This window comes from Rattus norvegicus, chromosome 10, assembly GCF_036323735.1.
Source record: "Rattus norvegicus strain BN/NHsdMcwi chromosome 10, GRCr8, whole genome shotgun sequence".
Lineage (NCBI taxonomy): Eukaryota > Metazoa > Chordata > Mammalia > Rodentia > Muridae > Rattus > Rattus norvegicus.
The window spans coordinates 75,528,710-75,672,888 of NC_086028.1; the positions used below are offsets into that span (position 1 = coordinate 75,528,710).

Consider the following 144,179-nt stretch of genomic DNA (forward strand, 5'->3'; position numbering starts at 1 on the left):
AAAGAAGAAGTCAAAATATCACTATTTGCAGATGATATGACAGTATATTTAAGTGATCCCAAAAGTTCCACCAGAGAACTACTAAACCTGATAAACACCTTCAGCAAAGTGGCTGAGTATAAAATTAACTCAAATAAATCAATAGCCTTCCTCTACACAAAAGGAAAACAAGCCAAGAAAGAAATTAGGGAAACGACACCCTTCATAATAGTCCCAAATAATATAAAATACCATGGGGGACTTTTTAACATCAAACCACAGTAGAGAAGGAAGAAGTGTTATGTCTGCAATTGCTTTTATTCATCCTTCCACAAAGAGATTCTCTGTTCATGGCTTCATTCATCCCAAAAACCTGACTGGGTGACCTGACCATCCTCTCAGCAGCCCTTGAAGCTCTCCACACACTGGCCTTGCCTTCTTATTGCGTTCCTTAACCCAACAGCTCCATTCCAACTACTTAACCCCAAAATTTGCCTGCCACTTGTATTTTCTCCTTTAATTTCCCTTCTCTTTTAATAGGATGAGGTCTCGTGTGACTTGGTATCTTTCAGACCAGCCTGTAGCTCAGGGTGACCTTGACTTTGAACAGCAGATCCTCTAACCTCCATACTCTGTGTGCTGGATCAAGGCATGGGCCACATCCAGGTTATGTAGTGCTGGGTATCAAATTCAGAACTCCTGCTTGCCAGGTAAGCTTCAGGAATGGAGCCCCATCCTCAGCCTTCCTTGCTTGTTTCCATGCCTCTGCCTGAAGCCTTTTCTCATTAGAGTTCAGTCTTTGCCTAATACAGGTGAAAGGAGCCCCTCCAGACCCACTGGAGCTAAACAGCTTACCCAGACACTGATTTTATCATGACAAGCTGAGGTGTTTGCCCAGTAGCAATTCCTGTGCTCAGCTTCTCGATCAGTGGTTCTCAACCTTCCTAAAGCTGCAATCCTTTAATACAGTTCCTCATGTTGTGGTGACCTCCAACCATAAAATTATTATTTTTGCTAGTGTAATTTTGATACCACTATGAATCTTAATGTAAGGATTTTGGGAGATACTGGTTTGACAAAGTGATCACAACCCACAGGTTGAAAAATGCTGCCCTAGACAATTCTCAGGTACAGTTCTAAGAACCCAAATTTATTTGGTCAGTGACCAGTGCAGGGCTCCCCTCTATACCATCCCCAAGACATGGACATCAGCCACTTGAATACTCACTATGGTATGAATATCACTACCTGGTTGGAGGCTTGAGTTCCATTTTCAAACAATGCAAATTATCAAAAAAAAATCTGTCATATACTGAAGCTATTTTATCTCATTCTTTGAAAATCTCTTTTTGGCTGAACTTGTCCTTTGAATCTAATTATGATAATTCTAGTAATTCTTCCCAATAACATTTGTTCAGCTACTTAAAGATAGATATCACCTCCCACTCGCACCAACTCCAGATCCTAAGTCTTCTTCCTTTTTACGTAGCCTAGGATCCTAGCCCATGAGATGGTGTTATATTCAGGGTGAGTCTTACCTCAGTTACAGCTCTCTGGAAATCTCTACACAGACACATCCTGGAGTGTCCTTCCTAGGTGATTCCAAATTAATACAGCTGAAAATAAATGATGGCCACACTGTGAAACGCCCAGAGTGGACTTAGAGCTACCACTGTGTTCCTTGTCCTGTGCCTTTTAGAACTGAGTTGAGAACTTGATTTGCACTTAAATATACAACATGCACTTACCTGCTAATTACACCTAAGCTTCTTACTTAGCTTTGATGTTGCTTAGTTTCATTTTGTTTTGTTTTCTTGTTTTGTTTTTATTTATGGTTTTGAGACAGAGCCTTACTAGGTAGCCCAGGCTAGCCTAGGACTCACAATCTCCATCCTACTTCAGATTCCCAAACACTGGAGTTAGAGGTGTATACCATCAGGCCCGCTTTTGTGTCATGTTTTAACGTAATTATGACATATATAAAATTAAAATGTCTTCTAGGTAAACATCAATGAGCAGGAATTGATCCTGGGTGAAAGAAATGTTCAAGTCCATCTATAGGTCCATCTATATCTGACTCGTTGATTAATTTTTCAGCACACAACAAAGGCCTTGACATGAAGTAAATATGATGCTAAATCTCGCATAGACCAATTGATGAATGGCATTTCCATTTTCAAAATGTACAATGTTCTAGATGGCTGGTCCTGAAAGGTCCTTTAACACAGGCTGGTGAGATGGTTCTGTGGGTAAAAGCATTTGCAACGCAAACCAGATGACCTGAGCTGACCCTCAGAGCTGATTCCTGAAAGTTATTCTGTAACTTCTACATGTATGTTGTGGCATGTAGATGTACACACACCACCACCACCACCAGTACCACCACCACCACCACCACCATCAAGTTCTTAACTCAAATTTTTTTCATATAATCAAAAAATTAAAAACCAAAGAAGAGCAACTTTTTATCTTAAGTCACCTATTCAGAAAAATAAAACAATAAACAAGACAGATCAATAATGCAGAATTCAGTTTTCCAACACAAAGCACTAGAAATCATACCAAGCCATGGACATAGTAATGGTTCCTTGTTATTTTTATTCATCTCCATAACTGAGGTACTGCTACTCAGCTTGGGGAATCTTGTAAAAGATCCAATTAAAATAGAAGAATTAACTTTCCTTCTGAGTCAGGATCCAAATGTTCTTGGATGAATAGTGACATCCCCAGCTTCTTGGAAACCAAATTAATCATAGTAAGAGAAAGACATTTCCAACAAAGGAGATCCTCAGGTCTGGGGTCTTAGTAGAGAAAAGCCTTCCAGCATTCTCCAGACAAAGCCAATGGAACTTCAAGAGGAGCTCTCCAGGGTGCTAGACCGCATCTGACCTGAGAGACTGAAACACTGTGTCCCGCACTGTCGTTGTAGCTGATTCATTATAAATCTGCAGTGCAACCCATGCTTGATACCAAAATTAAGGATGCCTTTCCATGCGGAGGGTGGAGTGGTGGCTCAGTGGTTGAGAAAATGGGCTCAATTCCCAGCACCTCCATGGCAACTCACAACCTTCTGTAACTCCAGTTCCAGGACATCCAACACCTTCTTCTGGCCTCCACAGATACTACATGGATAGAGTGTACAGCTATCAATGCAGGCAAAACACCCTCACACAATAAGATAACAATGCTGTCAAGTCTTCACTATAACACTGCATGCCAGCTTTTATGTGCCCCCCCTCCAGGTGAGAGAATGGCGATCCAGAGGGAGAGGCTCTTCAATTCGATTCATCTACATCCAAGATGTAAGCCAACATCTTACACTCTCTACATTAGGCCAGTTGCCCTAAAAGCCATCCCAAATTATTTCGACCTTGATCTCAACATTCTCCCAAACAAGGTACCTAGAAAATAACTGAACTTGGCTATGATCCATAGCAACAAACTTTCCCATCTGCTTCTCCAGACAAGCCCAGCTCAATGGATTTCTAATGTTAACCTACATTGCAGATTTCTTCCACAAGAATGCTCTGCCCTAAATTGCTCTGCTTACTAATCACATTACAAAGTCAAAAGCAATATTACTTGGGAAGAGTATGTAATTCATTCAGCACCAAATGGAAGTGGCTTGCGATTCTTCCTTCTTTCCTCCTGTTTTTATTATTTTTCATTTAAAAAATTGCTGTCATAAAAACAAACAAACTGTGTTTTTCTGGGTCATTGCAGGAGGGTGTTTTCTGTTTTAAAGTACATAGCAATTTTTCCATGATGACGGATGCTTCCTTTCCCTATTAAGGTATTATACACATAAAGTAGATACATTGTTTTCAGATATGCAACTCTACATATTGTAATGATATGGTTGTTATGGTCTAAATTGTATGGGCTCCAAATTGCCATGTGGAAGATGTCAATCCCAATGACTGTACAGCAGCCCTGTAATCCCTCACAGCACTGATATGTCCTGAATGATACTTCATCAGAGACTCTTGTCGGTGTGTGGACACTATAACCTATTTTTATGAACTGAGTTGCCATGGTGAGACTAGGTGACATCATTTTATGGGACCACCCTAAATATGTTTTCTACACCACCATTATGTAGTACACGACTGTATTTAGAGATAGGACCTTACAGGAGGTAATTAAGTTTAACAGAGTCATAAAGGAAGGAGTCCTGACCCAGTACTATGATGACTTCAAAGACAGTGTATAGGTGTCCCTGCAAGCACTAAGGTTGACAGTGAAATAATCCATGGAGAGACCAAAAAGAAACACAGATCCTCTGGTTTCTCTACTGCCATGTATAAGCATGTGGACCTCGTGCCCTCTACAAAAGAGGAAAAGATACCAATGGTGGTGTGCACAGAACGAAGGCTACACACAGACACAGTGAGAACACAGCCCTCCACAAGAAAGAAAGAGAGGTCTTAGAGTACCCACAGCACCTGAGGTTTCAACCTCCACAATAGCCAAGTAGTGAATTTTTGTTGATTAAGCTTCAGTCTGGAAGCCCCAGACAAGTGACACAGCTGTGCGAGCACCACCATAATTGAGAGTGCCTCCTTTGTTGCAAACATTTATCACTAGTACTTCTTCCCCAGCACCAGTGCTTGGCCTCCATGACCTGATGTCTGTGGCTGTGAGTCGACCTTCTCTAGAACAAGGCAAACAACAACAAACACTGTATGGTCTATATGACTTCATGTGGGTAATTATGTATTCTAGATGAAGATGTTTTTAGAGTGAGTGAGAAAGAGTATGAGAAGAAGAAAGGGGGAAGAATAATGGAGGGCAGAGGGGAGAAAGAAAGGGAGAGAGAGGAGAAGAAACAGAAGGAGGAGAAAAGAGAAGGGGGAGAGGGTGGAGGGAGGGGAGAGACGGAGGGAGTAGAAAATGAACATCTTGTTCTTGGCACAGTTGAGTTAGCATGGACATACCCTTTTGGTCACAAAATTAACCTGCTTCTCACTAAAAGGAAAGCTAGAAACAGATTAAGTGTCCTTGGAAACGTGATCCCTAGTGAAAGGTTTGCAAATATAAAATTTCACAGAAATGATCCAAATGAGAATTTCCATCAGGAGGTACCAACCTTGACCTGAAACTAAGGTTAGGTTCTCTGAGGCAGAGACACTTAATTAAGGCAAGCCACTGTCCCTTAAATCCAGGTTCACGGCAGGTCAATTTAAGCCACGAGTGTCAGGCCTATCCCAAATGAGGTTACTTCTTCGTTTTTTCAGCAGAAGAAATTGGAGCCAAGTAAGTCCAAAACTGTCCTTCATGAAATTAGACCCAGTGACTGCTCCAGAGAGATGATTCAAACCTGAGTGAGCCCGAGATGGCTGAGAGCTACAGAGACCACTTAAATCTGATCGTTGATAGCTTGAGTCAGCTCCTTACTCCGCACAAGTGGAAGCCATCCAACATTACAGCAGCGTTACCAGAACCAACAACAACAAAATTATGAATTATGTTCTCCTCGCTGAGTATTACGGCTGTGAGCCTGTCTATTTGCTCATGTGGAGGAGACATTAGAGACATTAAGGCGTATAATGTCAGGCAAAAGGATTCAGTCAGCTTCCTTAGGTTTACTACCAAATTGCTTCATATATTGGCCTTAAAGGAGAATAATTCAGATGCAGATACAGCGTCAGAGTCTTCACAGTAAGTGCCATGTGCTGCATTAATTTCCCTTCGATATGAAGTAGCAGATACAGGGGAGAAAATGAAAAATCCCCAGTCAGGGAGCACCGGGTGGATGGTCCTGTGCCCATGTACAAGGGGCAGTACTAATTAGATTTAGTGGATGGAGGAGGAGGAAAAGGAGGAGGAGGAGGAGGTGGAGGAGGAGGTGGAGGAGGAGGAGGAGGAGGAGGAGGAGGAGGAGGAGGAGGAGGAGGAGGAGGAAAATGTAAAGAAGTTGGGAGACATATGGGGGAATTGGAGGGGGTGGACATGACTGTATTGTATTAAATGTGCTTATCAAACTATTGACGAATAAAAATAAATTAAAAATAGACACGTGCGCCAATGCACATACTAGAGAACCTATGAATAAATTCAATTAGAAAAAATAAATAGCAAATAAAAGCAAAGAGTGCATATGTGCATGTGGTTGTTTAAATTGAAGGCAAATCCTAGCTCTTGCTTCCAATAGTCTCCAAAAAGCAGCATCATCCTGAGGGGTGATGACAGGTACAAATCCTTTCCCCTTCAGGAAAACTGCCATATATAAATGCTAAGAGCTGGCAATTTTATTGAGAGTTGAAATGTTTTAAATAGAAACATCTGTAAAACCTGCTCTCCGCCATTTAGAAACGATGTATGTGTTCTCTAACAATGCAGTCTTATTTGAAAATGGCCCAGTTTATCCTCACCAAATGTGCTCCTCTGCCAGGAATTAGTATCTTAAACATCCGTGTCCTTGTTTTGAGAAATGACAGGCATATCACGACCGCTCAACCATGTGCAGAAGAAATCTCAAATCACAAGCTTCTAGGGCAGATTCAGCAAGAAGCACCTAATGTTTAATGGTCCTTAAAGGACTAAAGGCCGGGGTCTGCTTCCAGGATAGCTTTGAAAGCCTTTCAATCATCTTTCCAAGTGTTACTATGAATAGAGACTTAATAGCGGAGGCAGCTAGAGGGTATGGTCAACTATTCTGAAGTTCCAGAGTAAACCTGCAGAACCTGTTGCTAATCTCTTCACCTCCTGGTTGAACACAATTTACCATAGATAGATAGATAGATAGATAGATAGATAGATAGATAGATAGATAGACAGACAGATAGATGATAGATATTAGATAGATTGATTGATTAATAGATGATGGATAGATGATAGGGATTAGATAGATGATAGATAGTAGATAGTAGATAGATAGATAGATGAATAGACTGATAGATGATAGATATTAGATAGATTGATTAATAGATGATGGATAGATGATAGGGATTAGATAGATGATAGATAGATAGTAGATAGATAGATAGATATTAGATTGATTGATTGATTGATTAATAGATGATGGATAGATGATAGGGATTAGATAGATGATAGATAGATAGATAGATAGATAGATACATAGATGTAGATAGATACATAGATAGATAGATAGATAGATACATAGATAGATATAGATAGATAGATAGATAGATAGATAGATAGATAGATAGATAGATAGATAGATAGATAAACAGACAGACATAGATGACAGATACATAGATTAGAGATAGATTGATTGATAGATGATAGAGATTAGATTGACAGACAGACAGTCAGAGATAGTGATAGATATATGGGCCCTCCTATCTACAACCAATGCTTGAACAACTAAATTTTTAAACTTAAGTTTCCAACATAAATCATTAACCACATCGTTATTAGATATCTATATCTCTAAGTCCACCTTTGGGGAGGTATAGGGCCAAAAGACTTTATCAGATTCTCGAATATAACTGTGACCCTAGGAGATTCAAAGATTGTGGTTGTGGTGGTAGAGTGACCCATATACAAAGCCTCACTGTGCTGTTAAAGACGAAGTGGTGCTTAAATCTCATTGGTTCTCAGTCAGCCTTCCTCAGTGAGAAAGCCAAGACATGGTGAAGAAGAATGACTGGCTCCATATGTAGGACGAAATAAAACAGGCACCGCAGCCTTCACTCTGGGGCCAAGTATGGATGTGACAGGGAATAGAGTAAGACAGTGCCGACGGAGGAATTACATGAGAGGAGAGGAAGCCTCCATTCAGTTGCTGTCATAAAGACTTGGTGAGGGATCCCACATTCGAAAAGTAGCAGATGACAGGTGTCAAGTTGTCCCAGGGAAGGCTGAGGGTGAACTGACGTGGCTGTAAGTGGTATAATGTACAATCCATTGGTGATTGTCACAGGCAGTTTTGAGCTCACTGGGAAGCCAGCTCTGGAAATGGGATTGTCCCCTCCCCCTACTTCAAGCCGGGATATGTTTATGCCAAGTGTTCTACAAAACCCCTTGACCTAGATCAACCCCCAACTCTGTAACAGGGAGAAAGGAAAGAAAATAAAACAATCCTAGAGTAGTAATACCATCGTGCCCTTGAGAACAGCTAGAAGGGCAACCACCGTTTTCAACAAGCTTTGCAATTGTTTATCCCACGATAGAACTCTTGTCTATGAGAGAGTGGCCTGGAGCTGATCTAGGAGGGGAATGACTCTGCTCTGCCTGAGGCACTCCAGCTGGAACCCCCCACTGTGACTTTTTTCATCCCATCTTCCCCAGTCGCCATGATTGTAAGCACCCAGTTTGATGATGGTGTCCGTGCGCTGGGATTCATTCTTCCCTAGGAAGCCTCCCCCACCAGAGCACTCTGCTCCACCCCAGGCCTTCTCCACTAGGAACCCCAGGTGGTTGCATCAATGGGGGCTCCCCAGTCCTTCCTGATGGCATTTGTGAAGTCCTGAGTCTAAAAAGTGTTACCTTTTCTTTGCTCTCTCAATGCGGCTACTCCGGTTGTCTCTACTGCATGTCTGCAGGGCCTGATTTGGTGACATTTTGATATCCACCCACTGCCACTTGCCACTTGCTCTTTTAATTTTGTTCTCTGTATACTAAGTGAGCTCACTCATTCCAGACTGCGACTACAACTACCACACTGTTGGAAAACAGTTGTGCAAAAGGAAGATGAAACTAGGAATTACTGAATTCAATGGGGACAACTGCATGTGTAAAGCCTTAAGGACACACCATGACACTGTTGAAAAAAAAAGAATGAAAAACCATCTCACAATATAGGGACCTAAACCACATATAACATAGCATAAATCCCCTGAAAGTCTTATTTCAATGTCCCTACTACATGGTTTTGGCAGTCATCATAACAGCCACAGGTGTATCTATACTGTCTTTCCAAAGAATGATTTGGAACTCAGTATCAAAGTGCTTTCCAAAAGTCACAGCTTTTGACTGACCGTGTCTTCACCTAGCAACTTATTCCAAAGAATGTTCACGGAGATTTCTCTCTAAGCAACCTATTGCAGGCTTTGTTCCAGTAACAAATGACTAGAAATCACCTTATATTTACACACATAGACAGATTCAATGAATTGCGTTACCTTTTCATGGTAGAAAGACAGCAGTTGGTAAGTATCTAGTATGGAAGCATAGTTATCGCAAAGTAGATTGTGGAAACTTTTAGATTCAACTGTTAGTCAGTTTTCCATCACTGTAGCAAGATTTGAGAAAAGTCAAGTTTGAAAAGATGAGACATTTCTTTGACTCAGTTTCAGAGACTGAAAAGTGTGTGTGTGTGTGTGTGTGTGTGTGTGTGTGTGTGTGTGTGTGTGTGAAGTTTCTATGTGAGGGTCCAGTTCACACATACGAGGGCGTCAGATTTCCTGGATCTGCAGTCACAGGTTTCTGTTAGCCACATGAGTGGCTAAGTGCTAAGAACCAAAGTTGGATCCTCTGAAAGAGCAATATAAGCTCTCAATGTCTAAGCTGTCTCCCTAATCCCTAAACCAGTGGCTCCCAACCTTCTGAATGCTACAACCCTTTAACACAGTTCCTTATGTTGGGTAATGCCCCTCTAACCATAAAATTATACCCATAACTGCAATTTTGCTACTGCAATGAATTGAACTGCAAATGTTTACATTTTATGATGGCCTTAGGTGATCCCTCTTCAAGGGTCATCCAATCCCCAAAGGGGTTGTGACCCACAGGTTAAGAACCTCTGCAAAACCATCTTATTGAATAGGACTGTTACAAAGATTCTCGCCAAATGCTCAATGTCAGATCCCTTAAAAAGTAACTTCTGCATCTGGCAACAGCTGCAGGGATGAACCCTTCTGCCAGAAAAAAAGAGGAAGGCGTCGGGCTCTAACTTGACGTAGCTGACCATTCCGACATCTGTGCAGATGGAGCTGATGGAGTGACCTTCTCTCTGAAGGCTCTTATCTCTTCCCAGTTCTGAGAGCTTTAGGAGTGTCTCATCTTGGGGCCACCTCAGTTTACTTGTAACCTCTCTGAGCATACTTCTCCCATCCCGTTCTCTCCTAAGCCTCTCCTGCCTTTCTGCTATGACCCTTGGGATTGCATCAGAGTCCCTCTGGACCATCTATGATCAGTTCCCATCATCGATGCTTCTCTGACTCACTTCATTTGTTATTGGAAGCATCATGTTCCTCAATCTGCCACTACACAGAGTAACACTGACGTTTTCTGGGCACTGGAATACAGATGTATGTCTCTTAAGTGACAGAGACCACATGTACCGGTTACAGTCTTACCCTAAGTAACCCCTCACGACGACGCTATTTTCAGTCTTCTTTCTTCTTCTCTCCTGGGTCCCCAGTCGGTTTGATTTTGTTCCCTTCTCTTTTCCTTGGCGGTACCCAGTTTAGAACCTTGTAATGAGTGGGGCTCCCAATGGAAACTTCTGGAAATCCTTTTAATAAGGGTGTGTCAGTTATCTTCCTTACAATTCAATTTGGAAAGTCACCCGGACACCAGCTGACTTAAAAAGCAACAAAAGGCTCCCAGCTAGAGGTAAAGTATTCAGTTCCTACTTTACACTAACCTCGTTTTTTTAAGACCCTGGCTAGGCAGTAATCCTCCAGCTGACTCTGCATTCTCTTCCCAAAGGGAAGCGCTCAGAAGATGTTTCTAGAAGCCCTGTGCTGCTTAGCTTCCACAGGAAGAGCTAAAGATTAAATAGATTCTTTGTCCTCAAGAGCCTTTGAGATACTGCTTTTAAGTTGTAGGGGGAAAAAATACAGCTTTTTGCCCTGCCCTTCTGAATTTGGAAGGAAGGCAGGATCTTCTGCCCTGGAAAGAAGAAAGGGATTGAAAAGAGACACGAATCTTCATTTTCCAGTTCCACTGGCCCAGATCTGAACACTCGAGGCTTTTGCAACGAGGAGAATCAAGTTTCAAAGATCTTTATCTTCGCTCTAAGCTCTATCGCTGTTTTGGAAAAAGTAGATCTTTCGGCTAACAAAGAGTCTTTGACCCAGCAACATATGGAAACTGGATATCTGTTTCTATCTTCTACTCGGATCCCCAAACTCTCCTATTGATCTACAGAAAAATTTCCCTTCACGCATCATTGTCGGGGCTATGGTGTGCATTGTGGAGAGCCTAACAAAGAAATCAAAAGAAACAGGGAAAAGGAAAAGAATTATCTCGCCTTCGTAATCACATTCCCTTCCTTAAGCCTTCAAAGCAGTATTTGCACTTTGACAGTTGAGCACTTCGTATGCTTTCTGTAATTACTGCATCCTCATAACTCTGAAATAATTATTATAATCCCCCTTAAAGTTATGCAGGCAGAAGATGGCTCTCTGTAGTTAGTAAAGGAACTGCGCCCATCGTGAAAACTACCAAGTGTTCATGCACGTTCTAGTAAAAGAATCGGCTGAAGTTCAAAGGCAGTCCCAGTGTCCCAGCAGATATCTACCGAGGGCTCTCTTGCCTCCATACCTATAAAGGGGAATTATAATGTCTAGCTCACAGACTTATGAGGCTAAAGTACTTACAGAAAGGCTGAATATATACAAGGTACTCAACTATCAAAGTTCAAATCTTGCTTAGACACTAAAGAATAGGAGGGCTTGCAGCTAACTGTACATGGGTTAACCAAGCTAAACTGGAGAGGAGATAACCAAGAGAAGAGGAGGGACCGTGTAACTTTAATTTTTTTTAATCCGATTTTTAATGATGGTTCTTAAACATTTTAAGCTCGCTGCCAGCCCATCACCCACCAGAGGTAGTGAAAAAGAGAAGATATGGGGGAAGTGGACCTGTTTAAAAATGGTTCTTTGGAGCAACTCTCCTCTGTGTTGTCAGGAAATCAGCAGTGTGGTCCACAGGTCAGCAGCAGCAGCTCAGTGCACTCGCAAACACTTAATGGATACACCAGCAGTCCAGTTCGGTAGAGTCTGGATAGCAAACATGAGTCAGCAATGGTGGCACTACCTAGTGGAGACAGCCAGGCCTCGGCCTAGCTCTATCAGCAAACCAGGCTTGCCTCCTTCATGTCCTGTCAAGTCCTATATATATACTCCCTCCAAACATGTCTTCCATGGGTCTTGTCTCAGCTGACATCACTCCGTCAATCAGCCCGAGTCCGAGGAAGCTGCAAGAAAGCCATAACATTTATTTTTGGTATATTTTTTTCTATAGAGTCCCAACAAATGGAGCTCAACTATGCAATGTAAGGCAAACCAATACATGGATGTTGTTAGCGAAGAATCCTTCATCACGGGTCCTTTCATGTGCTTGCTCTAGCAGAACATCCTTTCACCTGTGTCTGCTTCAGAGAAACTTTTCTTCGTGAGTCTGTCTTAGCCTTTCACCTGTGTCTGCTTCAGTGCAACGTTTCTTCATGAGCCGGTCCCAGCAAAGCACCATCTAACACTACTGACTTCCCACTTCAGGACAGAGCTTTGGGCCTGTAATAGCAGGTTTTCTGGTCTCCCAACGCCTTGGAGGAACTTGTAAGCATAAGGTATCATTCTGTCTGTCTGTCTATCTATCCATCCATCCATCTATTATCTATCTACTACCTAAGACAAAGAGCTAAGTCTGATATAACCCAGAAAGCTGTCTTGGCGTCAGAGACAGTTAACCTCTTGCCCTGCTAAAGTAACAAGCTGATCATGTAAACGTGACAATGAGGAGAGTGTAGGATAATTAACAGCACTTGAGACCCCTGTAAGGTCAGAGGGTAGTGATACTGGCTGAGGGACTAAGAGTCAGCACACAGTCAAGGTCAAAGCTGGGATCAGAGGTGACCAGCAAGAGGCTTCACCTCTCTAACTGAAGGGGCAGCTCATGTGTTGGGATAGAGGGACACACATAGACTATGTGGGGCCTCCCATGGCTCAACCCAAGATAGCCCAGAGAACTGGTCAATCATAATACAGATTACCCCCAGGCTTTATAAAACCTCCAGACTAAGGAAACACAATGCCTTTTTCCCCTCCTTGAAACCGCTCCCAACTCTCGTTTCTCAATTTTACTTCATTTCTCGCATCTCCTCAACTTCTCCCTTTTCAGTAATAATTCTTTTTCAAATCTTTCATTAAGAGTATGTGGCGTGTGTGTGTGTGTGTGTGTGTGTGTGTGAGAGAGAGAGAGAGAGAGAGAGAGAGAGAGAGAAAGAGAGAGAGAGAGAGATGGAGAGAGAGAGAGAGAGAGAGAGAGAGAGAGAGTATGTGTTTATGTGTTTGTACACACATAGAGGTCAGAGGACAACTTGTTGGAATTGATTGTTTCCTTTCCACCATGTAGGTCAGGGAAGCCAAACCCAGGCAGTACCCTTGGGAATAACCTCTAAGCTGCTAAGACATCACCCTGGACTGATTTGCTATAATAATTTTTTAACAAAATATGCTTCAATATTGCTTATTCCAACAAGAAGCTACATCTTTAATTTTTATGGTGAGACAACAAACTTAGAACCACTGCCCCAAGGGTTGGGGATTTAGCTCAGTGGTAGAGCGCTTGCCTAGCAAGCGCAAGGCCCTGGGTTCGGTCCCCAGCTCCGGGGGAAAAAAAAAGGTCATACTTGGATGATCACAAATGTCTGGCATCTAAGATCCTTGGGCTAGGAAAGGTCCCCTCACTCTTAAATCCTGTGCAGCTAAGAGGTGGAAGCAATTGAAATATCCATTGTCAGATGATTGTATAAAGAAAATATGGTGTGTACATACACAGATAACACTTAACAGGAAAAAACTAATAAAATCATGCCCCAGGCCACATGCCACATGCCACATGCCACATGCCACAATGCTGACGACTCTACTGACATTAGAGTCAGGGAAGGAAACCAGACACTAAGCACAGGTACCAGGCAGCCATGTTTATATGACTTTTCCAGAAGAGAAATCAACACGGACAGGGAGCAGCTATAGTTGAGAGACAGGGAAATGGGAGTACCCATGACATGGGTAGAGTATCCCTCAGGATTATGAACTAGCTCTGAAAATTGACAGTAGTCATAGGTGTACGGCATTGCCCACATTTGAAAACGGCTAAACTTGGAGGTTTGTCGTTGCATGTATTAATCAAATGAATGGGTCTGGGAACTGTGGTATTTACCTGGTGGAGCATGTAACCATTAGGAGAAGGAGACTGGGTTTGAACCTAACCCTTGTTATGGGGGAGATAAGGTGACAGTTTTACTTCTGCTGTAAAACATTGGCTACAAAACCATGAGAAGCTAAGTTCGATCCACAGCACCAATGTTAAAAAAAAAAAAAAAAAGACGCCATGCACAGAAGCATGCACCTGGAATACTGGGAAGGCAGAGGGAGAAGGGCCCTGGGTTCAACTGGGCACCTAGCTTAGAGGAACTGGGGGGCTCCAGGCTCAATAAGACTGAGCCTGGAGAGAAGAGAGCAGTTGAGGTAGACGAACAATGCTCACGTGCATGCACTCACACAAGCATACGTCAATTAAATAAATAGTTGATGATATTAGGGAGTCTCGTCATCAATAATAACATCCTGTGCACCGGGCAACGACAGTGACTCAAAGTGAGCCAATTTCCTGACCCAGGGTTGTTTTTCAGAGGGAGGACAGCTAACCTGTGACTCACTGAGCATCGTCTGACCACATCCTCAGGACTCCCTTCTGCCGGTGGCCTCGTCAGCTGCTCTGTCCCCTGGCTCCCCCTCTGACCTTGAAAAACAATTAAGAACCAAATGAAAACCGAACAGGGCTCCTAATGCCTGCAAAAGCAGCGTTAGTGGATGCTAAGTGCAGTGGTTCTTTGAAGCCAAGACCTTAGAACTTTCCATGTCAGTAAGCTATAGCATTCTGTTGTCACGTGAGCTTTTGAAAAAGTTTGTGGTAGGCAGGTGGAAGGGCCGGGATAATACCTCTGGCCTCCCCTTTCCCTGGCTGGGCTGGGTGTGTGCTGGAGCGGTGGAAGAGGAAGAGAAGCCTGGCGGTTTGTGCTCCATGAAGAGAGGCAGAACTGGAGGCAGAAAGGCAGTTGCTGTTCTCGCTCTTTGGGAAATGCTGGATTACACTCTCCATCAAGAGAGCCATGAACACACTCAAGCGCCAGTGGGCCTATTCCTTCTTCCTTTGAGCAAACTGGCCACCGTGGGTGTGGCCGTGACTCCCACAGCTGCATCCTTGTGGTCCTGTATTTCACTTCCCTAATGGGGTGTGGGATCAAAGTGAGACATGGCTCGGGGAGGTGAAACACAGGGGCACTACTAGGCTGCATTCCTTTCTCGCCGCTAGGGTGCAGTTTTTAGGACACTGCCATGCCACTCAGGAGAGACTAAATGCAGCCTAAAATAGGGACCCCAGGCCATGTTTCTCGTTGGGAGACACAGTGGTGGCTAGTAAACTCCTGGGCACCCAAACGTTGCTGGGAACTGAGAACAGTTGAGACTGGGGCCTGCCAGTCTGAGCCCACAGCAGGGGACTCTGGCTTAGCTCAGGGTGAGAGCTGGGAGTATGGAGGGGCTTCTGATTGAGACTTAGACATGTCTCTGTACAATGAAGGCCTTCCCCCAGTGGAAGTCCTTGATGAGAGAGACAGGCTTTGCTTGTTGAAACTGCTTTATTTATGGCAGAAGAGATCCATGTGACTTAGGGTGAACCAGAGCTTAGATAACTTTTGCAGGAAGGGATGCCCAGGAAGGGAAGCTCATTGGCTAGACACTCTGGGCCTCTCTAGATACCTCATTAGTATGGAGAACTCTGGGTTTCTCTGCTATGTGACCAGTTGTCAAGGTCCTCGTAGTGAGGTATCATGGTCACGTGCTCCAAGACAGGAGTCTGGTCGGGACTAGATTTAAACACCTAGCATTCTGTTGTGAGAATTGCTGGGATTCCTTAATGTGCTTGACCTTATCAGTTTTTCTGTCTGATGACACAATCCACTGCCGCACACATCCTAGCCCATGAAGAAGAACAGGACCTGCAGAGTGGACCCACAACTGACTGACGTCCCGCTCCGTTTGCTTCTCATCATTGACCTATCTGCTGCTCTCTCTGGTTGGTCAATGTGGTGGTTCAATCCTGAGACTAAACGCCTCTGTGTTGAATTAGAGTTATTCTGTGTTGTCTTTAACTTTGGCCAGAGATTTACTTCTTTTGGAATCTTTGGATTCCACAAACATTTAACCACCCTACCTTTCAAAAGGAGATGTCATTGTAGATGCACATGTGGACCCCACTGAAGAGAAAGTACGTGGAGAGACAGGAGAGAAGGAAGCAGAATGGTTTGCACACTGTACAGAAAGGTGGAACTGGTAGTGAGGAGCAGCCCGATGTGAGTAGCCTGTGCTACACCCTGAGGCCAAAGGCTGCTCTGGAAAGGCTGAGGGCCATGTCTGGGTCGATGACCCTACCGCTGTAGGGATCTGTGTCAATGCCCGTGGACTACATTACCACCAAAAGCCATGTAGCGGACCCTGGCCTGGGATGCCACCTGGGGCCATCGCAGGGCTAAGCAGAGATGGCCCCGCCCCTGCTGTCGGCAGCACTCAGGAGAGTGATCTGCCCCTGCCTGGCATCATTATAGAGTTGTCCCAGATGGCATGGATTTGGGTGAGCTTTGATGAGCTGGTTCCCCCTCTTCCTGGGCAGAGTGGGAGAACTGGCCTCAGGGTGTGAGAGTCGAGTCGAGGATACTCTACCCTTAGCAGGCTGCAGAACTCTGGAAGAGCAGGCTCACACCTCACCTGGACAGCACAATAGAGCTGACCCTGCTGAAGGGGGTGTAGATGAGCCTCCCCCAAGGGTATTAGGGTGGGAGAGCTAGCCTTGATGACATGGATGTAATAGAATTGGCATGCCGGCCAATTTGGCTACCACCCAGGCCCAGCTCCAGAGCTCTGAGTTGGCCCACCCCAACATCTACACCACGTATGAACTGCGGCGCAGGTAAAGGGACCCAGGTGCAGAATCTTCATGACTCAGGGCAACACGAAGATAGCTGAGAGGAGTCCCATTGATGGTGTAGTGGAGGCCTTGAAACAGACCAATGACTTATCGCACTAAACATTCACAAGTAAAGCTGATGGGGCCAAGGGGTATACTGTGGGACACAGCACAGCTTCCATGGTGAAATTTCTGTTTTCCTTAGGCAGGGACGTTACAAGGGTGGAGGGCAGATATGGAGGGACAGGGAGGTGATAGGGGTTAGGATGCCTGATGTGAAATTCACAAAGAATGAAAAGAAAAATTTTAAAGAAGTTTGTATTAGCATATATTAAGTATACATAATAATGAGTTCCATTTATATACATGTATCATATTTTACATGTTTACAAGTGTGTATATTGTATATTTTGATCACATACACCCCCTATTACACTCTTTTCCTCCTCTCAGTCCTCCCTATCCTCATCACTAACTGTCTTAGGGTTTTACTGCTGTGAACAGACACCATGACCAAGGCAATTGCTATAAGAACAATATTTTATTGGGGCTGGCTTCTAGGTCCAGGGATTCAGTCCATTTTACTTGGGGTCTCTCCTCAACAGCTATCGCCATCATGTACAAAGATATTGGTACCATTTTTGGATACTTAAGAAATATTAAACGCTGGGTCTTTCTCTGGTACTAATGATGGTAATGTATAAGGAAGCCATGGGATTACCCTAGGCAATGGTCTAACTCTGTATGAGCAGTTCATTTAATGTCCGTCGCACTTTCTTGATGAGGAAGCTATGAAGCTTGCCCTTGGTCACACAGTGGTTCGAGCATTCATTCCTGGCTGTTTTGGATTGCCATTCAAAATATTCAGTCAGTCATTCACATTTCCCGGTGAGAAAACGTGAGGTGATTTCAAAGCTAGCATTTGTCGGGCCTGGGACAGAAAACTTCATTCACACAGAATATTAAAACTCTGGCATGCAGTGCAAGGATCAAATGAGAAATCCCACCTGAATTCTTGGTTTGTGAGTGCAGTGTGCTCCTAGCCCATAGGATGGGAGCTTTCTCCGTTCCAGCTCACAACCATGGCCACGACAATTGCTAACACTCCACATCGCAGAAAGTTCTGTCACAAAATGACCTCAATCCTGCCAGAATATTGTTAAGTTCTAATTTAGGGGACGAGTCGCTCTGTCTTGACACTAGGATAAGGAAGCTGTCATGCAATTTTAGCCTGATGTTTGTTCCACTGTTGCTGTGAATCACTCCAAGACAAAGACGCCTGTGTTTACTTCTCTTCTGAGACTCTCTCTCCCTACCCCTACCCTCTCTTTCCTCAATCTGTGTGTGTGTGTGTGTGTGTGTGTGTGTGTGCATGTGCATGTATAGGTTCTTGTGTGTGAATTCTCACATACGTAAGGCAGATTACAACTTCAAGCGTCCATCCTAAGGCACCATCCAATCATCCACATTTTGGGGTTTTTTTTGAGACTGAGTCTCTCAGGTGAATCTGGTGGACCAGAGAAGCTAGACTCTTGGTCCTTCTCCTGCGAAATGAAGAGGCCACACAAATGAAAGGGATCTTTCTAACTTATAGACTTACCTGCACATCAGTTTCAGGACCAACTTTGTTTAATTATGAAAAGTTTTAAAGAAGATTTCTTAGCAGTAGCTTAATCATCTCCCCCATATGGTAGTGTGGTTCTTATTGATCCGTGGTCTGCTTTGAGCCTGGGGCTCTTGGGACTCTGTTTACCTAAGATCCAAGTGCCCAGGCGCAAAGATTCTCCTGTGACCTCAAGCAGGAGATTGGAGATTCAAACAGTATGTGTGGATTCTCACATGTGTAAGGCAGATGACAACTGTGAGGGGCAGGGGCAGGAGCTAGTCCACTCCTTGGACTAGAAATGATCAATAGGCATGGCATGGCCAGCTCTCTTTCTTTACCTCCTGAGAGTCCTATTGCTCTAGGCTTACAAAATTCATCACATACCTTAAAGTACCCACAGTCTAGCAAGGTTGGTAAGGGTGGCACAAGCATCCGGCTAAAGTCTGTTTTGTCTCCAAAACTGGACTGAGCAGCAAGTTTTCCCCTTGAAGGCAACATGAGTCATCATGGCCTATGACTGGAATGTTGAGAATTAGCACAGATTCTAGTTCTCTGACTAAATCATGGAAAGCAAACTGCTAAGTTGAGGTCCGAAAATCCCTTGTTGGTTTAGGATTATGTATTTCAGGTGGAGGTTTGCCCTAAGACAGACTGCTCTCTGTGTAAGACCTCCCTGAGCTGAGGAATGATGGCTGCAAACCAGTGACTGAACTCTCATCTGCTTGGCTGCCTTTGCCTGTGTTTGGCAAAAGCTTCTTGGCATGCTCTCACAAAGGAAACATGTCTTCTTGCTTTCTTGCTTGCTCACTTACTTGCTTGAGCAACTTTGCATTTTTGTCCTGTTGTTCAGTTTCACATTTATTTTAGAGAGAAAACTAAATTACTAAATATATTTTTCTAGGACTGGGGAGATGGCTCAGTAAGTAAAGAGCACAAAGACCAGAGCTCAGACCCCCAGCTAGATACACTACTAGGTGTCAGAAATCCCAGCACTTCTATGGCAAGATGAGGAGAGACAGAAACATGAGACTTCGCAAATAACAGCAGCCTGCCACGTGTAGTGGAAGACAGGAGACCCTGTCTCAAACAAGGGACAACAAGAGAACCGACAGCTGAGGATTTGCTCTGACTTCCATGCTGGCAACCGCGCGTGCGCACACGCACACCCACCCCCACCTCCCCACACCCACCCTCCCCACACCCACCCCCCACACCCACACACCCACACACCCACCCCCCCACACACACACACCAGACTGCCAGTGTTAAAATAATGGAACAGGAAAAACAGTGTCCTTAAAAGTAAACACTATTTCTCAGTCTCTGGTAAGTTGAACTCAGGAACCCGGGTGTTGGCATCTCTGTGTCTTTGTCTCATGTACAAATGAGACAAGTGAATGAGTTTCCTCAAGGATGAAGGGCAAGTTGAAGGAGTTTTTGTTATAGAGAAAGAGATTGATGGAGAAATATTTAAAGTTCTCTTACAAAAGGCAGAGCTCCAGAAAGCAATCGGGGCTCTGAAGAAGACAGAAGGGAGGGTCCCAGGAAAGGGTGGAGTCACTCCCACATAGACGTGGGTAGGGGAAGCGCTCGGGGGTGGGGGAGAACCCATGGAACTATGTTGTCCTGGCTTTTTCTAAGACTTAAGGCAGCAAATGGGCAAAGACTGCGGTAACATCTATTGAGATGGGTGAGCACAGGGCAATCCCAAGACAATTAGGGTGCGCATGCTTTTTGCACCGAGTTCTTCCAGACCAATACCAACCAGGAAGATAATCACCTGCTATTCAGGAGATACCCAATTAGGGCCTTGAAGTTTCCCTCTTTCCTCCCCCATCTTGACCTTGGCTCATCTGCGGTGCTCAACCTTAGCTCTGACTGGCTTTGTTCTTGGCTGACCTTGTGAATGTTGCTGTTCTCTGACCTTGGGCTTTAGGGCTCTCTTTCGTGTGGCCAGCTTGTAGTTTTGACCACGGTCCTTTTCCGCTTACCGTTTATGGGGAGTCAATTCTCCCTGCAGCTATCTGGTTCTAGCTGTAGTTTTGCTCAACCACCTCATGTTTACCTCCTGGTCTCTGGGGCAGACTGGGTAAGGGAAGGCATTGCAGAGACTCACAATTGAGCCTGCTACAGTCTGCTGCTTTGGAAGTGAGAATATGTAGAAGGGCAACAATCTTGCCTATGTTCATAAGGGTAGAGGGGATTCATGGCAGCCAGCCAAACCCCATGGACACTGGCTTTTTCCCAAAGCCCATACTTCCTGTCAGCAGATGACTTAGTTGTTACCCAGCTACAGACAACCTTAGTCCTCTCCCTCAGGATCCCACACTTTGCCATCTTGACCTGAACGTTCTTTTCAACACTAACCTCTTCTCTTCCTTTTAACTGACATTAGTATTGTTACTTTTGAGGATATATGACACATGGAAATGCCAGTACATAGTTCTACACCCAAGCTCTCCAGGATTGTGTGTGTTGGCCAGGGTGGGGGTGTGGATGAGGGGTGCTGAGTCCTCATCACCAGAGACAGCAGCTCTGAGACACTGGGACCCACCCCCTGGCCAACTTGAATGGAGATGTGGAAGACAGTCCTTTCCCTGGCTGAACAGTGGCCAAGCTTTGCTCTGAGGCAGACCACACCCCCATCTTCCTTCAGGACATCCTGCCCCGGGATTTCTAAACCAGGACCAAAGGCAACAGAGTGTAAGCTGTACATTCCATTCTTTGTGTAAGAAAGCCCTGTGAAAATCCCCCACTTGGCGAAAAGGAGCTGGTGACAGCTGCTTCTGCGCCCCAGAGTTTAAGCGAAAATTCCCCCATCTTCCTCTGGAAAGATTTCCAAAGGGGACAGGTTAGGAGTTGGGAGATTTTTTTTAAGGCTTATTTGATTATTTATTTTTGTATGTATTAGTGCTTTTTCTGCATATAAGTCTACGCACTGTGTACATGCACTGCCTGTGGAGACCAGAAAAAAAAGCATTGGATGTCCTGGTACTGAAGTTACAGATGATTTTGAGCCGCCATGTTGGAAGCTGGGAGTCAAGCCAAAGCTCTTACTAACTGAGCCATTTACACACACACACACACACACACACACACACACCAGATTGGGGTTTATATCATGACCTAGACTTTCATGTGCTACTTCAAAACTATTCATTTTTATAAATGTATGTGTATGGATATTTTGCCTGCATGTATATCAGCATCACTTGCATGCCAGGTACCTATGGAGACCAGAAGAGGACAAGATCCCCCGGAACTGGAGTTACAGATGGTTGTGAGCCACCACATAGGTGCTGGGAATTGAGCTCAGGTCCTCTGGAAGAGCAGTCAGTGCCTTAAGCACTAACAATTCCATTTTGAAATGGGGTCGGGGCCACCCATTCCCTCCCCTCTTGCAAAGTCTCCCTGTGGCTTTAGTGTGCTAAAGCACAGAGGAAGTCAGCCAAAGGAATCCTGCTCATGTTTACAGAAAGATTTCTGAAAACTCACTAGACTGCACAAGATTTTTCTCCCCTTCTCTTACGTAACACAATCAACATCTGTTCTGAGGAATGTTGGGAAATACTGACACAATGGAAAATGGTGACTTTTGGAGTCATCAAACCCTCACCGAACTCTCCACCTGATCTCTGGCTTACTAAACCTCCCACTCTGCCTGGCCGTCTTCAAAGGCTGAGCTCAGAGTTCTGATTTCGTGAGAGTATCGCAAGGGTGAAATAAGAAAACAGATTGCCTGGTGCTAGATGCAGAGTCCAGGAAGGGGAAATGGTTGTGAACAAAACTGGCATCCTATGCAGTGGCATCTGGAAGGTGCTCCTAGATCCCACTTCTGGGATGAAGAGGACTTGGTTCCTTGTCTGCTGGGAATGCTGCCAGAAGAAACCATTTCATTCCGTCCACCCCTCCTGAGGGCAAGCCCTATCCTTAGAGCAGCTGTGGGGATAGTGGGGAGCAAGAATTGTTACAGCCTGGCCCCTTCACCCTGTCTGCAGAAGTCACAACGGATGTTTTTAGCTTCTGAGGTTTCCATAGAACACTAGAGGGTCCCCTGAGACAACCTCTCCTCTCCTCTCCTCTCCTCTCCTCTCCTCTCCTCTCCTCTCCTCTCCTCTCCTCTCCTCTTCTCCCCTCTCCTCTCCTCTCCTCTCCTCTCCTCTCCTCTCCTCTCCTCTCCTCTCCTCTCCTCTCCTCTCCTCTCCTCTCCCTCCTCTCCTCTCCTCTCCTCTCCTCTCCTCTCCTCTCCTCTCCTCTCTTCTCCTCTCCCTCCTCTCCTCTCCTCTCTTCTCTTCTCTTCATTTTCTTTCCTCTTTCCTATCCTTACTCCTTCCTTTCCATGGCCACCAGTTTGAGAGCATTTCCTATGAAGTCCTCTGCAAACACATTCTCCAAGGTTCATCTGATACCAACTTATCCTGATTTTGAACAGCAGGGAAGGCAGGTATGAGGGACTCAGGGCGCTTTCAGGAGACTCAGGCTTTGGCCTAGATATGTGAATGATCTCTTTAAAAAGATACATGCATGACAGACACATGCTCTTCCCACGAATGCCTCATTACTTCAGCAGTACACAATGTGGCTTTTTTCATCGCTATATGGTGGCTCCGCGTCATCCAAGTGTGGACTTTCCCGGCCCTACCTACAAGCACATCTCGGGGGGACACTGGGAATGAGCATTTCTAACTAAATCTTCCTGAGATGCTAGTGTAGGCTGACTGGACTACTCTTGAAAAAACATTGAGAGCTTTTTCTGTAATGAGGCAAACAGGAAAGAATTTAAGACCAGCAGGCCACATAGTCTGTGTCTTAATCCTACAATTTTGCAGATGTAGCAAGAGAGCAGCCACAGACAATGCATTAGGTGAGTGAATGCTCCGTCTTCCAATCAGACTCAAGCTACAGAGAAGACAGGGACTGCACTAGGCCATCAGCCTCACGTAGCCAACTCCTATTCTTGACCACTATTTTAATGGCTTGGTTCCACAGATCATCTGTATCGTTGAACTGTGCTACAGAGGCCAAATCTCAGACCCTAGGCGCAAAACACACAATCAGATTCTGCAACTTAACAATGCTCTCTAGTAACTTCTAGTGCCTATGAGTTTGAGGAGCAATACTGTATAGGTCTCACGTCAAGATCAACAATAGCTGGTGGGCATTTTTGTTCTGTGGCAACAGAGGGAAGCCAGCATAGGGCTCTGCAGGCTGTCTTGCAAAGATGTGCTGCATAGGCCAACCAGATCCATTCTCTCCTTCTTAGGTCAAACTGATAGGAAGCCAGTGGTTCATTAATATAAGGATATACAGTCTTTAAAAGATGCAGTCATGCTGACTTAGAGGGTATAGAGAGGGTAGAAGAAAGCAAACTTTCTTATCTTGGAGGGGATAACCAGAGGAAGTCTTGGTTGCTAGGCACTGGATCTCATCTTCTTGATTTATGTCATCCTGTTTTTCCAGTAAAGACTCCACAATATTGCATTAGTCAAAGAATTCTGCAACATCATTTGAACGACATAAGGCATCTGCTTGTGTCTGAACATGACTCAAAGGGCAGACTTGTGCCAACCCATCTGTTCCTCTGAGAATATACCCAGAATTAATTGTGTTAGAAACTTAAAAACAACAGGCTCACTTTGACAGATGACCCTGGTGGGTGGATACAAGGAGATTATGTGGCAAAAGACACAGTTCGTATTCCCCCTCCTTTTTCCTAAGGAAAATCCAGAGATGCTTTCTTGGCTGGGTATCACCACTCAAAAGAAAAAAATGCCCAAATCTGCAAACTTAATTAAGCTATGTGAGTAGATAAAGCATAAGATGAGATGTATTTTACGAGGTTGGGGATTTAGCTCAGTGGTAGAGCGCTTGCCTAGCAAGCACAAGGCCCTGAGTTCGGTCCCCAGCTCTGAAAAAAAAAAAGAAAAAAAAAGATGTATTTTACAAGGTATCTTCATACAGAATTCTCTGGCAAGACTCCCTCTAAAGACCTTTCCTTCAGTCTGAGATGCTAGTCTACAGGATTTCCCATCTACATTCGCATCGACTTGTTTCTCTTTGGCTAATGCTCTCTGGAAACATCTTCACAAGTATGCCCAGGGAGTGTGTCTTCCAGGTGATTCCAAAGTCAGTCAAGTTTCCTGCACTGCATATAACCTTTCTCTTGGACCAGCTCAACTCTGGCTTTCTTGAGTGAACATCCCACAGTCCTGGCATCTCCAACTCCTGATGTCTCCCTTGCCACTTGGGCTGCACCTTTACAGCTTCATGCAATGAATGGTTCTTAGGACTTCCTTGTTGGAAATTCAGCCCTTTCCCACATCACGTGGCTTGGAAGGCTTTCTGGAACATTGCTGCAAGCCTCTCTGACCCTCTTCAGCAGTACATGGGGGATGGTACCAATTCCGTTACTATCTCTAGGTCTAACCACCCCTACCACTACATCTATAGCAGATCCAGTGGCCCATGAAGGGTGTGGTCTTGCCTTTAGAGCACTAGCCAACTCCCCCCCCATAATGATCCACTAAGTTATGTTGATGGCATTCTAATATTTATCTAACCCACGGATCAAACTCTTCCCCCATTCCTCCTATAAACCAGCCCCAAAGACTTGCAAGCCATCGGATCCAGAAATTACCTCACTCCTGGCACTAATTATCTCTCTTCGTTCCTTTTCACACTTCTGTGACTAAACACCCAACAAAAAGCAACTTAAGCGATCTTAAGTTGTGAACTTCATATGTTTGAAGGCCCCTTGTTCTGGAGGAGGCAATGAGAGCAGGGGTGTCAGGCGGCTGAGCACATTGCATCCCGAGACAAAGCTGAGAGAGGTGAATGAACGTTCAAATGGATTTCCCTTCTCCTCTACAGACACTTGGAGATACCAGTCTGTATCATCGCTCCACGTTCAAGGTGGGTCTTCCTCAATTAAACATCTCTGGGGCGGGGGAACCTCACAGAAATGACTGAAGATATACCCTGGAGATTATGTCAAATCTTATCAAGTTGACAAAAAAGATTAACAGTTATAAATGCAATCTAGAATTAGGGGAATCCATACCAACTCTTTCATGTGAAAGATTTGCCAGCCAGAAAATCTTCTCAGCAAGGGAGGGGTCGGTGGCTAAACATGGCTCCCAAAATTAAAGTGAAAGACATCAAGGGAGTTGCAACGTTTAAAAGCAGTTCTATGAATACCAGGGGAAGACACAGAGAGGGGCACAAACGCGCTTCCCAGGGCCGTGGAGGGCCAGCTGCAGTCAGAGACATTTTTAACTGAATAAAAAGAGGAATTTGCTGACAGTGAGAACTGCACACTGCCCTGGGCTGACATTAGCTACAGGGAATTACCAGTGTGGAGAATCTCTATCATGGGGGAAGTCAGCACTTTGCATTAAAAAATTCCACATGCATCAAGAACAGCCAGAGTATTATTAGTGATTTGGGGTAATAATAATCAAAGGGCCAACCTTTGCCAGTACATGATTGCAAAAATATACTTAACATAAATAAAGGTTGTTTACATAACAGCTGTCCTTCTTTCTACTACTTTATCTTTATTATGGTCCCTTTAATAAATTTTTATTTAAAATGTTTTCATATATTTTAAACATATTCTTTCCCTCCTCCCAACTCCTCTCATAGTCTCCCCTTCAAACGTACTATTCCCCCATCCTCTCTCTTTCCCCTCTCTCCCCCTCTCTGAAACAACTAAAAAAAAAATAACGAAAAGAAAAATCAAAACAAACAAATAAAAAATACCCAAACGAAACAAACAAAACCTCTTCCATACATGCAGACGACAAACAAATATGGAGTTTGTTTTGTGTTGATCCTGTACACAGGTGGGACTTTCTTTGGAGTGTGGTCAATACACCCTGAGGCCCAGTGTAGAAAGCTGATTTTCTCTTTACCGGGCGTATCGATTACAGCTTCTTGGTTAGGGCTGGGCCTTTGTCTCCACTTGCCCTTCTCAGAGCTTCTCCTTCTGTTTGAACTTGTGACGGTCATGTGTGTATGTGTGGCTGTCACTCTGGAAGGAAAAGGAGGGGTGATAGAGAAAGGTACCATGACCTGCACACAACCTGCAAACTCTCATCTTGTCCATTGAAGAATCTGCCACTGTCACCTGTGCATGTCACATGCTGCCATCATCTGAGCTCTACTCTGCTCGGCTCTGGCTTCCCTGCCACAAAGGAGTGAAAAATCTTTAAAAGCCTGAGTCTTTTAAGCAGGAATCTCTCTCCCTTTATGTTGTTTCTGGCAAGCATTGTGGCCACCATAACACAAACGTAGAATGTGGAGCAGTCATGCTGTAGTGGGCAACAGTCTAAGGTTTTCCAATCCTAAGACGTTAGGATTCTAAGAACACATCTGAGCTTTCGTTTGAAAGTAAAAAGCCTCTTATAAGAAGGGAATGAATCACTGTATAAATTATTCAGGGCTTCAAGTCCTGCAGGGAATTGCTCCCTGAAATTTGATTGGAGTACATATCACCCATCTCTCTAGATAAGGGATGATTTTTTTTTGATCTCCCACATCCAGAGACAGACCATGAGTCAGTAAGATATAAGAACTAGGTGTCCCCTCGACCCGTGTCATTGTGATTGTCAAAAACACCATCTCCTGCAAAACTTACAGTGAACCATATTCCTGAAGCCCAGGATCGCTATGAGACAAATTGCTATGTAGTGGTGTGGCAAAGACATCTTATTACCGTATAGTGACACAGCGTTGGGCTTAGCCATTATTAGTTTGACTGCATTGCAAGTAGTGACCTTAGATAGGTGACTTAGGCAAAGTGCCAGCCTTGGGAAAACAAGAACAATTGTGCCCCCAAGGGCTACTAAGGGAACATGAGACACGTAATGTATTTAGACTAGTAGGAAGCAGGAAACGAGCGGTTTCAGCCGTGTTTACTGAACATAACTTCCTAGTGTCCAGGAGCTGGGAGAAAGGCGCACTTGCATGGACACTGTCTTACAACACAGTGGCCAACACAACAGGGACATAAGGTGAAGCCCAGATGAGCACATTCTATTGCCTCTTAAAAATAGACTGCTTTTGTGAAGTCTGTCACCAGCTTATCACTTGGCTATCAAAGTCCTTCGTGAGTAGCTAGAGAGGTCACCCCCTGTGGTAACACTTGCCTAGCATGTGCAAGACTTAAGTTTGAATTGTTAGGAGAAAAAATACATATGTACTTATATGTAGTAGTTTATTCATATATGTATCTAATATGTTATATGTGTTTATACACACACGTATGTTCTCTATTATGTATGTATATATTATATATACATATGTTCCTCTCTATTGAGAGAATAGCATGTACTTGCACCAAAGAAGGTTACTTGCCATAGCCCTACTAGACTCCATTCTTTCAAAACTCTGAACACTTTATGGCATTTACTCACTATAGATGTAAAAAAGTTTTACTCGTCTTTGATGGTCAATGTCTTTCCAAACCTTCACTATCCAGGCCAAATGACCTTTTCATAAAGACTTTCTTCCAACAACACTTGACAGAAACCACCTCCCTTGTTTCTGGCCCCTTACCGCCCTAAGCCTATGTTACTTCACTTTTTTTTTTTTTTCGGAGCTGGGGACCGAACCCAGGGCCTTGCGCTTGCTAGGCAAGTGCTCTACCACTGAGCTAATCCCCAACCCCATTACTTCACTTTTTATACACCCCTCTTGTTTACAGTTATTTTGGGATCTCCACCCCTAGATCTGAAGTGCCTTGAAAGATAAAAGTTGCTCCTTATTTATCCTTATATCTCCTCTTCGGGCTGAATTCCCTTCATCCCTCCTTCCCAATATCCGCAGTTATGTGACAGTACCTCACATGCTATGCGAAGTTGATAACCCTGGGTTGGCATGGGAACCTTGAGGGTACAGGGAAGTACATAATCGGTATAGAGATTTGGAAATGGTCTATCCAGCCTGAATGTGGCAAGCAAATGACTGCTTCCTAGATACTGTGAGTACTTATTAAACGAGATGATTAACCTGTGAGAATAAATTCTAATATACACTTAGTATTAATCAATTTTCAGTTACTTGCCATTCACTGTTCCCTTCTAGAACAAGTCCCCTCTCAGCCTCCCATGATAAAGATGGTGGGTGATGTTTATTCCAACACATCTCCGGCTTAACCTAAATGGTATCAGGACAGCCCATTTACGGGAAGCCAGTTACTGCTGGCCTAGCAAGACAAGAGGAGCTCTGCCAACAGAACCCTCCCACCCCAAACTTCCAACAGAGACCTGGGAATCCTCAGCCAGGAGCCACAAACCCCAGAGTTGCTCTAACAAGAGCAACACTGAGAGCAGCAGTGTCTGTTGAGCACACACTACGGCCAGCCACTGTACTGAATATTTCAAGGCATTATCTTCATTTCTCGAATTTTCCTGGGAGGTTGAAGCTACTAAAAGGCCAGAAAACAAGAACACAAACTATGAGAAAACACCATCGGCCTGTTGAGTATTTTAATGAATTTCAAGATTTGACTGCCCCTCTCTAGCACACCCTGTCTCTCACCCTTTTCAGCCCCTGAGGCTCAAGAGGGAGGCTTTGTTTAAATTCTCTCTGTTTGCCTAGAGGCAGATTCTCCAGAAGGTAAGTGGCTGAAAGGAAGAGACTTGGGTTGATGTCATTTCAGAGCCCCGATGACCTGGATCTCAGACTTATTTTCTATTCTTCACACCCATCCATCTCCCTAAAACTGATTTCTTTCCCCCTCCAAATTGCCTTTATCTCCCCCCACCTCTCCCATTCTCCATATTCCCTGATGAGGGTATAAATGCTTCTAAGACTCACTGGGTTGCTGGGTCTTCACCCTCCAGGGATATCATTGTACACATAATTTGCACACATTTTCTGATGCCTATCTATGTACCGCTAGTTCAGTCTAACTAACTCAATTATCAAATCCACAGTGGCAAGAGGGAAAGTTCTTGTTGGTCCTATGAAGCTATAGGTGAGCCCATTTCACAGATGAGGAACCTGGAACATAGAGAAATTGCTCAGCCAGGCGTCACACTCAGTCCTTGTCATTACTATATCTTTTCTGAATTTGATAGTATGTCTACTTCCAAATGGGAATCTCTAGGAAGAACAGGGAAGAAGAAATGTCCTACAGATTCTAATCAGGGCACTCTGTTAAGGGTTGCAGACATGTCAGCCTGGTGAGAAAACATCAGAAATACCAGGGAGAACAATAAATGAAGTACCAAGTAGCAGAGGAAAACAACCCAGAGCCCTTAAGTCTCATCAGCTGGGGAATCCCCAGGTTTGGCAATACTGTTTCCTGTCTTAGAATTTGTAGACCCCGGTTGACCTTTATGTCATGTACGTGGTGGGGCTTCCGTGGACTCAGAAATCATCCACATCTCATGGTCTATGTGCTCTTTAGTCCCTCGTCAACTTGACACACGCTAGGGTGGTATGAGGAGTGGAAAAAGGCCTTCATCAAATAACCTATAGGCAAGTCTCTGGGGGGATTTTCCTGCTTCATGATTGATGTTCGAGCGGCTCAATTCACTGGGGGCCATGCCACTCTGGCCTGATGGTTCTAGGGTTGTGTTTTGTTTTGTTTTGTTTTGTTTTGTTTTGTTTAACAGCTAGTTGAGCTAGCCAGTAAACAACAAGTGTTCCTCTGTGGACTCTGGTTCAGTTCCCACCCACAAGTTCCTGCCTGCTTCAGTCCCTGCCTTAACTTCCCTTGATCGTAGATTGTGATCTAAATGACTAAGCCAAATAACCTTTTCCCTCCCAAGAGCTTTGGCCACTGCTTTAGCACAGCAACAAAAAGCACATGCACACTACCCAGTCCACTCCTCAGGCCAGACTGCAAACTGTCACACACTGGGAAGATCCCTTATTTAGATTAAGCTTTATGGACGTTCTACCGGGTTCACGGGATTGTCTGTTCCTTAATGTGTTGGGACCTTCCACAGGTTCACTTACAAAATGACTGAGGCAGGGAGAGAACGGCTACTAAGGTTCAAGGCATCTACAGCAAAGAGTTGAGGCTGCAGCTAAGATAAGATACCAAATGTGCACCCTCCCTTCTTTCTGTCTGTCTGTCTGTCTTTCTTTCTTGCTTTCTTTCTTTCTTTCTTTCTTTCTTTCTTTCTTTCTTCCTTTCTTTCCCTTGTTTCTGTTTTGTTTCTGTTTTTTTTTGTTTTTCAGGCTCTTTTCTGTTGTCATTCGTTTTTTGTTTTGTTTTTTGTTTTTTGGTATAGCATTACTTAGGATTTGTGTGGTAGAGACTGTGTTACCGACTGGGCTGAGCTGTTCAGAAAAGAAGGTAATTTTACCTCTCTGGGTTTCACTTCACTCTTGTGGCTCTGTTTCCAAAGTCACTGATATTGCCAGAAAATACCTGCATCCCTTTGTTCTCACTGTCAGCTCTGCGGGCACCCGGCTCTTTATCAGTGAGAGCAGCCTATTTTTCCACAGCCCTGCTTCCTTAGTATCGACAGCATTCTTCCTAGGTTGGTTGTTTACTGTACTGGTTCTTATTCTTGCTGGGCTTTGATTTGGCCAAATTTTACTTCCCTCCCTTCTGTATGCCACCCCCACATGCTCAACATTTAACAGGTAGGTGGTTGGAAGAGAAATTGGGTTGGCTGCAGGGCAGTGGGACAGATAGCTATCAGTGTAAGGGTTCAGCCAACTTTATAATTTGCTCATATGTAGTTAAGAATACAGACACGAAGGGGTCACATTTAATTGAGTTTTGTGGAGGATATATTTGAGAATGAACCATGCCTGTCTTATAAATATTACCTGGGGTTGTTTTTTACTTTGAAATTGTTACAGGCCGTGACAAAATTGCAAAACTCACTGATCCCAATCTCCCTCTCACAAGCACATGACTAGAACCTCACACAAACAAGTTGAGAGATAGCTAAGTGCAAAGGAACCTGGGAAAGGGTTGCCCTGAGGTGGAATTGAAATACCAAGTGCAGATGCTGGGTAAAAGTATTATTTAGAGAACTAATTAATTGACAAGTAATATTGCACAAGGTGATGGGGGCAGACTTTTATACTAAACAAAAATAATGGTAACTGAAATTCAAATTTCCTGGGGTATCCTGTATTTTTATTTGAATATGGCAACTTTATTAAGGGGTCGAGTTATAATTCTTGTAGCAGGTAGCATTTAGATTCTCCAGCCCTCAGATTCCTCAGGGCTGAACAAACCCAAGGGTGTTTTACAACTCAGTCGCTTTGCAATTCAGTGACTCAAATACTAATGAACTGAGACAGTACTGCTAGGTAAGGTATTTAATCTCCTGGTGGATCAATTTCTTCATCTTCAAAGTAAGAATTATGCAGCTAGTGGATGACCTGGCCCAGGCCTCCATCACAGATAACTAAAGCTGGATATCACTTATAAAGGAGAAGGGACTTTCGTTGGTAGCTGCTGAGGACAAGGGAAAGGCCAGCGTTCTGATTTCAGGGACTGTTGTTTTAAAAGGAAGAGGAGACAGGCACAGGAACACACTGAGTTCCAGCAGAGCCATGGAAGTGAAAAGTCACAGAGGGCTGACCCATGCAAATGTGCTTAGGTCAGTTCTCTCTGCAAACTGTGGGAAGTCACTATGCTACCTTCCCCAGAGTCCCTGGCCACATCCTTCCTTCCTTGTGATGACTTTGCCATAGAAGGTTTTCAGACACTTGAGAAAGATGTCCCTGAGTTATGGGAGGTCCTATAAATCTCAAAGGACTCCCCACTTCGAGCCCCTTTTATACTGCTCCAAGTCAGGAAAGTCAGAGACTTACATGGTCAGCTCTTGGCTACAACAGTCAACTTTTCTGATAGCTTTCAACTCAAAAGGGGGCTGAATTGATCTGGGAATGCCACCTTAGACTGCTGAAATTTATCTTCGGTTTGGTCCAATCTTAGTCCAAGGTTTAGGTTTAGATAAGTCTTTGCAAAATACTTCTCTTTTAAAGTTAATTTTGTTTCTTGACAATTTCGTAATGTATGTGCATGTGTTGATCGCTCTCCCCTTCACCTGGGCACTTCATAGCTTTGGTTGTATTTGTGATCTATTCGCTTTAACCAGGGCCATCCCTGTGACTATTGGATTGAGTCTAACCACTGGGATCTGGTGGGGTCAGTAGTGAGAAAACGACTAGCGACTAGCGACAATAGTTCCCCCTCTCTCTGAATCTATCAGTAGCAAACAGATGAGCAATGAGTGTGTGTGTGTGTGTGTGTGTGTGTGTGTGTGTGTGTGTGTACATGTAGTCCTCCCAATCTTTTCTCCACTTGTTCCTGGCAATTAGTGAGCCTACTCTTATCATAGACCTAGTGTAGAAATCCACAGACGCTGAGAGTTTGTGATCACAATGGTGGATCCATCCAGAAGATGGTATTTTGTAGTCGTCCTCCCTTTCTTCTGGCTTGTACATTAGAGAACATAGTATAGATATATGAATGAGACCTGAGACCTCATCTGTCATGCGCTCTGAACACCGTGTACAACTATGATCTTGCTTACTGTTAGCTGGGGAGAAAGATTTCTCTGATTAAGGCTGAGCATTGTCCGTGAAGATAGGCACAGATACTTAGAAGATAACTTGATATTATGTCAGCTTAGCTAACCGGTATTATCCAGCTCCCTACTAGGGCCCTTGACCTCCTTCATCATGACTTTTTGACCAAGTTTATAGCATCAGGCATGGATTCTCTTCCATAAAGAATCAAATCTAATTAGAAATAGATTAGTTACTCCCATAACAGTAGTACCATTATTTCATGAGTTTTGTTTGTTTACTGTTTGTTTTTCTTGTTGTATTTTTGAGGTGAAGTCTTATCTCTCCCAGTTGACCTCAAAGGCATCATGCAGCCAAGATTGGCTTAAATTCGTGATCCTCTTGTTTCTACTTCCAAACTTCTGGGATCACAGGCGTGCGTCACTACACCAAGCTCTAGACAGGTTCTTAGGTGCAGCTCTGACCTCAGCAGTTCTTGTCATGTCCACTTGCATCATTCATGCTTAAGAGCCGCATACCTGTAGTTGTGGCTACTTGGGAGGCTAAAGCTGGAAGATCTCCTGAGCCCAGAAATTTGAGACAATTCTGAGCAACACAGGGAGAAGACTCTATCTTCAAAAAAGAAAAGTCAGTTATTTAGTTACTCAAAGTACTGCAAGGTCTCACATAGTCAAATATATCTAGCGAAAACAATTGTACGTGTGTGTGTGTGTGTGTGTGTGTGTGTGTGTGTGTGTGTGTGTGTGTACTACAAATGTGGGACCCAGAGGGTGATACTGGCTATGCTTAAACTAATACTATCTGGGGTTGTTTGTTTGTTTGTTTTTGAGTTTCTCACAAAGATAACTAGCCTTACTGACCAGGCAGGGTGCCCAGAGACCCACCCATGTCCACACTCCTAATGCCCACTAGATGTTCACTCCTTGCCTGGCTTTCACATGGGTGCTGAGGCTCTGAACTCAGGTCCTCATACCTGTGTAGCAAGCACTTTACTGGGCCATATCACCAGCCCCTCTATTGAAACATTTTTATGACTAAGTTCAGAACAATCAAGGAGCTTTTTATGAACACACATGCACACACAAACACACACACACTGACACATACACACATGCCAACCCATGTACTGATGCCACCCATATGCATACACACCCATATACACACATCAACACACCCATACATACACAAACATACACACACATACATATGCACACACATAAACACACATAGAGGTACACACACATACATGTACATGCACATGTACTGTGCCTTGCCTGGACTGTTGTAATCGGTTTGTCAATTTCTTATACAGCATTTGCTGGGATAGTGTAAATGTAGGAGAAACTCCAGATAAAAGCAACGTGAGCGAGATGGAAATTTAATTAACCTTATGAACTCATACTGCAGCTCTGCTCACATAATCGAACTCAGGCTTATCATCTTGCTGTTCTGTCACGCCAGAGTCACCCTGTCCATCTACCGTGTCCATGTCCCAACCTATGGAGGGGGCTGAGCAAGCAGAGGCCTTAACTTTAAAGGTATGACCCGGAAATTACACTGTAGCTCCCATGGAACTGTCTAGAACTCAGCCATATGACCACGGTAGCTGCCAAATAAGCTGGAAAACACAGTCTTTATTCTGGGCAGTCATGTGTTCTTCTTAGATTGCTAAAAACTGGAGTTTCTATTCATACAATGAAAATAGCCCTGTGTTCACTGTGCAATGTGGAAGCCATGTATAGCTATTTAAATTAAATGTATTAAGTTAAAATTCAGTAACAGCAAACATCACACTCCTCAGAGCACCTCTAAGGTTCTCAATAGGCAAGGGTGACAGCATAGATTTAGGTCATTCCAATCCTCACTCGACATTCTACTGGCTAGAGTTACTGTCAATCACCAAGACTCTCAACTGTGCCCCTCCCAGATGTTTTCCATACATCTTTCTTTTTTTTTTTTTTTAAAGGTTTATTTTATGTAAGTGAGTACACTGTAGCTGTATACACCAGAAGAGGGCATCAGATCCCATTACAGATGTTTGTGAGCCACCATGTGGTTGCTGGGAATTGAACTCAGGTCCTCTGGAAGAGCAGCCAGTGCTCTTAACCGCTGAGCCATCTCTCCAGCTCCATACATCTTTCTATATGATCACTTCACCTGGGTGTTACAGTTTTGCAATATGAACCCCAAACTTTATTTAATACCTCCATCCTTCTTTACTATGAAGCCTGCATACTCACCATCTCTATGATCCTGGATCCTTCTCTACAAAGGGTTCTAGCCTACATCACGCAGAATTATTTCAAATATATCAGGCCATTGTGCATTCCTTAGTCTTCCCTTGGAGCTTGACTTGCTCGCCTTCCTCTCTTGACTAATTTGCTAAATCTTTCACCCGCTGTTCAAAGTTACCCCACTCTGTCCCATTGGCTTTAGAACATCCCAAGCAATGTCCCACTAGAGCATCACGCACCGAGGTGTTATTTAATGTCAGAGGTTTATCTCCTCCATGAATTATCTTACCAAATTTTCCACCTAGCACCTAGCAGTGTACTTCTTAGATTGCTTGCAGAAAGTGCTCATGGAAAACTTGTATGACAGAAGAAATATTTCCCTTTTTGTGTTCATAAAAACTGGTAACAATTAGTACCACTAACTATAATTTTAAATTATCATTTAATTTTATGTTTCTTCTTAATATTCATGGGATTTGGTCCCAGGACCCACAAAGATACCAAATATACATATACACATACATACATACATACATACATACATACATACATACATACATACACAGGAAACTCTATAATTCTATATTTAGCTAAGAGGCAAACTTGGGATAGGGGTTCAAGTCTTGGTGTGTGCATGAAAAACATGTGAAATGAAACCAGTAATGTTTAATATTTATGCAACAGAATTCTATGGTTAGTTCACAAGGAGAATGACATTTCTAGCTCCTAGGAATAAGTCCTAACCATTAGGAAAGGGTTTAACAGTCTCTTCCTCCAATATTGTGGTACATGATAGGTGCACACATACATACATTCATACATACACACTTACATACATGCAGTTCGCACATAATCGGGTACATCCTTTTGTGTACTTTGTCATCTCTAACCTACATCTAAATCCCAATGCAATGCCCAAAGGCCACATCACTCACAAGGATTCAGTGTAGTTCTTGCTGCATAAGAAATGCAAAGTTTTACTCTCTGGAATTCTCTGAAATTGTTCCACTCTACAGTTGGTTGTGTGTACAGATGCCCAGCCAATGGACACAGAACATCAAGTGCAGAGAAGTGTGTCAGGAAGCCTCTGTGGGTTGTTCAAGAAGGTCCTGCTGGACAGGAAGTACAAATGGTGATGGGAGTAGTGTCTGAATCTTCTCAGGAGGTTAGGGTCTCAGAGCGGCTCCTGTGATGTGTGGACGTGGAGAAATACTCTTGAACAACTCCACCAACAATCTAGATTATTCTCTCTTCAAGAGAAGTTAGGTTTTGTCTTTGCCGGAAGCAGCAGGACTACCCAAGACACATGAAGTTATGAAGTTTCTCTCAAGCCCATTTCTCTGTGGTTGACTTTGGCCCTGCCGACATCCTAATCCCCCTATCTACAAAAGCAAGAGGTGTTGAGTTAAACAGCTATATCATCCAAATCCAAGGACATCCAGATTTTTAAAAACTTTATTTTTATTCAAAAAATTATTTTTTGTTCTGTCAGCTAGGCTTAAAAAAAAAAAAAAAGCACAGACAATGGTTTTATACAAACCAGTGTGAAAGTCCTTGGTATCCTCTTGTGGCTTCAGAACCACATGGTGACAGACATTGTCGCTAACTTCTGCTTTGTTTGCTCTCTTTGCTAACCAAACTCTGCACCTACCAAGCATTCCTCTAAAGGGGAGCCGAAGCTATCCCAAACCTTCCATGTTCAGCAAGAACGTCATGAGACTATCAGAGTAAGCCTACAGGAATCTGGTGCAGTTGGATTGGGGAAGACAAACACTGCAGACAGTACAAGGTCATATGTTGGCTTTCTGTTGAGAGTGGAATAATGTTTGATGCAGGGAAGAATAACACATACACGTGATGAAGTTTAGAGGGCCAGACCACGGGCTTGGGGCAAGAAAGACTGTACTCTTAACTTTCCCCTGACATTTACACATCTGACCAACTCGCAAAGTCCCCCTGGTGCTTTCACTTCTTCATTTATAAAATAGACACGAAATTTTCTTGCCGGATCACGATTATTTTGTGAGGTTGAGGTCTTACTCTGCTGCCTAGGTTGATGTCCAACTTCTTGGCTTAAACACAACGATCCTCCTGCGTCATCTGAGTAACTGACAGTACAGACTCACAAGCTCCTGAAACTTTGCCTGGCTTTGGCAGGATGGTTTTAAGGGGGAAAAAAAAAAGAATGAAAGAAACAATGCATGCAAATGTAGTTGTTAAAAAAGTTAACCTGGGTAGCCACTTAACCAAATTGTTCCATGTGATCCGTCTCTAAGAGGGACATTTTCTAAACCCAATACTAACAAACAGATAAATGATAATAATTTTTAAATGGGTCTCTAAATTTTATTTGTTGGGAAATATGCTAAGGAAAACTTTTCATAATCTTTTTTTTTTCTACTTTAGCTGCTCTTCTCCCTTGTTATGTGTCTACAAACCTTTGTATTTGCTGAATCCCCCCACCCCCAACTCTTGAAACATCTTAAGCACCAGCCTCTGGATTATGGACTGTTTTATTTTTTTCTCTTTACTCATCCTCACTAGAAAGATCGGCATAGACTACATACCTGTATTAGTTACCGTTTTTTTTTTATTGCTGCAAGGAAATAACTAAGAGGCTATGGGAGGAAGGTTTTCTTTAGCTCATGGTTTGAAAGATACAGTCCATCATGACGAGGAGTGAATGACCGCAGGACTGAAAGGTGGCTGTCACGCCATCAACCAACCTGAGCAGAGAAATAAACGTTGGTGCTCAACTTTCTTTCTCATTCCCAACTTCTTACTCAACCTGGCATCCTGCACACGGGATGATTCCTGGTTAAACCTTCCCAGAAGTTCCACCAAAGACACAAGAGAGAGGTGCCTGCTCGGAGATTATGAATCCAGTCAAGTTGACAATAGCAGTTAGTATTTGAGTCTCTCCCATTTGCCCAGATCATAATTCTTTTATTTCCCATTGTTTTCTCCGGCTGCTTACATCAGGAGAGCCTGTGGACTGAGCATCTGGAGACAAAGCGTCTTCCCAGAACAGAAAAAGGCAGCATCCCTCCTCTGAAGAAAGGAGGGAAGCTGGGAGGCTTTAGTTACAGTAGTCACCTTACTCTGTCATTTGTAGAGATACGCACCAAAACCCAGTAGCAGATCTGAATGAAAAGTTCATTTAATCCTCCCAGGGCAACTCAAGTCAAAGTGTGAGTGAGTCTATTCTGTTCTGACTGGTCCATCACTGTCAGGGAGGCAGGGCCCAGGTGCACTCTGGTCTCATCAGCATCCCGTCTGGGGAGCCCATGTACCTCTGTCAGCAGAGCAGGTGTTCCCCCAAAAGCTGCTTCAGCATCTGGTGTCTGTGCAATGACAAATCCCTTCCCGTAAGGAACAGGTTGGTTTTTTTGTAAATATGTCTGCAGTTTTATAGCAAGATCCATATCCCCAAACCTAATAAGAACATTATGTTCTGTTAATGCAGAACAAACAAAAGAAAACATACGATCAATAACCAAAAATAAACAACACAAAACAAAAACTTCCCGTTCTCATCTGCTCCCACCATTGCAATCTCCGCTTCTAAATTGAAGCCAGGACTTCCTTTCTGCAAATATGTTTTGGATTTCTCCTCATAGACGGATGTGGAAGGACACCTTATTTCCCATGTATATGTTGCATGTACATGACTGTGTGGGTATGTGTGCAAGTAGGTGCATTTGTTCACATGCACACATCTGTATGAAGGCCAGAGGTGAACGTCAGGTGTTTCCCTTTTCCACCTTACCTTTTGAAACAGGGTCTCCCCCTGAACTTAGGCGGGCCGGCTCTACAGCTGTACAATATGTGACCCTTTCTTTGTAATTGGTTTCTTTCATTTCACATATGGTTCTCAAAGTCCGTTCATGCCGAACTATACATAAGTATTTATTTCTTTCTCAAAAAAAAAAAAAGAAAGCAAATCATTTTAACAATTTGAGGTTCAGAGCAAGACTGAAAAGAAAGTACAGACTTCTTCTCCTGACCTCTCACATAATAGCGTCCCCTGAGTTCCCCAAGGAAGTGGTACATTTGTCGTGATTACCATTCTTTCTTCCTATCCCTTAGGTCATCATTTCACATGACTAATTTTCAATTATCTTTTCTAGTTACTCCCTCTGTTGCCACCCCTGAACCACTGATCCTTTAAAAGGGGAATGTCGTAGGTCAATTGGTAGATTTTCAAGCCATGCTAATGGTCAGGCTTTACTGTGAGCACAAAAGGAGTCACGTGCATGTTTTAGGAACTACACCCTTTTCGTACTTAGGCAGAGGCAGTTGGCATATGGAAGGGTGTCTGTGGCTTCGTGTTAGAGGAAGCTACATAGGGATCTGTTTTGCATCAAACAAGTTTCCTTTTCACTCAGCACGTGCTTGTTGTACACAACAATAGGTTTCGCTGTGACGTTTCTACATATGACATGATAGCTGGCCTTTTCAACTCCACATAGCCTAGATTCATCTGGGAAGAGATTCTCAATTGGCCTGTGGAGGATTGTCTTAATGAAATTAATTGACATGGGAAGACCCAGTCCACTTCGGGCAGCACCATTCCCTAGGCAAGGGGTCCTGGAGTGTATTAGAAGAGAACCTGAGCCCAGCAAAAGCAAACAATTAGGGGAACATGCATGCATTCATGTTTTGCCCTCCTCTTGACTGTGGATGTGATGTGAATAGCTGTTTGAAATTCTTGTCTGGACTCCTGCCTACTACTGCCTACAACTTGGAACTGCAAGCCAAATAAATTCCTTTCTCTTCCCATAGTTGCTTTTTTTTTTTTTTCCTCCTTTTTTTTTTCGGAACTGGGGACTGAACCCAGGGCCTTGTGCTTGCTAGGCAAGCGCTCTACCACTGAGCTAAATCCCCAACCCCGCTTTTTTTTTTTTAAGGATATGTTAGCACAGCGACAAATATGAAAATAGAACAGGTGCCTATTGTGTACTTTGAGCAGATTCATCCTCTCTTTAAATCCCCCCATCCCCTTTTACATTGATGACTTTTTTTTCCTTTCTCTACATTTAACCTATAAGAGAAAACATTTAATATTTGTATTTCTGAGTCTGGTTTATTTATTTCACTTCATATGATGATATCTAGTTCCATCCATTTGCTGCTGAGGACATGATATTATTCTCCCTGAGAGCCTGTTTGGAAGTCCTTTCCCAGAAATGTGGTCATTAGTATCCTTGATTGAAGAATGATGTTCTATTGGAGACGATTGTCCTTTTAAACCAAGTGTGCAGCTTTGGAGCGGAAAGATCACTCCCACATCTTCAGTCTTTCCTTATGGCTGACTAATTTTCCATGCTGTCTCTATACGTACACACACCACACATTCTTCCTACGTCCTTTGGTAGGCACCTAGGCTAACACATTATCTTGGCTGTTGTAAATAATGTCACCTTTCAAAGCTTTGGCCTCCATACCTGTGAAATGAGTAACAAGCTTTTGATCCTAAGGATTCCTGCCAAGATCAAAGCAATTGTTGTGGAAAGTACCCCTGGGCACTTAAAGAGAAGTACAGTAGAATTGTGGATGAATCCATTTATTCCCCAGCTTCCAGACACGTTTCATTCATTTCAAGTAGAGTAAATGCTCCTATGAAGCTGGCCCTAAGTCCCTCAAGAAGGTGTAGTTTGAGGAGTGGGGGATGGGTGTGGGCAGACTTCCTGGAGGGGAACACACCTGGATTTCAGAGCTGTCCTGACAGGCTCGGCAAATGTCAATGACTTTCTTCTCAGTATTCCTGAGTGTGTTCACTGCCTCTTACCTCTTCTCTCCCTATGATCTGCTCTGCTGGCAAGTCCTTTTAGCTTCACAGAGGTTTAGCAAAAGGGGCCGATTCAAGTCTACTCTTTCCTTGGAAATTTCTTGGGTTAAAAAAATAGAAAATAAAAAAGGATGATTCTTCTCTCCAGAAGAATCCCCCTGGAGAAACTCCAATCTGTTCTTTATCGATCAGATGTGTTCATAATCTGTCTTTACAGAGCGTAAATGGTGAAGGAATAAATGAAAGGAAGGACGCAGAAATGAATGGAGGCCGAATAAACGACATGGGGCTAAAATTAGAAGGCGGAGATAGGTCCTTGCTCGCTGCCACTTCCGGCACAGCCGCTTTTAAGACCGTGGGCCATCTCCTTTCCTACACACCGTCGTTTCTTCCTCTCTGTTGCAGCTCGCACATTCAAAGCTTTAATGCAGTGCACCGCCCTCCCAGAGCCCCTCCCCTTTCGGCTAACCACGCCCCTCAGCTAGGAGGTTCCGCCCCACCTCCGAATTTTAAGGGAAATGAATGGCAGCAGAACCGTGCGCCGCTCCGGGCACTGATTGGCCACTGGGCGCGGTGACGCGCAGGTGGCTGCGGGCGCACGCAGCGAGAGGAGCGAGCAGGGGCGGAGCTGGGCTCCGGGGCGGGGCGCAGGCACCCGGGGGCGGAGGAGCCGGGGAGGCGGGAGGCGGGAGGCGCCGGGGCCGTTTAAGCGGCCTCCCTCCCGCCCCCAGGCGCCTGCTCTGGCCCGGGCCCTGTGCTGACCGACCCCCGGCGTGGCCCACTCCGGCTCTGCCCAGTTGCGTGGCTCCCGCCTGGCACGCCGGCGGCCTCGGGAGCAGTTCAAGCCCATGAGGCCGGCGCGCCCTGCCGCCGGTGCAGAAGAGACGGAGCTCCCGGCCCCCGCGGTGGAGCGGAGGATCAATGCAGTTCAGGAATCGATTCCAGCGGTGAGAGCTCTGCGGGGCGCGTGCTCCGTCCTGGGGGATCCCGAGCCCTGACAAGGACCGGCTCCCGGGAACACTCCCAGTCCTGCGACTCCCTTCCTCTGGGCAGCTTGAGATCTGTGCCCCGGGACCCCGTGTCTGCTTTGCCTCCTCCATCCGCTTGCAAACCCAGCTTGGCCCTTGAGATCCCCATGCAGATTCGGCTGCTGCTAGATCCTAGCAGACTATTCTAGCCTCAGAGCCCCCTCCTCGCGTCTCCACTCAGGGCCTCCACCCTTGTACAAACCCCAGCGTGAGGTCTCTTGGGGCTGCTGCTGCACCCTGTGGCGATGTTTGTCTTATAGCGGGGTAGGGAGTCTGGCCTGAGCCTTTTGGGGTATTTTGTCGGTGGTTGGCCCTAGAGACAGGGAAACTGAGGCACGCTTCCTTGGGTCCAGCTTTGTCTGATGGTGTCTGGTTCGGGGGCTTCTCAGGCTAAGAACCCAACAGTGTGCTCTTTGGGGTTTTGGGGGGCTGGGGGCAGGATCAAGTTAGCATTCAGGTGGAGAGTCTTGCCTTTGAGAAGCCTGGTTTTAGGAAATGGGGAGAAAGAACAGAGGAGGCGCCACCGGAAGGCGGGTTGTCTGCTCTACACTGAAGAGGTGGTAGGGTTCCCCGACCAGAGGGACATGGTGGCCCTTCTCTCCGAGTGCATACCTGCCTGGAAGGAATGATGAAGGCTGCTGACCTATTGTTCCCACAGAAAGCGCTGGGCTTTAATGTTTCTAAGTGGATGAAAGTTCACCCATCGGGTTTCTGGTAACTCTCCATCCCTTTGTCTGAGCCTGGCAGCCATACCCCTTCCCAGCCCTTCACCACCAACAGGCTAGCTGAGTGAGTATGATGTACCAGAGAATTGGAAAGCAGAAATGCGTGAAATCTTCTGAGCAGGCCATCGAGTTTGAAGTGGTCCTTCTTTGTATTTTAAAATGTAAACCTACAGTTTAGTTTTCCTTTCCCTTCTTTCCCCTCATTCACTCATTAATGCTTTTTTCATTTCCTCCAGTCTCAAAGGGTAAAAGAGCTAGTACAACATACACAGGAGGAGGGTGGTCTTTGCTATCAGTGGGGCTCAGGAGATCAGCTTGAAGATTTGGATTGCTTTCTGAATATTGCTTATTACTTGGTGGCTGAAAGTCTGGCACTGTTCTTGGAGAACGACGTATCTATGTCAAAGGCAGAAAGAAACCTTGGTCTTTCCCGTTTAGAACCTCACAGATTTAAGAAAGACTGTAGCATGTGTGAACCCCATGCCCCGTGTGTGTGTGTGTGTGTGTGTGTGTGTGTGTGTGTGTGTGTGTGTGTGTGTTGTTTGTTTGAGTCTTTCCTTTGCGTGCCTGTAGGCTTCCTGCTTTCAGAGGACAGTAGCTAGGTTCTGCAGAATTACCCCTTCCCTATTTGACAAAGAGTTTGTGTCTCTATTCTATCCCTTTGAATTCTATAAAAAGGAGGAGAATGCCTGTTTTTGTTTGTGGTACCAACATTCAGACCGCTCTAAAATGGAAAAAATAAAAACCACTTCAGCTGATTGAGCAATCTTTTTGATGGACAGAATTCACTTTCATCCTATTTTGGAGTCTTAACCCATTACACGGGGATTATCTTTCAGGGTATCACAGAATGTAATTTTTTGAGTAGGTATATATTACTGTACTCCCAAATGTCAGTTGCATCTTTCTTGGTGATCCCTGGGTCTCCTTTGATTTTGATTGATGTAATCCCTGATCACCTCTTTCTCTAGTATAGTCTAGTTTGGAAGGCATCAATCTGAACTTGAAAATAAGTCTGCAAATACCAAGTAATATCAGGAAAGTCCTGAGTTTTATGATCCACACATTAAAATGTTGAAAGTAGTCTTCCCCACCTTTTTATATTTAACATTTTGGTGTGTGCATCGCTATAGTCACATGTGGGCAGATCATACGGGAGGCACACGCTGTCTCTGAACTAGTATGTTCTTTTCCCTGACAGATATGCTGGTACCCAGTCGAGAAACAGTTCCTTAGCCAGTGGTTTATAGCTCTGTCTAAATAAAAGAACACCTTGCAGATCCACTCAAAGTGGAACCTCAGCGGTCACTGTGGCTTTGGATCACCTTCCAGACTTCTGCCATTTATACGGGGGAAGGCTGTAAGGGAACAGTTAAAGCCTCAAAAAAAGAAAGCAAACAAAAAACAAAAACAAGCAAACAAAAACTAACAAACAAACAAACAAAAAAACTAAGGATGGAAAAAAAATCCTCAGGGCTGCAGCATATTTTCTACCTTGCTTTATCTCTCAGTCTGAAGACACCTAAGCAAACACACACACACATTTTTACCTCTAACCTCTCCGAGGGGTGATAATAGCTGTTAGCATTCAGTTACTGCCTGTCTGTGCCAGCTACTGGCTGAGTCCTTGCATATTTTTCAACTTACAAGCAACTGAAGAGCAGATAAGTTTAGAGAGTAACAAAGTCCTTGCCCAGAGAACTACAGGTAGGAAGGGGCAGACCTTGGAGTTCAGTTTCACATCTCTTGCAAGCTAGCTGAGCTGTTAACCCTTTCTGTCTCTCAGCCGGAAAAGGATTTTTCTGCCACAGCCCAAGCTGGGACTACCCTACTGATGAGATTCTAAATCGAGCTAATGGAAGAGCATCTTTTTTGAAATCTGAAGCATTTAGAAACTCTTTGGGGCGGGGGTAGGGGTGGCTGTCTGCTGTCTCTTTGGACCGGTCCTTGAAGTGTTGAGCCATGAATAAGATAGTCTTTTGTCTTCCTTCTCCCTCTATTAATTTCTAAGTGTCGTCCTTGACTGACTGACTAAACACATGGCGCGCTCAGTCCTTGGTTGCAGGGTGCTGTACAGAGGGACCAGCTGAAGCTTCAGCGGTCTGCAATGTTGAAGAGACCCTGAGGATAACCATTGTCTTGGCCTTTGAGTTTTCTGTTCCTAAGACCTAGGGTTCTCTTGGCTCCAAGGCTGCCCGTTGCTCTTCTGTATGGAACCTGTGCAGTCTCCAGCAAAGACGAATTGACTGTGGCTTATCTCTGTGCACGGGAGGGTACGGAGAGATTGTCGTCCACTCGTTTAATAACTAATTCAACTCCAGCAGAAGATGAGCACTGTGCCTAACAGTGGAAACAAAACAGTAAAGACCACCTTCTTGGACTCGTATTACAGGGTGGGAACGTGGGGATAGTTGATTAATCCACTTTAACCTCCGTCGGCAGCAGCGTGAGCTCCTCTCTACCACCCAATGTTGTAGATTCTCAAATGAAAGACATACACACACGGCCTTATATTTAATATGCCCTAATTAGCTCGATTGCTGGGCTTCTCCCAAACGTCCACATCGCTAACTCCTCCCCTCCGATACTCCAGAATTATTACTTACTGAATATTCCGTCTTTGCTACCCTTGACCCAATGGTGGGCCCTTGGGGCTGCTCTTCCTCAGCTCATGGCCACCAGCAACTTTCTTCACCAATCAAAACCAACTAGGGGCAGGGACCTCCCCACACACCCAACACCCAGCATCTTACATACAGAGGTTCCCATGTAATTTTGGGAGCCAAATTAACACAAGTAGAATTAGAACCAGTCCACAATATGGAAAGATGGAAATTTTTTTTTAAAGTTTAGGAACCGAATTCTTACTAATTATGGTAAGGATTCTACTTGTCTACTTGGGTTAGGAAGGACAAAGAGATACTTTAATCCGTGATGTCTGGCAGATCTCAAGCTTGAAAGAAGAGACGCGAGTTGAATGTTCTAGGGAGAAATAAAGAGCCAGTGCCCTCGGGTGGGTAAGACCTTCCTGGGTCAAAGGAACTGTAAGGAGGTGGTTGGCGAGCACAGATGGGCAGGAGGGTAGCACCTAGAGTGTGGGGAGCGGCTGGAGGCTTGTGGGTCAGGGATGCATCAGAGTGTCACCTTAAGCATTTTTGGGAAGCCGAGAAATAGTTTAAAAGGTATGTGATGTGATCTGTTTTTAATAGACCGTTATGGCTGTCACAGGAAGAAGAGTCTCTACAGGGACAGGTAGCAAGGCTGGTTGTGAGGCTCCAAGTTGCACAGTTGGAGATAGTGTGTGCTGGTCTTGGTTTCTTGGATGCCGAGGAGTGTAGTGAGGAGCCGATTTGGAATATGCTTTGATGGTGATGTCAATATTTGGACTTGGGGAGTTGGGAACCCAGGAGACATAGCCTGTGTGGTTTGATCTATGCCTATGAACTCTGCTGGAAGAGTTGCAGCCTTGTCCACTCTCTGAGAGCCCAGTCCTTTGGTCTGGATTTAGCACACTGATGTATAAAGGTCAACGCCTAACTGTTCTTTCCCTCCTTAGTTTTGGAGTTCTGCTGTGGGGCGACAAACACATGAGAGTAACCCAAAGGTTGGAGGCAAAAGAGACTATTGCAATGGAAAGTGAATAAGCCCTGCTTCCCTAAGTATCTTGCTAAACGTGATTGACACACTCAGGCCCTAATCAGAGCCCTTGTGGGTGTGTCTCTCCAACCCCTGGCCCACCTACGTCTCACGATAGCTGTGAGTGAGGCCTAAAATATTTCTAGACGACAGTATCATGTCACAGTGTCAAAGGGTTGGAGACCCATGTCCGCCAGCTACTTTGCCCAGGGCACTGAGTAACCATTAGGTTGCTTCCTGTTCAGTGGAGAGGATTTCCATAAATGGGGACCTTTTTTCCTCTCAGACACATGAGCTTTTCTCATTCTTTTGGGAGGCGGGTAGGAGAGACTAGGCTCAGAGTGTGGGAGTTTATTTGCATCTTGCATCTGCTTTTCCATTTAGGTCTTGGGAATGATTTCTTCAGAAACGGGAGGAGGAGGCATGATTGCAGCCTGACAGACTGAGAGAAATTGAAAAATTGTCTTCTTACTTCCCAGCAGGACAATCATGCTGTCTTTCTCACTGAGCTCCAGACAGTAAAGTGCTCCCAGAATAGTTGCTTTCTACCTTTGTTAATGCTATCCAACTTACCCATCCACCAGGGCAAGGAATATGGTCCCCGAGAGAGGAGTATCTTTCTCTATGGTTTCTCCTCTCCTCCCCAACTGTATGCATAGATGTGTGCCTATGTGGTCATGGGCATGCGTGTTATTATATGCATGCCCTTAGAGGCTAATAACAGGTGTCTCCTTCAGTCATCCCCATACATTTTGAGACTGAGCATCTCACTGAATCCAGAGGGCTAAGTGATCAGTCACGGGGATTTTACCTGTCACCATCTTTATATAGCACTGGAATCACAAGTAGAAGCACCGTTTGTTTTTGGGGTTAATTTTTTTTCCTTTTTGAAACATGCACACCGGGGCTTGAACTTGTCCTCTCGCTTGCACCGCAAGTAGTTCACCCACTAAGCCATCTCCCTTCCATTCCGCTTTATTTTTAACCTGAATTATTTCTGCAGGGCAGAGACTAGCAGACACGGCCACCCAGCTTCTTCGGTTGCAGGAGAAAATGTGAAAGTCTATCCCCCACCCCCACCCCCACCCCCACCCCCAACGCCTCCCACCCCCCATGCTGTGTAATGGTCTTGACTATTTTTAGACTGGGCTGCTTGGGATAGAAGTTGCTATTTCAGTCTGCAGCCTGATGGTGGGTAGACGGCTCCCACTTCACCCTATATGGAGTGCTTTCCGTTCCATCCAGCCTCAGCCATTTTGGAAGCTCTGTTCCCCACCCTTTGAAATTCCCAGCGTGGGTATGAGCCACAGAGCTCAGCTGTTACCTACCTGTCGGGGTGAGGATGTGGTGGATCCTTGGCTCCTTGGAGCAGGAGGAAAGCATTCCTCCCCAGGGTGTAATTATTTTTCTTTTTCCCCAATAAGAGCTGTACGGACGGTAGCATTCTCATCCCCTAGGAAATGAGTGATATCACTTAGGGGATCTCCAGGGGAGAAGAGACAAGGTTTGGGCTTGCATATCTGTACCTGAGGATAGCTGCATGCATTGAGAAGCTACTGGGCGGGTTTTTGTTCTCCAAGCTGGCTGGCCTCCACCTTCAACCTATTCATTTAGGGTCCAGCTAAACATCTAGGCCAGTGAAATGTCTTCACCGTCCCCATGCCCAGCCTGCAGTGGATGGACTTTATAGGAATTATCTGTTCTTTGATTTGGGCGATTTGACCCCCCCCCCCTTTGGGTCCATCTGGTGCTGTTTCCCATCCTGTGAATGGAGAGTGGTTACTGACAAACAAACACAAACTACCTTTGGGCTATCTAGAATTTAAAAGGGGGAGGGGGTGTGGCTTGTTGTTTCCGTTTTGATTTTTGTTTGGTACTGAGCGAGTTGACAGGTGGAGCTCTGGGATCTCAAAGCCGTCCAGGCTTTTACCCAGTTGTTTCTCTGAGCTCGCTGCTTTTTGCTCTTTAATTCAGCGCATGCCCCACCTCCGCCCCCTGTGTATGAACGTCCACATCAGTGTGATCCAGGCATGAGCGGAGCTCAGGTCTAGGCAGGGCTGTCTTCGCCCTCTTGCTAGAAGGGAACCAAAGCAGCCCGACCTGTGCAGTTTTCATCCTGCTGGTTCCGGGAAGGTTAGCTGGGACGGAAGCCTGATCCGTGAGCATCCCCGCTGTGTAGATGTGTGAGTTTTAGAGCCACAGTGTAAAATGTTGATCGTGGGTGTGGTGTCTGAAGCAAACTTTTCTTCACTCAGGAAGAACGGAGGTGAAATCGTGCCTCCTTGTTTAGGTGGCCTGGAGGTAGCCAGGTATTGAATATGCTGCCTAGTGCCAGAACAGGTAATACAATACGAGAAAACTAGTCTGACAGGCCCTTTACTGTGGGATGCAGGCCGTACAGATCTGCATGAGGCTTTACGCGATCTGAGTGAGAAAGCAGAAACCTTGCAAATGCGGCGTGTGCCTTTTTGTTTAATGATGGTAACAAAATTCGGGTGTGGGGGGCGGGGAGCAGCAGAAACCCTTACCTCTTTAAGATTTAAAACTTGGTTGTGCAGCACCCCTGTCATCCGAGCGGTGCTGCTGAATTTGATGGAGCTCCTGTTTGCTTTTACTTGGCCGAAGTTTATCTATTGAGCAAACTCGAAGGCTGTTTCATCAAATAAACGAGATGTTTGCTTTAGATCCAGGCGCTGCCCGGCCAGGCCAAGTTGACACCTCTTTAAATGACTTCAGTTTTCTCGTTGATAACAGCAACTTTTTCCTTTAAAAAGGGACTGAGTGGCCCCTGCGGGCTTCCCGCAGGTCAGGTGAGAGTGTGCCTCACATTGGCTTTTCTGTTCCCACAGTTTCATGAACCATCGGGCCCCAGCCAATGGCCGCTACAAACCAACTTGCTACGAGCATGCTGCGAATTGCTACACACACGCAGTGAGTACGACCTTCCCGTCACAGCCTGGCGACCTTGAGTACCTGACTGTCAGTGCTGGGTTTCAGAACCCGAAAGCATAAGTTGTGGAGAGAGCGCTGGACACTCTAACCTGTAGCCCACACTCTCTCGGATTCGTGTGCCTCAGTAAATCTTCAGAAGGGTAGTGGGAAGTAAGAACCCTAGTGAGCGGGGCAGCAACGGAGCTTGCTTATGGATGCTGCGGGAACTTGAATGAAAGATAACTGCTTTTTCTAGACAGATATTGGATATACGTGGCTAGGGCAAGTCAGGGTGTGTTGGAAGGGAGGGTGTCGTCGTCGTCGCCGTCTTGTCGTTGTCGTTGTTGGGTTTGATTTGGTTTGCTTGGCTTTACCAAATGATTCTCTAAGACAGGGAGGCTAAATCTCACCAGCACAGAGGTCCTTACATTTTCTTTTGCCGTGCTACATTTCCTTTATCTTTGTTGGTTTTTGTTTTGTTTCGTTTCGTTTACTTTTTATTCTCCTTGAGAGTTTCCTTTTGTGAGACTTCTGGAGAGAAACAGTGCCTGAGATACCCTGAGAACCAGAAGGAGGGGCGATGACAGATTTGCTCTGCAGTGATGAGGATTAGGCAAGGCCGTAAGTTACAGATGAGATGGGGCCGCTGTGATGGCTTTCCTATGCAGAGACCCAGCCCACCTTCAGAGATAACATTTGTCCAGGACGCGCCTGAACACTCCTTACGTCTCAATGTGTCACAAGTAACAGAACAGTGCTTAAACTGAAGTGACACATATCTCTATGGTAATGTTTTAGAGCAGAGTGTGTGTTCTTATTAAATAAAGGCATGTTTGGGAGTATTGTAGACTCATGAGATTTCTAAAGCTAGGAGGCATATCCACCACCACCACGTCTTTAAAGAGAAAGTATTATCAGGTGCAGTGACACATGCCCTACATTTGAAGGCTAGCGAGGATTGTGCCAGCCTATCTCAAAACACAACACAACCACAAACCAGGTAACCAGAGCAGATGCTTTCCCACAACAGGCGTAAAGGGATGGAATCTCTAGGGGGATTTTTTTTTCCAGACAAGTAAGTTTTTCTTTATGGAAAAAAATGTTATTATAGTTACTGCTCTTGTCTTGTTCTACACCACCAAAAACTGACCCTTGATATTGAAACCTGGGTCTATGGTGTAACATATAACAACACAGAAGCCAACTGTGGTGGCATGGGGCTGTAATCCCATCACTTAGGAGGTAGAGAAGGGGGATCCAGAGCTCAGGTTCCTTACCTGCTTAGTTGGAAAGGAAAGAAATGGAGGGAGGGAGGAGGTGGCAATCAGAATTCTAAGAGTCTACTTTCCTCAAACTTTGGGCTTCAGAGAGAGATTGTTCAACGTGCACTACTAAAAATGATGACATCCCCAAACCCCTTGGTTCTGCAGGCTCTCCCAAATGGGTAAAAATGAACAAGTTCAAAATAAAACCCGGGACAGACTAACTCTCCACGTGACTTGGGGTGTGCGTGGTGATTTATACAATATACTAGGAATGTATTCACTCACGTACCCTTTACTTACATAGTAGGTTGCAGGCAGGGTGAGATGCTTGGAAATCAGGACCTCTCTGGGAATGCTGGCATGTGCCTGACGTTGGGATATTTTAAATACCTCCTCTATATCACATTACAGAGTAGAATGGAATTCACGCTTGTTTAATGAAATTAGGATAAAGAACGACTGTTTTGCAACAGTTGGGCAATGTTGTCTCTCTGCTTGTTCTTGCACCCACTGGCTGGCCCAGTTCCCTGAACCAGGAACACCTGCTTCCAGGGCAGCAGCTAACTTCTTCCGCCTCTCGTTTTGATTATCCAAGGAAGACAACTGTTTGCTTAAGACATGCTTTTTTGCAACTGGCAAAACTCTGTGTTTTGTTTTGTGTGTGTGTGTGTGTGTGTGTGTGTGTGTGTGTGTGTGTGTGTGTGTGTGTGTGTGTGTTTTAAGCAAAAGTCTCGATGCTGCAAACACCAGGGGACTTGCTCATTTCTCTCTGCCTTCCTCCCAGTTCCTCATCGTTCCAGCCATTGTGGGCAGCGCCCTCCTCCATCGGCTGTCCGACGACTGCTGGGAAAAGATAACAGCATGGATCTACGGGATGGGCCTTTGTGCCCTCTTCATCGTCTCCACAGTGTTTCACATTGTATCATGGAAGAAGAGCCACTTAAGGTACAGTGGGCGGGGCCAGTGGGCGGGGCCAGTGGGCGGGGCACTTCCTCTGCACACCGTCCTAGTTGACTAAGCAGGTCTTCAGGTCCCAAGCCGTTAAGGTTTTGATGGGATGAAGAATAAGGCCTTTTCCTTCCCCCACAGGCTTTCAGCTACCCCTTAATTCAAGACATACTCTTTGGGTTGGGTAGAGGTTTGAAGACCCAACTGCCCTGTATGCGTTGAAGAAAGCAGTACTGGGGTTGGCTTTTGAATCTGACAGCTAAAATTCAGAGAACTTTCCAGTTCTCTCTTGTACGCCAAGGATGCGATGAGAAAGAGAGACCTAACAAGGAAAGGCCATTGAACTTTGCAGCCCAGTCCTTCTGTGTTTAGCCGTGAGCAATTCCACCTCATACAGAGAGCCCTAGTTGCCTTGTTATGAAAGGACGGTTATTCTGCGTCATGGGGTTATTGCGATGCAATATGGTAAATAAGATGATAAGAAAATAATCTGAAAGGTATAAAATGGGGGACAAGGCGACCGTGAGATCCATCCCAGTGAAGATTAACTCTGAGGTACTTTCCAAACGATACCAAGGTCCTTGGCCTGGTCATTGGGATGTAAACGTGTTTATATTTATCAGAATTAGACTGAAAGGTGGAGCATCATTTGTGTGGAAATGGGTGCTTACCAAATAAAACCTTAAATCACTTAAGATTAAATGATTAAACCCCAGAGAGGAAAACAGTTCTCAAGAAAACCTGGAAGCCTTGGAACAGAGGATCACGGGTATAGAGGGGCATGGACATAGAGCTGGGCATGGTGGCACATGCCTATAGTCAGGGCATGCAGGAAACAGAAGTGTGGGGCCAGCAGTGTGGGGCCAGCACCAGTTCTGTAAACGAGACCGTGCTTCTAATCAGAGACGTAAGAAAAGACATTTTGGTTTCATAAATCGTCAAAACAAAAGTCCCAAGCATGACAACACTCTACTTGTAATCCCAGTACTTGGGAGCCTGAGACGCTAGGATCCTCATGCATTTGAGGTCACCTTAGATTACAGAGTGGGTTCCAGTGAACTTCGGAGTGAGACCCTGTCTCTACAAAACAAACAAGCCAGAAAAAAATGTCACTAGTGGGGAGGCAGGCTTTGGGAGGGGGCTCTCCTCATCCCCATTTCACCAAATCCTTTAACAGTTCTGCCCGAAGCTTGCATTCTGCCACCCTTTCTATAAGGTAACATTTCCCTCAGATTAAAATAAAACCGCAGCATTGAACCCCCAGGGTGGTCAGTCACAGGACCCAGAGGCCCGCCTGGGAGGAGGACACTTCATTATCTTCTTGGCATGGCCTGCCAACTGTGGTTGTCTCAGCACACTTGGCTCCGATGTCTAGATTTCTGAATCAATAAAGAGTTGTAGATGCCTGCTTCTGTATTCGGGGCCTCCCTGGCAGAGGCTGGCGATGAAGGTACAATAGAAACGAGACTCTCTTGAACCGTGAAAGAGTATTGCTAGAATCACAAGCTACGACTAAATTTTTTCCCCTTGCTTAGCCTTCAATCACACCATTTTTTTCTAAGTTTTTAATCTTTCTTACTTATTCACTTTGCATCCCACTCACTGCCCTACTCTTAATCACCTCTTCCCACAATCCTCTCCCCATACCCCCTCCCCACCCCCCAGGTATCTGCCTGCCCACCCTGGCACTTTTAAGTCTCTGCAAAGCTAGGCACTTCCTTTCCAAATGAGACCAGACAAGGCAGGCCAGCCAGCGAGAAGATCGTATGCTGGGAGAGGCAACAGCTTTTGGGACAGCCCCTGTTACTGTTGTTCAGGACTCGCATGAAGACCAAGCTGCACATCTGCTACATGTGTGTGGGAAGCCCAGGTCAAGCTCAAATCACATCTTTTTTTTTTTAAAAAAAAAATGCCTAACAAAGCCAGAATTAGGAGAGAGGAGGAAAGTCCCAGTTTCTGACTGCGCTGGGCGGTGTCTTGAGAACATAGCCGACACTGCCACATGTAATGTTCTGCGTGCTCAGGTTGGCCGCCCCTTTATGAGAGAGTGGGACCGGAGAGGTGGCTTGTAGAGCATTTTCGGTTTTTGGGAAAGTGGCTTTGGGGATTGCCTCTAGGATCTCACGTATGCCAGGCCAGTGCCCTGCCACTGAGCTACATCCCCAGACCTCTCTCTGCTTTCTATTTGGAGAACAGGTCTGGCTCTAGTTCAAGCTCTAGCCTTGAACCCATTGTACCTCCCAGGTAATTAACATCGTCTCAGCCTCAGGAGCTGGGACCACAGGCCAGTGCGGCAAGGGCCAGCTGGTGGCAGATCACCAGTAAGATTCTAGGTCTGACTGTGCCTAACAAAGTCTAGAAAGCAGAGTTAGAGAAAGCCCTCAAGCCTTGCTAGGAATCAAAATTATCTCGGGGGTTCAAGACAAGAGATTAGAATTCTTCACTTTCTCCCTCTGCCCTGTATCCCCCGCTTCCTGAAAGCAGAATGTTGCACCCGTGAGTCTGTGGCTACTTTTAGTCCCCGGCGGTTCTCGGACATGGCGCTTTGATCGGGTGTTTGCGCCTTTAAACCTGTAACTAAGTTAGCTCAGGCTAAACTGTAGCTTCTGCACCATTCTTTCACACGGATCTGATTTTTGCTTATTTGCTCTCTTGCCCCTGTCGATCCGCGTCCCCAACGGCCTATGTGTACAGCAAGGCAAGGACAAGGGCCCGAGCCCTACAAAATGGTAGCTTTTATACCTTAGAGACCAAAACTAGATTCAGAACAGCACTCTGGAGGTGGCAGATGGCTCCTGCCTGTCATCCCAACAGTGTGAGACATGAAAGCCAGAGGATCAGGAGTTCAAGCCTAGCCTCAGCTCATAGCGGACCATCCTCTGGGTTTACACCTTTATCAATTTATTTATAGTTTTTAGTATTTATATGTGTGTATGTGCATCTGTGTGTATTTGTGTGTTGTGTGGTGTGTGTGTGTGTGTACGTGTGTGTTGTGTTGTGTGTGTGTGTGTGTGTGTGTGTGTATCAGAGGAGGGCATCAGATTCTCTGATGCTGGTGTCACCCATGGGTGTAAACTGCCTGACGTGGGTGCTGAGAACCAAGTACAGGTCCTTTGGAAGAGCACTAAGCATTCTTTTTTTTTTTTTCCCGGAGCTGGGGACCGAACCCAGGGCCTTGCGCTCACTAGGCAAGCGCTCTACCACTGAGCTAAATCCCCAACCCCACTAAGCACTCTTTAACTGCTGACCCATTTCTCCAGCCCCCCTGCATTTATAATTTTAGATGACCTCAGGAAAGCACAGGCTCCCTAGCATGCGTTCTGTGAGTCAAGCTTTTGTACGTACACTTCACGATTTTGATTGTGGATCGACTTAAAACTGCAGTCACCATCCTTTTATAACAAATAACGCCATATTTATGTATGCTGCTGCTGGCCCTCAACTGCTGATCTCCCCTTGTTACCACTTAATGTTTACCCTGGCATGTTTAAAGGGAAAGCTTGCTTGAAGATGTGTGGGGGCAAAAAAAAAAAAACAAGAATGTGAACTCAGCAAACAATAGTCTAAGTGGTTCTCAACCTCTGGGTGGGTGACCCCTTCGAGATTGCAGGACTCTTTTCCATGGGTTGCGTATCAGATATTTACAAGATGATTCATAACAGCAAAAAGCTGAGTAGCAAAAGCAGCAATTAAAATAATTTTATGGTTGGGGGGGGTCACCTCAAGAACTGTATTAAAGGGTCTTAGCATAAGGAAGGTCGAGAACCACTATTGTACAGGATGGAAGGGAAGTAGGGGCCAGTAAGAGACTGTGGAGGGGTGACTGTGACAGAATGTGTTATGTATATATATGAAATGGTTAAAAAAAAGAGTTTAAAGCAAAGAAAGGATTTTCAGGGCATGTTAACTGGGCATTGGGGCTGTGCTAGGCACCGGGCAGTGGTCTGCCCTCACAGAATTTCATTTTCCAAAAGAAAAGGAAAAACCTCGGAAGAGACTCATGTCACCTGACTGTTGCGGGGCTCTCTCGTCTCATGTCTGGTTGTGTACATGACCTAAAAAATATAAAGCTTTTACTGCGGCTTCCTGCCATTAAAGAGAAGAGCTGCGGCTTTGAAAGGCGAGCTGCGGACGCTGTGGGAAAATGAAACAAGGTGGTTGTAGCCTCGTTGAGTGATAGCCCATACTTCCTGTCTGAAGGTTTTGACGAGTTCCCCCTGCCCTTTGACTTCCTCCTCACAGAACAGTGGAGCATTGTTTCCACATGTGTGATCGGATGGTCATCTACTTCTTCATTGCCGCTTCCTACGCCCCATGGTAAGGTAGACCCCTGTACCCCGGAGAAGCAGCTTCACCATTAGAGCTCCTTCCTCCCTTCCTCTCCACCCCTCCCACAGTCCTCCTGCATGCACTCTGCCCCTCCCACAGTGTAGACACACTTATCTACTTGGTTACGTTACTCCTGACTTGGAAGGACGAGATTATTTTAGAGAGGGTGCTATGGACTTGGGTGTGACTAGCAGGCCCCCTTACCCCCTCCATCTTCTTTCCATAGACCTCTTGCTGCTTTTCAGCATCCATGAAAATTGAATTTGGTGAATTTGGGGAATGCTGTAAATGCATCTGAGGAAAAGCAAGCTTCCTTTAGAAATGTATACTGTTTGCTGTTTTGCCCACTCAATAGCCTGGTAGCAACTGTCTATCCACACGTTTCTCGTTTCCTCCGATAACTAATAGAACTAGTTAACCAGTTAAAACTTCTAACCCCCTGTGCACTTCCCTCGACCTCACTGCCCTTCTGACACAGATCAAATGCAGCCTCTTGTTGCTTCAAAAGCCAAAAATGAAAGAAGCTTTAGTTTTTCCCCTAGACCTGGCCCGGTTTTGAATACTCAGACCTTCCTATTGAGTGGACTACCCACTGCTGTAGTCCATAGAACCTGTCTCATGCAGGCTCAGTCACTCAAAAGAAATGTAATTATCTGTTTAAATTAAAAAAAACAAAAAAGTCCAAGGTGATCGGTTTAAATTAAAAAAAAATGTCCAAGGCCTCTCTGGTACCTCTTACTAAATTATAGGTCTGATTCACATACAAGCAAGCATGCTCAAAAGCCTTTGTGAAGCAGTTTCGAGTGAGTAAATATGTAGAAAAAAGATTAAGTATGAACTCAAGGGTCACAGGTAGAGTAGGCAATCTGTTCCCGTGTAGTTGTAGACATGTCAATAGTTAGTTTTCCTCTTTCGAATATTAGTTTTATAGTTATAACCAAACCGGACATTTCTTTTTTCCGTACTTGTTTTGAATACACATGACGTTGTGGCATGTTGAGCTGTGACAGAACACGTTCCATAGCACATGCTGAAGGGGTTCTCGGCGTTCTGCCTTGGCAGAGAGGTTGCTAACGGAGACATGTACGTTGGGGTGTCTGCCGTGGGTATGTGATCCTGGTTTTTATTCCGGGTTCTCGAGAAGCCTTGTCAGCATCCCAAATGTGCAGTCAGAAATAAAAGCGCCAAGTAGCCCTTGCTTCAGCGCGTCCCTGCTGGGGAAAGTCAGACGTGACAGGCACAGTGACATGTCTCTTTTTAGCTGGTGCTATTTTTAAACCACGTGTAATTCTGAATACTAAAATTCGACCAACAATCTTTTCTTTGAATGATTAGTTTCACCCAGGCTGGCCAGAGCCTCCTTGCTGTGCTGAGGGCCGGATCTTTCTGTCCTCTTGTTGTCTGCTGTTTGCTGTCACTAGGAGAACGTGGGCTCCGGATTCCTGTCATTCACTCACCCCTTTTATTGTCGTTTCCGTTTGTAGGTTAAATCTCCGTGAACTCGGACCCCTGGCATCTCACATGCGTTGGTTTATCTGGCTCATGGCAGCTGGAGGAACCATTTACGTATTTCTCTACCATGAAAAGTAAGAGAAAGATCACTTCCGTTCGATAGTTTAGCAATTAACCGCCTAAAATAGCCTTGTGTTATGGCGCAGTTCCACTCTGTGCATGTGCTTCACAAGAGTAGAAATACATAAAGAGAAAATGTATTGCTTTTTAGAAAATCTCTAATGCCTTTCGGTATTCACTGCCGCTGGACAGGCTGGGGTGGGAAGGCATAAATGTGACACGCTGGGGTCGAAGGACATTTTAGAGCCGTAGGGACCTTTTTCTCTTATCCAGAGGCAAGCTCTCACAGATGCCTTAAATGGAGACTAGCCCTCTTCCAGTTTCCATGGAGATGGAGGGTAAGGACACTAAGGGTTACTGTGGCGCACTCACCTAGATAGAAGTCTGTGTTTGAGGAGAGACGCTAGCTAGCACTGGACACAGCTCTCCTCCTACTCGGGGCTATGGTCAAAAGTGTGAGCATAAACATTAGAGTGTGGGTGTAAACAAAGGCATATGGAAAGTGTACCTTTCGGATCCAAAGGAGACCCTCCAGGTCACCATCTTCAGCTGCAGGCATAAAAATTAGGAACACAAGGGCCGGAAGGAAATGACCTTTTGCTGTGAGATTGTCTCCCCAGAAAGTTAGAAGCTGTACCCATGAAGTTCACAACAAGATTTGAACGAAGAGAACACCAATAGACATATCGATCCTGAGCTTATCGGAGGCACGTGACTCCAATTACCCTTTGAATGTAACAAGTGCCAAGAATATTACGTAATGCCTATCAGTCTAAGGGCACCTGCGCTTCTTGGGTTCAGGCCTCTGGATTATAGCCTCCAGACAGCGTAGCAAGTAAAGACAGGCCTTTCTGGTAAACCAAGGTCTGCAGCCCATTCTTCCTCCACTGGGGCTACAGTTCTCAGATAGCCTGCAGCCTAGTGGGATGACACAGGAAATAGGCATGCAAAAATGAAGAGACAAACAGAACACACATCCTGGGCCCTGGCTGCTGCCCACCCCTGAAGAAAGCTGGGTTTCTACCTCCCCTCCCTCTGTCAAGGTCCTTTTAACTCTGGATGGAACTGGTGACGGGCCAACAGGAGGTGAGCAAGAGAAAAATAGTGTTCCGGGCTGGATTACAACTAGTTTTCACAGCAGACCTGTTCTAGGCAGCCTGGGTCAATTTCTGCCTTTTTCATCCTAAGAGAAACTTTGCCTCATGGTTCCTCAGTTCTGCACGTTAGGGAGAGGCTCGGTGGTCTCCTACTGGGCAGTGCAGCTCCTTTGAGTAGTTTCAAAGCTTATGTTTCTCCTCCAACATAAAGAAAGGGGAAGCCGGCATGTGCATGGTCTAAGCAGTCCCCCAGTGTGAGTCTTAACATCTGTGTCCCTGCAGGTACAAAGTGGTGGAACTTTTCTTCTATCTCACGATGGGATTTTCTCCAGCCTTGGTGGTGACATCAATGGTGAGCTGTGGCTTTAGAATTTTTGTTGCTTCCTTCCTGAATCCCTGATACTCTGATGTAATGATAGATGTGCCATTATCCCTTTTGGAGCTGTGATACATCCATTAAGTATAGACTTGAGAGAGAACCATAACGTAGATAATGCGGCCTGTCTGAGGTACTCTAGCTACCCTCCATGGCTTGGCAAAGCTGTGTATATATAGGGTTTGTTCTGTCCTTTTTTGTTCTAGATGGTGGGTCTAGTCTCTCTCTCTCTCTCTCTCTCTCTCTCTCTCTCTCTCTCTCCCTCTCTCCCTCTCTCCCTCTCCCTCTCTCCCTCTCTCCCTTTCTCCCTCTCTCTCACCCACACATCTCTCTCTCTCTCTCTCTCTCTCTCTCTCTCTCTCTCTCTCACACACACACACACACACACACACACACAATCTCATCCATCTTCTTTCAGAGACTCATCTAAAATGACTAGAAATGGCTGTTTCAGGGTAGTTAATGGGGCTGCTTAGGCCTGACTCTCTGGAAGAGGCTCTCTGGAGATCTGTTATAGTGAAGAGAACGTGAGTTACTGACATAAAATCTTAAGAATTAGGAGGATCTTTGAAGGCTGTGGTGGCCCTACCCATCTGAGGAGGGAAAACTGTAAGTTTGAAGTCAGAAGAACAAGCCCAGCATTTGCCCCAGCCTCCTGCTAGTAGTTTTCAGTTCCTTTTACTTCATTTTTTTCCTTCATTTGCTTTGAAGTAGTTTTGTCTCTCTAGGAAAGGAAGGTGGCTTTTTTTTTTAAATCTGTTATTTTACTTTTGACTTTGCTTGAGAATAAGTTGGGGACTTCAGTATAAAAGTGTTGCATTGCCCTTAGAGGATCCTTGTGGACGGTGTGTTCTAAGTTCTCTTCCCAGTTGACTTATCATGTAGAGGTCCATGTGCCTCTGTCACTTTGAGTCACAACTGTACATGACAGTCTCATCCAGCACTGCTTGCTACTGGCTTGCTTTCTCCCGTGTCTTGTGCTCGACACTGGCCATTAACCACCATGCTAATTAAAGAACAGCATCTTGTTTAGTTTTGACTCATTTATTTATTCTCAGTTGTCCAGTCAGGATTGTACCTGAGATTTCATTACTGAGTTTCTACAATACAATGTGAGAATGTAATTCCACTCCCCAGTGCCCGCCTCCCTCTCCCCAGTGCCTGCCTCTCCTCCCACTCCTCCATGGCCGGCCGCCTCAAAAGAATGCCCCTTGGAGCTGAAACTTGATGCTGAGTTTTCAGGAAACCATTGCTTATGAAAATGTCAAGAATTACATTTCCTTGAGATAGGAGTTTGATGATATTTTTAGTAATTACCTAGCTTCACTGCACAGATAAATACATATATCAATGTCTATGTGTGCACATACATAGATGTATACGGTTCTCTTGGCAGAGGCAGCAGAGAAGGATGAGAAGAGGGAGGCAGGCGTGTGACTGAAGTGAGAAAAACGGCCACGGCTATTACATCGTTAGAGGGCAGTTGGGGACAGCCAGAGCCATAATAGCAAAGTCTGTGTGGATTGGTTACTAATTATTAGCAGAGTTTCAAGTCAGTTCCCTCTGGCTGTCGTAAAAGCAGGTTTATCCAGTATTTTTGCTAGCCCAAATCTGTAATCGGCCTTTTCCTAGGTGCTATAATAGCCAGTGACTAATGTTTATGAAAATGAAGCAGGATAATTCACACACTGCTGCCACAGAACTTGGGGTCCAACAGACAGACACTGTCTCTGTTCAGTAGGGAGACTGCAATAAAATTTTATAATGTTCCCGATGGCAGGGGGTGCTGGGGGATAGGGGGGAGGGAGACTCAGGTTGCTATGGGAACATGAGGTTGAAGTACTAAAATAACTGATAGGTAAGCTGATTCAGAAAGACAAGTAGAAACCAGGAAGCGGTCAGAGTGAGGCAGGTGTTACCAACAGAGGAGACAGATGCCTGGGGAGGGCACCACCGTCTTTGGAGAGCTGATAATAATCTGGGGGCATAGACAGGGTCGGGATCCAAAGGGTTATGTAAGAGTGAACGCTGAGCTGAGGAGCCGAGTGTGAATCTCAGACCTCACCCTTCTGCCACAAAGAGCCATAGATAATGAGTCAAAGTCCCTGGCTTCTCAGGCATCCAGCACAGATAATGCAGGAACTCGATGCTTGAAGGAAGAGAAGCAGAGAGCTGAGCTTTGGGTCCTACAGCCTTCCCCCATTGTCTTCCTGAAGACTTTCCAAATAGCAATTGAAAGAGAGAGCGAGAGCAGCTGTCTTCCTAGAAATCAGACTGAGGGACAGTTGATGGGGCAGGGACCTAGGGAGAACAGAGCTGCTAGGACAAACCTCCAGGAATCTACAAAGGATTACGCTTGGCCAAGCCTCAAGCTGCATCTGTGCAGGGCAAAGTTCTGGAAGCCCTGGCTGAGGCATAACCCTCTGAAGGTGAGGGGCTAAACAGCGATTTCAGACGCACTGGATTCAGGGGGAGTAGTGGAGCCCCCACCATCGGAAGTGGTAAAACCACACTGAACATCAAACATCTCTGGCTTTTGGGTGACCAGGATCACTTTGGGCACAGAGTCCCTCTGCCCCTGTGTGTTTTTATCACGGTGACAAAGAAGCTCAAAAAACAAACCAAACAAACAGCAACAACAAAACACAAAAAAGGAAGGAGGGAAGGATTTATTCTCTCTCAGAGTGTTTGGAGGCTTCAGCCTGTAGTTACTTGACGGTTGCTGGTTCTTGCAAGGAGAGGCACGCTGTGCAGGGAGCATATGGTGAAGCAGGGTGGAGTACCTCACAGCAGACAGAGAGATAGCTAAGAAGGAGCCAGGGGCAAGCGAAGCCCTTGAGAGGCATGGCCCCCACTAACCTGCTGCCTCCCATAAGGCCCCACCTTGAAATAGGTCAGTATACAAAATTCTTCTGATTAAAACAGACAACAGAACTAGACAATAAAGGGATCTTTGGTACTGAAGAATTAGAACTGTGCCACAAAAAGAGAGAGACATCCCAAATGTTTAAAGATTAAACAGCTCACTTCTATATAAATTCCTGCGACTTTGAATTGACTAGTGATGAATCTGTAAGCTGGTGGTTTGTGGGCTGCAGCCCAAGCAGTGTTGGGAAAGAGGTGCGGTGCTTTAGATGCCTCTGTGAGTGTGCAGGTTGCTTTGATGACTCATCCTGACTAGGCCGGGGTACCTAGATGTCTGTCCATTAACAGCCTGATTGTGAAGGCGCTTCTTCAGTAACATTAGCATTCAACTCAGGAGACACAGTGCATTCCCTGTCATGTGGGTGGGCCTCAACCAGTCACCGGAGGGCTTTAAGATAAAGGACTGAGGCCTTCCTAGTGAGGATCCTCCCCTGCCTTTGCATGTCAGCCACTTTGGATGTCAGCCACAGTAACAGCATTGCCTGGACCACTGTCTGCCAGCCCCCTGCAGAATTCAGACTTGCTGCTCCGTGATTACACAAGTCAGTGCCTTAAAATCTATCAGTGTGTACACACACGCATGCACACACGTGCTGCGTGCAGACATACACATCCATCTTTTGAACTCTGCACCTAATACTGCACAGGGTAGTCTGGAACCCTGACTAGGGTGATAAGATAATGAAGAAAGAACAAACACGTGTACAGGAAGTCTGGAATCATTCTGACGGAGGGACACCAATGATGCAACCTAAAACCTGAGGGAGTTTGTCATGTACAAGCATGAGTTAGGATAGGCGTTAGCTAGCCTTGGAAGGTCTCAGAGGGGAGCAGTCTCAAGAGTACAGTCATCTGTGAGGAAGATGCTGCAGGTGCTAGCTTTTGCACATTCCTGTAGGTCAGGCATTGGTGAACACTAGTATTTGAACCAGAGGGATGCTTGGCCATCTCTTGAGGCCAAGGCACTGGCGTCTTCTACATGCCTGTGCCTGTGGTAATACGCTTTCGCTCCAGGCTCAGTTCCTGTGTTTCTGTTTCTTTGAAGACTTCTGAGTAACACTATTAAAAAGAAGAACATTTTAAAATTAGTGATGTAAACATCTACTTCAGATGGAAAAAGTAAATCTAGTCTGCAGTAACTAACAGTATGGAAATAATTAGAGGGCTGTGGATATGGCTTAGTGATGTAGACTTTACTGGGCATGTCAGAGGCAGTGGGTTCAATTCCTAGTATTGAAAACACACACACACACACACACACACACACACACACACACACACACACACACACACAGGGGTGGGGGTGGGGAGAACATGAACTCAACAACTAGAAAAAAAAATTCATGAAACCAAAGCTGTTTCTTTGAAAAGGTTTCAATCAGACATTATAGCAAATTTTATACTTAGGGTCAGAATAGTAATAGTTCTATACAGACTTCCAACGGTAGAGTTGAGCTTGGTGAGGTGGGCCGTGCTTGCCATTCCAGTACCTGGGAAGATCAAGAGTTCAAGGCCAGCCAAGACTACCTGAGAGCAAGAAGTTAATAATCAATCAGGCAAACATAACTAGATGGAAAGAAGCACTTCCTTTGATAAAGCCAAGATTACCCTGAGAATCAAACACACATTGCAGGAACACTGCAAACCAGTACCCATGAGGCAGAAAAGGCTCCAAAGGGCTCCAACAGAATATCAACAGATCTAGTTTCATGAGGATGCAAAACGAATCATAATCAGGTCAGGTTTCCCCGGAGCCATTGGTAAGTCACTTAGAAATTTGCCACATTGTGAGAATCAATGAGAAAGAGTAGTTCTCTCACCTGATGAAGGAAAAGCTTCTGACGAGATTTCAGCCTTCAGCCATCATTTTAAGAGTCAAAACAAACTTAGAAACTTTACAGATCGGATAAAAAGATAATTAAGGAAACACCACAAGCAAATAATCGTATTTTTTTGCTGAAAGACAGTGATTGGTAAGAACACAATGTTGTATGTCCTCACTGCTTCTAGTCAGCATGTAACCGATGTGCTATGGACACAACAAGAGATAAGAGAAACAAAAGCAAGCCAGTGGAGAGGAACAGGAAACAGACTTCATGTGTAGACGACCTTCATCACCTCATAGAAACCAGGATCTGCAGAAAAGTTCTAGACCTTAAGAATGAGTTCAGCAGCACAGTTGGCTACAACATTAAAAGTAGCGACATCCTTCCTCAGGAGACCTGTTTGTGCCACTGGCCTGTCTCTGGTGATCCCCGAGAAGTTAAGGCACACTGTGAGTACTCCATGCATCTGTGAGCAGGATGCAGAAAATAGCCACCACTGCTCTTAAGGGTGTGGGAAGAAGATAGGTTTGTGTGGTGATACCGAAAGCAGACACCAAGAGGACTGGAGACCTCTGGGAGGATGGGAACATGTGATACCGTTATGCAGAATCCAGGCCAGTAGAACATCCCAGTCAGGATCTTCATCTGGGAGAAGGGGGGGAGAATACAGCTAGATTCTGACCAATGGTCTAGACCACAACTCCTGTGGGGACCTAGGATGACTGAAGAAGATTGGAGCCCGCAGAGGGCTGTGTCATGTCTGTTGGGACTGGGCCATGGGAATGTCCAGGAAGAAATGAGTCTGTGGACCTTTTATGTGAATAGTTTATTTAGGAAGCAGTGCCATTTATATATAAATACAACTCAATGGAAGAAGGGAAGTGTTTTCAAGAGAAGCATTTAGAGCATTTGAATGTCACTTTTGTGTCACGCAGAAACCCCATTTGGAGTATAGGCTTAGCTATGAAGCAAGGAGCTGAAGATTCCTTGGAAACACAAACATTAGGAAACCTGGAACCTCTTGTCATCACAATTGTTTTTGGATAGGCACAGGTTTGGGAGCCGCAGAAATAAAGACCATGAGAGAAGAAAAAGTCAGTTGGGGAAAGTTCCAGAATTAAAGCTTTGCGTCTATGAGGAAAACGCACAGACGGTCACAGTCCTGAAGGAAATACTTGCTGTGTCTGTGATGAAGGATAGGCATCCTAAACGTAGCCACCTGTTAAATGTTTGCCTGGTCTGCAGTCCTTCAGATCACACCTAAAGCCCTTTAAAAGATGGGTACAAAAACTTGCAAAGAAAAAGAAAACCCATGGATTTTGGATATAACTCTAAAAACATGTGGATATAACTAGTGGTCAGGAAAATAGAAATTAAAGCCCCAGCCAGTGGCCCCTACATATCCAAAAGAGCAGTGATGATTGGAGACTAGGATGGGTCCCACCAGCATAATGTATAAAATGATAGGGCCTGCCTCCAAAAGTTTAGTTTTTTTTTTACACTTTTAGTTTCTAATAAAATTCAGTGTGCATTCTGGGACTTGGTGGTTTTCTTGAACAGAAATGGAAATGTATGTCGCAAAAAGAGTCACCAAGTTAAACATCAGGCTCCATCATTGCGGTTCCCAAGAGAGCGAGAATTCATAAACTGTGGTAATGAGGGAACGACCAAGCAGAGCAACAGCAACGACAAATGCAAAACCCTAAAGAAAGCAAACAAAGATAAAGAGCATTGGAAATATGTGCTTGGATTTACGTGGCTCCCAGAAAATAAGCAGTTTAATTCCGTTCATCTGAAGTTCTAGAGTGGGTGGTCCTGTACGTGATGGTCGTGTTAAGAACAGCGCTTGCCTTGGTGGCTGGAGGGGTCCAGAATTGACTGGGACTGAGATGCCAAAGAACTTTACAGAAGCATTTGGATGGATGTCGTAAGCATTTCTTCTAGGCCCCACCCCACAGTTAACTGGTGAGAGCCAGGTATGCCTGACTCACTGTAAAAGGAGCAGCTCTCTCTTGCTCTCTTCCCTCCCTTCCCTCTCTGTCCCTTCTCCCCATTCCCCTCCCCATCTCTCCACATGCTTATAGCATCTACTCACACCTCTCTCTCTCTCTCTCTCTCTCTCTCTCTCTCTCTCTCTCTCTCTCTCTCTCTCTCCCTCCCTCCCTCCCCCCTCTCTGTCTCTATTACCCACTCAACTCCCCTCCCCATGACCTAAATAAACTCTATTCCATCCTATATCCGTGTATGACTGGTACCTCTGAGGGAACGGATACCTCAGCATAGGCCCACAGAGGCACCCAGTTCCCCACGCCATAACAAGCCTCTACCAAACATATCCAGCGCTCCCCTTTCTCTTGTATATAACACAACAGATGTAATCACTGTAATCAAGCTCCTTCTGTTCCACCTTTCGTTCTCATCTGTACACCTCACAAAACACGTGAACCCCCGTTTTGAAGACGCCCATTTCCCCAGTGCCAAATGAAAGTTCAGACATCAGACCATTTCACTTCAGGTCCCAATTCTGACACTAGGAGACTTCCTGGCCTTGGGAAAAGTACCTAACCTCTCCATTTCTTGTTAATCGGTGCTGTTGATAAGGAATGGTCCCCAAGTTAGGATGGTGAAGATTTACATACCCAAATACACAGGAGGGCTTCATGGCGTCTACCAGACACCAGCAATATCTAAGAACGCATTTGGCCTGCTTTAGAGTCAAGTCTGTTCCTGTCTTTGAGAGTCTGACGAGGTAGAAGGGTTTTAAGGAGCTGCCCCTTGACAGATTGTTTAAAAACTGACTGGTGTACTTGTTCCGGTCTCTACCTCTTTGGACAAAGAAGATTGGAGTCTATCAAAACCAAGGCAGAAACCAGATTACTCTGAGGACAGACGGAAGCAGTGCCCAGACACATGACTCTGTCGGGCTGCCTCTTAGCCTCCTATCCTCCAAATCAGGAGGCTATTACACAAGTGATACTTCCACTTGGGGTTCCTGCTGCCCGGTAAGAGTCTATGACAACCTTTGTCCGTCTAGAACAGGGCTCCTGATGCACATACAAGGATGTAGTACGATCGGGACTGGTAGCCCTGGAACCCATACGAAGCAATGCAAGTGTATGATTACTGGCTTGAGGGGTTTGGTTTTAGATTTATTTTTTTAACATTTTAATTGATGTGTAGCTGAGCATGTCTCTTCTTACCAAGAAAAGAAAATCTGCTCTGGGACATTTCAAATCCCCTCCTTCCTAATTTTTTACTCCCACAAAGCCCTGAAGTTCAGGGGAATGTTGGAAATAGGGTTGATCATCACTCCTAGCCCTGCGTCCTACCGGCCTTCACACACTCTTTTTGCTTCTGGCAAGGCCTGTGGACTCCTTCCTAGCAGGCGGCTGAGCTGGAATTTCCTCTTGCTGTTGCCTGACTTGACCGTTGGGACCATTGGGCCACATGGACTTGCTCCAAGGTTGCCTTTATTAGGACCCAGCTGTCTACATTCTCGTTCCCTTCAAAGGGCTGGCCACCCTCTCGCTTGCCTTCTGCTTCTCCGACCCGCTCCCCTTCCTCTGCGGCACCACCTCCCTTACAACCTCCTGCCTTCAAGTCTCTCTATAGTTGACTCCTTACGGATGGGTCTCTGAATCTCTCTTTTAAGACGGCCTTAAAAAGCCTTGCTTTTGACTTAAAACATACAGGATGTAGTTCTAACACCCGGAAGCATGGGGTAAATTAGGAAATCCCTAAGACTGTGTAATGTGTCCTATGTCAGCAGGAAAGACGCCCTCAATTCATACAGGCCGCCAAGATTGGGGAAATAAACCAAAACAAACAAAACAAAATCAGTACAGATGGTGCAAGAGAGGTCAAAGGCACGCGACCGGCCTGGCTGAGATATAGGCTATAAACCAGTTCCTTGGACCTGCCACACGTGGAAGGAAGCTTCCAAAGGGTAGTCTGGGAAACAAAGGTCACTCGGCCTTTGTAGGCACGTCACCACGGCTGACCGTGATAACATTCTGCTTGGGCGCAGTTAAACGAGCAGAATTACTGCCTCGTCCTGTGGAGCCTATGAGTCCAATGGTCAGATCCTGCCTGCAGATCCATGGGGCATCCCAGGTCAAGCGGGCAAGGCGTTTTACAGTTGCCTTTTGTCTCCAGATAAGGGTGTCGTTCACACCGTGCTTTTTTACCGTGCAGAGAAACCACGAGCTTTGGGGGCAAGGACAGTGACTCTTAACCTTGGTTGTCACATCAGAGTAACATCACCCTTTCTCCCCCTCCCCTGCCTCTGTTGACAGAATAACACTGACGGACTTCAAGAGCTTGCCTGTGGGGGCCTGATCTACTGCCTGGGAGTCGTGTTCTTCAAGAGCGATGGCATCATTCCATTCGCCCATGCCATCTGGCACCTGTTCGTGGCCACAGCCGCCGCCGTACACTACTATGCCATTTGGAAGTATCTTTACCGAAGTCCCACGGACTTTATTCGGCATTTGTGACCCGTCTCTGCTAGGCTTTCAAATCAGTATTATCACAGTTGAGGCACTTGAGTGGGGTAAGAGCTGAGCCCTGCGCACAGAAGAGTAAGCAACTTGCACTGACTTCGTTTAATTTTTTTTTAATATAATTACTGTGAAAGTATAAAAGCTGCGCCTTGGAGTTCTCCTCTTCACAGGCAACAGATAAGGTAGCGAATTAATTCTTCATTCCATTCCACTATCATGAAGGACTCGGGGTAGACATGGCCAGCTGATGTTTACAAACCAGGATTTTGTATTTTTTTTTCTGTTTTACAGATTTTAACTACGATGATTTTTTCTAAATCAGTAGGTCAGGTTGTCAAAGTCAGTGCAACAATACAACTTCCTTTTTAAGAAAAACAAGCGCCGTTTCTATCACGTTTCCCGTTCACTGTGTAAAGAATCATGGAAACTTAACACTACTTTTTACCATGTTTCATCTTGACATAACATGGTTCTTTTTTAAAAGGAGGCTTCGGTTCTTTTGTAAATTTTTAAGAGAAACTCTCCCATTGAAAAGCGCACCTGCCCCCCACCACCACGGTTCCTCATTCGTGCGAAGTTTTGCAGCAAGCGGTCAACATTCCACAAACAAACATTATACCTCTTCTGACGGTTTTATTAAGTATGGAGAACTTGCCAATTTTCTAGAAAAACTGCAGTTTTTTTCCAAACTTTTCTGCCAATCTCTGACCCTGAATTCTGTGCTGCTCTGGGCTGACGTCCTTGACCTGGTGTGGGCCACCAGGGCTAAGACAGTGTTTTGATATCATCAACTTTTTCAGAAGACATAACTTTGCTGTCTGTCTTTGCCACTTTTTCTCCAGGGTCTCTCTCCGCGGTGGAGGAGGATCCTGTCTGGATTATGATAGTATTGTTGGGTTGCCCATCTGCCAGACGCTCCTCCTGAGCTTTCTGAATTAATGGTGAAATCCTATTGCCACTTTGGTGCCCAACGAATGGTTCAGTCATCGTGGTTAATTAAGCCACTTCAATTTACTGTATCAGTTTGATATTCATTTTAATTGTGGGACTAGACACAGAAACTCACATTTCTGCCTTTTCCTCTGCATTTCTCAATATACTATGGTTTTTTTTCCCCACACCGTAAATACAGCATTGATTGACAGGTAGAAACTCGTGTCAATAGTCTGTGGGTTTTATGCCAACTCAGTGGAGTGATATTTATATATTATTTCTAGTTCCCTCTCAATGTCTTATATTAAGATTGATGTATTAGTTGCATTGTTGGTTAATCTTTCTTGGCGTTTAAGAGAAGTGACGTCACCTTGCCTTTAGATCAGATGTTAATATCACCTATTTGTCTAGGAATAGGCCCGCTCAGTGGAACTGTCAGATTAAAGATATGCTTTATTAATTGAAACTCTGTACAGCTGTAAGTTTAAAAGAAGACTTATTTTGTATGTCTGTTGAAGCTCTGATTTTGGTAAATTGTGAAGGAACAATGGATGGGCGGACTTCTGGGAATTTGTTCAGTGGTCAAGGGAACCCAAGGACAACACCAGCCAGGCCACTCTAGATGCATGGTTCTGAACATTTAGGTGCCTGTTATTTTACTGTGTATATTTTACTTTAAATATATTAACTTTTTGTGGATTCATTTAAAGTCTGCTCATACGCAACACTGTCAAAACCACTAAAATGTATGTAAGAACGTGTGCTGTAGATTAGAATAAAGTTGTTACTTGGGTTGACTCCATTGTCTGCAGCATATGGCTGAAAAGTTAACGCTGTGTGTTTGCGAGCTCAAGCGAATCTCAGATTCGGAATTTGCGAAGCAGTCTTCCAGAAATCAGGATGCAGAGGCAAACAAACTGGTCCTTTCGTTTTTAGCTTTCTAATCTGCCTTGTAAATACTGACCTGCCAGAGCTAACTGAAGCTTCATTCAGCGCCTTGCCAGGTTTCTGGTAGTAGGGAGTCCTGATGTGATATGTCATCTCAGCTCAGCGAGGACACTGAGCCAGGAGGCTCGTGAATTTGAGAGGAGCATGGGCTACACAGTAAGTTTGAGGCCAGTCCCAGCTAATCCCAGGAGACATTCTATCAGATAGATAGATAGATAGATAGATAGATAGATAGATAGATAGATAGATAGATAGATAGATAGATAGGTGAATCTGATTGTGTGTGTGTGTGTGTGTGTGTGTGTGTGTGTGTGTGTGTAACCAAATAACAGTTGTCACTTTTAAAAGGCCCAAGCCCCACAGTTTAAAGAGGTCACTCCATGTCTCCCTGCAGCTCTCTCGAATAAAGAAGAAACTGTCTGTGCTGTGGTCTAAGTGTAGCCCCCATTTATGGTCCCAGTCAGCACCTGGCTCCTCCAAGCTCTTTGTCACGTATGCTACTGAACTAAATCACTTGATGTGAAACTTCCCCTTAAAGGTTATAAAAGTCCGGTTTTCCTTTGTTCAGAGAGTGGTCTGGACATTACACGGGGGATTTGTTCAAGGAGGTGCTCTGAAGATTACTCTCTGAAGAGCCTCTTCTGGCCTTCTCCCCTCGACCCTCTCAAGGCGCTACACTCCTGAATGCTCCTTCTCTCTGTCTCTCTAGCTCGCTCCTCATTTTCAGTCTTAAATGTAGCTTCTCTCCAGGTTTATAGAGAAGCTGTGTCTTTCCTTTAAGATCCCCCTGTCTGGGGCTGGAGAGATTGCTCAGCGTTTAAGAACCCTGGTTGCTAAGGTCCTAAGGTCAAATCCCAGCAACCACATGGTGGCTCACAACCATCTGTGAATGAGATCTGATGCCCTCTTCTGGTGTGTCTGAAGTCAGCTCCAGTGTACTCATAAATAATAAATCTTTAAAAAAAAAAAAACCACACACAAAGACACCCCCCCAATGTTCACTCTTCAAGGTATGTATATGCATATATGTGTGTATACACACATATATACATATATTTACATATACAAATATATTCAAATTCACACACACACATATATATATACATATATATATGATTAAGTACTGAGATTAAAGGTGTGCAGTATACCAAAACATCTTCGGTGCCATGTTCTTCCTCCCATCTCAAGGTCTGAAGGCTGTGTGTGTGTGTGTGTGTGTGTGTGTGTGTGTGTGTGTGTGTGTGTGTGTGTATTATATCTTTACCTGGGGGAACTTTCGCTTATCTCGTGTGATCCATTGTGGGTTCAGATTAAAAGCTTCCTTATGCCCACTGACTAGGTTATATTTAACTCTTATAACCCTAGCCACAGATTCACTGTTAGATAGAACTCATTCTTGACTCTGGGGATCGAGCTTCATACCTACATGCTGGACAAGTGTTTCATCTCTGAGCTACTCCCTTAACCCCTCTCTGTACTTTGGGCAGTAAGAGAAACGACTGCTACATTCTAAGTTGAGGACGAGATCTAGGTCTGCTCACCTCCACGGCCGCGCCTTTGCCATGAGCCACTGCATTAGAGCCAGCAAAATCAAAGAACTTGAGCTGGACGTTCACCAAGCGTGGACATAGGAAAGAGAATGATTTCCATATGGTGAAGGGCCTTGGTAAGGACCAAACGATCCTTCCATGGAACTTTGAAGTGTTATTTCCAGGAATTCTGTCCTCTAGCTCCAAGATTCTAGTACGTATTTCTAGAGTACCTGTACCCACCCACCTAGTGATGCCCCCTTAATGTCTCCCATCTAAAGCTGATTTAAAGACTAGGTCTTTCAGATGAGCAGCCACCAGTCCTTGAGGTCCCAACTACCTCTGTTCTCAGCTTCTAGTATGGCACTGGGCTCAAGGTTCTTGGGTGAAAAGGAGTTCAGGGGTAAATAGGGAAGGTATGGTTTAAATCTCAGAGGTAGGCTTCTCTCAACTGGTTGGAACCTAACTTTGAGTTTCAGAAAGTTCGGGGAAGCTGTGGGTCTGGGGTGTAAACGTGAGACACTATCCTGTCCTAAATAAAGAGAAACAACACTTGTTTATCGATGCTTTCATAAAACCCAGCAACAGTTTACGAGCTTGGGAAATGATTCTTGCCTTCCTTATTTCCCTGTGGTCCTTCCTTCTTTTCTGACTTAATAATAAAATGAACAGAATCAGCGCTTGGGCCTACATCCCTGGAGCCTTACTGCGGAGTATTCTAAAAAGCAGTAACTCTAAAATACTTACTGATATATCATATACTTTATCCCCACATCATGCAAGTGCACAGCTCTTGAAATATAGAAAAAAATTAAATCCCTGAGTTTACTCATTTGAATACACCATATTCTAGTCAGTCTTCTTTCCCATATTTATAGGATTTTGTTTTATGCAGCTGTCTGTCTCCTACATAAAAATTGTAGGGGCTGGAGAGATGGCTCGGTGCTTAAGAGCACATATGGCCCTTGCAGAGAGAGAGAGAGAGAGAGAGCCCTGTAACTGCAGCCCCAGGGGAACCCAATGCCTTTGGCCCTTCGTTCGTGTGCCACAGACATAGATACACATATACAGAATTAAACACTGTGATAAAAACAAATCCTTTCATTGAACTGCCTGATGATCCAGCTATACCTCTCTTGGGCATATACCCAAAAGATGCCTCAACATATAAAAGAGACACGTGCTCCACTATGTTCATCGCAGCCTTATTTATAATAGCCAGAAGCTGGAAAGAACCCAGATGCCCTTCAACAGAGGAATGGATACAGAAAATGTGGTACATCTACACAATGGAATATTACTCAGCTATCAAAAACAACGAGTTTATGAAATTCGTAGGCAAATGGTTGGAACTGGAAAATATCATCCTGAGTGAGCTAACCCAATCACAGAAAGACATACATGGTATGCACTCATTGATAAGTGGCTATTAGCCCAAATGCTTGAATTACCCTAGATCCCTAGAACAAACGAAACTCAAGACGGATGATCAAAATGTGAATGCTTCACTCCTTCTTTAAATGAGGAAAAAGAATACCCTTGGCAGGGAAGGGAGAGGCAAAGATTAAAACAGAGACTGAAGGAACACCCATTCAGAGCCTGCCCCACATGTGGCCCATACATATACAGCCACCCAATTAGACAAGATGGATGAAGCAAAGAAGTGCAGACCGACAGGAGCCGGATGTAGATCGCTCCTGAGAGACACAGCCAGAATACAGCAAATATAGAGGCGAATGCCAGCAGCAAACCACTGAACTGAGAATAGGTCCCCTATTGAAGGAATCAGAGAAAGAACTGGAAGAGCTTGAAGGGGCTCGAGACCCCAAAAGTACAACAATGCCAAGCAACCAGAGCTTCCAGGGACTAAGCCACTACCTAAAGACTATACATGGACTGACCCTGGACTCTGACCCCATAGGTAGCAATGAATATCCTAGTAAGAGCACCAGTGGAAGGGGAAGCCCTGGGTCCTGCTAAGACTGAACCCACAGTGAACTAGTCTATGGGGGGAGGGCGGCAATGGGGGGAGGGTTGGGAGGGGAACACCCATAAGGAAGGGGAGGGGGGAGGGGGATGTTTGCCCGGAAACCGGGAAAGGGAATAACACTCGAAATGTATATAAGAAATACTCAAGTTAATAAAAAAAAAGAAAACAAATCCTTTTAGAACCTTTGTATGTCACTGCATTTTCCACACTGTCTTGCCATACCTGTTTAAAAATAGTATATAGCTCTCAGCTGGTGAGACAGCTCCACAGGTCCTGGCATTTGCTGCCAAACCCGGTCACCTGGTCACCCAAGTTCCACTGCTAAGACCTATGCAGCAGGAGTAGAAAACCAGCTCCCCAAAACCCTCCTCTGACCTCCATGTATGTGTTGTAGCACATGTTCAACACGCACGTGCGTGCACGCACACACACACACACACACACACACACACACACACACTAAATGCTTCACATCATTTTAGTAGGGAGAATATTCTTTTCTTTCTGATGCCATACTGGGAATTTTAGGCAATGATCTCATGCATGTTGAGCAACGTAGCCAGAATTTTCAGTGGCTCTACCATTTTTTTTCCCGGAAGTAAAAAATTTTGCTCATTTTGGGATTTGTAGGTTCCTTTTTCAATATTTTATCATTATAAACACAGATGCAAGGAACCTAAGGCTCTGCTTGTGTTTATGATTCGGGTTTAAAGGCAGTAAGCAACTGGGTTCATTTTATATGCATGAGTGTGTGATCAACATGTATGTCCGTGCACCACATTCACACGGCACCGAGGGAGGCCAGAAGAGTGTTAGGTTCTCCTGGAGCAAAAGTTTGGACAGTGAGCTACTACATGGGTGCCGGGAATAGAACCCGGGTCCTCTGGAAGAGCAGCCAATGCTCTTATTCACTGAGCCACCTCTCCAGCCTCTCAATGTGTTAAGTACTCAATGTGTTAAGTGTGTTAACACTCTCTTATGTGTTAAGTACTGTTCTGGTTTACCTTACTTATCCCATTCAATCCATCAAAAAATTGTTAGTTTAACTTGTCTCCATTTTACACAGGAGGAAGTAACACAGAACGTGAGTTTTTGCCCTGAGTAAGTGGTGATGCCTGGAAGCCAGGAAGCCTAGCGTCAGCTTAACCTCTAGGTCAACGTTTCACCGATAGGTTTGCCAACAGGAAGATACTTTAGAGATACGGTTTGCTCTCCATCTCCCCGTTCTTGTGTGTGTTTGGTGTCTTTGGGTCACAGCTCCCGTCATCTGCCTGAGTATTTGGAGAGTTGACTGGGGAAATGACTCTGAGACCGAAGAAGTATCTTCCCTGTCTTGATGAAGCAAAGTAAGGTTCCCCAGAGGACTTGGGCAGTGTTTTTAGCTGAACAAGACTAGGATTACTGCTTTCCTGTCTTTCTACTGTTCTTGCTGTTTTAAATAGACAGTGCCGATATGTTCTCACACCCTGTGCCGTTCCCACCTACATGCCTGCAGCGTGTCAGTGGCGGTAGTTTTCCAAGAAATGCTGCAACCGTGCACTCTTCTAACTGCTTTGCACGGGAGTGAAGCTATTCTCCTCTGTCTGCCGCCAGAAAACATTAAGTCAGAGTAGTTCAAGTAGGTGAGGGAGTTTGGAGGACTCGGCTTTGGAGTCTTACACTATCTCCGAGGAGAGGTTGCTGTTCTAGAGCATTCTTTTTTATTTTTTTATTGGATATTTTATGTATTTACATTTCAAATGTTATCCCCTTTCCCCTCCTCTCCCATTCCCCCTCTCTCTCCCCCTGCTTCTATGATGATGCTCCCACTCCTGTCCACCTACACTGGGGAAATGAGCCTTCACAAGACCAAGGGCTTCTCCTCCTATTGATGCCAGACAATGCCATCCTCTGCTACATACGCAGCTGTAGTCATGGATCCTAGAGTATTCTCGATGTACTTAGTTGATTTCAGCCAAGGGAAAGGTCAGGCCAATTTCCATCACAAGTATATGGTTTTTGTAAGACTGTGTTAGTGTTTTCTGAATCCTATTGGTGAGTGAGATATCAGGGCAGCCTAGAATCAGAACAAATTGGCTGGGCCAGCTTAGGCAAGTTACACTGAACTTCAACCCCTATCTGTTAACGGGGTTTATCTGCTTCTCTCAGTTCAGTCACAAGGGGGAAAAATACATTGCATCCTGGGATATTGTCGGCACTAGATAAAATATTCAAATGCTCCCTTGCCGTATGGCCAAGCGTTTGCAATGCGAGCTAGAACCCACCTGGGGAGATTTTCCATGCAGAAGGAGCCTTAAGGAACACTTTTTAAAATGTTTGTGCATTTTTTTTAACTCTTAAAAATAACCATGGGGCCCGGAGAGATGGCTTATCCGTTAAGCGCATGGGCTGCTCTTGAGGAGGACCAGAGTTCAGTTCCCAGCATCCATGTCTGATGCCTCAGAACTTTCTTTAACTCCAGTTCTCCTGGATCCTCTTCTGGGCTTCATGGGCTCCCTCATGCATATGGGTGCACATGCAAACTTTTTTTTAATACTCCATGCTTCTAAAGATTTTTGCATAGTTGAAAAAAAATCTGTTGCTCTTTAAATGTTCAACACTTCTCCAGGCAAGAGCCCGTGTATTCACAGAGGGAGCTGAGTGGGTTATCTTGTGCCCAGGTGGGTTTGTATGGTTGGTAACATATCAGACCCTTAGTGAAGTCTGTTGTTACTTGAGCCTGCCTCTTGTAGACTCATAGACCAGTGGTTTCTTAAGGGAACGACTTCCAGCCTTAGTGCTGTAATGGAGTGAATGGTCTCTCTGGTCTCTCTCTCAGTGATATATCTCATTTTCATTAGACAGATATTTATTGGGTGTCAACTGTGTGCCAAAGACTCTGGTCAAGGCATTGGGATGCTAGAATAATAATAGCAAAAGGCCAGGATCCAGCCTGATGTAGCTGCATCCTGCCTCACCTCACTCTGTAGTCCGTATTGGGTGTCCGAGTGAGCTTTTGACAATCTGTTTGCTGACTCCACAAGAGCGGCCATTAAACAAAACAAAATAGGCAAAGAGCAAGAAATCCCAGCGTACCTAGATTCTCAATGCAGGGGCCTTGCTTGGTCCCACACATTTGTTGATCTACTAGACTGAGTGCAAATTACCAGTTTAAAAATCTGTTCCTCATGAAACTCAAGAAGGATGACCAAAATGAGAATGCTTCACTCCTTCTTTAAAAGGGGAACAAGAATACCCTCGGGAGGAAATAGGGAGGTAAAGTTTAGAACAGAGGCTGAAGGAACGCCCATTCAGAGCCTGCCCCACATGTGGCCCATACATATACTGCCACCAAACTAGATTAGATGGATGAAGCAAAGAAGTGCAGGCTGACAGGAACCGGATGTAGATCTCTCCTGAGAGGACACAGCCAGGATATGGCAAACACATAGGCGAATGCCATCAGCAAACCACTGAACTGAGAACGGGACCCCAGTTGAAGGAATCATAGAAAGGACTGAAAGAGCTTGAAGAGGCTCGAGACCCCATATGAACAACAATGCCAAGCAACCAGAGCTTCCAGGGACTAAGCCACTACCCAAAGCCTATACATGGACTGACCCCTGGGCTCCAACCGCATAGGTAGCAATGAATAGACTAGTAAGAGCACCAGTGGAAGGGGAAGCCCTTGGTCCTACCAAGACTGAACCCCCAGTGAACGAGATTGTTGAGGGAGGGAGGTAATGGGGGGAGGATGGGGAGGGGAACACCCATATAGAAGGGGAGGGGGAAGGGTTAGGGGGATGTTGGCCCGGAAATCGGGAAAGGGAATAACAATCGAAGTGTAAATAAGAAATACCCAAGTTAATAAAGATGGGGAAAAAAATAAAAATCTGTTCCTACTTTTGAGCACACACTTAAGGGGATCCTCGATGAATTCTGCCTTCAAACGAATAACCTTCACAAGTCAACGACTCGACCTCTACTTGAGCTCCCTTTCTGTCTGTCAGGCAGTCTGGATGTAGAGTTGATTTCCCCTGGCAAGAGATGATGTCTGAGAAACACCTGCCAGGGCTGAGATGTTGTCCTTGCTTCTGGAATGCCACTTATTTCTCTATTATCCACACCGGTCCTAAGCGTCATCCTCCTGGTCGTGGCTGGGAAAACAGTACTTAATAAGTTAAGTCTTTGCTCCTCCAGTCTCCTGGGGAGGCCCAGAGAACAAATGAGCAATTACAAGGCAGTGTTTAGACTGGGGCTTATTGTCAGAGGAGCGAGTGATTAACTTGCCCGGGGAATCAGAAGTTTTCCCTGAAGATGTTTCATCTCAGCCCTCAGCCGAGACTTGAACCGTGATGGAGGCACTGGCAAGAAGGTGTGGATGTGGAAGCAGGGGACAGTGTGAGGGTGCAGGGTCAGGGTTGGGGAGCATCATAGGGTGCATTTGAAAGAAGGAACACTGCAGGGTGTCTGGAAGAGGAGACGGTAATAAGTAATAATGGCTAATGCTGATTAAGCTCCCACTATGAGTCTGGCCCATTCTTCATGTTTCCTGTACAAATTGACTCATCTATTTTGAGAGCAAAGATGGTTATCTTAAAAGCATGTGCATCTTTTCTGGCCAAGTGAATTTTTTTTGTCTGGATATTTCTGAATCCCTTTGCCTTTTAACTACCCCCTATGATCATGGACCTCCATAAAACTGTGATGAAAGAAAAATATTTTATGGTCCATCTGAGTCATTGCCTGTGTTGAAATTGTAACACACACACACACACACACACACACACACACACACACACACAAACCATGGTAAAAGGGGTCATGGGTCATTCATCATTGGGAGTTTTTATGCTTTCCTACTGACATGTGTAATCAAGATCTGAAGGTGTTTGTTTATAAGAGGCTTCATCCAGTCGTTAAATTCAACTAAGAGAGCCCTTCCTATGCACTGCATGCTTTTCCCCCCGGTGTCTGCATGAAGGCAGAAAGCAGAACAGACAAGATGCTGCTTCACGGGATAGACATTACGGATGGGAGGAAGCGGAAACACAGAGTGTTTGTCAGGTGGTGATGAGCTCTAGAGGAAGCACTGGTCAGGAGGGAGTCATAGGGAGTGCTGAGATGGAGTAATTCAACCACAGATAAGAGAAGGTCTGTTGGAGAAGGAGGTAAGAGAGCAAAAGACCCTGGCAACCCTGAGGCCTGCTGGGAAAAGGCTCTAGGCAGAGGCCACAGGAAGTGCAAAAGCCTCAGCTGGAGAAACTCTGACTTGAATACTGTGGAGGAGGCAATGAGCTTGGTGGAGTGACAAAGGCCTTGAACCGGGCTGAGTCAGGCTCTTCCTGACTAGTTCCTGCCCTCCTGGGCCATTTTTTATAAACTTCCCCACTGTGAATAGTGGGCTGAGTTCCTTGCCCCTACTTGCCATCATTGAGAATCAGCCATCAGCAAGAATCTGCCTACCTTCCCTGCTTCTTCTTAGTACTTTTCCATCCAGAGATTCCCCACCATCCCTTCCAGGCTATACGTCACCATTTGTCCTTGTTCTCAGAGTTCATCCTTACGGTCCCACCGGATAAACTCTGCCTTGCCATCCTTGAGAAATGTCATGAATTATTTTCCCTTTAATAGTGGCTCTGAATGACAGGCTACACAGGGTCACAGAAGGCCCAGAGGCACATGTGTGGCATAATTATTATCTGTGACATTTCTTGTGGCGTCTTCCATGCTTCGGGTATTAAAATCATCTCGGCATCTCTATTCCGAATACTAAATGGAGAACTGGCTCCTGAAGATGGATGATCTGGGGACAAAGCCCTTAGTCTCAGCTCAGTTCCTGCTAAAATGCCATCAGTCTCACAGAGCCGAACTAACACTAGGAAGATCTAAGTTCTTAAATGATAGTCTTTTAAAAAAGAAAGAAAAGAGAAAGAGAGAGAGAGAGAGAGAGAGAGAGAGAGAGAGAGAGAAAGAAAGAAAGAAAGAAAGAAAGAAAGAAAGAAAGAAAGAGAGAAAGAAAACTGTGGGTGCAGTGTATGGATGTGTGCACTCTCATACATGTACATGTATGTGTGGGTGTGTGTATGCATGTGTATGTATGCATTCCTGTGGAGAGGTGGGAAGGCCATGACGTCACATGTCTTTCTCTGCCAGCCTCTGCGTTGTTTTTGGTCTTGTTCTTATTTTTGTTTTCTTGAGATAGAATCTCTCCCTGAACAGAGATCTCATCAATTCAGCTAGACTGGCCAGCTGGTGAGCTGACTTATCCACCCGTCTCCACCTCTCGAAGCCGGGGATACAGTTGTATACCCTTGCACCCAGATTCTTATGTGGGTGCTGAGGCTCTGAACTCAAATCCTCATGCCTGTGCAGCAGACACCTCGATGACTGATCCATCTTTTCACCCCCTAAAACGGATGATACTAAAGATAAAGGCAAGGCAACAAATTCCCAAGCACCCTGAAGAGTCATCATTTCTTGGAGAAGTGGAGGAGACTGTGGATGTCTTTGACACTCAGGAGGAGGAAGCTGCAATATCGGCTGAAGGAGGCTGATACCTCCTCCCTGCTCTGTTCCTCCCCTGCACCGCCCTAGCTGTCCTTGGCTCCTTCGAAAGATGGAATCTCTGTAGAGGGTGGCACCTCCCTGCCACAGACTGCTGTGGCTGCATTCCTCTCTGGATGCCTCTCTGGCAGAGATAAGCATCCTGCATCTGGACATTCCTGTTTTTAGTGTTCCTGAGTCAGTGAGCATCAAAGGCTCTGTGAAGCATTGCTGAGGCAATTGTAGCCTGGTGACCACCGGAGGGAAAACAGAGGGGCGGGTAACTTAGCACACCGAGACTTTATTGCTTCCTCTTGATGGGGAGAGGTTATGTCACCCGCTTCAAGGGCTGTGGTGTAGTTATTTAAATGAAGTGTCTAGCATAGGACCTGACAATCAATATGTGCCAACTTCTGTTTCCACCTCTTGTTTTTCATCAGAGGTGCGTTGTCAACTGTAAAATTGTCCTTGGCTGGGAATTAGGACAGAGCAGTGCAGGTGCATTGATCTAGCTTCTTTTGTGTCATATTAATGGTAAGCAACCCTGGTCCTGTATAGATGCTTTGTTACACAACTTCAGTTGCTCCGCCCATACTGAATGACTGTCTCACCACCTCACCATTTGGAGCCTTCCTTATACATATACTCTGAAAACCTACATAATGGCTGGGCATGAGGATGCATTCATTTAATCCAAGCAATTGGGAGGTGGAGGCTCTTTGCGAGTTCAAGGGCAGCCTGGTCTTCACAGCAAGTTCTAGGTCACCTAGGGTTACATAGTAAGACCCTGTCTCAAAGCAAAACCCCAAACCTACATACTTTTGGAGCTCTAACTTTTTGCACATATTTCTGTGTAGTGTGCATGTGTATGTGTGTCTCTGTGTGTGTGTGTGCATGTATATCTGTTCACATGTGTGACAGTGCACACATATGTGTAGCCATGTGTAAAGATTGGAAGGTGACGTCGGGAGTCTTCCTTGTTGTTTCCCACCTTATACATTGAGTCAGAGTATCTGAGTTGAACCCAGGGTTCACAGAAACAGTCTACCTAGCCAGCTTGCTGTGGGGATGCCCTGTCTTTGCCTTTTGAGGGCTGGAATTACAGTGGGCCACCATGCAATGTTTACAGGAATGCTGGAGATTCCCAATCCCAGTCCTTACACCTAAACACCAAAAAGCACTTGACACACTGAGCCATCTCCCACTATCTTACATCCCCCTTTGTCTCTGCTCTTCCTGCCATTTTTCTTCCCATGTTCATTTCGGACCTCTTGTTCTAAATCTCTTACTGCTTCCTCCTGTTCTCCTGACTCTTGAATCTTCCCGTGAGCCTCTTTCCACTACCTACTCGTTATCCCTTGGTGATCTCACTGGCATCTATAGTAAGAGCATGGAGCCCGGATGAACCTTTTGCATTCTGGAGTCAAGGCTCGCCTTCTTGAAGCTGGTCTGACCACTAGGCTTAGAATCTGCTCCTCCATCACATTCTCCTACTGCATTTCATTAGGCAAGTCATGAATCGCACGGCATCTCACCTACCCATTTCCATAATTAATGGCAAGGGAAAGAAATGTCTCAAATCTTTGTACTCTTGGGAAGCCGAGACCCCTGAATTATAACAACCACAACCCAGGGGATTTGGGGCAGTACAGGAATGATAATGTCTCCCATACTAAGACGTCTCTCTTTGGAAATTTGTTCAGTACCTTCATGCCTGTCACTCTAGCTCCTCTTCAGTTTTTCCGGAGGCCACTGCTTGGCAAACATCTTAAATTCTATGTTACAGCCGAGAGGCAGACCCTCTTAGGAGTTTAATAACCCATGGACACACAGAGAGTTGGAAAACTGGCCAGGACTTGTGCTTAGGTACAATAACTTAGGAAACGTTATTCAACCAAGTCCTCTATGAGACATCATCTATTCTTTATTGAAGTCTGGGGTAAAATTAAATTTAGGTAAAAAGAATAGAAATATAATTAAAGGATCTGGCAGGAGAATATGAAACTCCAGGGGGAGTAAGTCATTCCATTGTGCCGTTTTCTTTTCTTATTTTTGCAGCTGCTTGGACATGCATGTGATTTCCTTTATGTATATTTCTGTATTCCCAAATGTTCCTTTTCCTTTCAAAAGTTAATTTGTAAAGCCCTAAAACTCAAGCCTTTCATCCCCTGACTGTCATGGACCTGACCTCTCCTTGTTGCATTCTGCAGGAGCTGACCAAATGACTCAACTTCGGTCTTTTAAAAATGGTTTAAAGTTTGAGTTATAAGAAAACATTATAAGTATACAGGAACTCGCAACAAGTCAAGTTTAAATAGAAAACCTAGCCTGCAGAGATTATGAACCTGTTACTATCTCAAGACATGCTCACATTTTCCAGCTGCTCTAAGGTAGAGTGAACTTGAGAGTTGAAGAAGAACGTGTTGATCCAGCTTTCCCTGCTCCGACCTAGGCTGTAGGGTTGTGGGTCCTCCATCCACTCCACCACAGGGCACTCCACTCAGAGAGGTAGACACAGGAGTTGACTGCCTTTACCCCATGCTGTCGCTGCCCTTACCCCATGGGTGTCCGGCTTTAGGGAAGCCTCAGGACACCACTCCGGGGTGGGGTAGCACAGTCTGAGACCCGGGACAACCAGAGCTGACTTGGAGGTCCCTGGGCCTGTGACGAGGCCAGGCTGCCTGGTTCTCAGGCTCTTGGACACCCAGGCACTGCTGGAAGCCATGTAAGAGCTGAGAACAAAGTAGGGACCTGAGGACTGGATTGAGCCTAGGGCTGGCATGGGAGGAGGGGGGAACACTCTCCCCGAGGGGAGAATTCTTGTCTTGATGATAGTGGGCTTGAGCTTGGCTTGATGTGGTTGGGAGTACAGAGAGGCCTTCTACAAGAGACTAGACAGCGGCTCTATAGGCAAAGTCCTTCTCCATGGCTTCCCACAGTGAATCCCCATGAAAAAAAGACAGTCCGTGGTTTTAAAACCTTCTTTGTCATGGCAGAAAGTGGATGTGTAAACCATACCCCTATTCACAGAGTGAGCCTGAGATTGAATACCTTTTGCAGGGAGGAGTGTTTGAGAAGGAAAGGTGATTGGCTAAGCCTCCAGGCCTTTAGGTACCTCATTATAATGGAGATCTGTCTTGAGCCTATGTGACCTGGGGTCACGTCCTCTACCTGTGGATGGGCTTGGCTGATGGCCACAAATCTATGGGGTGCTGTGGCCAGTGATAGGGCCCTGGTACCTGGGAACAGGCAAAGCTCCTACTATCCCTTCAAGGTCTTCGGGGCTTTTTGCCTTAGCTCAACCCAGAACCACACTACCTTTAACGGTCCCACACTGGGTAGTGTTAGGGAAGGCACACCAAGGCCTTGTGTCTTATTACAGCTTAACAAACCTTTAGAGAAGCTCTGACAGCCAAATGATGAATAGATATTGAAGACCATGCTCATTAAGTTACACAGTGCTCTTAAAGTCGGAAGAACTATTACTAATAATACTCCAAGAAATCAGGGTTCTTGGAGCCCCAACGTTAAAGGTGCTCAAGAACGTACCCAGCGGGCATTCCCCAGTGCACACCTTCCATTCAGCTTCTACCCGGCCTTCTGCTTTGTTTTGTTTTGTTTTCTGCCTACTTCACCACTCGCCTTGTTACCACTCTTGTTTTCCCTCTGTCTTCAGAGACAATCTTTCCAACAAGTTGCTTTTCCCACTTCTGCCCAGGCTCCTCCAGTCCCAGGGCCTGGTTTTGATTCCCACACAATGCCCACCCATACTCAGTTTAGCTAGACCTTCCCCAAAGGACACCTAACTTTTTCTTACTCAGGAATATTCTTGATTGGCAGGACCCCAGGTTAGCACGGAGAACCCAAACAAGAAGCCGTGTGAACATATGAAGAGCAGAGAAGAGAGAGCCCTCATAAAAGGTGCAAATTCTCTCCTGTGGGCTATGGAGAGACACAGTCTCCTTAGGAGGGGGTTTAAGGGCCAGCAATGACCAAGAGAAAACACAAGACCTCATAGAACATTACTGTCCAGAGGGAGAGATGATTAGGAACAAGAAAAGATAAAACTGATAGTAAATAAAATAAATAATAACTATTTCAGATGGAAACAATCTAAAGTTAGGGTCAGACAGAAGACTTGGACTACAGGGTAATTAATTCAATGTGGTGAAGGTCAAGGGTCATGACTTGAGTTTTTGGAATTATCCACCCGGTTATATCCACTGGGACCAAGGAAGGTTGCTTGCTCCTGGCAGCCATCCCAGCACTCTGGGAAAGTTAAATGGAGAGCAAACCATCAGCATAGATAACAAAGTGCTTTTGACTTGGTTCCTTGATGCTATGATTGAGGCAATGACTGTTGAACCTTGAAGCTCACTGATACTGAGGTCTTTCCATTTGTTTCATGAACAGTTTCTTCAGGCCATTTTGATTTGGGTTTTCAGTCCCCAGCAGCCAGAAACGCTGCTGCTAATTTAGGTCTCTCGTGGGTTAGCGTTCCCTCCCCGAGTACTTTACCCATCCAGCCACTTAGTGTTCTTGCCATGAGAATCTAAAAAGACCCAGTTTGTCTCCTTACATTTCCAGGGATGCCACTTTAACTGTCTGAGGAGCTCCTTAATGTACCTAGCGTCGCGGCGACACTTGTCAGATGTCTGACAGACTGAACTGAGTGAACAAGTCACAGGGCTGATTAAAAGGAGAAAAACTGAAGGAGGTCCTCATCTCCCCCAAGACATTTCAAAATAAGACTGCAGAGTCCTTTCTAGGTCACAGAAAGCTTCCACAGATTTTGTATAACTTAACCTTAACCTTGTACTACTCATGGGAACATTTTGTCTTCATCCTATGGGTGAAGAAATCAAATGAGAAAGGTTTAGGTTGGCAAGATTAAGTCAGCACGGCACTTAAGCAACACTGAAAGATATGCCTTCCACACTTTTCTGAACGCTGTAAATAAATGGGATGGTACCGTTGATATTCACGCTCTAGATGTGCCTTTAAAAAAAAAAAAAAAGCAATGACTTATGTGCTTCCTAGAGGAACGAAGCTAAATGAGTGGAAACGTCTCTGGAATCCTCCAGGCACTGTGAGGTCACATATATGTTTCAAGACCCAGAGCCACATTAGTTCCACCAAAGCTGATTGCAAACCCAACGGACTCATGGGACAGAGGGTTAAAGACTGGGATAGCACCCTGGGAACACGACTCATCGCTGAAGAGGATCTGAGTTCCAGAGGACCCTTGTAAGGCTGGATGCAGAGCTTCTGTCTCTAAGATCAGTTCTCCTGAAGAGAGATGGGAGATGGAGTCAAGAGAATCCAGAGGTTTGGGGGACACTATCCTGACGTGTTCAACAACGAACAGCAGACTCCTTCTCAAATGAGGAGGAAGCCAGGTACCAACACTCCACCAAGGTGTCCTCTGGTCTCCTCACTGGCATGTATATGTCCATACTCACACACATGAACATGCACAAACATACATGTATTTGACAGAGTTCTCCAGAAGAGCAAAACATAAAAGATATGTGTGACAGTAGAACAGAGAGCTAACAATCTGGTGGTTACTCGGTCTGTAAGGCTTGGGGAGGCCATAGTATTCAACATGGTGCCAGAAGCCAGATTTCCTGGAAGCCTGGTAGTCCCTAGTCTACCAAGGAAGCTTGGAAATGCTGGTCTTATCGAAGGGAAGGAATCAATGGCAGCCACAGGAGAGCAGATTGACTCAGTAGCAAGAGAGAAGGCCGCAGGAGGGAAAGGCAAGATGCTCTTCCTTCTGTTGAGCTCACATCTGGGTGGGTCTTCTCACATCAAACAGGGCAATCAGTTCACTTCTAACCTGTGGTAAGTTGGCATTAAAACCAACCATGGCAATGTATATGCACATCCATACCACGCCCACAGTTTGTGTGTTTGTTCTTATAAAGACTCCTAGCAAATTGTGAGCTTTTTCCATTTTATAATTCACCTTTGCTTTTAAATTTTATTTTATTTTTGTTATACATTTTTTGTAGCTTTACAGAATAGCTGTGATGGTAATACAGACTTCCCACATAACCCCGTGTGCAGTTTGCCCTATTATTGATATCTTAGCTAGCAGGATGGTATATTAGTCACGGTTACTGCACCAAAATCAATAAATTATTACTAAGTAAAGATTATGCCTTGTTCATATTTCCTTGTATTTTACATGATTTCCTTTATGGGCTCCAGGTATCTAGGATACCATGTTACATTTGTCTTTGTGTCTTCTTTGCACTTCTTGGCTATATATATGATAATTTTTCAGTTTTGTTGCTGCTGCTGCTGGTGGTGGTCGAGTGTGTGTGTGTGTGTGTGGTGTGGTGTGTGGTCTGTGTGATGTGTATATATATGTGTGGTGTGGTATGTGTGGTATGTGTATGTATGTTATATGTGTGAATCTGTGGTATTTTTGTATGTGGGTATGTGTGTAGTTTCAGGTATATTTATATTATGTGTGTGTGTGTATATGTGTGTGTATGTGTGTGTGGTATATGTGTATATATGGTATGTATGTGTACATGTGTGGTATATATGTATGATGTATTGTATGTGTGGTAATGTGTGTGTGGTGTATATGTGTGTATATGTGTATTGTGTGTGTGGTGTATATGTGTGTATATGTGTATTGTGTGTGTGTGGTGTATATGTGTGTATATGTAGTAGTGTGTGTGTGTGGTATGTATGTGTACATGTATAGTATATATGTATGGTGTATGTGTATGTGTGGTGTATATGTGTATGGATGTATAGTGTGTGTGTGCATGTGTGTGTGTATGATATGCATGTGTACATGTGTAGTATATATGTATGGTGTATGTGTATACGTGGTGTATATATGTGTGTATATGTATAGTGTGTGTGTGTATGTGTGTGTGTGTGTGTGTGTGTGTGTATGTGTGGTGTAGGAGGCAGCGAGCTCATGACACAATAGTTGAGAAGTAATTGTAGCAGTTCTGAAGTGAAACAGTGAATGTGTGTCCAAAGAGCAGCCCCTGGGACAGGATATTTAAAGAGATGTAAAGGAAGGCGGATTTAGAGCATGCCCCAGAATCACCTGGAGTGTTTATTAAAATATAAATCTCAGGGTCCTGTACCAGAGATTTCGATCAAGAGAATCAGCATGAGGCTCGAGTACTTTTATTTCTGATGGCCTTCCTCATGCTGCTGCTAGTGGCCATCAGGAGACTCTGGGGACTCTCCTGTCCAGGACTTGGGGACTGATAGACTATATCAAGTAAAGCAGAAGGGAAAGTCTGAAAATTTCCAGGGACCTGCTCTTGTCACCTAGGAAGACACAGAGCAAGTTTATTTGGGACAAAAAGAGATGAAGCATTCCAGATATCTGTGGCTTTGATGGCTTTTAGAACCTCCGAGGGAACCTGTCTGATGGGCAATTGAATAGAGATTGAAGAATAATTAACAATTCCGAGGCTACTCGGTATCTTTGGTCATCCCAGCCAACTTTAATGCAAGTGAAATTGCCCAGAGAGACAGTGGGAGACAGCAAGAGAATGAATCAAAGGACAGGTTCTCATAGTTCAAGAAGCCTCGTTTGTGCCTGGGGAGATGGCTCAGTGGGTAAAGGAGCTTGCTGTACAAAGTGTAAGGATGTAAGTTCTGAGTTCAGTTTCCTGTGTTCACAGAAAAGCCTGGGCACAGCCACGTATGCCACTTCAGCATTGGAGGTTAAGGATGGATGGATTCCGGGAGCTTGATGGTCGGCCAGCCTCGCCGAAACAGCCAGCTGTGGGTCCAAAGTCTCAAGAGAATAAGGTGGAGGGCAATGGAGGAGGAACTCTTCCTCCGTTCCTCTCATGAAGTCACATGTTCCTATGGAGCTGCACACTCGCATGCACATCTAACACACACACACATACACACACACACATGCACACACACACACACACACACACACACACGCAGATAACAAAATGACATCTCGGTTCTATGAAAGATCTTCAACATTCAAGAAAAACAAACTAGGTTTGAATTTATACTTGGTGTTTTTAATGGGATGCTGCTCGTGTTTGATCACACTGCCAGAGAACGAGTTCGTCATTTTGCAGGGATTCAAAAATCCTTGTTAGGAATCGACCAACAGTGACCTAGGCTTTGCCAGTGTCTCAGAGTGACGTAAGCAAAACTTTCCTTTGTGACTTTGATCGCTAATAAAGTGGGCTTGGCTAAGTAGCAGAGGCTTCCCCAGGTTCCAAGTCTATAAATTGAGGGCCTGTCACTGTCACAAAGGCTTGTTGGGACATGGAGATAGTGTGGGTCATGCACGGCACCAGACTGGCCAGCAGAACCACCCTGAGAATAAGTGTCATTATTGCTATGAGGTCATTTTGTAGATGAAGAGATGAAGATGTTTCTTTCCTGGATGGTGAGTGTTTTTTGAAAAAGGCAATTTCCATTGTAAAGAATTACAATGTTAGAACTCAGGAGAGAAAAGAACTGTATATCAGAACAATTTATGTAATACACTGCTTCATTGTTATCATAAAAATATAACTGAAATGGAAAGAAAATAGCCTTCCTTTTTGGTAGAATAGATACATCATCTTATTTAAATGAGTAATGTAATACCTTTAAATAAGGCTCCAATGAATGGCCTTGTAAGTGCTTCTTAACATGAGCTTGGTCCCTCTTAGCTCAAGTGCTTTCTTCCTTCCTTCCTTCCTTCCTTCCTTCCTTCCTTCCTTCCTTCCTTCCTTCCTTCCTCCTTCCTTCCTTCCTTCCTTTCTTTCTTTCTTTCTTTCTTTCTTTCTTTCTTTCTTTCTTTCTTTCTTTCTTTCTTTCTTTCTTTCTGCCGAGCTGATCAAAAGCCAGGGGCATGGCTCCATTGGCAAAGTTCTTGCCGCACAAGGACAGGGACCTGAGTTTCATCTTCAGGACCAATATAAAAATCCAGACAGGCAGTACATGTATACACTCCTGGTGCAAAAGAGACAGAGACAGAAGGATCCTTGAGGCTCATGGGCTGTCTTGCCCAGCCAAATTGGCCAACTGTAGTTTCAGCTGGAGATTTTGTGTTAAAATAGAAGATGGTGAGGACTGAAGAGATGGCTCAGTAGATAAGAAATTTGCTTCCCAGCATTAGGCCAGAGTTCAAATACTCAGGACCCAGACCACATGTGCCTCTAGTCCCAGCATTGGGGCCTGGAGATGGGCAGATCTCAAGAGCCTGCTGACCTGCCAGCCTACCTGAGAAGGTGAACTTCCAGTTCAGTGACAGAGCTTGTCTCAACATAATAAGACAGAGAGTGATGGAAAAGGACACTCAAAGTCATGCTCTGGCCCCTATATGGGGGCCATATTGTCACACTCATTTGCATTCACCAAACATACACACAGAGGAGAGAGAAAGAGATCACACAAAGACACAAGTACACACACACACACACACACACACACACACACACACGCACACACACACAATGTACTGGCTGGTTTTATGTGTCAACTTGATACAAGCTGGAGTTATCACAGAGAAAGGAGCCTCCCTTGTGGAAACACCTCCATGAGACCCAGCTATAAGGTATTATCCAACTAGTGATCAAGGTGGGGGAAGGCCCACCCCATTGTGGGTGGTGCTGTCCCTGGGCTGGTAGTCGTGGGTTCTATAAGAGAGCAAGCTGAGCAAGCCAGGGAAAACAAGCCAGTAAGCAGCATCCCTCCATGGCCTCTGCATCAGCTCCTGCTTCCTGCCCTGCTTGAGTTCCAGTCCTGACTTCCTTTGGCGATGAACAGCAATGTGGAAGTGTAAGCTGAATAAACCTCCCAACTTGAAACTCTGACTAAGACACACACACACACACACACACACACACACACACACACACACACACACACACACATCCCTACACAAATAAAGAGGATAGAGAGGAAATTGAAGTAGACACTGGATGTCAAGTTCAGGCCTCCCATGCAATTGCACACGTGTGCACATGCATCCCCCATGTGACTATCCACAAACATGCGTACATACAAACATGCTAAACTAGACTATCACATACAGCCAATAGTCTTGTTTGCAGAGCAGTGGTGGCTAGACCCGGTTCTGACTTCACTAATGGCAGCCAGCCCCAGGTGGACAGGCACAGCTTCTGTGTGGGTCCAATTTTCTCTAGAGCAGTGGTTCTCAATCTTCCCGATGCTTCGACCCTTTAATATAGTTCCTCATGTTGTGGTGACCCCCAACCAGAAAATTAACTTTTGTTGCTTCCCCATAATTGCAATTCTGCTACCGTTATAAATCATAATGTAAATATTTTTGGAGACTGGCTTGTCAAAAGGGTCACGACCCACAGGTTGGGAACCACCACTCTATGGCCTTCTCCTGTTCTCATTTTCTCTGGGAGCCCAGCACGTCCTTTGTTTCGTGTGCTATTTTGCACCAAACAAAACCCTTTCCCACCAGAGGAAGAAGATCCCTCTCCTGCTGCCTTTATCTGAAAATCCACCTCAGCATGCAGCCTACCTTATCTAGTCTGGCAGCTTTGATTTCTGTGAGGTCTGGATAAAAAGCAAAATTAAATTTGTGGAGCTTGCCTGACATCTCTCCTAGACATCCGTGCTTTCGTTTCCAGATATTTCTCACTTCTCCCCACGTCCTGGTGTGCTAATGAAATCCGTATTCTTTCTGGGTTGCTGCTGGGCACACAGAGAGGCCCAAATGCATTTCCTAATGGTTTATTTTCCAGCTGAGCTGCACAGAATCAAAGCCACAAACCACCAAGGAGGACCCAACATATCTAAAAGAACAAAGGAAGCCATTTAAAGAGGCTAAAAATAAAACCAAATCAGATACCCCTGGGATTCTCTGCAGTTTTATTAAAGGACGCAGAGAATGTTTTGTGTGCGTATAAATGTTTGGCCGCCACGAATCTCCTTATATTAAATTACGTGCCAGGTATTTTGGTGCTGTTTGAGAGATGGCTCTCTTGGTAAAGGACCTGCTGTATAAGCATGAATTTGGCACACATGCAAAACCAGTGATACATGTTTGGAATCCCAGCCTCAGGGGACAGAAGCAAGCAGACCACCAGAGCCCACTGGACAGCTAATTTAGTCCAATCTTGCTGAAAACCCTGTCTCTAAAGATAAGGTGGGGATTGAGAACAAGACATCTAATATTGACCTGTAGTCTCCACACACAACAAGCACCCATGTGCAGGTTCACATGCATACACTACATACATACATACATACATACATACATACATACATACATACATACACACACACCCAAAGGCAAATATCTATATAATATTCCCCTCGTCTAACTAGTTCTTACAGCCTTCCTTTCAGCCCATACCACTTTGTCCCCAAGAATCAACTACGAGATTAGCAAACTCACCTACGTTCCCAGACGTACTTTGAGCATTTGCTGCACCTCTTTCCTTTGGTGAGACTCGAGATAACTGTGTCATCTGCCATGGCCTGAGTGTCATCTGCCGTGGCCCGTACCTCACTGCTTCTTCCAGTTATTCCTGTTAAAGCCAAGCTGAAACAACAGCACACGGCTACTACAAACACAACTTCTTCCAGGCTGGTTTATGGCACCTTTCTCTCCCTTCACCGATCACTTTCCCCTCTTTGAGTGAAGAACGTAAGGCCTGCTATGTGATCTTTGTCTCCTGCAAGTACACATCCTGATAGCTTCGAAGGACGCCAGCTGCCTACCCAACATCCGGGCATTATGAACTCACTGACCTCCTTACTCCCACCCAGCTCATCTACACACACACACACACACACACACACACTGGGTGTTGTGAACTCACTGACCTCCTTACTCCCACCCAGCTCATCTACACACACACACACACACACACACACACACACACTGGGTGTTGTGAACTCACTGACCTCCTTACTCCCACCCAGCACATCTACACACACACACACACACACACACACACACACACACACACACACACACACTGGGTGTTGCCCTCCTCACAGACCCATACTCCTTCCCAAGTCGTGATTTTGCAGTTCTCATTTTGAGACCCATCTTACCAGCAATTGCTCAACTCCACAGAAGCCCTCAGTCGTTGAGCTCCCTTGGCCTGTGTCTTATGAAGTTATCCGTATTCTATGCTGATCTGTCAGGCTCTAGCGGGACCAGCCTCTCTCTTGCCTTTGCTTCTATTTTGTCCTTACTTTCCTCACAAATTGAACAGTCTCCTCTTTACCCCAAAGCCTCTTTCTCTGAACTGGTCTCAATGCAGACCCTAAGGATACTTTTCAATTCGACATACAATCCACTCTCAATTAAGAGAGGACCGTGTTCTGAGAGTTTATCGGGGGCTTGGAATTCCTAATGCTTAATACTTCCCCTGGAGAAATCATGCTGGTTTCTGCCTTGATTTCTAGTCTAATTCACAAAGACTGCTGAAGGCACGCTCTTCTTGGAAACTTCCCAAGGACCAAAAGCCTGTCTAATTCATCCTAAAAACGCAGCTTCATAGAAATAGGACTCAAGCACCATACAACTCCCCCACCATGATCTAACTCTGAGGCATTTGTTTTCCCCCGAAAACAAATCTCATGCCCCTTAGAAACCATTGCCGCGGCCTACACCACTCTATCCCCAAGGCAACCACTAGTCTCTTTCCAGTCTCTACAGAGTTCCCTGTTCTGGTCATTTTCTGTAATAGATTTGTGTGCTTTGTGACCTCTTATGAGTGGGTTCCTTTCACTGAGCGAGTTTTTTACATTCGTTTTGTTGTGGGGGTGAGCATACATGCCAAGGAGCGCCATGAAGGTCAAAGGGACGGCCTTCTTGAGTTGGTTCTCTTCTTCAACCAAGTGGGTTCTGGGGATCCAACTCAGGTCTTCAAGATCAACAGGAGCCTGCGCCCATTGGTTTTGTCTGTTTAAGTTTCTTCCATCCATGTTGTATCATGCATCTTCAATAGAGCTGAATCAGGTATTTCAGTCAAGAGACTCCATGTAAGTCAGTAGTCCCAGAATTTGAACAATGCCTTCCAACTAGTGGTGGAGTTGTAGTGGCGCGCCATGTTACCAGTGTGTCTGTGATAACATGGATGTACTCAAAGCCACGTGCTACCAATTGTGTGCAAATACAGCGCATGCAATTCGCAACCATACAATAGCAATTGGTTGATAGTAAGGGACGGTGCTCCTGTTAATGTGCTATGCTTTGGTTGTGCTTCTAGAGTGTACACCTGTGAGGCTTTTTTGATTTTTGTTTTTTGTTTTTTAATGCTTGGTGTAAGGGACTATGCCCTACCAGACCAGCCTAAGCCCTATGCATCTCATGATTGCTGAATCTCTCGACTACATAAAGAGCAACGGCTTCCTCTGTACCTGTAGGTTTGTTAAGCACACGCATTCTACGATGCTCGTATAGTGATGAAAGTCACCCAAGGATGCAGTTCTCAGAACACATCCAAACATGACTGCACTCCATTCCTTTTTATTGCCAAATGCTAGTCCATGTGTGTGCTGTTGATTCGTTCATCCAGTGGTGGGCATTTGCAGTGTCTCTGCTTCTTAGCTACATAAACAGTGGTGCTGAAAACATCAGGATTACATTTTTGTGTAAGCTTAGAGTTTTCTTAGGAGTGGAGTTCCTGGGTGACGTGGCAATACACTGTGTTTAGCTTTTTTGAGCATCTGCCAAGTGGGTTTTCCAAAATAATTGTATCATTTTGTATTCTTGGTAATTTCTTTGTGATACTTCGTATTCCTTTGTAACGCTTTGAATGTATTGAATGTTTTTTCTTCCTGAATTCTAGCCTCCATTACTTTACTTCCTTTGAAAATTTTACCCTAGTCTTTTTCCCTTTCTGCTTCCAGGGTTCTCCATCATTTCATTGACATTTGAATAGGATGTGTGTGAGTGCAGATCTTTGTGCCTTTCCCTGTCTTGGTGTTCACTGATCTCAGAAATGTGTAGATTGATGCTTTGTATCAAATGTTGGGCATTTTATGTATTATTTCTTCCAGTGTCTCCCTGTCCCTTTCTCTGTATACCTTTTGTTGCTCCCATTGGTGTATTTGATGGCCCTACCTGTCACTGGGGGTGACTTTATTTTCTTTCTATCCCATTGCATAATTAATCTCTATCAATCATTCTATCAACCTGCTACCTAATTCTTTCTTTCTTTTACCAACTCTCTTCTGCTATGGAGCCTCTCTCCAGAAGTATCCTGTTTTGCTGGGAAATGATGTCTGCCTCTTTGCTGATATTATGGACCCGGTGCAATGTTCATCACTCCTCCTCCTCTTCTCTGTGCAAGTTTTCCTTCAGGTTTTGAACACCAAAGCAGCTACTGTGAATTTTTTGTCTATGAAGTGTACCTCAGGCCCTCCCCAAGCAAGTTCTGGGTGCCTGCTTCTCATTGTGTTTTTGTTTGATTGTTGGTTTGGGGTTTTTGGTTTGGGGAGTGTGTGTGTGTGTGTGTGTGTGTGTGTGTGTGTGTGTGTGTGTGAACATACAGGTCACGTTTCCATTCTGTGAATGCCTCAGTTCTTTCTTGTGAACTGGACAAATGGGATAATTCACTATAGTAACTCTGGACCCTGCTCTCCCAGGGGTGGTTATCCCCTTGGTCACTGGTTAGTTTAGCAGCTAATCTGAAGAGACTTTGCAGCCTAGTTTAACAGTAGGAAGCCTTTAAAGCTGCCGCTTGAAAGTTTTCTCCTTAATTTTGACTTTTAACCAAATGAAACTAACTAGCCAAAGTCTGTATGTTTGATGACCTTAGGCCGTATGATATGAAGGCTATTATCATAATGCGGACAGCCTTACTACTTTTCTCCCATATACAACCAGGAAGTCATTGTTTCATGGTTCCCTCCGACTCCCCTTATCAGGTTGCAGCCTCGGACATGCACATGGTTTTCCAAGCTGTGAGGGATGGCTGTGACTTCTCAGTCTAGCTTCCTAGTATTATTCTTGACTCAGAACAGTTGATTGTCCAGGCGGCTTGGGATCAGACGTTGTGGTTAAGCCCTTTGTGCCATCAAGTTTCCATTTCATGTCACTGAATCAGTGGACGCAATGGAGAACATCTGAAACCTGCCTCATACCCTGCGCTGGCTGCTCCTAGTGGGGGAAGCTTGACAGTGCTTCCGAGCCCTCAGGGACACACAGCTCATGAGCTCTTTCTGTTGTTGGTGGCTGTGTAAGAAGTCCCTGACCTGCCTGTATAGACTAGGAGTCCTGCAGAGGGAGACTTTGGATTTGGTGGGAAATGGACTCTGCCTCTCCAGAGGTGAATCCATAGCTTCAGATTGGGGGAGAGGCTTCACCTCATCTGCTTTGTAGTACAGAACGTGAAGACACAAGTATCCTTATTATTGAGATGTTATATATCGTCTGGAATGAATGCCCTACCTTCGCTCTATAATATATAGCAGTGGTTCTCAGTCCTCACAGCGATATGACTCTTTAATACAGTTCCTCATGTCGTGGTGACCCCCAGCCACAAAATTAGTTCATTACCACTTGATGACTGTAATTTGGCTGCTGTTATGAATTGTAGTGTAGATATCTGATATATGACCCCTTTGGCCTACAGGTTGAGAACCACTGCTTACATATTTTCCAGACACACAGATAACTATGCCTAGTTCAGTCGTTGCTTCTCTTAGAGGACTCCCCACCAACCTTTATGTGCCATAATTCTAAAGATGCTGCCTCTAAATTCATCGTTATAGGCAGACCATGGTATATTATAGGAGTCACAGGCCCGAATCCCAGCCTAACCTACCTGGATTCGGACACCTCTTCTGCAGTTCACTATCTACGCTGCTTGATGAGTTGTTAAACTAATAGCAGCCAGCTTGCCTGTTATGGGATTGTATGAGAATGAATGAGCTAAACTAGGAGAAATGGCTAGCTCAGAGCTCGGGATTGGGCACCACTGCCCTGGCTACTTTGGAAACATCTGCATGGCTACCGATTACCACAAGGGGGCACATGGCCCCACGTGCAGTGTTGAAGGGCTCAAGGGTTTCTAAGCCATCCCAGCCACAAAATGGCTAGACTAACCAGAGGGAAGTCTGAACAGACAACAGAAGGTGGACATAGACGTCGTTTTTCTAACTCTCACCTTCCAGTTTTACACACAGGAGAATAGGTGATCGTGACCTTTCCCAAAATCACCGGGCAATGTTCCCCAACTAGAAAGTTAGCATACGAAGGAATCACATCTTTTCAATTTGTGAGGTACTGTTCTCTTTCTCCATGAGCTGGAGAAAGCCAACGGTGCCTTTAAGGAGGAATAGGCTCTACTACATCGGTGTTCATTCGTTGAATGGTAGTCTGTGTACTGAGGAGATTCTAAACAGCCTAACACCTTGGCCTGTTTCTTTCATTCTGACTGAAGTAGCCCCCAGAGATAAGACTTTGACCTGTGGACAAACAATGCTTAAAGAAAGACAACAAGATACGTTGGAGCAGAGAGAGGCAAACGTAATGAAGGAGGCATTTGGCACGGCTTACAGCGGAGGACAGAAGGCTAGCCAGCTGAGGGCTGCCCCAGGAAAGGTTGCTATAGGCTGGTGCGAACACTGTTAAAGCAGACACTCGTCATACATCTGAACGTTAGAAGCCTGTAATAGTTAAGAGAATTGGAAATGAAGTCTTCCTTCTGGCTGAAACAAGAGTAGGAAACCTGACTTTCCACCCACTGTGACCCCTGTTGCCTTCTGACATGCTAGAACATAGCAGTTTTGAAAAACTGAATCAAATGTTGGAAAAAAAAAACATTCTTGGGCACATCTCCATGGGACACAATTTTATAAACAATACAATGACCCCAAATGATCACAGAGATGCTGAGGACCCGAGGACAGGATGACTGTGGGGAAGGAAGATGGAGCAGATTGTGACAGAGCACCTGCACCCCAGCTGTCACGGGTGTCATCGCTCAGTCACAGCCTCTCCTGTGTTTCTTTTATCCTGACCTTCCTTAAGGTTCTGTCCATTTCCCGGTGCTAGAGCAGCCTCGGAATTGGAATTTGATCTATGGCATTAATCTTGATTCTTGTCATTGATTCCAATCACATCTGCCTCTCACTCTCCAAGGACCATCTTGGTTGACCCTGCTCTATATGTGAGGTCACTGGCTAGTGTGGACCTGGAAAGCAACTCTCTCAGTCAGGGTTCCTATTCCTGCACAAACATCACGACCAAAGAAGCAGGTTGGGAAGGAAAGGGTTTATTCAGCTTACACTTCCACATTGCTGTTCATCACCAAAGGAAGTCAGGACAGGACCTCACACAGGTCAGGAAGCAGGAGCTGATGCAGAGGCCATGGAGGGATGTTAGTTACTGGCTTGCTTCCCTGGCTTGCTCAGTTTGCTTTCTTATAGAACACAAGGCTACCAGCCCAGGGACGGCACCACCCACAATGGGCTGGGTCCTCCCACCCTTGATCACTAGTGAGAAAATGACTTACAGCTGGATCTCATGGAGGCATTTCCTCAAGGGAGGCTCTTTTCTTGATAACTCTAGCTTGTGTCAAGTTGACACAAAAAAACCAGCGAGTACAGTAACTCGTTCTGCAAGGGTATTCTAGCTTCTGTGAGAAAGAGGAGGGGTAGATGACAAGCGTCATGCACCTATGCAGAGTTAGAACAAAGGGAGGAAGGAATGAACGATGGGAGCATCATTGGTAAGCTAACATTAAATGACAGTGTGTGTGTGTGGGATACCACATGCCTCAAGTGGAAGTTTCTGGATATGTCAGATGATAAGGACTCAATGGTGTTTGGCTAAGATAGACTCAGTGGTGTTTTGCCAAGACAAGTCCCACAGGAGGACACATGGTGTTTGGAGAGAGTATAAATAGGACTCCATGGACACTGATGCTGGGCTTACATAGCTAGCTTTGCAAGGCTTCAGTGGTCTCAAATTTTCATCTTCACAGTTCTTCACTTCATTGACAGCGGCAAAGCAGAGACCTCCTCCTGGCATCCTGGCTGGTCCTGTTTGTTCCTGTTGACCTGTGCTGATTCGGAGGAGGCCTGGCTGTTTCTGCTGGATAATGGCACCACTGCTGATTCTTGTTAGCTACCCTGACATTACTGACCTGGACTGCTGGGATCCTGACAAACAGAGATTCAGTTGCCCCCCAAGAAATTACTTCTAAACGGGTCCATACTCCCTTGTCCATCTTTTATTGCCTACCTCTGGACAGAGGGCTAGAAGGGAGTAGAAGCATTTGAGAACCCTTACTAAAAGTAGGCTTCAAATCCAATCCTACACATACCCACACATACATACACACATGTACATGCATGCATGCATGACACAAATAGGAGCATGCACGCACACATGCACACACACACATGTACTCATGCACACACACATGCAAGTGTAGTAAAGTGAGACTCAAACTCACACTGGACTTCAAACCTCTTAGACTCGGTGTTCTGTAGATTCTAAACTTCTTTGCCTACTTGGGCAAATCATCCATATTTAATCCTACTCCAAAAATCCGAGCATGTTTCCATACTTTAGCCAAAAGGTATCTGTTGACATGACCACAGGCAGGCTTTTCGCATAATAACATCCCTGCAGTTTATCCCCTAAATATCTCAGATTCCAGACTCCAGTTTATTTTGTTGTTTAATAAATGCTTACTTAGTGATAGCTATACCCGTCAGAGACTGGATACAAGAAAAGTAGACAGACACTGAATGTCAAGCATAACCTGTCTCCTTACAACTGCAGAGACGCTCATGTGGCAGGTGTGACAGGCATGATTATCCTTCTCCCTCTGATGATGGACCTAACCTCGAGTCGACTGCCTCATACTAAACAAACCTTACCAGGTCATCCAGGTCCAATAAAGCTCCTTCCCTAAGTTTTCTCTAAAAACAAAAGTCACTGCGGGCTTACGGTCATTCGGTTTGCTTTCTGTCAGTACTACTGGCGGTTTCCCGGTCCCCAACTGAAGCAGTGATTTTTATGGACTGTTGTTTTGGTTTTGTCTGTTTATTTTTACAAATGTAGACAGAAAGACAATCCTTAAGCTTTTCCCACCAGTAGGAGAACTGACAGGTCACCTTTTGACTCACAGACATAAGGTCAGACAGAGTGTGATGGGGATAAGATCCCTGCAGACAGCCCCTGATAGCACAAGGTATGAGGCAGCAGTGACGATACAGAGAGGCCACGGGTATGGGATGGCTGCTGAGGGAAGGGGCAGACAGTGAGGAGAGCCACTGATACCCATTCAATCGGGAAAGACAAACCGTTCTTCCTTTTAAGTCGCTTTGTGAGGTCGGGTGGGGTTATGACTCAGTAGTAGAGGACTTGTCTAGCACACGCAGGGCCCTAAATTCAACCCCCAGGACTCCAAGGAAAGGACATCAATGCGTCATTAATTTCAAGTGCTTTGTTCCAACCGTGAGAAAGTAACTAGCACAGTAGCTTGTGCGGCGACCATGATAAACACAGCGTCTTACGGCCTCCGCCTCCTAAGGGCCGGGATTGTAGGCAGGACTCTCTGCGCCTGGCTCGGTATTTATCATTAAATTTTAGATGTTTGTCACCACATGCTTTATGACCGAGACATACCTTTATTCGTCCGTTACTAGTTCTTCAAAGTTTCCTTTGTCCTCTGTGGGATGCTGTCGTTACACAAGGGAAGGCAGGTACAAGGTAGAACAAGGCCTGTCATTGGACGAGAAGGAAGGATGGGCGGGAGAAAAGGTTGAGGGAAGAGGAGGAGACTGGAGCAGGGAGGCAGAGGAAGCCGCAGAAAGAACAAGGAGGCTGACGTTAAGATTCCACTCTGTGTATTTACAGGTTGTTATGAACGTTCTTAAGGGATGGATGTGTACAGGGCTTTTATATCTTGTCAGTTGGATCAGAGGTTATCGGGTTGTGTGTTCTTTCTTGTGGTGAATTAAGTTTGAGAGAGTATGTGGCAGCTGGGTCACTAAGCCGCCATGGAATTGAGATGTATAGATCTGGCATGGATGGATAGAGAGATTGTTGCCAGGCTCAGAGAGAGGCCATCGGCAGTGTGATATGGGACGGAGCAGAGCGGGTGAGAGGCTTTGCTGACTGAAATTAAGGTATCTATCAGATATCTTGGAGCACTGCGGTGCCAGACCTAGTGTGTGTGTGGGGTAAACGACAGCCCATTTTTATAATTTTACAACAACAGTCCTCCCCTCTCCTTTTAGATATGTCACTATTCATATATACACACACACATACATACATACATACATATATACATATGTACACATATATATGCGCATCTCCTCCCCTCTCCTTTTAGATATATCATTATTGATATATACACATATATGCATACATACATATATTCATGTTGTGTGCTTGGTGATGTCTCACGCGTCTCTGATGCTCTCTGTTTATCTTAGTTATTTTCTTCCCCCCAGACTACATAAGCACAGTCGACCCACTCTCCAGCTCTCCTGTGTTGCAGGCTTCTCTGTCCATTCATTATTATATCCTTCTCAACTCTACAACTCCCGATTGATCCTTCCTTCTGACCTCTGGCCCTGTATTAAGAGTCTTCATGTGGCCAGCCTTGTTCTTAGGATTTCCCTTCTTTGGGAATAGAAATGATAATGGATTTGGAGTCTGTTTCCTCACAGGCAATTTCCGTGGAACCCTTCGTCCTCTGAACACAGGGCGTGCTCTGCATTTCCATGCCTACCAAGCTATTGATGTTGTTGAAAACAGGATGATTTACCTGGTACAATAGGGCAAGCATGGAAATCAGATGTGACCAGCTCTTGAGACTTTGTTATCATTGAGTCATTGTTTGCTTCTCTAGCACTGTTTCTGAGAAGTGTCCACTCAGTGGTCAGTCTGCTAATGACTAAATAGAAATGATCTTAAATCCGGTAAACTAACAAACTCATTAATTTAGTCAAGGATCTCTCTGTGGGGTTTGTAGTCTGCCTTCGCTGCCCTGGCAGAGTTTACAACTCTGTCCTTTTAGCCTTTACCTCCTGTTAACGTGAAGCCTGGAGGTCAAGGTAAGAAGTCGGGACATCCTTAGGCCTTTGCACACAAGCACGGCCTTCTGGGTCTCTATAAAGATGCTCCAGTTTTTCAAACTCTCCCATGAGCACATTAGTCTTGGGTTTTTCCTATTAGATCTTCTCAGTGTCTTCTCTTTCCCAAAGGTGACCTCTGCTTTAAGCAGCCTCAGTTTTAAGCATTGCTCATGATTGTTTCCAACAGATGCCCCACACTTTTCCTAGCAACAGAATTCTGAGTAAGAGCGAACCGTGTGAACTCTGGCTCCCCAGCACACAGGCACACGTAAGGACTGTGGGGAAAGGAGTCCCTATAGCTCACAGAATAATAGCAAGGACGGAAACCCAAAGAAGGCTTCTGCATGCCAAAGGAAACAATCAGCAGAGTGAAGAGGCAGCCCGGGGAATGGGCTACAACATTAGCCAACTATTCGTCTGACAGGGTAATGCATAGAATCTATAAAGACTTCAGATGAGTCATCCAATCCCAAAGTGAGAAAATGGATGGAACCGACAGTTCTAGGAGGTCTTGCAAATTGCTAATAAATACTTGAAAAACTGTTTGCTCTCCTTTGTTGTAAGGCAAATGCAACAGAAAGCTGCACAGGGAGGTCAAGGATCTTAGAAGAGAACCACTACTACCTCCACTTTACTAGGTGCCCAAGCATATTCCAAAATGCACCCTCAGACCCACAGATAAGCACAGCTCTCACCCCTCACTAAAGGAGAGTCTCTTTGCAGTGAATGAAGACCATTAGAAAAACCCTCACAACTGGCCATAATGCAAAGATAACTTATCATCAGAGGGTGCCAGACCCAACGAATACATCTATAATACAACCCCTGAGTCTTAGGGTCAGGGAACATGGAGGAAGAGGGGACAGAAAGAGTGTTAGAGCTAGAGGAACAGAAAGTCTGCAGTGAGATTGTCTCCCAAAAAATGAGAGAGAAGCTACACCCACGATATTTCAACGATATGACTTCCTAAAAAAGACCTGAACCATGGCAACACCCATAGGCATGCTAATGTGCAAAGGGGGGAATCTCACAAAGTCCCAGCCCTAGACAAAGAACTGTAGGCAGCTAAAGACTTAATTACTTCCAAGGATGAGCCTTGTGATTGTCTATTCAATTCCAGATGGCCAATCCTCAAATCTTATACAAGCAATGGACTTATTAAATGGACTTATCGGGTTTCATCTGCATACTTATACATGTATTCTCTCTCTCTCTCTCTCTCTCTCTCTCTCTCTCTCTCTCTCTCTCTATATATATATATATATATATATATATATATATTATCTGTCACACACACACACACACACACCATGAATTTGAGAAGAAAAAAGGAGAATACATAGAAAGGGTTAGAGGGAGAAAAGGGAAGAAGTGATGCAATTATATATTAATATATATTAAAATGTATTTATAAAATTAAAAACCCACAAAACCATATCGAAACGAACAGTAGCAAACGTCAGGGAGGATATGTAGAAAGATGACCCCTCATACACTGTCAGTGGATATACAAACTGGGGCAGGCAGCCGCTATGAAAACAAGTACCCCAGGCAGCATAGACCAGAGAAGCTTGCACAGCCAGGTTTGTGGCTGCGCTATTCACAGTAGTCAAGCTGTGGGGCCAGCCTAGATGTCCACCAACAGATGAGTGGATAAGGAAAATGCAGTCTATATACACAGTAGGGTTTCATTGAGAAGACTAAAGTCACCCCATTTGTTTTAAAACAAACGAAGGATTTGGAGGCCGTGATACTCAGTAGAATAAACCAGACTCAACAAATATGACACGCTTTCTCTCCTGCGTGGAATCTATACTCGGATACACGTGGCATGACAATGCCTGCCAGATCCGCATATGACATGGAAATAAAGAAAAACTTTGAGGATGGAGAGAGAGGGGCAGAAAGAACAAGAGAGGAGTGGGGGGAAAGAAAGGCAAATATCATGGTTTATTTTCTCAGATATGAAATCTGGGTTTACCTATATACACATATGCACTCATACTATATCTACCTGTCCATCCATCCATCCATCCATCCATGGAAGTAGAAAGGATGCTACCATTTAGGAAAAGAAGAGGACCAGGAGGAGTGAGGAGAAGGGACCGGGCAACGTGGGGGAAGCATAAACGAGAGCAAAGAACAATGATATCGTATATTCATTATGATATATACTGTGATATATACATCATTATATATTCATTATGCTATATCATTATATATTCATTATGGTATATATCATTATATATATTCGTCATGGTATATATTATGATATACATCATAATGAAACCTATTTATACACTAAACTTACCACTGGTTTTTATTTAAGACAATAATCTAGGCCTGGAGCTCTTAAGGGAGCTCCCAGTTAGGTCAAATAAGCATCAGACCCTGCAGTTAGAGTCTGGGTGACGATGCACACGTGCTCTGCTCTCCCTGGGCTGCTGGACATCAATTTTCAAAGCCACTGAGGTTTTGTGAGGCTTCTGTGTGGCTATCGTGATGTTGGAAAATGAGGAATGGGAGTGAGGTAGATGGACATCCTCGTTGCTTTTCCTGATGGTATGGTTGAACACACTGATAGAATCTACTTAAGAGGGACCGGATTTATTCTGGCCTGCAGTTCAAGGGTTTAACCTACCCCAGTACAGAAACCATAGCAACAGGAGCGTGAAGCAGCTGGTCACGCCTCATCACCATGTCTACAACCAAGAGACACAGAGCAATGGGTGCGTGCTCCCTGATGCTCAGCCCTTTCCTCCTGCTTACCGAGTCTGAGGTCCCAGACAGGAAACCATGCCACCTGAAGGGAATGGGTCTTTCCACCTTAACTGTCTCAATCAAGGTAATCCTGACACACGTGCCCAGAGGCCCATCTCCCAGGTGATCCTAGATGCTGTCAAACTGTCGGATAGCACTAGTCATTGGGGTAAGCTAACATGCACACAGCTCATCGGAGCTCCTAACCCCATTCAGAGTGCTCTAGTGTGCTCCAGGCCAGCATCTAATCGGTAAAGAATGGTCCTTATCATAAGGAGTTGCCACTTCTCCATCCATCCGTGTGAGCTTCTAAGATTCTACCTTAGCCAGAAGCCCAGCCCCAAGAGTTGGGCAACACTGTGGGGGTAGAGAGCTCCAGCCTGTGGATTCCCCACTGCTGTAAGCTTTCTTACAGTCTCACCATAGTTTTAATGAAGTGTGGAGTATCTGTGAGTCCAAATGCAAGAGGAGGCAGAAGGCACAGGATAACAAGAAATAGTACTTTTGAGAACTGGTATAAAGGTTCCAAGAGCACAGGTTGGGGTCAAATTATTTGGCAAGTTGCCTGTGAACTCTAGGTTTCTAATTTCTAAAATAGAGGCACCTCTCCTTGAAGATTTGTAGGAGAGGAAAAGATAAGCAGGCAACGCTCGACACCCAAGACCAAGAAGTTTGGAATTTTATTTTCTTTCTGCAAGCAATTACCAACATTCACTGGTAGGTGGCGCCAACGAGCAGAGCCGCCGTTCCCCCAGGCTTTTCTTTTTTCACCCTAGATGCTGGGTGATCTTCCTCTCTGCCGGTGCTCAAGCTGGCATTTGAAAATCCAGTGCCGCACACAGACATTTTTTTTTTAAATCCATCTGTTTCATGGAGAACTGTGAAACTCAGAAATACCTATTCCTAGCCAGACAGCCATAGCAGTTTTTAGATGATAAAACTTGGTGATAGCTAGCTATGCAGCTGGGCATTCAAAAGAAGCCAGAGGACACTTAATGAGTCATTTGAGTCTTGTGTCTGTAAGCATATCTCTATTATACACTGGGAAGGCTGCAAAGAGTCTGGCGATTCAAGTCCAGGCCGTGTGTGTTTGCATGGCAGAATCAGCGTTAGCTTGCCCAAGCGGTTTGGTCTCTCTGAGCCTCGATTTTGCAGCGTTGTTGTGATGTGATAATGACAAATGAGATAATCTACACGTGACACTCAGCACAAGCCCAGATTCTTACTAAGCATTCCCACAATGTAAGTGCCAACACCTACTGGAGTGAGCTTTGGGGGTCTTAAAAATGTTAGGTAACCCCTGTCTCCGGTACGGTTTCCATTGCCGTGATAAAACACCGTGACTAAAAGCAACTGGGGAGGAAAGGGTTTCTTTCGGCTTACACTTTCCACATCACATTCTATCCTGAAGGGATGTCAGGACAGAAACTCACACAGGGCAGGAGCCTGAAGGCACGAGCCGATAGAGAAGCTGTAGAAGAGTGCTGTTTACAAGCTTGCACCCCCAAGGCTTGCTCAGCCTGCTTCAGTAAACACCCTCGAATCACCTGACAGGGTGGCCACGCCCACAATGGGCTGGGCCCTCCTAACCAATCAGTAATTAAGAAAATGGCCTAAGGACATTGCCTACAGGCCAATACTATGGAGACTTTTTTTTTTTTTTTTCTCAATTAAGAGTCGGGCTTCCCAGCACTGTCAAGGTTTGGGTCAATCAAACAAAATAAACAACAAACAAAGCCCCAGCTTCCTTGTTGGCGGCAGAAGTATTGGGAGAATTACAGTTTTATATACTATACATCTCACTTGTTTAATGCTGTTTACCTTAAGCCAGGATTTGAGCTTTCTGGCCCGAAGAGAAAGCCACCCAAATAAATAATTTCATTCAATGGTCAGGATCGAGACGGAAGAAAAGCAGAGACAAAAACAAGTGAAGGGTTAGTAGAGGTGAGATTAGAATTTTGGATTGCTACGCGGGATTCGGTAAATATGCAAGGGTGGGGTCAGGGACACCCCCGCCTCTGGCGCTTCTGAACATCCAAGGCAATAAAGCAAAGGAAATATGGTTGGTTGGATGACTCACTCACGGTGCCGAGATAAAGGCAGAGAAGTTCGGAAGAAGAAACCTAGCTATTCCTGGTCCCGACACTTAAGACACGGTAGCACGTGGAACACGCACAAATGTTATCTGTCCTCGACTTCGAGCACAGAGGAAAAAGCCAATCTAAGAATAAAAGCAATGAAGAGGTAACCTCGGAGCCGAATCAGGCTGAGTATGAGAGAGTTCTAGAAGCCTAGAGAGCCTGAGAAGGGAAAGGAATCTTTCTATAAGAAACGAGTGCGTCAGGGTCTGTTGGGTCCCACACATTGAGCAGGTGTTTTAAAGTACAGGGCCAGACGCAAAGGCGTAGAAGCTCCCTTCAGTCTCAAAGGCCCAGGATGTGGTATGAGGCCCCGGGAGAAGGGAGGCCTCAGGAGCAGTGTCCAAACAGCTGCTTTTCCCTACAGGACATCTGGTACTTAATGGCAATGCTTAGTGGAAAGTTAGCTGTCCTTTATTGTTTTGTAAAGCAAGTTTTCTTTTGTTCAGGACTGAGGACAAGCGCCTCTTGAAAGAAGAAAATAACGAGAGGAAAGAGAGAGGAGCCATGCTTTCTACTTGGTTCTAACCAGTAGACATATAGTCACGGTGCAAAAAGAAGCTTGGAAGAACTCAAAGAGTTGGGTGGGGGTGGGGAGAAGGCACATCACCTTAACAGGACACCCACATCATTTTGTTCGTTTCCTCTGTGGTACCTCACAGAGGGGATTCTCAGGGTTGCAATGTCAATTTCTAGATCCTGGGTCTGCAGATGAAGAGTAAGGTTGTAATGTTCAGATGGCGTAGGCGACACGGGTAACCTCCATCAGAGCAAGGGCCAATGCTTTGGAAGAACACAGTTGTTCCAGAGCATGAGCTGTGATCAGGAGAAGAGATAGGAAGGAGAAAATTGGTCTCATTCCACAGTCAATAAATCACATATGAAATAGCTATAGGGACCCACCTAGGGGCCTTTGCAGAATCTGATTGACATGTGTATGAGTCCTAGTGCTGCACTGGTCACAACCAGCTATACAGCCAATGGAACTCTCACTGCTGGCCTACTATAGCAATCTGCCTTGTCTTTAATAGGCCCGTTGTCTATGAGTCACGTTTTAACTGTCCTGTAGAAGCAAGCTAGTCCATCAACTCTGGGGCTCAGACAGAATACCTCCATGAGCATCCTAGTTTAATCAATAGACAAGGTGAGTGTAACAATGACAATACAGGAAAAGTCTCTGTGAGCATAGAGCAAGAGTATTTAACCAGCCTGGGAGAGAAGGGGTCATGGAAGTTCCAGCAAACAAAAGCTACCAGGGAGCCTAAGGGTGAAGGAGGCCCTGAACCCGAGAAGGACTAGAACAAAGGAGATAGGGAGTCCCGGGATAAAAGTGTGGTGCCTGGGACCAAAGATGTGTTCAGAAAACTACGGATGCTTTGTTTTCCCTGAGTAGTCTGTAGAGGACATAGTTAATACCAAGTTCCTAGGGCTGGTGGAATAAAAATACTTCAACTGGTACCCAAGACAAGGAAAGCTCATCCTTCTAGAGATCAGAGTTCCAAAGTGGTCCTCTTTACTCTCTGAAGCTGAGGCTCCTTTCTGATCTCTTTCTGACTTCTGGTGGCTTTGCAGCAAGCCCTGGCACCCCATGGGCTGTCCCTGTGTCACTAGCTTCTGTCTCCATCATCCCTGGATTCTCCACCCTGAACTCTTGGTGCTTTGTCTGTGCGTTTCCTCCAAGGACAGCAGCCACCAAATTCAGACCCCACTCCAATTCAGTTTCACCTTTTCTTAGCAAATCATATCTTCAGGAACCGTGTTTCTACATAAGACAGGATTCTGGGCTTCTGGGGAGATTCCAGAGAGAAAATCCATCGTCTTTATTAATTTTTAAAGAAAGATCCCTGATGCAAAAATCTTGAATCATTGCCTAGGTAAAATTTGATTTGGGAGAAGGACAGGAATCATTGTTCGTTGTAACCCACGTGCTGTCACCCAGCTCCTAAGCCCCACAAGCCAATATGAGCAAGGGCTGGTATCACTTCCTAGCTGGTATCACTTCTGAGCTTCTGAGGACCCTTCACCAAAACGTGCCCGATCAACAAGTGGAGACGGGAACTGGGAAATGGCTGGAAGAGGTCTCTTTGCTCCTTTGCCCAGCCCATTTCCGGAGCTGCTGGAGGACAAGCGATCAGTCTGAGCAACTGAGGCTGTGTCTTTCAGGCTGTAAAAGACCTCACCGCTGTAGGGAACAGTGCTCTTCTTACCGTTCCCACCAGCTTTCAGACTCTGTCCTCCTTCCGTTTTCATTTTCAATCTTCAGTTCTTTGAGATCTCTCTCTCTCTGTCTCTCTCTCTGTCTCTCTCTCTGTCTCTCTGTCTCTCTCTCTCTCTCCATCCTCTATCTCCCACTTCCCCCCCCCTCTCTCTCTCTGTCTCTCTCTCTGTCTCTCTCTCTGTCTCTCTCTCTCTCTCTCTCTCTCTCTCTCTCTCTCTCTCTCTCTCTTAAGCAGAAAGAACGTGGAATAAACTTCATAGGATCTGCTTCCTTCTATTCTGGACCAGGGAAGGCTGAAGGACCATTCAAGTCTTCCTTCCCCTCGGGACCTTGTCTTAAACCAATTCTGTTGCAAGGACACAGAGCTGCTGCTTGGAGCTGCTGGTGTCTAGGAGGTTAAAATAAGCTAAATTAGTAATCTCAGTTGGGCGTGAATACTTAAATACAACACTTAGCATTATGCCCTTGCTTCCAGGGACAGGGGAGTGAATAGTCACTCGTTTTCAGGACTTCAGCATCCTTTGGGCTCACGTGCCCAGGACTGACATACAGGACGGGTTACAACAGCTCAGGGTAGGAGCCCTTATCTCAGTCATTGCCTAAGAACCGGCTCAAGGACTGGTTCTTGGTAGAGCTCTGACTGTTATCTTTGAATCTTCAGTGAGTATGATATGTGTAGTCTGATCAGAAGTCATAGAGGATAGAGGGGAGAAGGGATTGGAGGGTCTGGCTAGCTGGGTTCTGAAGAGATATATATTTATATACCCTTTGAATAAGTCACTTCTGGTTTTTGGTATTCAATGTTAGCCAGCTATGAAAGATTAAAAATATAATGTACAGGTCTGAGATTTCAGTGGAAAAATGCTTGCTTTGTAAGCGTGAGAATTTGAGTTCAGTCTCAGAACTCACGAAAAAAAAATCTGTAAGAATCCAGTGCTTGAGAGGTGAAGGCAGGTGGGCTCTGGGGCTCCATCAATAGCCACTCTACCCTTCATGGTGAGTTCAGGGCCAGTGAGAAGGTCTTGTCTCAAAATAAGGTGGGTGAAACTGGAGACACAGCACCCAAGCCTTTCCCCTGCATACACACGTGGACATCTGCTCCCCCCTACACGGGGACAGGTGCTCACATAGAAATCCTGTGTGTTTAATTATTTTGACATTTCATATTTTAATAATTTGACTTGCTAGCAAAGAGAACTATCTTAAGTATCATATTATTCACAGAAGGAACCTGCCAATTTCTGTTACAAGTTCACTTATCTGCGACTCATAATAGCAACAATTTAGAAAGAAATGACCCCAAAAGGCAGCAGAACTCAAAGATGTTGGGACAGTGTAAATAAATAGTCCATGTATGAGGAGACAGAGGCTTTAAATACAAGTTGAAATTATTTTTAAATAATACTTTACCAATTCCTTAAGAATTTCAGACAGTGTATTTTGATCATTTCCAACTCTTACCAGATCCTAAGCCTCCCATCAACTTCACTTTCTGTCTTCTCTTCTCTCTTATCTTTCTTTGAAACTTATCCATTCCAATTTTTGTTCCCCAAACACTCTTGGATATGGGGTCTGCCCTAAAGCATGATGGACCAACCAGGGGGTCACAACCTTTAAAGGAAACAGTTGCTTCTTCTCCTAGCAGTTATCAAATGCTGCTCAGTTAGAGATGGGACTTGGTGACCACCTCCTCTCTCTATGTCAGGATTTCTTCTGGCTTGAGGTTGCAGTGGTCTTGTGTGTACTGTCACAATCACCTTGAGTTCATACGTGCAACTGTCCTGTAGTATCTAGAAAACTGTCTTTCCTTGTAGCCATCTACTGCCTCTTGGGATCTTTCAATCTTTCTGCTCCCTCTTCCGAGCTGACCCCTGAGTCTTGGAGACATTCCATTTAGGGTTGGCACTCTATGGTCTCATATTCTTTATACCCTGATCAGTAATGGGTTTCTGCATTAATTGCCATCCATTGTGAGAAAGATTCTTCCTATACACCCTAGGCTGGTCTCAAACTTGATATCCCCTGCCTCAGCCTTCTGAGTGATGGGATCTGTGGAAGGAAACATTCTCTTCTGCATCCATGGAAGGAAACATTCTCTTCCACATGTGTTCTTCCTGAGGAAAGGGTTTCTGAGTATCATCGTTTTTCTTGAAAGCAGCAGTAACCAAGAGAGATTAATAACCAAGAACAATCTTTGGCTCTTCAGGAATGTTGTATGGCTAACTACTGAGTGGTATTTTATGGGTTGATGATTGCAAACAAGGTTCTTGGGGATGACCCAAGGCTGCAAAAGCAAGGAAGACCCTTTTCAAGGAGCCCATTCTCCCATGGAGAAGACAGACCTACAGAGAAAGCATCCCAATAGGATGTAATATATAATACCACATGATATATTAGTGATGCCCTTGGCAGAAGGATGATGGTGCCCACAGGACTTATGGGGAATACAGGACTTCTAGAAATGTTTGAAAATTCTAATCAAATTGTTGGGAAAAGGGGGATTTTGAGGCCTTTGCCACAGGGTCTCACTGCAGGAGGCATGCTCCCTGACACCCCCTGGCCTTCTTCCCCCACTGTCTGCCTCTGCCAAGTTCATCTAAAAGTCTAAGCCATTGGCCTTGTCCTTCCCAGCACCTTTTGTCCCCGACCTCTTTCCTTGCACTTCCAGCAACATTGTTGATCTTTGACGGAAGTGGGCCTCTTCTTTCCTATCAGTCACCTCTTCCCCACCCCACCCCCACCCTGGGCTTGCCTGGTGGCCTCCTATGTCCTGTTCTGTGACCAGCATTCCAGGAAAGTAGATACCACTGATGCTGATGCATGATGATGGCTCATGCCATGTGTCTCTAGTTCCAGGGGGGACATTAGTAGTCCCTATTGACTAGGTCACCCTGCAGAAAGCAGTGTTGGTGGGGGAAGGGGATTTAGGCACAGTTACACTGGCACATAGTAGGTCTGGGATAGATGGTTCAGTGGGCTTGAGCACCAGTTTCTGTTCTCATACCTACCCATCGGATCCAGACCTTTTCATAACATCCCTACCTGTAGTCGAGGCCACCATCATGGAATACTCCACTTAACTTGCACACACACCTCTTTATAACTCTTTCCCCATATGGCAGCCAGAGGGATGGTTTTAAAATGCAAACCAGAGCAAGCCTCCCCTCTGCTAAAACTTTCCAACTATTTTCATTGCTTTTAGAAGAAAACCCAAGCTTCGTAGCATGCCCTGTAGCCACTTGCATGTTTTCCTCTGTGTCCGTGGGCCTGGACCCATCTACATCCCACCAAACCCAGACGCCCACTGACCTGTCCATCCCCACCTCAAAGGTCTTTCCACCTGCTGTCATCATTAACTCTCTCTCCTCTTTCCTCAGATGTACGCATGATCAAGACTCAGTTTAAGAGACTTTCTTCCAGAGAGGCTCTTCTGCCTACCTACATCCCCTCGCACCCCGACCCCACTGTATACCCCATCGGTCATCACCATCATAGTTCTTTAGCTCTTGCTCTCTTTCAGTCCACAGTTTCTATTATAATCTGAAACAACCCTGTTCGTTACCTTACCTGTCTGTCCTGCCCAGTAGCTGCAGCTTCCCTATCATCTAGAATACAGACTAGCTGGCAGGAGATGTTTAATTAACACTCGCTGAGTGATTACACCGAAGGGCATGTGATACATCTGAGGCCCCACTGGTCTTTAGCAGAAACACAGAGAAGGGAAAAAAATGGCTGCACGTGTAACCGTCTACGATCCTTAGAGAACCAAGCCGATGCTGCAGTTATCGTTACAGAGTGTTAAAGAAATGCAAGGTTGGGGGCTGGTGACACAGTTCAGTTGGTAAGGTGCTCGGACCACAGATGTGAGGACCAGAGTTCCAACCTTGGGCACCCATTTAAAAGCTAGGCATGGGCCACAAACCTGCAGTTCCAGCCCTGAGGAGGCTGAGACAGGAAGATCCCAAGGACTTGGTGGCCAGCCAGTCTAGCTACTTCAGGAAGCTCCGGGTGTTCCGTGAGAGACCCGATTAAAAAAATAATAAAATGGAAAGCAATTGAGGGAGACACCCAGTGTTGATCTCTCGTTTCCACTTGTGTGCATGCATACACACACACACACACACACACACACACACACACACACACACACACTTCATATGCATCTGATTCTGCAAATTGCTCCACCACACTCACAATTCATTTAGTTACACGTGGGCCCCATTCTGTCTGCATTGCTAACAGCCAGGCACCGTAACAGATGAATCCTGGCTCCTGCTCTCTCTTAAAATGTTTACTTCCCAACTAGTTTGGTCGCTCAAACTCTCCTCTTAACTAAGTAAGATACTGTGATGACCTTACCTAGGGTTCTGGCATGAAGTAGAGAGTTTCCCCAAGCAGATCCATCCCATTAAAAAAAATGTAGTTCGCATGACTCCTGTGGTCTTTTCCTAATCTGCAGCCTGTACGCGCAACTGAAAGTAATAAGCATAATTTAAGTGCTATGTCTTTCCTAATTAAAATCCACCCCAAAAGGGATTCCAAAGTTATTTTAGTCTGTGTGGCAGAAGAAGTTCCATTATATAAATCCAGGGTTCTAAACCAAGTCCAAGGGGAGGTTTTCCCATGCATGTGTGTATCACATGCATGTAGCATAAATTTGGGGTGCTACCAGGAATGAATAGTTGGCCCTGAACAGGCTAAAGGATCTGAATTTCCAAAAAGCAACTGCTGACAAAGCCATTGGGGAGTTGCTTTTGAGGTTCCTGTATCTGGAAAAGAATCCTGAAGTCTGCCCTGGCCTTCTCTGGTGGTTCTGAAGAAACACACTTGAATGGTTTTTCCATGAGGGAATGCTGTCTGAGCTCTCTCTGGAGAGGCCCCACATGCTTGGCGATCCTCCTTGGAAAAGCTGGTCGCCAGCACAGCTGTATCAGTCTGGCTTCCCCAGAAAAGATGGAAGGCAGTCAGCAAGCCCTCTGCTCACCCAAGGGCTTCCTTCCACACAGGGAACCAATCCAGAGAGAAGGCTGATGACATGGAATAAGGAGAGAAAGAAGAGAAAGGACAACTCAGAAAATCAAGGCATTTTTCAAAGCTCAAGCCACATTCTCTCTGAGGGTGGGTTTGGCTTTTCAAGGGCAACAGATTATTTCCGTGTGGGAGGACAGTTGGCGGAAGTCTAAAGATAATTTGGAACATGCTTTTTATTTTCACAGAATTCTTCCCATCACCTGACCATGAACCCTTGCTCTGACTCTATGAGTGTTTTTGAAATGGACATCAATGTTTTGTTAAATCTGCTATCCCTTCCACCATATTGCCACTGGAAAGGAGGGAAAAGTTACGTACATTAGATAAACAGTTGAGGGAGTGTCCTACTTAATACTACAGGTATCAACTTTACATAGCCTAGAATCACCTAAGAGAGGCGTCTCAGCTGAGGGAGTGCCCAGATCAGATTGGCCTGTGAAGGATTATCTTGATTTTTTGACAGGTGTAGGGGAGCCCAGCCCACTGTGAACAGCCCCATTCCTTAGGCATGTCATCCTGGGTTATAATCAGAAAAACTAGCCAACAAGTGGGTGGCATGAACCAGCAAGCAGTATTTCTCCAATGGTTTCTGCCTCAAGTTCCTGCTTGAGTTCTGCTCCAAATTTCTCAATCATGTACCAAGACCAAGAAGTATAAGCCAAATAAACTCTTTCCTTCCCTAAATTGTTCTTGGTTAGAGTGTTTTATCACAACAAAGAGAGAGAGAGAGAGAGAGAGAGAGAGAGAGAGAGAGAGAGAGAGAGAGAGAGAGTAGAATAGAGAGAAAAACATGGTGCTGCATGGTGCTGTGTTTCCAGCATTTGGGAGGTAGAGGCAGGAGCATCGTGAGTTCAAGGTCATCCAGGTCTGTACAGGGAGACCTCTCAGAATAAAAATATAAAACAATTCCCTATTGCTTTATATTTCCCCAACAGGGAAAGGGGTGATGGTGGTGTATGTAGTTCTGGGGAGGTTTAGAACAACTAGATTGTTCCAAACGGGAAGGGAGAAATAATGATGAATGGGGACCACATGGGTAAGGAAGTAGAATCACTTATACCTGAGCTAAAGAGGGTCCTTGGTCCATCCAGGTTAACCAACAAGAAAGCTCCAAGGCAGCAGGCTGAGGGCTGGAAGCCATCCAGATAAGTTGGCTTGAAGCCCTGTATGCTAACAGGTACAGATACCAGCTGATAAAGGGGAACACAGAAGCTGGAGGAAGTGAAGGACAAGAACAGGCTGGGTGATCAATAAGGTGACTTCAGGATGCAGAGAGCCTACTCCCAGAGACCACGTCTGGGAAGATCCATGAAAATCCAAGGAACAGATGAACACCATGAACTCGGCCTCAAATATCCCAGAAATTAGCACAGCCCTCAGGCCAATATGTGCCTTGAAACTCCACCCCTCACTACCGTAGGACTGACAAGTTACATCTGACCCCATTATACAACCTTGAGAAAGAAGCTGAGGAGAGGGAAAGATCACGAACATTTGTCTTTTGAGTTGATCTTCAGGGGGACTGTGTTGACCGGAAGAACCTATTTTAATTTAGAAAGGAAGAAAATACCTATAATTGGACAATTAAGTTTTGAGAGACTGAAATAAAGAGGAAACCAAGCATAGGTAGTCGGAAGAGAGTCATTTGCTCCCACAACTGAGTGGTTACACACAATTTTTGACCTAGTGTCTGTCATACTAACCTTACGCCCTCTCCATGTGTGTTATCTTTTGTGAACTTTATATCGAATCAGAATAGAAGTAGTTATTTCTAGTTTGGGGGACTCTGGAGAATGAAGGGATAGAGCAGAGGGAGTGCTCAGCCACGGTTGGAACACCAGCCAACTTCAACAATGTGGAAAAAAACCATGTCAGCAAAACAATGCTAGAACTCAGTTTCATATAGTGGGTTTCAACTGGGTGATTGGTGGGAAATCCTATTGTCACAGACATGGGGAAGCACTACCGGTATTTAGTGGGTAAACACCAGGGATGTAACTGAACATTCTATGACGCTCAAGGCAGTCTTCCTAATAAATTGGTTTGGCCTGAAATGTCAATAGTGTCAACGTGGAGACATCGTCTCCCGTGTGACGGGAAATTCTAAGCACAGAAAATGTCTCTCTCATTTCAGACTCAGGAAAAATGGATGAGGACCAGAGCTAGTGAACTTAAAATTTAATAAAAAGCCTCAAGCAATACACCTCCTTGCCAGAGATATGGCCTTATTTGAACTTTGTTTCCAAACTTCTGTGGGGGTGTTGGAGCTCTTGTCGAAAAGTGGATCCGACAGCAGGGGAGTACCCAGCGTTGTATGGGAAGCAGCTAGCTTTCAACCTCTCCTCTGTCTTGTGTAATTATTTCTAGTAATGATGCAACTTTTAAAAAGTATTATTATTGGCTAGAAAACCATGATTTGCTTCTTCTAGCAAATGTCATCTAAAAAGTCAGGGCAGTAAAATAAATAAATATAATAAATCAGAAAAAAGAAAAGTCGTGTTTTTTAAATTTTCATTAATTTTTATTTGTTCATTGTATTTAAGGCAGATGCTGGTTGGAATTCTTCATGATCCTTTTGCCTCAGACTCTTGGGGAACCGAGATTACAGGCATGTGATACTACCAGAACTTTCTTATCAGTGTATTTTGTATGTATGTGTTACTATGTTTGTAGACATATGGGTGCATATGGCATGGCCAGAGGCCTACGTTCAGTACCATTCATTCCTCAGGAACCAAACACCTTGGTTTTTGAGACAGCCTCTCACTGGTACTGGGGGCTCACTGATGAGGCTGGCTGACCATTGAACCCAAAGGTCCTCCTGTCTGTTTCCCCATTGCTAAGATCACAGATGCACACCCCAACACTTGTGCTTTAATGGACACGGGGAAAGCACTCAGGTCCTGATGCTCACACAGCTCGCACAGCGTGCACATTACTGATTCAGCTTCCCAATCTCTCAGTCTATTTTTAAAGGGAAAAACTCACACTTGCATACCGTCCTGTTTCAAAACCATGTTATTATAGATTTATGTTTATACTTTAATATTGGTAAATGTGTTAATTATTGGCTGTCAAAATCACACTTTTTAGGGTATTCAGTTGATGGCCAGGATGGCTTTTTTCACAAGCTCTCTCCATGTGTGAGCAATTGGAGAATGTTCAATAAACTAATTTCTAAAAATTTTCTTTCACCTAAAGCAACAGGTTTACAAATAGGAATTTTCCAAAGAGAATTTGAATAATCATGTGTCTCCACGATCAATAGTGATTCATTTTTAAAAATCCCATTTCCCAGGAGAGTCCTCCAAATTACAACACTCCTGATGTCTCTGTTTTCCTTTGGGGTCTAGTCTAGCAGCATTCCAAGTTTTGACAACTAAAATTTTCCACTAAAATACCTTCAGTAGACATGTCATAATTCCGATTGTATTCTGCAAATACTTAGATAAATTTATTCTGAGAAAAAAAAGATGAGACGGTTGGATAATAATAAAAAATTATCTCATTTCAGATCACTTCCAGTTGTGCATGGTGACATACTCCTGTACTCCCAGCTCTTGGAATGTGGATGCAGGACTATGAAGAACTTGGTGTCATGATGAGCTACACAGTCAGTTAAGAGCCAGTCTGGGATATATGAAATCCTATTTCAACAAGACAGAATGAACCATAAATCACTTCTGAATAATAGGCTTCTTACAACCTATACTCAGGGCTGACCCATCCTACCACCAGCCTTTGGTGTGCACCTACTAAGTGTGATCCTTGGTAGGCACCTACTACGTGTGATCCCTTGAGGAGATGTTTCATTAGGGTTAGGCTATACATGCCAAGAAGGTGTCCATAACTAACTGTGCTCTAAGATTAGATTCTTTTCCAAGTTTGTTGTTGTGTTTCGTGTGTGTGTTTGTGTGTGTGTGTGTGTGTGTGTGTGTGTGTTCACATGTATACAAGCACATGTGTATGAATGGATTTAGAGATTAGCAGGTAACTTCAGCTGTTGTTCCTTAGGTCTAACCTACTTTGTTTGTTTGTTTGTTTGGTTGGTTGGTTGGTTGGTTGGTTGGTTGTTTGGTTGGTTTTTGAAACAGGGTCTCTTGTTGACCTGGGAATTGTTAAGTAGGTTATGCAGTTTGCAGGTACAGAACACCACATCCAGCTTTTTAAATTTTTATTTATTGTTTATTTTATCTATTTTGTACTACATTCTGGGGGATCAAACTCAGGTCCTCAGTCTTGCAAGACGAACACTTTACTGTCCAAACCACCCCTTCCCCCACCCTTGACTGTGTCTCCTTACTTAATCTTAGTCAAAAATCGAGGTTTGTTGTGCTTCTTTAAAAAACAAAAAAACAAACAAAAAAACACCTTGCAAACCAAATCTGTGAAAACACAGAAACTCCGTGGTTTGTTGTTTGTTTGTTTGCTTTCCAAATAGATGGCACAATGAAATAGTTATGATTAGATGTAATCACATTCTCAGGCACGGAGGCTCTGTCCGCAGAGTGTGGCATGTTTTGGGACGTGCCACACTGTGAATGGATGTAGTTACTCCACACTAGAGGAGATTAGCTACTACAAGAGAACAACATAAATAGCCTTGAGTAGACATGGGGTGAAATTCTAAGGTGGAAACAGCCACTGCCAACATGGGACACTACAGGACATTTTCACAGAAAGTAATTTCAATTTATACTGAGGAGTGGGCAGGGTTTAGATACTTAGAGCGTATGCTCCATTCTAGAAGAGAGTGGACAGAGATGAAGGTCTTCCTGTGCTCATTTCTCAATTGTAGAACACAAGTCAGGCCAACTCTGTGCCTTCGGTCTAGTATGGGAAAATAGCCCAGGGAGAGAGAGGGTGCAGCATTCAACACTGTGGGCTGGAAAGCAGGGGCTGTGGTTCTGTGATTGTGCGGAGCTGTCTATAGCATTCTGCAAGTCACCTCTCTTCTCTTATCCAGACAGTGAAGGAAATCGCTAACTGGGACACAGAAAATGTACCTTCTGGTTCAAACATTATTCAATGATACTAGGAGAGGCTTGGGACCAGTCTTTGAAAATGGGAAATCATACTGACTTTTCGGCGAATGGGTCTCAAAACCATGACGTGTACTTGAGATTACTGCCAGAGGGCCAGAAGGTCTCGGCTGCCATCTGGACTTTGTTCTTCCCCATCCTCTGCCTCAGGTCATGAATCCTATCCTCACATTCCCTGGGACTGGTCCCACCTCTTGTCCCTGTGCAGTTATTCCCCTGCACTTAGAGGGAGGGAAGTATAAAAGCCAGGAAGCAGAGGAGAAAAGGAAAAAAAGAAGATGAAAGACCATGATATTAAGAGGGAGAAGGACTCTCAGCACACAAATATCTCAGATCCAAGGCTCCCACCGGGAGCTGGGAGGCCAAGGAATGTCTCTTCTTCTTTCTATCCACCCACCTGTCTCCTCTTTCAAATTACATCCCGCCACTTCTAAGAGCCATCTTCATTCAAAAGGATGAAAAGACTTTGGTCTTCTAAGAGTTCTTTCATGGGCCTCTTCTTCTGCTTCGGTCTGTCTGTAGTTGTGGGAGAAGGTGATCTGGAAGAAGGGTCACAAGGTTTCTACAGTGCTGCCCAGTGAAGAGGCAGGCAGCTGCAGGCGCGCGGGGGGTGGGGGGTGGGGGAGTGTTGATAGGAAGCTTTGTCGAAGAACATTCCTTTTGCCTGCAAAGTTCTGAGCAGAGAAATGAGGGAGAACTAGATGCCAGGTGAAGGAGATTCGTTTTGGGAAAGGTAGGCCCTGTCTCAGATGGAGTCAGCCCCAAACTGTCACCTCCTTTGCAAATAATACTCCTCCATTTTAGGGGTAGTGGGTGGAAACGCTCTGGGGCGCAGGCTAGGGAATCAGCGAACCGCTTCAAGCATTCATTCTGAAGATTATTTAGTTATGGCTGAGGGTATCAGAGTGTGCTCAGAGGGCTGGGAATGACAAGTGTCCTCCTCCAACCCACAGGGGATGAGGTTGGGTCAGAAAGCACCCCTTTAAGAATAAAGAGATGTCAGGTCGCATTGCCACACAAGTCTGTCCCACTCCTCAGACCTCTGGTCAAGGCTTGCCATCATGAAAGCTGTTTCTTTGTTCTGCTCTGCCTACCATCCAGGGGTCTTGAAAGGGCTGTGCAGAAAACCAAGTGAGGGAACGTTCTTGTGCTGGTCTATGCAGACATGGTGGGACCTGTGTCCTAGGGAAGAGAGCAAGCAGTCTCCCTTCCCCTCCCCCAGTGCTGCTTCCTCACTAGGTCTCTTCTCTCACCACTTCCTGAGGAATAAGACCCTGACAAGAGAAAAGACAACTGATTTCCAGGGAATGAAACTGGATTGTGTCTGTGCCTTGTGACTCATGCTCCAAGTCCACCCTCTACTTCCAAGGAAAATTGCACAGTTCCCAATTGGCTAGTCATGTTTAACCATAGGGCGCTGGAATCCAGCTTTTTATTTCTGGGAATTCAGTTCCAGTAGTAGTTTGGGATGGGGATGTCTTTATAGAATAGGCTTTGGGGGCTGCACTCCGAGTGGAGAGGTTACAGAGCTGAAACAAAGTTATGCTATCAAAAACAAAATAAACAAAAATCCAAAAGCCAAACCCCCAAAACTTACTTGCACTATACAAAATTGGGGTGTCTTTGGGGATGATGGGGTAGGAAAGTCCACCGTGCTTGCATCATCGCTCCGTCTTGGAGGGGTGGAAGGTCACATCACGATCCTTAGGAAAGCTGCCTTTGTTATTTTGCCAATTATTATGACAAAATATTTGGACAATAGCCACTTAGACAGGAAGAAGGGTTTATTGCCATCACAAGGTTGGCATTCAGTCTACTGCGGTAGGACAGACACGGGAGCTTGGGGCAATGGGCAGCATTGTATCGGTAGTCAGGAACCTGAGAGTGATGGATGCTTGCTAAGCGCCTAGTCCAGGATCCTGTCCCGTAGAACGCTGCAACCTTTAGTGAGTCTTAACCGAATTAAGGTACCACTCACAGGACCCCGAGACTTACCTTCCAGGCGACTCTTAAGTCATCAAGTTGACAGTTGACAGTAACCATCACAGAGGTGCACTGGGTTACTTTTCTCATTGAGGTCATCAGATAGATAGCAGATATGGAAGGAGAAAAAAAACTTAAAGAAGGTAGCAATTATTTTGGCTGATAGCGGCAGAGCATTTGACCCTTGTGCTTGGCAGAATGATATGGTTAAGAGGAGCATGCGGCAGAGAGAGAAGCTTACCTCAGACAGGAAGGGAAGGGGTTGGGGGACGAAGGGGAGGTGGAAACAGTACTCCCAAGTATCCATCCCAGCGATGTATGCCCTCCCTCTAGGTCTCATCTCCCAGAGATTTTTGAAACCTCCAAGCATAGTGTCACCAGCTGGTGACAGTTCAAACCATTAGCCTGTAGTGGGCATTACATGGTCCAATTGTAACAGGTACGGATACAGCCGGACCACTAATCCACTTCCTGTTCTCTGCTACAGTTGAGAGAGAAACCTTGCAGGGCGATCTAGCCTGAGGGACAAAGTGGATAAATGGGCTCTCTGTTTCCTTGTGTCCCTCCCGCTGCTCATTTGATTTTCAAAGGCCAAATAGAGGACACTAATCCTGAGCCAGTTCATTCTAGAGGCTCCTTATCTATCAGGTGGAATGGCCAAGAAGAGGGGCGGGGACTGGACAGTATGGGTGAGCAACTCTCTTCACTGGGGATTTGTAGATCTGCCAAGAGTTTCAAGTGTGTGTGTGTGAGTGTGTGTGTGAGTGTGTGTGTGTGTGTGTGTGTGTGTGTGTGTGTGTGTGATGTAAATGATGTTTAAATGACAGTAATACTCCAATTTAGGAACATTAATTATAAGTTACCAGCTAGCCAAGACTGGCCGTAGGGAATTGAAGACCTGTCAGATTAGCTGTCCGGAGGGTGGGGTTGGAGAGGGTAACTACTGTATTGACTTTCTGGGAATTTGAACAATGAGGAAAGTCAAGACCTGGGAAGTCCAAGCACATGAAAGGAACATAAAGGCCTTTAGGAGTCTGCCATTCACTTCTGCACTCGTCTGCTTAGCCTACGAGGAACGCTTGGCAAACTTGAGTGTGCATAGGGATTAACTTGCTTTAACCAGCTGTCAAATTGGTAGACCCATTGAAGAACAAAGAGTTCTCAAGAAGTACATGTGCAGGGACCAAATTTAAAGACGTTCTTGCAGCCTTTACATGTGTTTTCCTTCCCTGAAAACGGACCTGCTTGAGAAAGGACTGGATGAAGAAGTCTCAAGGTGGATGTTGCTCTCGTGTGCTGTGCAGTTGGGCCTGGGATGGTTGTGTCCACACTGCGTGCATACAGACTTTCTCCCCTTTATCACTGCCTCTTGACACATCTACTTACAGAACATTTTATACTGTAGTCTGTAGAGGTACCCCAGAGGTGATTTATAGCATTAGATTTAAATAGGCTACATGGCGACAACGCACCATTTTATAGAAAGGATTTGAGTCACAGATGTTTTTTGGTCACTTCTAAGGTTCTGGAACCATTCCCCTTCTGATCATGAGGGTCATCTGAGCTTACTCATATGTGGGAGTTAGCTGGAAGCATTAAAAGTATTCAGATGTCTGGGTCCCAACTCAAATCAACTTCTAATTGCTTGATTCGCACCCCTATAATAAGTCCTTGGGTTATTTTGTTTACCCAAATAGAACATTGACCCAGACCAGCTTCTGAGCTCTCTGGGACACATATTCAACAGATCAGTAGTGACCTCTGTCACTTCCATCTCTGTCCCTTTAAGAACGCTTTCTAAATTTTATTTTAAACATTTTATTTTATATGTACTGGTAGGTTTTCCTTGTATAAATGTCTACACCCACACAAAGGTCAGAAGAGGGTACCAGATCCCCCTGAACTGGAGTTTTAGGCAGTTGTGGGCTGCCATGTGGGTGTTGGGAATTAAACCTGGGTCTTTTGGAAAAGCATCCAGAGCTCTTAACCATTGAAGTCAGCTCTATCACTTAGGTAAGCTTCTTAACTTGCCTACTTGGCAATTCCTGTCATTTCCTGTTGTGTAACAATTGTAACTTCATTGTAATTTTTTCTGTTATTTTGGGACTAAAATATTCCACGCGTATAATGAAGTATTTAGTACATAAGTTATCAGTAAATGACACTTATTACTAACTATATAGCATAATTATCATCTATGCAAACCTCTCTAAGCGGTCTCTCAGTTATGGTGATAGGAACAAAATCAATTGGTAGCCAGCTGGTCACAAAAAAAAAATTACATGAAAAAAGGAAAAAAAATCAGTTTATTAAACATTTAGAAGAACAAATAAAGTTTTGGACTTGACAGCATAAATACCACCAATATCATGGTGTACAATTACACTAACCTCCTGTTAACTTGAACCTGTTTAACAGATGCAATCTTCGTGGTGTTGTCGAAAGGATAATAGCTAATTGTTATGTCTGGTGAGGTGCTAAAAAAAATTACAGATTTTTATGTCTCCACTGAAACATCCACACACAAACACACATTCCCCTGCACACATTTGGCAAGACCAACAAGTTTTGCTCCTTTATTATTGACATTGATTTGACCAAATACCTGGAGTTGAATTTGGCTTCACTAGAGGGATGTACTCAGGAGCCCCCAGTAGGAACCAAGTACAGTCAGAGCCAGAGAAGAAGTTATCTACCTCAGGGAGGGCCAAACACCTCAGCTCAGTCAACTTCAGGAAACCAATCCCAACATTAAATTCTGACCTTGAAGACATGCCACACACAGAGCAGTTGGTTACTGCCTGAGGATCTCACTTTTGAACTCTGATGAAGTTTGAGTTTTTCTAAAGGAACATTAAAAAAAATGGGCTTTTAGAAAGCTCAAGGCATAACTTGGGCAGGAGAGAAGTTGCCACTCACAGCTCACGCCAGCTCATCCAGACACAAGGCTGTAGCCTTTCAAAGGTGTGTTTAGATTTAATGTAAATTCCCACAGTAAGCTAATGGGTTAGAAGGAATCTCTAGGTTCTTTTATCTGGCTTCCCATTCACCCAGTGACTGAGTCCCACCATGCCCTTCTCACACACAGGGTCCTTCTGCTTCAAAGGATGGTTCCTTAAAGGCTGTCTCTACTTAGAGACAAAAGCCATGCCTGATGTGGTTTGTGACCCAAAGCACCAGTCCCTCTGGAGTTGGAGATAATCATACACAGCCCTCTCATCCCCTCGGGGTAGCATCAGCCGAGAAGCCCTGACCCCCCCCCCTTTTTTTTAAACTTTCTTTGAAAATACACTTGAATAATGATATGGGGTGACCTGATCAGGAAGTGCTATGCAGCTCGTTCCAAATTATAGCCGAGCGACAGGGCATGCAACAGCTCAGATGCAGTTTTGGAATGACCAAATAATTAACCATGGAAAGATTCCTACACTGAAATGGGAACAGTTGACAGCGGGAGGGACTTCCTAATGACTGTGGTCTGCTGCAGTCATCTGACCCTGGGTCCTAGCTTCTCAGGACATTGGACAGCATTTCCTCATCTACTTAATGTCCATGGCAAGGAGAAGTCAGCCTGGGGGTCAGGGCTGGGGTAGGGGTGTGATAATTACCTACAGATAAGGCACCTGTGGAGATTCCAAAGTGTTGAGTCTGTTTTGTTTCGTTTTGCTTTTAATGAGGTAGGTTTTCAAAAACCTTTCCTGGTATACAAAAGAATTCATTTTTTAAAATTAGGATCTTTTTATGTCTTCTGCAGAAAACGTTTGTGATGTTCATTTGGCAAAAATGATTCCAAGGAAGGCCGGCATGCTTTTCTTCAGCGACTTACTGGATGGTCCCGTGAGTTTGGGTGGTCCACAGCGGGACACTTGAGCACTTCTCTGCTTAAGTGTAAGTGTACTCACCCCTGCTCTGGTGGGTACTATCATTGGACAGTCCTGCAATCACCCTCTTTATCTATCTTCAAAAAGATTAGCTCCTTGTTGTTCCATGGCTATTACTGAATTATCTCTTGTTCAGGTCTAGGTTGAATTGTTGAAGCATTTTTTTTACTAGTAGTTTTACTTGGAAAACCTATTTTAATTCTCACACTCTCTCATCTCCCACGGTTATCTATGGCTTGGGACAAAACAGGTACCCGGGAAGAAATCCTACAGCTCTCTCTCTCTCTCTCTCTCTCTCTCTCTCTCTCTCTCTCTCTCTTTCAGAACTGTGACACTAGACAGAAGAGTGGCCGATGGAATGAGAAAGGGTATCACTGGATCCGCAGAGAATTCAGAGACTGTGGAGGCAGGAGACTGGAAAACGTCCATGGATGAAAGGGGATTTTTAATCGAGCACAAAATGTGCCTTTGAAGAAACAGCAGACTCTCTTGACATTACACAACTCAGCGAAACAAAATGACAGCCATCTTTAAAGTCAAAACAGCCATCAAACTATAAGCCACACACATAGCACCGAGGTCAACCTTACACTGCAGGGGATGCACAGGCCGAAAGAGAACAAAATCATCCAGGGCCCTGGCAACGACACTCCGTTCCAGCAACTCAGAATTCTGAAGTGAACATTTATGTGGCAGATGCTTTTCCTAAAAAAACACTGTATCATCCAATAAATATTTGACTAAAACCCATTTTGTGCTTTTGGGTGACGTTAACTGACTTCCTTCTGAGACCTAATAAGAAACAAGAAAGTGCTGGAGCAGGATTCGTCACAGCGAGCCTCAGTATTGTCATAAAAATTTAATTTTAAGCAGAAAACATGCTGATGTGTCAGTAATAGGTTTAAAATATTAAAGACTTCAAAAAACCCCAAGCACTCCTCTGAACAGCATTTGGTGAATATATATCTTTGCTATATAATTTTAAAACATGGAATAGTTTTCCTTTTTTTCTCTTTTCTATATATAATATATGTCTTCCAAAATACATTGTCAGTATTTATATCTGAAAAATACTGTACAAAAAAGAACTTCCTATAATTACTCTGTATAAACATTAAACAATTTAATAATCTCTCCTTTTGGTCTATAGTAAACATTTAAATTGATTGGATAAACCACAGTTTGTGACAACACCATCCCATTCTGAGATACACCAGTGTCTTTTACATTCATTTTTTTTTCAGAAGTCCACGTGATAGGCGCACATATGTTCAAAAGCGAACAGAGGATAAGAAACATGGGTTCCAGAATCATTCATTTGTGAGGCATTCAAAAAGGACACCAAAGGGGGTCAAGGGGAGGGGCCTTACAAAAACATCAACTTCTTAACTTAATCAACTGATTTCTAAAAACGGCAAAATATCGTCCCCAAAAATATATATTACAAAAAAAAAAGTAGATGAACTGAATCCTAAGTCAATTGTTTTGAATATCAAGAGGGAAATGGAAAAAGTGAACTACAAAAGTGGGAATGGGCTGGGGTGGGAGAGGGAGACAGCAAAACGAAGCACACCCATGACAAAGGCTTCTCCAAGATGCATTTTTTTTTTTTTTTGGCTTACATACTGATAAATTAACCCCTCATTCTTAGGCCTTCCCTTGCCCTCTGCTTCCCTGTCCTGAGAACATTCTAGTCATGCGCGAATGCATTACTTTAAGTTTTGATTTTTAAAAGACAGTGAAATTCCTAGGTAGGGAAATTTTCCTACGTCCACTAGGTAATACTCAGGCAGCATGCTCTAGCGTACACTAGGATTATTGCTTTAGGTACAGACGGTGCAAAAACACACTCTGTGTTCTAAAATGGTACATACTTATCTGGGGTTGGTAGAATTAAAAGGAAACTTAGTAGGTAGCAGTAAGTAAATATGGGATTCTACTAAATCTAACCAGCACTTTAGATCTGAAGACAGTTATCACCAAAACCGAAAGGAGAATGAGAACAGGTAGGAAGGAAAAAGGGAAGGGGCAGGGGGGCAACCTGCGAAGGAATTCGGCTGCAGCAGCGTAGTGCTAGGGGATGCTATGCACCTTTTTAGCATGGGAATTCATGGTTGAAACAGAAACAAGAGCTTATGGTCTTGGTAACTGAGATGCAGGGCCCTGCTTCCTGAGGCCACGCAGACCCTGGCAAAGTAAAATCACTGGAAGGCAGAGCAAGGCAGAAAGGGGCGGGAGGGAAGAAGGGAAGGGAGGAAACCCCACGGGGGTCTCCGGGGTCTAATAAAAACATGGCACCTTTCTTGTTTGGAACTAAAAGACAACAAGAGGACTATCTTTAAATGACAAGTGTGAAGGAATACACACATACACACACTCACACAGGCACACCGCTGACCACACATAGGACCATAAGCACATACGTACACACACGCACGCACACACACAAACACACACAGATGCACACCAAAATATAAGTCAGTTGCGTTTATGCCTCTGGTAAAGTGCTGATGTCAGAAAGGTTGGTTCGGGTGTGGTGCTACCAGACAGGAAACAAGCTGTCCATCTATTCAAAAGCCAGCCCACAAAAAAAAAAAAAAAAAAAAAAAAAAAAATGCCATCCTACAGGGGCCCGTGCCTGGCCTCGTACTTGGCAAGTATGTTCTTGCATTTGCCCAGCTCCTTCCTTAAATCAGCCACCTCCTGGCGGAGGGCCGAGTTCTCCTTCTCCAGGAATGAGGCCCGGATTGCGATCTGGTTCTCCTTCAGCCGCCGGGCATCACGGGAGCGCTTGGCCGCCATATTGTTCTTTCTGCGCCTCGCCCAGTACTTGTCATCCTGCTCATTAGTTACAGAAGGAAAAAGAAACAAGATATTAGGTTTCAGCAGCACTGGGTGGCAGCCAGGGGTGTGCTGAGACACCAGCCTGGGTTTCTTAATTTCCGTCTCCTTCCTTTACAGCTTCTACATGTCTGAGGGTATGGTCTGCCAGCCATGGCTTCTGTCCTAGAGAAGGGCCAACCTGTCGCAACAGGCTTTGCCCAACTCAGTTGTGTGCCAATGAGGCAGAGCCGACAGTTCAGCTGAACACTGAAGGTTCACCACACCCTAAATTCCATTCCAATTTTCTTCACTTTCTTTGTTGAACTTTTTAAACTTTTTTTTTTTTTACATGTAGGCTTCTCTAAGTTGGGACTGTGTCATTGGAAGTCAATATGGTGATATCTCTCAATAATAGGCACATATACATTTTAAGTTAACTAATACCTCCCTTTAAGATAAAGTCTTACATAGTCCAGGCTGGTCTTGAACTGACTATGTAGCCAAGGGTGGTCTCGAACCCCTGATCCTCCTGCCATTGCTTCCCTAGCACCACCATGCCAAGCCTCTCTAAAATCTATCGGAATGACTATAATGTTGATGTAGCAATTCCACCTCTATGATTTCATCTAGCAGTCTCCATGTTCATAGACATAGATTCATTTTCGTTATAAAATTATTTGCAAAAGTTAAAAATGAGGAAAACGAATTGTCTCTAGTAACCACATGATCATAGTCACAAGAAGGAAAACTCTACAGATTTTAAAAATAAAGACCTGGGTTAGGGTGGGGTGGGGTGGGGACTGCAAAGATGTGTGTGATACCCTGTGATATGGGTAGAACTGACAGCAATCTGTTGGAGAGCATGCATGTTTATCAGAGTTCGATTAACATTATAGTTTACTGATACAGAGATGGTCAGCTGGATTTATAGTGGCTAATATAAGTCCCACTATTAGGGGGACCAATCCAGTGAGGCAACACACACAAGGAGGCTCACCCACCCTTCTAGTTTATACCCTGAGCTATCAGAAGGGGCATTTACACTTCAGTAATTGAAAACAGAAATTAAAAAAATATATATTAGCTTTCATTACTCAATGTGCTCCTACCAATGGCTAACATTTAAATAATGTATTCTAATTTCCTTTGTAACTACTTGCTGGGTTTCAATTACCCTATCTGGAATTCCCCTATCTTCCTCCATCATTGCTCCTCCTACCAAAAGAAAAGGAAGCTCCCTAGGCGGACTGATGGGGAAACTTATGGACATTCTTAACCCGCAGAGGGGATGGTGTCAAACATAATTTTTGCAACTCCTTTTGTATCAGCAAACTTGCTACAGTGACTATCTCTGTCTTAGCAAAGCTGATACTTCATTTCATATCACCTAGAATCGGTGGGTGAGGGCAGTCCCTCCCCCTCTCTGGAGATGCCAAGGACAGTTGGCACTGGAGGAAGTCACTCACATGGGTGGAGCTCAAAAGGTGCAAAAGAAGTTGGGGATCAGTGGTCTGCCTCTGTACCTGTCCGTTATTCTCAGCAGACCCTGTGTGAAGACCGTCTGTGAGACGGAAAGCGTTGTGAGGGTACTTCTTGCCTGCTGGCCGCAGGATTGTCCTTTGTTCATAAAGTGGCTCTAGACCTCTACACATTTCATAATGTGTAACGGGATCAAAAAGGTATCGTCGTAATAGCTGGTTGGCGAATTCTTCTCAGGGAGGAGGGAGCCCTTTGAGGAATGCCTGGATGGGCAAGTGTGGATAGGTATGTGTGGTTGTTGATGGAATTTGCTGTTTGTGCTTCTCAAAGCTGGTGGGAAAGGCAGAAAGGGAGGATGGCAGGGAGGTCCTGGGAAACCCAGTGACACACACAAGCGAGGGGAACCAAAGATATCTGCACAGCAGTGAAGCCTCCGGCTCTGATGGAGGCTCTTTGTGCGACCTGGATGTCCTTCTCCATTGCACCCCTCTTTATAGTATCAGGAAGCCTACCACACTTGTCAAAATGCCTAGGAGTATGGTTTCCAAGAACATTCTAATGAAGGGCTGAATCCTAACGGATCAGAACCTACACACAAGGGCACCTGAGGGCAGGAGGTGAGGCTGGACATGAGCACAGCCTTGGGAAGTGGTTGAATGGATTTGGTGTTCTGTGACAATCTGACCAGGTCTTTAAGGACCAAGGAGTCACCAACTGTAACAATGTAACAATCAACTCTTCTCACTCAGTTCTCACGGGGAGCTTTCACTCAGGTCTCTTATCACTTATAAAATGCCTTTCCCCAGCCTCACCTGCTCACACATGCAGACGAACTAGCAACAGTGTGGGACAGAGTAAAGCAAAGAACAGAACTGTAAGAAAGGATGGAGAGAATGAAGACGGAAGGATACCCTGGTCTAGCAGCACCGGCTTGCCTCCTTTCATCCTTCTGATTGGAGACAGGGAGATAGGATCTCTAGTGGAAATGACAGACTGGACACTGGCTGCCTTGGTCCATCCTATACCTCCCCAGAGCTGATGCCCTCTGTCTGCTCAATTACCTTCATGTAGGGACCCACTCATCTCTTACCTCTAACAGATGACACTCCCCTATTCTGTACAGACCAGAATTCCACGAGATCAAGCGCGGTGCTGATGTTGGCAAACGTTACCATCCCCTAAGCCTCTGAAAGATGCTTGCCAAGTGAATGAATGGCCTTCCAGAGTGGTAAGAAAAAAATGTGACTGTGTATTATCAGTGAGGAATCCCTGTATGTCATCGTTTAGGTCTCCTGCATTATATATGCTAACCTGAAAGGCCAGCTTCAGAGAGAAAGCTAAGCACTTGTGGGGAAGAACACTCTTGGTAGGTCCCACCCCAGTCCATTTCTGGTTGACTTGTCATTCTGTGCTAAGGGCCACGCACACCTTGTCTCCCACCCACCCCGGCTCAGTCCTCTCTGCTGAAGGGAGAAGCCCTCACAGAGCTTCTTCCTGCTTCTCAGCAGCTCCCGATTTGCACTTTGGGTTTTCACCTGCAATTGAAAAACACCTCTGAGGGCCTGTTGCAGGAGAAGGCTCCTGCCAGTGCCCTACCCGCCATGGGGAAAGGGCAGGCTTGGCCACGACAGCAGCAATACTTAGGATTCCAGTCCAGATGGTTCATCACGGCCTCTTTGCTGCCAAGTGTACACTGACCATTAAGTATGCTCACTCTTTAAACACGAAAACTTGGAAACTCTGTAAAGGTCTGGCTACAGTTTAATCTACTCCTTGGTAGCACCCTGTCAAACCACTTCCCAGTCAAGAAGAGACCCAGGCTGAACACAGAACTAGATTGCTAAGAACTCAAGATTCTGGAAGGCGTCCAACTGCCAGAAGGTAATTTTCAGTTTGGATCTGATCCCGTGGCCCCTTAGGGTCTAACCATGGAAGCCCCGAGAAGTTTGGGTTTTTCTGGTACATTTCCTGTAGACTTTGTTGGTTTTGAATCTTGAGTATCAGCTCTTGATTTGTTATGCAAGAGCCCCTTGTCTGGGCTAACATGCTACAGTGACCTTTCTAGAACCCGACTTGCTCTAAAAGTAGAGTTCACCTCAGTTCCCCTTTCTGCTTCTCCGTATCCTCAACTGTAAGGCGATAACTTTGGATGTCAGCCCTGACTCTTGCCCATTTTGTAGCAATTAAGGAGTTCTAGGCATGCTTCAGATCTTCTGGGTACATCTGCCTCTTGTACTCTTTCTAGATATAAAAAGGTGAAAAGACTGGCCTACGTCTTAGCCTATCTAGGACTGGGCGATGGAAATCAGGTGTTAGGAAAGGGCTAATTATAGTTGATCCGAATACCTTAAATACATGTAATCATCTATTTTTCTTATGATTGGAAAGAAGCATAAACAGAATGAGTCCTACGAAATGGCTAGCCATAACTATGTCTGTGCTGGCATAATTTCAGGAACATTCTACATCCTAAGGCAAATGGCTCAGAATAAACAGGTGAATCTGTTTCCTGATAAATGATGCCATACCCTTCAACCCAGGACCTCAAAACCACCCAGAACTGCCCGCTTAGTTAACGTCAGATAATAGCAGTGGATCCACTGTCTCTACCCATAACATGTCATCCTGGTCACCCAGAGTCTGTAATACGCAAAGGGAAAGAAAGTCAGACTTGTTTAGTTCCCCCAGGTACTCAGGGAAATGGCAGAGCTCACTCTCAACAAACAATGAACACCAGATGTAAGACTCAGAAAACTGAGGTGCAGTCCCAGTGCCCTTCTCAAAACATCTCCCCAACCCCTTTGCAACTTTAAACGATTTGAGCTTGAAGCATGGGCTCTTGGGACCCTTTGTAGAGAGGAGCCAGTTTGCTTCCTTCTGGGACTTAACATCGCTGGACATCTTAAGTCTGATCAGTATCAAGACATGAAAGCAATTTCAGAACGCTCCTAAAGGAAGTACCGTGCCAAGAAGTCACGTGCCAACAAACACGATCAGAACTCTCGGGTCCTTCGTTTCCAAGTGAGGCGTACAGACTTCCGGAAACCTGTTTAGTTTTCCCATGATCCCACTCTCCACTTGCCCATAGCCTGATTACCAGTTCCAATTTACCTTCAAATCATCAGGAATGAAGACTTTGCGAGCTTTCTTAATCATGGGCTGTGGCTTCAGTTCTTCCTCGGAGAACTTCCGTTTGCGAGGGTCAAACATTTCCTGCCCCGGGATGCTGGAGAGGGCAAGGTCTGCGGGGTCTGGTTCATACCCGACTGGGACCTGGATGGTGTCGGGGTCAATGGGACTCGGTGTGTTTCGGTTTGCTGGCAACAGCTGGCCTGGAAAACACACAGGAGTTTTAACATGCCAACTCTAAGGCAACCCAGGTCAGAGCCACTTAGGAGTGTTTGGAGTCTTTAATCCACTTATTTCTGCCCTTGCTGCTTTTGGGTCTTATTCAATTTCACTGTATTTCTGAGAACACAGCAGGCAGAACATGATTGACTCATATCTTACCAGGCAAAACAAAGATACATATGTACTTGTTCACAAACAGGATGAAGAAAGTTTAAACACACACACACACACACACACACACACACACACACACACACACACATGAGTCCCATTTTCCTAACACTCGCATTGTAATAGGTAGTGAATGATATGTTGATATGTCAACTGGACACAAGTTGGCGTCGCTTAGGAGAAGGAACTTGAACAGGGAAACCGTGTCCACCAGCTTGGCCTAGGGCAAGACCGTGGTGCATTTTTTTAAATTGACCATTGATGTGGGAGGGCTCAGATCACCGTGGCTGGTGCTAGCCCCGACCTAGTGGTCCTGGGTGGTTTAAGAAAGCAGGCTGAGCAAGAACTAAGGAGCAATCCAGTAAGCAGCATCCCTCCAGGGTCTTCGTCAACTCCGGCCCCTAGATTTCCTGCTCTATTTAAGCTCCTGCCCTGACATGGATATGGCTGGATGATGTAATGGATAGAGGTCGTCACTTAAGGCCGTTTCCCGGATGAGTCACAGAGACAGAGCTAGAATTAGCCAGTTAGGGTAGGGTGTAGTGGTTGTAGGATGTAAGTCAACCTCGTGTGCACGCAGAGTGTAGGAAACCATACCTAACACAGAAGAGGTGTGTGTGGGGGGCGGGGTTAGGTAGATCCTGGCGACGACACCGGGTGGAGCTGCATCTTGAGATGATAGTAAATCCGCAAAAAGGCACTCTAGGCATAGCATTCAGATGAACGCAAGAACCTCGGTGTCTCTGTGTGCTGTGTTGTTGTGTGTGTACCTGTCAGTGTAGGTGTGTGCACATGTGCAGATGTGTGTACAAAGATACATATACGGAGCAAGGAGGTAGACAATGGCTGCCATTTCTCAACCATGCTCCACCTTTACTTTTCATGAAGGTGTCTCTCGTTAGGTTGGCCGGCCAATGAGCTTCAGGGATCCACCTGTCTCCACCCCTCTCTCCCTCTTGGGTTTTACCATGGGCTCTAGAGATCTGAATTCAGGTCCTAATGCTTTTGTGGCAGACACCTGACCAACTGGGCCATCTCCTCAGCTCTCGGTTGGCTTACTTGTTTTCCCCTGGGGATAGAACCTGGGGGAGCCCCAAGCACTGTGGGCAAGTGCTCCATCGCTCTGCTACACCCCTACCCATCCGGTTCGCATTTTTTTTTTTTTTTTTGAGTAGCTGCCAGTAGTCATCAGTTGTTGGAACCCAGAACCAAAAGACAGAATGAGTTTAGGTAAAACTACTGGAGCTGTGGCCACAGGGAGGAGGGTTGCGGGGACATGACAAACCAAATAACTCTGAATGTCACGGGAGGAATTTGAGAACAGGACTCTGGGGGTTAAAAGGACTGAAGGGGCCACAGGTGGAGACAGGTCTGATACGAGGATGTTGCGATACACCACGCCCACAGTAAGAGTGGCTATACGGATGCTGAGAAGGGGCACATTAGAATAAAAGCATTTAGTAGACCAGAAAGGGCACAACGGAGACAGCCTTACTTCTACTTGAACCCTCTACAGACTAAGCCACCGGACTGCATAAACATTCCCTGAACAATGGGGGGATTGTGTTTCTTTGTCTCGCTGGTGAAAGTGAACTTAATAACAGACCAAATGTTTATGCTGGGAGTTCTGCAGCTTAACTTCTGGTTTCATCTGAGTTTTACAATTGCTCCTTTCATGCCCGGAGAATAAATGAGAGGACACAGCTTGGCTGCCTTTGGCCATGCTCCTCTTCTTCCTCATTGCCAAGGGTAGCCCCCCCCAATGTAGGAAGAAATCTTTAGGTTTCATTAAAAACCCACCCCAGGGTGATGCACGTGACCCATTGCTTATGTTGTAGTGAAACTGCAACCCCGCTAGCCTGTTTCTGAAAAGGCCTGGAAGGGAGCTTGAAAACTAAATGACCCAGACGACCTTCTAGGTCCCTTCTCTGCTTTGAGCTCTCTTTGTGTGCGGCCTGCCAAAGAGGAAGGACCCCTCCCACCCCCAGGCATTGGCAGGTGATGGGGTTTTTCTCATTAGCCAAGCTGCCTCGCAGCTCCAGCTTCTAGGGACTGCTGAGCTCTGTGCTGGGTGGTGATAATAACAATTTCATCCTGTGCCTGTCGACCTTGCCTTTAAATGGAACCTCGTGTCCATCAGATAGGGATGCTATTTTTCATGAAGGAACTGTCTTTGAACTTAACAACAACAAATCCTACCTAACGTCTCATCGCCACATTCCTGACCAGTTTATAGGCATCTACTCCCTCTCCTACCTTTTTACATGAATTTGTTATATTCGTGCGTGCGTGTGCGTGTGCGTGTGCGTGTGCGTGTGCGTGTGCGTGTGTGTGTGTGTGTGTGTGTGTGTGCGCGCACGCGCGCGCAAGAGGGAGGGAGAGAGAGAGAGAGAGAAAGAGAGCTCTTGCAGGAGTCAGTTCTTCTCTGTGTACCCACACTTTTATCCAGCCCCAACTGAGACATCTACAGCACAAAGGCTCAGGGAACACGAGGAGTTGGGGAGCAGGTGCAGAAAGATTGTAAGACCCAGAGGGGACCCAAATATCTGCTCTGAGATAGGGTCTTCTATAAACGACGGGGAAGCTACACTCAGGAGATCTCAGCCAAACAGTGACACCACCGACTGATACACCAATGCGGATGGGGGAATCTTAAATGGCCCTACCACTAGATAAAGAGCTACAGGTTAGTTCTCAACGGCTGCTGAGAGAGGGAGGTCTTCTCCGGGGACGAGCCCCCAGCAGTTTATCCGATCTTAAGCAGTCCGTCTTAACCACACATACATTGGGACAGCACTAAGCAGACTCAGCAGGATATACATACGTGATGTTTCTAATGATAACTTTATCATTATAATATAACTAAATAACAATATTGCATGTATAATTAAGTATGAAGCTATAAACTTGAGGAGTGAAGGGGCACAGGAGTAGTGGGATGTAAAGAGGGGAGGGTAGAAATGATAATATAAACAGAATATACTTATATGAAATTCTCATAAAGATTGAAAAAGAATAGATTTTTGCTTTATAGTTTAAAGACACTTATTATATTTTATTTATTTTTGTGAGCCTGTGTGAGCCCCTGTGTGCACATTAGTTGAAGTCAGAGGGCAGCTTGTGTGGGTTGGCGCTTTCCTTCTACCGTGTGGGTCTTGGGTGTCAAACTCAGCCCACCAGGCTCAGTGGCAAGTATTTCTAGTTCGCTGAGCGATCTCTGGAGCCCAGTGCTTATCCAATTCTAAAATTAAACTTCATTGACTCCTTACCCAGCTTACACTGGACAGTCTTTCCCACCCTGCTTAGGACGGTGTAGAGTTTCACCTCTAAGAGATCGTTCCATTGTAACTGTGTATCTGACATGTGTACACAATATGTTCATGTGTCTGTCTATAACCCTGTACTTTCTTTATTGCAACTCTAACTGGCTTATTTGACTCACTCAGAATTTCATTTTGGGTACAACATTAAAAAGAAAAAAAGAGATGCTAGCTAATGTTTTCCAAATGATTGGCTCTAATGACTGGTGTGGGTAAGGCTTAAAGTTTGACAGGACTAGTTATGTCTTCATTACAGTATGTTTTAAGGATGTCTGTGGTTGCCCCTTACATGCATCCTTTTAGGTGAGCTTCAGAATGTGTTTGTGGAGTTTTATTTAAACTCTTCATTGGGAGTTTTGGGTGAACATTGCAGGTGAACCAATGTCCTTACACATTCGATACCCTATTTTTACTGGGGGGAGGGGGTCTTGAAAAAACATTCAGTTCTTACAGTGGCCTTAACTTGTCACATGGTTGCTGTGTTTGTTAATTTTAAATGCTCTATAGTAGCTGTTACTGGTTTCCTCTGTCTCCTAACTGGTTTTTGCTGGTACGTAGGAAGTGACAGGTTTTGAGATGCCAGGCTCACAGTCAACCACTTCCCACCCCCACCCCCATTCTGCTTCTAACAGTTTTAGCAAGTCTGATTTCTCTTAACTTTTTAGTAAGTAATTTTATCATCCACCTCCAGGGCTAGTTCCAGCTCGATTCAAATGCTTCTAATTCCCACTTCTTCTTCCTCGGGACGAGCTTTAATCTCACCGCATCAGCATCTGCATCAGCAACACGAGGTGGAATGAGGTGAGGTGGGTAATCCCACCGTCCAGACGTCAGTGGAAGATGCTGTGGAAACCTCACACCATAAAACCCCAAAGGGTCACAGTCTCAGAGTTAGGGATTTCTACCCTTATTGTGTTGGCAGTTGTTTTTCAAATCATAAATAAGAACATTTAATTTCCTCAAGTGACTCACCCTCTTTTTTTTTTTTAATTTAATTTTATTTTTACATCCCATTCACTGCCCCCTCCTGGTCAACCCCATCCTACAATCCTTCCCCCCAACCCCTTCTCTGCTGGTCCTAAACAAGAAGGCCCAACTGAGGAAGCCTGAATTTCATTTAGAAGGGGAAATAAAATAGCCCTAAGAGGCAGATGGAGGGAGGGAGCTGGAGAGAGGGAGATGGGGGATTCAGGATCAGGTGTCAGGAAAGACATGAAAAATAGCTAGATAACCATGAAACTGAATGGAAATCTGCAACTGATGTGGTAAGGAAGTGGTGGGCATCTTCAGGACGAGACATGGCCTGGGACAAGGGAGACACCCAAGAATCAATGGGGGTGATCGTAGCTGTGACTCACTATATTGGGAATATGGAATCTGAAGAGGCCGCACCCTCTTTAAAAAATGTTGACATGACTGTGTCCTCCCCACCCCACCCCCACCTCGTATTTGCCATGTTTAAGCTTGATGTTTTTCTCGGGTTTGATTTAAACCCTTCAGGTTCAATCCCATTGCACAGAATCTGCAGTCTGCTAGGCATCATATTCTTCTATTGGCCTCATGGTGACACTCTGCAGAAGAGCCAAGGAGGATTCTGGAGGGAAAGGTAGAACAGAGATCCTATGGGAATCTGGGAAGAGATTCAAAGTCACCTTCAGACCCAGCACTGGGCTCCACTTTGGTCACCTCACAGGCCTGCCGAAACCTTCCCATTAACCTTCTCTCATGAGAATTTACCAGTCCCTGTCCAGTTAGCTGGCAGGCATCAGTGAATGGGGATAGCAGCAATCTGTGTCCTTTCTGCTCAGGTCATTGGTCTGTGTTCTTAAATTACAGCTGCACTGAAGTAACAAATAACCATTTTATTTATTATTTGGTCCCCAAGGCTAGTTGCAGGAGCTGCAAATCCTTCTGAAGTGCTCCCCACTCCGGTGGACAGGCATTAGATTTAAAGCAGCCATGCAAAAAGAGACAAAGACTTCATCACCACGCAGTGTTAGTCCGTCAAGACATAAGCGGGCTGAGGGAAATCATCCTCCATCAAGAAAGACTGAGATGGGTCTAGAGAGATGACTCAGTGGTTAAGAGCCCCGTTGCTCTTCTAAAGGACCTGTGTTCAGTTTCCAGCACCTACGTGGTAGATAACAGCTATCGCTCCAGTTCTAAGGGATCTGACACCCTTATACAGATATATAGGCAGGCAAAACACCAATGCACATGAAATAAAAGTAAATAATATTTAAGGAAGGAAGGAAGGAAGGAAGGAAGGAAGGAAGGGAGGGAGGGAGGGAGGGAGGGAGGGAGGGAGGGAGGGAGGCAGGCAGGCAGGCAGGCAGGCAGGCAGGCAGCCTGGGAAAAGAGGTGATTTGTGCATTGTCCAAAGGGATCCCTTTCCATCCAATGGGTAAAAAGCCTCCAGATCCAAAGCCTGGTCTCAGGTCTTTCTCTCCTGCCTGCTTCTCCCCTGTCTATCATTAGTTTGAGGTCTGTTTGCTTGTTATGATCTCCCAGATCCCAGACAGTCCTAATAGCATCCTTTCTTCTCTTGGAATCAGGAGAAAACCACATTCAGGGGGTCTTAGCCTGCCTGCTCCAATATAAAACACACCTGTTCCTGGAAATCCCTTTAGCATATAAGAAGCCCATAAGGGACTATAGCCATATTTCAAGATCAATAAGGAGAGTTTGTCATGTGGACAGAGATTAAATAAAAGCCTCCTGAGTATATCCTAAAAGTGTGGGTCTTCCCAGACTTTGAGTCCAGGTCAGCTAGTTTGTTCTGATGGCAAGGGACACTGTCTCTTTCCACAAGCACCCTACAAGTGCAGGTACATTCCAGTGGCCAAAGGTCCCATTCTTCCCCTGCCCACAAATTTCCCATGTGGCTTTGCAATTTCAGGCATAATCCATTTCCAAGCCTCTCTACTCTGCGCTCAGCTCCTATCTTGCACTGCCAACAGAACATGGGAAGAGTGCTTTGGCCTCCTGCAGCTGAACCTAAAGGCACTGTGCAGGATCCTGTCTCTGTCAGTAGTGTGTGCGTCATCGCCATCAATGAGTTTGGGCAAGCCTGCTGCAAGGGAGGACACTAGAGAGGCCAGGAGATCAGCTCAATCACCTGCTCCTTAGAAGTGTAGATCCAGCTAAGGCCAGAACAGCCACTGACTGACTCGGAGCAACTGCACCTGAGTGAACCATAAATCCTTGCTTGCGTCTGTTCCTGGGCCTTTGTGACTGGCTAGCATTGAGGCAGCAGATGACTGTTCCAGGAACTGAGCTACTTCAAGTGGGGATGTGTACGGTCCCATTTCCATTGAGCTGGGGGTTAAGTAGCTAACATTGAACTGGGAAGTGAGACATGCTTAAGCTCTTTCTAATTCCAGTTCTGTCATCAGAACACTCATGAAAAGGCGAACAAAACAAACAGCTCCTCCACACCCTATCCAAGTCTGTTTGGGAGAAGAAATGATTGGTCTCACCCAAACACACACACACACACCCAAACACACACACACACACAAACACACACATACACCAAAACACACACACTCAAACACACACACACACAAACACACACACACACAAACACACACACACAAACACACATACACACAAACACACACACACAAACACACACACACCCAAACACACAAACACACATACACCCAAACACACACACACAAACACACACATACACACACCCAAACACACACACACCTAACACACACACACTCAAACACCACACACACACCCAAACACATACATGCACACACCCAAACACACACACACCCAAACACCCAAATACACACACACACCCAAACACACACACCCAAACACACACACACAAACACACACAAACACACACACAAACACACACACCTAACACACACACTCAAACACCACACACACACATACCCAAACACACACACACCCAAACACACACACACCCAAACACACACACACCCAAACACACACACACCCCCAAACAGACACCCCCCCAAACACACACACACAAACACACACACCCAAACAGACACCCCCCCAAACACACACACAAACACACACACACCCAAACAGACACCCCCCCAAACACACACACAAACACACACCCAAACACACACACACCCAAACATACACACATACCCAAACACACACACATACCCAAACACACACACACCCAAAGACACACACAACTCAAACACACACCCAAATACACACACACACCCAAACACACACACCCAAACACACACACAAGCACACACACACATACTCAAACACACATACACACACACCCAAACACACACACACCCAAACACACACACAAGCACACACACACACACAAACACAGAGACAGACAGATAGACAGAGACAGACAGAGAGACAGAGAGAGACACAGAAACACAGAGACAAAGAGATGGAGAGAGACAGATGTTCTTATAGTATCTTCTGAGTTTTGGTTTCCTTGTATACAAAAGGATGTCAGAGTGTTGTGGCATAGCCAGTGTACAGTGTACATGGGTAAAACGTTTCTTTAGCACAGGACCTGGAAGGAACATGGTGAGTGTCATCTATACCCACAAATGTAAAATGTATGTTCTGGGATCATAGAGAGCCACTCACTCGCAGGGCCATCCCTATTTCTAAACTAGTACCATCCCTCTCCTGAACTACTGCAACCTCTGTCCTCCTGTCTGTCCTCTCTCTGTCCTTCCATCCATGCCTAATCATATAATCCGCTGGTCAGAAGACATTCTTCAAGCAGACACCCAGGCAGGTCCCCTCTTGTATCGAAGCTTCCAAAATCACTCCATCACCACATGTGACAACACGGGAGACTCCCCTCCCACACCAGCCCTTCCCTTGCATTCACACACCCACGTGCTAGCTGCCTCGGGCCTGGGTATTTAGTGCTGTCCCTAGCTACAACATTCTTCCCTCCACTCTTTGCCTGCTTCTTTGCACGATTTTGGTTCCAGCTCCAAACCTTTAATAGGCTTGCGCCTCACCCACTACCCATCTAAGCCCTTTGGGTTTCCTCCTAATATATAATATATAATATAGATTATATATAAATATATAATCTTTATCCACATTACTATTTTCTATAACACTGAAACAGGGACTAGCTTTTCCTGCTTTTGCTTTCGGATTACTTCTAAGGGGCACCTTTATTTTTTGAAATCTGAAAAAATAAAAACATTCTTTTTTAAGTGGGCAGGTTTCCTTGGCTATCTGTTTTGCAGGAAGTTGTGCTAAATGTCACTGAGGGAAGGCCACCAAGGAGTTACAAAGTTAGAAGAGGAGGAAGAAAGGGGCCGAAGGAGACGTAAGAAATGGGATGGAAGAAGAAACTAAAGAAGGCGCAGAGGAGTGAATGAAAGAAGAAATGCAGGTGAAGTAAGAAGAGAGGGTGTGGGAGGGAAGAGAGGAGTTAACCAGCAGAGGAAGAAAGAAAAGAAAGACAAAAAGGTTTGCCCTGGGGCTGGGGAGATAGCTCTCTGGATAAGAAAGCCCATTGCACCAGCATGGGGATGATTTCAGATCCCAGCATTTAAGGCACAACAACAGAGCTGGTCCTGCAGGGCTCTAACTGCAGCACTGAGGGTGGCACAGGCACGAAGATCACTGGGGCTCACTGCCCTCCAGTCTAGCTTAGGAGAATGAGCAGACCGTAACACAGCAGGCCATTCATCCTCCTCTGACCTTCATAAACATACATACCATGCTCTGTGTGTGTGTGTGTGTGTGTGTGTGTGTGTGTGTGTGTACATATCCTCCCCTCTTTTCACATACATAGTCTATCTATCTATCTATCTATCTATCTATCTATCTATCTACCTATTTATCTATGTTGTAGTATGTATCCTCCCCTCTTTTCACACACATATTCTATCTATCTATCTATCTATCTATCTATCTATCTATCTATCTATTTATCTATGTTGTAGTATGTATCCTCCCCTCTTTTCATACACATATTCTATCTATCTATCTATCTATCTATCTATCTATCTATCTATCTATCTATCTATGTTGTCTGTGTGTGTATCCTCCCCTCTTTTCACACACATATTCTATCTATCTATCTATCTATCTATCTATCTATCTATCTATCTATCTATCTATCTATCGTGTGTGTGTGTGTGTGTGTGTATCCTCCCCTCTTTTCACACACATATTCATATTCTCTCCCCCGCCCAAGACACACTCAGATATGGTGCCAGGAAGTATTCATTCCCGAGACTGGAGAATAAATACCAAGAAAGTCCCACTGTAAAGATGCCTTTGATCTCCAGGCTCTTATCCAACACCTCTATTCACCAAGTAACAGGCTGTCAGCAGAAATAAGAAATAAGAAATAAGCAGAGTAGTAAATCTGCAGCCCCATCTGAGCCCTGGTGTGTAGATGGCAGGAAGGGAGCTGCTCTGTTCAGTCCAGTGTGAAGGAGGATGCAGTGAGTCCTGGGGGTAAGCAGATGCGTTCCCTCCCCCTCCCAGGAGGAGTGAGTGTCGTTAGTAACCGAGGGGTAACCAGGTGCAACCCTTGCTTCTATCAGGGTTTTCAGAAGGATTGGCTCCTTTGTTGAAGTCCCACGTTAGCTCTCCAAGGGTGGAATTGCTAGCATCCCCAGATGTGGACATAAAGGGATGAAGAGCAGAGGAGCAGAGTCTGCTCTGAAATGTTGTGTCATTTGCCAGGTATGCCTCGTAACAGTCAGATTCGCCTCCTCTTTCCCACTCTGCAACCAGCAAGTGTACCACTGGTGGGGCCATGAAGCCTAGTCCTGCCTCCAGGGCAAGCCAGGAGCAGCCCCGCATGTGATTGGACTAAGAGTCCTCTGAATAGAATTACATTGAATTATCAGCCTGCCCTGCTACGGGACACAGCCTCACATCTTAGAGAAGTAACAGAGAAAGACCAGAGCAATGAGGTTACTTTCACTAAGTCACCCAAGACAGCTGGGACTTAGCCAGAAGCCAGCCAGACCCTAAATGCAGGCTTTCTCCTTTACTTCGCCCTCCCTCACACTGGCAACAGAGGAACAAAGGGGACCCTTTTCAGATCCACACTTCTCGGACCCAGCAGGTGCCTAGACACGAGCTGGTAACCCAGGGGGACAAGTACAGCCTTCTGTCATACACAAGCCCCAGGCAAGTCAGGTTTGCACCCTTGTTCCTCTCCCCATTTGTGCCACTGCTCCAGCTCCTCCTTGCTCTAGATCCGGAATACTAAGCTCTTGCAGAGAGCAGGACCACATTTGACAAGACAACCACTGAGGCACTGGGCCAGCACCCCTGTCCCTGTGGTCCCTTGCATACAAGCATTAGGTAAAGAACCTTTATGCATCCAGACAGGCATCTCACACACACACACACACACACACACACACACACACACACATACACACACACACACACACACACACACACACACACACACACCCCACACACACACCTTCTGGATGGAAAGAAGTTGGCTTACAGGTCATCATTGGGAAGACGTTTTTTATACCTATATTCCTTATGATTACCATGACGATGTCTGCTGTGGGTAGATCGCTATTCTGCAGCTCTCATTCCTGCCTAGGACCCTTTTCTGGGAACTCCTCTAGAGGAGGAAACATTGCTCATCAGAAATGCAGACAGATTGGGGCTTTCACCCACAGAGCTTTAAGGCTTGAGGCCAGCCCCTCTATGCTAAAGAGTCCCATCCCCTCACGTGCAAACTGGGAGACAAACGATGCTGCTCCCCTCGCCTGGAACCATGGGACACACAGCAAGAGGGAAGGCCCTGGGCAGGTCTGGAGCCTGAACCTCTCTCCTGCCATGCCCTTGGCTCCTGTTTCCTCTAGTGCCAGCCTTGCTAAGCCTGTGAGACACTGCCGAGTGTGACCCCATGCCCAGGACAAGCACTTTGCCCTGGGGCTGTGGATCAGTCCTCAGAGTGGCCCTGACTTGACTTGGCAGCTTCTAACTTGGCAGGAGCTTGGCCCAAAGGATTAGCAAGGCTTCCCGTTCCAAGGGTATTTGTCATCAGGCCTCTTGCCAGAGCTGTCAGCAAAATCTGCCTTCTTGAACCCGCTGTGTGGTGGGACCAGAGCTCACAACCACAGCCTGGCAGAAGCCAATCGGGTGGGGAGGGAACAGATGTTTCAACTAGAGGTCAGAGTGTGTGTGGCCCTAGGCCTTCCCATTTTTGTCCCTGAGGAGAGGACAACAAAGTACCCTCTAGCTGCTCTTCCATAAGCTGAAAACCTCACCCAGGCCTGGGTGGGGGTGTCACAGAGTGGCAGAAGTCAGCGCGTACGGCTCTGCGGCTCCTCTAGGCAGTGATAACACTTGGGGAGGCCACAAATGAACTCGCAGTGCCAACAGTGCTGAGCACGGGCGTGAGCTGTACTTGATCTTGCAGCTTCGAAACCTCAGAGGTAGATATAAGATGCCTGGCTCTGCCTGCCCCTGTCAAACACCTGGTCCCCGTCCCACACTCCACTCCAACATTTGGAACTACGTAGAAACGGGATAGGTTCCAGGTTTCTTCTGCATTTGTGAGGAATGGGTGGGTAGGGTTAAGTCCTGGGGAATAAAAGGTGAATTCAGATAGCCAATTGCTGACTGACCTGAACTTTGCAAAGCGGCCTTAAAGCAGTCCGTCTGAAAGGGACCAGCCAGCTTCCTCTTCCCAAGGCTGCTGCAGCAACAGAGGTATAATAGGTAAAGGCCAATCCAGACCATCTTTCTACAACTGTACATCATACAGGACAAGCCAAAGGGGACAATGGAGTGGGAAGAAGATAGACTTTCGTCAGCTCTCTAGAGAGACCCTGTGGT

At 45.1% G+C, this 144,179-nt stretch overlaps 2 protein-coding genes and 2 long non-coding RNA genes across 8 annotated transcripts in view; 2 read left to right on the top strand and 2 right to left on the bottom strand.

Annotated features, from left to right (window-relative positions):
• Positions 1-41,656: 41,656 nt before the first annotated feature.
• Mmd (monocyte to macrophage differentiation-associated) lies at positions 41,657-69,901 on the top strand. Of its 2 annotated transcripts, NM_001007673.1 has the most exons (7): positions 41,744-41,958; positions 49,250-49,331; positions 51,381-51,541; positions 55,787-55,861; positions 57,358-57,459; positions 58,825-58,894; positions 67,965-69,901. In NM_001007673.1, exons 1-7 carry the CDS (start codon positions 41,933-41,935, stop codon positions 68,163-68,165), a joined length of 717 nt encoding a protein of 238 aa, NP_001007674.1. In that variant the 5' UTR covers positions 41,744-41,932; the 3' UTR covers positions 68,166-69,901. The 2 variants fall into 2 exon arrangements, with proteins under 2 accessions (XP_038941980.1, NP_001007674.1); XM_039086052.2 differs by lacking the exon at positions 55,787-55,861 and having other exon boundaries at positions 41,657-41,958.
• Positions 61,570-99,765, bottom strand: LOC134480710 (uncharacterized). The gene is made up of 3 exons (XR_010055437.1): positions 99,691-99,765; positions 91,483-91,629; positions 61,570-62,902 (listed from the first exon to the last, which is right to left on the bottom strand). It is a non-coding gene; the product is annotated as an uncharacterized LOC134480710 (long non-coding RNA).
• A 22,845-nt stretch (positions 99,766-122,610) lies between these two features.
• Positions 122,611-144,179, bottom strand: part of Hlf (HLF transcription factor, PAR bZIP family member) — a 57,660-nt gene continuing 36,091 nt past the window's right edge. The window contains exons 3-4 of one of the 4 annotated variants that reach the window (XM_006247136.4): positions 131,617-131,837; positions 122,611-127,044 (exon numbers count right to left, since the gene is read on the bottom strand). In XM_006247136.4, coding sequence (XP_006247198.1) covers positions 126,826-127,044; positions 131,617-131,837 — 440 coding nt within the window. In that variant the 3' untranslated portion in view covers positions 122,611-126,825. Of the gene's footprint in view, positions 127,045-131,616; positions 131,838-136,323; positions 136,942-144,179 lie in introns of those variants that run through there. The other 3 variants (XM_063269885.1, NM_001100764.1, XM_039086873.2) reach the window with 3 other exon arrangements.
• On the top strand, positions 131,756-136,308 carry LOC134480714 (uncharacterized). The gene is made up of 2 exons (XR_010055442.1): positions 131,756-131,885; positions 136,039-136,308. It is a non-coding gene; the product is annotated as an uncharacterized LOC134480714 (long non-coding RNA).

What these genes read in the sequence shown, in the direction of transcription:
- Mmd (NM_001007673.1), top strand. Translation starts at nt 41,933, where the DNA reads ATGCAGTTCAGGAATCGATTCCAGCG. An exon ending in GCCGCTTCCTACGCCCCATG is followed by an intron (nt 55,862 to 57,357) that starts GTAAGGTAGACC and finishes TTCCGTTTGTAG; the next exon opens with GTTAAATCTCCGTGAACTCG. An exon ending in GTATTTCTCTACCATGAAAA is followed by an intron (nt 57,460 to 58,824) that starts GTAAGAGAAAGA and finishes GTGTCCCTGCAG; the next exon opens with GTACAAAGTGGTGGAACTTT.